The 144,179-nt window shown below is 44.4% G+C and overlaps 2 protein-coding genes across 4 annotated transcripts; both read right to left on the reverse strand.

Moving 5' to 3' along the window:
- Positions 1-6,607: 6,607 nt before the first annotated feature.
- Positions 6,608-64,271, reverse strand: RIC3 (RIC3 acetylcholine receptor chaperone). 3 transcript variants are annotated; one of them, XM_063093879.1, is made up of 7 exons: positions 64,148-64,271; positions 44,969-45,195; positions 43,782-43,857; positions 41,633-41,726; positions 40,471-40,530; positions 32,605-32,750; positions 6,608-8,938 (listed from the first exon to the last, which is right to left on the reverse strand). In XM_063093879.1, the coding sequence occupies exons 1-7, from the start codon at positions 64,269-64,271 to the stop codon at positions 8,538-8,540; spliced, it is 1,128 nt and encodes a 375-aa protein (XP_062949949.1). In that variant the 3' UTR covers positions 6,608-8,537. The 3 variants fall into 3 exon arrangements, with proteins under 3 accessions (XP_062949949.1, XP_062949948.1, XP_062949950.1); XM_063093878.1 differs by having other exon boundaries at positions 6,608-8,977; XM_063093880.1 differs by lacking the exon at positions 40,471-40,530 and having other exon boundaries at positions 6,608-8,977.
- Positions 64,272-109,474: 45,203 nt separating this feature from the next.
- On the reverse strand, positions 109,475-114,171 carry LMO1 (LIM domain only 1). Its single transcript, XM_063095406.1, has 3 exons — positions 113,963-114,171; positions 111,169-111,294; positions 109,475-109,580 (listed from the first exon to the last, which is right to left on the reverse strand). Exons 1-3 carry the CDS (start codon positions 114,166-114,168, stop codon positions 109,475-109,477), a joined length of 438 nt encoding a protein of 145 aa, XP_062951476.1. The 5' UTR covers positions 114,169-114,171.
- Positions 114,172-144,179: the final 30,008 nt, after the last annotated feature.

A 144,179-nucleotide genomic window follows, 5' to 3' on the forward strand; every position in this document is an offset into this window, starting at 1 on the left:
TGTTTGCCAAGCTGAGCAACCTCTTCATCTGGGAAGGCCACAGAGGCATAGAGACAGAGGAAGCACAGTGCAGGGCTGCTGTGGCCCGGCCATCCACTCATAGCCCAGGAGTCAGATGACAACAGGTGCCCCAACAGGTAGGGGCACAGTGAGTGAGTACATACATATGTGAGCGTGTGTGTAGGGCACATCAACTTCATGTAGCAAAGGGCTTTGTGGCTGAGCTGGCTGGCCCTTACAAACACAGAAAGCCCTCCAACTTCAGAAGGACCCAGCCAGGCCTGAGAGAAGTAGGGAGTAGAGGGGACAGGGGAGAGGCAAGACCTTGCCAGGACTGCAGGGGCATGGCTATCTGTGGCTATGGGAATCAGCTGGTGGTCTAGGGTTCTAGCTCATTTCTCTAGGTTTGCTCTGTGTTCACATAGGCAGTGGGAATCTGGCTCTCAAAGCCAAATGTCTTAGTGGACAGGACCTACAGGACACATCCTCAGCATGCAAGAGGTGCATGAACAGGCTCCCTGGATCAGGGCTGTACTGGGAGCATTGTCAGCTGCCCCAGGAGCTCACTGCTGAGCAGTCCCAGCACAACCCCCAGGAAACGTAGATGGGTCCCGGGTCACCAGCCCCAAATTGCACACAGCTAGGCATGCCTGAGGCTCTTGCTGGCAACGCACTATTCTCAAGCCATGGCATGCTCCAGGAAGACTCTCTTCTCTCTCGGGAAAGACCCAACTCCGAGTGCTCTTGACTGTGTTTCACCTCCCACTACTATAAGCCAAGTCGTGGTTGGTAAGGGCTTCTGTGTGTGGTTCTTCTTGGGAGGGAATGGGACAAGGTGAGGAGAGAAGGGAATATTTTAGAACCACAGGAGATCAGAGGTGGTAGAACCCTTAGGGGATCAGCTAGTACAACCTCATCCCTTTAGGTGAGTCACACGCAGAAAATGGGACTCACCCTGGGTCACCCAGTTGCTTAATGGCAGAATTCAGAACCTCAAGTTCCTTTAATTTCTTTCTTCCCACTGTCCTCCAAGAAATCGGTATCTCCAGCTCTCTGGCCTTCTGGGGCCTATTCTACTTGCCCTCCCCTCTTCCCTTGATTCTAGAGACTTAGAATTGATGCATAAGGTTGAAAGCATTTCAGTAGGAAATTGGGCAGTTCTCTGCTGAAATTTGTCTGGCCTTTTGCAAGTCAGTCTGATCAGGATTGGCCTTTGCTTGGCCCCTACTTGTGTGCTGCTCAGCCATGAGCAGGCCTTAGCAAGGCTGCTGCACATTTTTCTGTGCAGCTGTGATAGAGCAAGCATGAGTGTTCTGGGGCTGGTCCTGATCCCTTCCCCCACTGTCACTTCTCCTTGGATGGCATCATCCACCCTGCAGGCCTGGGAACTCTAAGTTTTTCCCACTTGTCATTTACCTTGGCAAAGACATCTTGTTCAGATGGACATCAGAAATCAGTAGGGAGCAAGCTGGGGTTGTACCTCGCTTTAGTGTAAATATGGTTGCAAAGGCTAAGTAGAAATTGATTTTTTTAAAGAAATAAAAGTCATAATTTAAACAAACTAGTGAGGCCCTATAGGTGAAGAAGTTGTTTTGACTTAACTGGAAGAAGTATGCTCTCGTTTCTTTGTAATCTAGGTTTTCCTATGTTGAATGCTTAAAGCATGGCACACCTGTTCTAGCAGGATCTGCTCATACGTCTCTGAGAGGCCCCTCCGATGGAAGACTTGGCCTCTGCTTTCTTTTTTAGCATACAGAAGAGGGAGTTGACTGGATATTTGGTAGGGTCAGGAAACGTGGGCTGAGCTTTCTAGCCTGGGTGTGGAGAAGGATAGCCTCAGCAACAAAACTCTCTGAGTGGTAAGCAAAAGCAGATAAGTCACCTTGCTTGAGACCCAGCCGTACAAGGTCTGCTCTTAAGACTCCACTCCAGGTGATACTGGTTTTCCTTGGCCACCGGCCCTGCGTCCATTGGCCCAAGGACTCACCAAGCTGCCAGGGCCCCTGGAGACCACCTGGGTTCAGCCTCTCCCATAGTGAGAGTTCTTGGCCATCACACCCTCTACCCAGATGGTCCTTGATTGGTCACGGAATGAGTGATGGAATGAGCACTCTCCTAAGAGTGTTGGGCAGCTGGGACCTTAAGACAGCTCCTCTGTAACTCCTCCTGGGGCCACACCCCAAAACTTTACACCCTCTGCCCCCAAATAGTTCTTCTGCAAAGTGATGAAGTTCACTTCCACAGATCTTCTCCAAGTCTAGCTTTTCTTTCCTTCTGGCTCCAAGGTGCTCTGTGTCTGTCTGTCTGTGTCTGCATATCTCTGTGTGTATTTGGGGGAAAGGGCAATTAGCAATCAACTGAGGGTTCTTATGATCATATTGCTAAGGATGAGTAGGAAAGGAGTACGGATGTAGTTCTGATCACCTATGGATTGTCCATTCATTTCATGCTCTTTGAACAGAAAGTGTACCTGAGAAAGAAATGACCAGCTCTTTCTCCCAAGGTCCTGAGTGGGAGGACACCATCCAAGAAAGTTGTTAGTTTTTCAAAATCAGTGTATCACATGCATGCTTTTGGATGAATTTGAACATATTCTAGTGAATGTGCCTTAAAACTCGCAACATTAGTTCAGAGGAAGCAAGTAAGGTCCAGACCCATGGCAAGGACAGGTGTTGGAAGCCAGGGAGTGTTATAATGACAGGCTAGAAGAGAACTTTTGGTGCCCACATCCTTCAGTGACAGGGTAACAAGCATGTAGAAGCGGAAGTTTTTTTTCTTTCTGAAAATAGCAAGACATTTACCTCTAAGTAAAATTACCATTTACTTAGATATAATTCTAAATTTAATAAGCAGTGGGGGGATTTCAAAGGAAAAGGGCCATGTTTTGCTTACAATGGGAGTCTGCAGTGAGGGAGATGCTGGGATGCCACGTTCATGACTCTGTTACGCAAGCACAAATTCCATCTGTAGGTGGACTTCCTGGTTTTCCCTTACTGCAGTAAAACTGGCATTCCCCTCCTTATAATTCCTTGCCCTTACTGTGACATCCTTTTGTGACCTCAGGATGCCAGGTGGCCCTCACAGCACACTTTTCCAGAGAGCTGAATGAGTTTTTCTTGTGGTGCCCAGCACTGTGACTGGGACCTTACACTGCCCTGAGCCCTGGCTTGTAGGCCTGTAGCAGCCACCAGGCCAAAAGATGGGCTCTTGTTTGAGTTTATGGCCACCTGTACTTATGTACCTCCAGTTTGCAATTTTTTGTCATCTCAGGATGGGGGGGTGGGGGTGGGCAGAATAGAAAAGTATTGGGACAGGTTTGGTTTTTTATTTTTCCAACCAAGTGGAGAGGCAAGTTGGTCTTACAGAAAGCACTACTGCACTTAGTAGCAACACGATTTTGAGCAAACCATGAATCTCTCTAGATCCATTTTCTTAACTACAAAATGAAGATGTTGGACTATCAAAGCTTGCCATAGGATGCAGGGGGATTGAAAGTTAATCCTTGCTTTCATCACTACTTTTTCTAGCTCATCACTGTGCCTTTTTTCTTTCCTAAGAAAGACACCACACCCTCTCCTCTGTTCTCCTGTTCCTCCCTCCCCCATCAAGGTCCAGGCAGAGGTGGAGATGAGGCTGAGATCCAGAGTTTCTAGAGGGCAACTCAGAATGGCTTAAAGGGAAGCCTGATTCTGGCCTCTTTAATCTTGTATTTAGTGACAAAGGGAATTTGGTCAGGATGGTTGACATTGCTCTTGCTGGGAACACACATTTAGCCAGTTTTCATAATGCCTAGAATGTGTATGTCTATTTGCACAAGACTGTCTTTTCATATTTTGGAGTGGTCAGACATTTTATTTTTGTTCAAAATTATCTGGAGTTTTAGACAAACTTCCAAAACTGTGCTTTTATTAAGTGACTTTTTGAATAAACTTTGGTATTCTGGAGCAAATGTATTTGTTTACTGGTATGTGCAATGACAAACTTGGTATTTTCCCATGTTGACATTATGTATGTTGTAGAATTTAGTGTTTGTCTAAGTACAGACATATATCAACAAATTAAACTTGAATTGTTTCAAAGTTCTTTGTACTTTTTTTTCATAAAAAGAAAAACATGTCTTTCCTAAAACATGTCTCTCTCTACACCATTTCATCATTCTTTCCTAGGAACCTCGGGTGGTTAGGTGGGTGGTAGTAACAAAGGGAACATAGCTTGCTGACATGTGGGTCAGCACTGTCCTCCCTCTGGCCATACCTTTCATGTTTAAAGATCATCAGAACCACACCCAGAGGCTGGGAAGGGCTTGAAAAACTGGTCTGCTCTGCCACATTCAGGGTCTGCTGTGCCACTTGGAGGAATGGGCTGGTGGCTTCTAAGCATCCTCTGTGGGCCTGGCCCTTAGGAGCAGAACAGGCCTTTAGACCTCAAAAAGGCAGAAAAGCCCAATGGGCAGACATAACATGTAGACCCAGCTACTGGATTCCTCTGGTGTTGCTCAGAGCCTAACCCATTTAAACAGGACTTGGACAAGCTAGGGAATCTCAGTCTGTGGCAGATTTGAAGCCAAGAGGAAGGGAGGCTGCAGTTGTGGCTGGAAGCAGACAGGAAATCTAAAGTTCTGATACTGAGGAAGGAGGTCACAACTAAAATCACCAAGAGTCTGCAGAATGGCCCTGGGCCATTCCTGGCAGTCCGGGTAGCCTTAGAGGGTGTCAAGTGCGACAGCCCAGCAGCACAGGACTTGATGACAGAGTGATGATGTTGTTGATGTCACCAAGCACCTACCACATGCTTCATCCTGGGCTAAAGATATTATAAACAGTATTTCACTTAATCCTAACAGCCCTGTAAAGTGCGTATTATTCCCAGTTCATAAATGAGGAAACTGGTGATCTGAGAAGTTAAGGAATGATCTAAGAAAGAGGAGAATTTGTCTATGTTCTTTGTATAAGAAAATGGGGAGGAAAAGAAAAGAGGGGAAAGGTAAGTAGATTTTAGAAAGGTTAGTGGTCAAGGTAAAGTCATAGATGTATCATTCATGTTTTTTTTCTCAGTACTGCTGAATAGCTGAAGTACTAAATTTCTCTTTGGAATACAAATTGGATTGAAGGAGAATTTTAAGAGTGTGGTAACAAGTAGGATTTGCTTGTCTATTCCCTCCAACCTACTTTCCTGCCTGAAACATGGTCTATCTCCTGTGGTCTCCGCCTCTATAGGAAATAGCATATGCAGGATATTCTAAAAAAGAAAGGTTTTTGTTTAGTCATCAGGTTGAAGAAAAATTTTAAATGGCCATAGACATGGTGATGATAACTCCAGGATAGTTCTGGTTTATGCCTGTTACCTTGGCATAATTATTATGAAAGTGTCCTTTTTCCAAAGTGTCCCAGTTTAGACTATAAGTTATTAGATCACCCAAGCCATAGGTGGTACAGAAACTGGTTCTCAAAAGCCATCACTTCTAGATGTCAAATATACCTCCACTCCTCAGCACACTTCACTGGGCCCAGCTTCTGGAGCTCCCACATCACTAGTCACGGAGCTAATGAGATGCCTTCCTTGTGCTCCTGTGGTGACCAGGAAAGGGGATCTCCTGTCTGGACCACCCACTGATTTAACAAGCATGGTCACAGATAATGCAGGCCAACTACCTGCCCCTAGTGGCATGACTTATGTACTCTGTCATGGTGCCCAAAGGTAACTACAGACCTAGTGCTGGGGGACTGATCAAGTTTGTAGCCCTCTAGTCCCGAGAAATGAAGACCATGGAGAAAGAGGCAGCAGCCATGACAACAAAAATACCGTCCCATGATTTTGGTCATCCTGGGTTATATATACACACATAATTGTCACTCCTGAAGGATAAAATAATTCTGCAAAATCCGATTGTCTTAAATCCTAAATGACTGAAAGGTACATCAAAATTCCTGATATATAAATACATAAATATATTCCTGACATATAGACCCAACCAAGAGCAAGCACGAGCCAGGAGGAGGGCTTAGTACTTCTGGTAGGAACTATTCCCATAAGCCTATTTTTTTTTCCCAAAGACTAACATTCAAAATAAAGAGATGGTTATGTAACACTTTACAGACCAGCCTCATCAAATACTTGAATATCCACATACTTTCATACCTCACTGCTTTTCCAACACCACTCATTCTGCCAAGAATGTCCTTTCTCTTCCTTGCCCACCTGGAGAGGTTCTTAGCTTACCTCAAGGCCCATCTCCTCTGTGAAGTTTCTTGGAAATACTTTGGCAAAAATGATTTCTCTTTCCTTTGTACTCCTGTACTTTTGGGTCTATATCTCAACTACAGCACGAACCATTGTACAATAAAACAGTTACCACTTAATGAGTGGTTATCATGTATGAGCTAGAACCAATGCTGTTTTACATGCATTGATTATTTCATTTAATCTCTACAACAATGTAAGAAGACCTGGACTTTTACTTCCCTTACTTTATAAGTGCAGAAGCTAAGACTCAGACCAGTTAAGGAGCTGACCCAAGATTTGACAGCTAGAATAAACAGGGATAGATTGTGACCCACATTTCCCTGCCTGCAGAATTCATGATCTTGAGCCCTCTTATAGTTCATAGTTCATTTTTATTTGTCAGGATCCCATGTTAAATTGAGTTTTCTGAGATGAGCCTTTTCTATTCCCAGTTTCTAGCACTGAGCAGTTGTCTGCTAAATGAATGAATGAATGAATGAGCAAGCTAGAAGGAAATAGAAGTTCTTATCACTAATAAAGGAATCAAATCCTAAGGCAAAAAAATTTGAACTAGGGACCCAGGGTTCTCTTTGTAAAGGAAATAACATGGAAAACAATTTATCAAAACAGTTAAGATCACCTACATTACTTTTTAACTTTAGTGTTACATTACATTTAGATTGTCTTCAATACATTTTAAGCTGCATTCTTTACAATGTGAGTCAAATATTCTACACAGAGATAGATACAATATACATTGTATAGACTCAATCTTCAGTGACTTTTCTCTGTAGTTCAAATAACTAACAAGAAATGCCTAGTGGTAGTTGGCAGATTATCTTAATATGATCCCACACCTTCTGACAGCAGTCTATACGCTTACATGTATGATTTAAACTATTTTCCTGGCAACTTATTTGTGCCAGACACATGGAACTCTAAAAGCCATATCTACCTTCATATAATTTCTAAAATTTTGAGTCTTCCACATTTCATGACTGGAATGTCCTTAGGAACACGTCCTCTTTAAACTCTCAGGTCTTACATGTAAAGCTGAATTCACTCATCCTTCATGCTAGACAGAATTCACGGATGCCATATTGTCTCAAGAAGACACATGACAACAACTTTGGAGAACAGGCATTTAGCTTGTTCAAAATCCTCCCAATCCTAGTCTATTTCCTACTTTCCACAGTTCTCTCAAAAGACCCAATATCTGAATGTTCACATGGTCTCTTCCCCTGGGCACTGCTATATTGGTTCTTGGCAACAGACACAATTGCAACTTCCCTGTTTTGCTGGCACTTTGTATATTAGCTAAGTCCTCATTTCTGTTTCAATTCATGTGGTTATAAAAAAAAAGTTCCCAGAGGACACAACATTCAGAAACAGTTTCTAGGCAAGGACTGTCCATAGTGCATGAGTTCTCTCTCCTATTGCGGGTTCCCTGGCCTGAGCTCCTCATGGCAAGACCACCACCCTTGGGCAGGCCTTCCTGCAGCCTCAAACCTTGGTTCTGCAGGGCAGGGACTAAAGTCTCTATCTAAAGCTTCCTCTGGCCACTGAAGACCAGGGGTGCAAAGGTACTTCTGGGTTTGGCAGTTTTGTTGAGCAGAACAGGGATAAAAAGAAAGCTAGAGATCCAAGCAATATCAGAGCAAAACAGTCCCCAAACAGGCCTCTGGGCTCATTCTCAGGACAGTGAGAGTCTTCTGCTACTCTGGAGAAAAGAGGATGTCTGAGACAGTATCAGTGCTCCTAGAAAGAGCTTCACTGTGAAGAAGAGGCTTCAGCTCAGATAGCAGTCTTTACCTTGCTCTGGGCCCATCATCCCTACAAACAAAATGTTCTCTTCTCCCCAGGAGAACATTGACCTGCTCAAGGCCCAAATAACAAGGTATCTTGGAGTCTGAAATCTTCACACTTGCAACCTTAAGTCCTCATCACCTGTGAGTTGATGTCCATCACAGGTAAACCGTTACTCCTAATAGGAAGAGCTGAAGTTTACCCTTGAGAGGTCCCATCTGTAATTACAATAGACCAAACACAATTACTCAATGGATCAACTTCTCTGATGTGGGAAAGGCAAGAAGAGTGAAGCTGTCTTGTGTTCACACTAATGTCTATGTTTTACAAGGTGACAGGTGTGTGAGCACAAGGAAGGATACATGATATCCATGGTAGAGGCCTGAGAGCTATGACATTTGAATACACAGAAGGTAGTACAGGACACAGGGCCAAGGATGAAATCTGAGAGGGAAAAGAAAGGTCACCTTGGGACTCGAGGAATGAATACTTCAACAAACTGGCTGCTTTCACTCTAAACCTTGTGGGTTACGCTTCCTCAACATGCCACTTGTATATGCCTTATCAGCACTGATCCCCAACCCTTCATCTCTAAAATCCTGGGGCCACTCCTCTTTGGTGGTTTCTTCTTGCTCGCTGTAGCTATCTGCACAGAATCCAGCATTCTCTGCCAAGACAGCAGGATCCTCTTCTTCATGAAAACAACAGGAACATGTTTCTGGCTTTGGGTCACACAAGGTAACGGGATTATCTTCCTGGGCTATGGGGTCAGTGGGCAGACTTTTCCAGCCCAAATGATCTGATTCCTCATCTTCTATCACTCCCATTCTTTCAGCTATTTCTTCAGCAGAGGGTTCTTTGGAGTCAGGGTAATCCACCAGGATTGTTTCTTGCCTATGCTTGATACAGTCTGAAAGGTCATAAATTGGATAAGTCTCTTCAGGGTAACCTAGGGAGAAAATTAGCACAAAGTCTTACAAAGAATGTGTCTTCAAAAAAAATAAAGTGTCAGGCTCAAAGAGGATTCTCAGGTAGCAGCCATCCTATCCCAGCAAATCCATTCAAGAAATCTCTAAGACGATTCTAATAGTCCTAAAGTTTCGCTTGAGCAAATTCATAGCAATATGGCTCACTGTCCCAGTGCTCTTTGAAATACAAACCAATTCAGATGAAAATCCCTTCTGAAGTGTAGGGTGCTTAGGGCAGAGTTAAGTCTCACACCACGTGCTTCTGGGTACTAATGGAGATTAAACAAACATGAGCCTTCAGTCTAAAAAAAAATGTACCAAATACCAGCTGGAGAGGGCATAGCTCAAGGCTAATGTTTATAATTTCTATTTGCAACCATCTCCAAATCTTCCGGGAGGGGAGGTGGGTAGGAAAGGAAGCTAAACCCTTTGAAAAATACACCATGAAGCTTTCTACTTATCAAAACAACTGAAATGGCTTGCAAGTGTTAGGAATAGAGAGCACTTTAGAAAGACATGCCCAAGATCCCAAAGGACAAGCATTGCATTTTCAAAAGACAGAATTCCTATTGTTGGCTTCTTTGTCTTCCCAAAATGGAACAAAAGGAAATAACAAATTAGTAAACAAAATGAGTAACACTGGTACTGAATCCCAGTTATAATGATGAGAAAAAGGAAAATGTTGCCAAATTAAGGAATGAAATAAAATAAATCTGTGTCAGCCAAACTGAGCCTGAGCAGCAGATGGGCCGTGCTGGAGCTCACATGCCAGGGCTGGCAGCAGCGGCTGTGCTCACTGCACAATGTGAAAAGCTGCAGAATTCAAAATCCATTTGCACATTATGATAATTGGAAAATTCAACCCCAACGTAAAACACTTTTTGCCTACAGACTGTGAAAAACAGCAGTCTTTGTTGGTACAGTTAGTGGGTGTGGAGACATTGTTACAATGTTTACTGCTTTTCTTGATTATAAAAGTCATACAGACTCATTGTAGAAAATTTGAAAAAATACAGACAAGCTTAAAAAACAAAACACGAATCACCCAGAATCCCACCCCTAATAATTTGCTGGCCTTTTTACCATATATAAACATATATTTTTCTTTTTCCTATTTTTAATAAAGAAGGATATTATATATAAAATTTGAACCCTGATTTTTTTCATTCAACATTACATCATAAGCATTTCTCCATGTCATTAGGCATTTGAAAGTTGGCTGCAAAATATCCCATCATATAGCTACATAATTGACAATGATTTACCATTCCTCTTCTGTAAGACATTTAGATTCTTTCTAGTTTTTCCCCTATTATGAGTAACATAGCAGTTGAGATCTCTGAATATAAATCCATGTCCATTTCCCTAATTCATTAAGACAGATTTCTGTAAATATGAAAAGTAGACCAAAGGGAATGGACATGTTAAAAGCCTTTTGTATAGTCTGCCAAATTTCTTTACAGAGGAGTGGTACAAATTTTCAATCCTACCAGTGATGTAAAAACTGTCTATCTTATAACACCCTCATGCCAATACAGTCTTTATTTCCAGGCTTAACTTACTGTGAACAGAATTCTAGATAAAATGGAGCTTAGCTACCTACCCAAGTCCCTCACAGCCTCCTTGGTCAAGGACAGGGGCTAGGGAAGCCTGCTTGCTAGTCAGCTCCCAGCCACTGAATGCTAAAGAGAAGTCCATTTACTGCCATATCCCTGCCTTCTTCCCACATCAAGAACAATCTTATCTTTGAATTTACATAACTATCTGTGCTGGTTTAAGAGAAAAGACCACACTGACTCAGGCTCCCGCCCACGCCAGGGCAAGGTCAGTCCAGGGGTCCTGGGCTCTGGTCCACCCCCAGCATCAGGCTGGCCTTCACAGCCCCAGACTTCAGGTCTGCCCCTACATCAAGCCCCAAGCCAGTCCCACAGCCCTAGTCATCAGACCCAGCCTCTAGATCAGCTCTTATATCCCCACAATCCAGCAGACCCAGGGGCCAGACCCAACCTAGTAGACCCCAGCACTAGGCCAGCCCCCACAGCACCAGGCTCCAGGCCTGCCCCTGTGGACCCAGGATCCAAGCCATCCCCCATGGCACCAGGACCTAGGCTGACCCTCATGGACCCTAGCCTCCAGGCCCAACCCTGCAGACTCAGGCTCAAGGACCACTCCTGTCCCAGGTCACCCCCTGTAGACCTAGGTTTCAGACTGCCCCCCTCCCTGCAGATACAGGATCCAGACATGCCCTTGTGAATCCAGGCTCCAGGCCCAACCCTGTGGACAAAGCACCAGGCCAGTATGCCTGAGGACTCCAATAGCAAGCTTGCCAAATGGCCTACCCAGAATCTCTGGATGGGCTGTCTGATGAATGGCTTTCCCAAACAAAGCCAGTCTGCAAAGACTGGAATAAGTCTCTGCTTCTTAAAACACAGAGACACCAACACAAAGCCACAAGGATCGAGAACAATCAGGGAAACATGTTACCACCAAATGAACAAAATAAAGCACTAGTAACAGATCCTAAAGACATGAAGATACCTGAACTGCCAGACAAAGAACTCAAAATAATCATTTTAAGGAAGCTCAGCAAACTTCAACAAAGCACAGAGAAACAATTCAATGAAATCAAGAAAAAAATAAACGTACAAAATGAAAAATTTACCAGAGATTAAAATTATATTTAAAAACCCAGAAATTCTGGAACTGAAAAATATGACAAATGAAAAATAGAAAGAGAGAGGATCAACAGCAGAACTGACCAAGCAGAAGAAAGAACCTGTGAACGCAAAGATAGGTTATTTGAAAATACACAGTCAGATGAGGAAAACAAAATGAGATGAAATGAAGAAAGCTTACAGGATTTATGAGACAGCATCAGAAAGGCAAACATTTGAGTTAAGGAGTTCAAGGAGAAGAAAGAGACAAATGGGTAGAAAGCTTTAAACAACAGCAAAAAACTTCACAAATCTGAAGAAAGATGTAAATATCCAGGTACAAGAAGGTCAAAAATTTCCAATCAGATTCAATCCAATTAAGACTACACTAGACATATTATAAACAATCTGTTGGGGCTGACTAGTTAGTTCAGTTGGTTAGAGCACAGCCTTGTAACACCAAGGTCAAGGGTTTGGTTCCCAGTACCAGCCAGCTGCCAGAAAAAAACTGTCAAAAGACAAAGACAAAGAAAGGATCTTGAAAGCAGCAAAAGAAAAGAAGCAAATCACATATAAAAGAGTTCCAATTAGGCTAGCAGTAGATTTCTCAGCAGAAGCCTTACAGGCCTGGAGAGAGTGGGATGATATATTCTAAGTGCTGAAGGGAAAAACTGCCAACCAAGCACACCATACCCAGCAAAGCTGTCCATCAGAAATGAAGGAGAGATAAAGACTTTCCCAAACAAACAGAAGCCAAGAGAGTTCATCACAAGATACACCTTACACAAGATACACCTTACAAAAAATGCTAATGGGTGTTCTTCAAGCTGAAAGAAAAGGACCCTAATTAGTAACACAAAAATATATGAAAGTGTAAAACTCATTGGTAAAAGTAAGTATAAGTACCTTGTCAAATTTATAATACACTAATACTGTAATGATGATGTGTAAATCACTTATATATTTAGTATAAAAGTTAAAAGACAAAAATATTAAAAATAATAACAGCTACAATAATTTCTTAAGGAACATACAATATAGAAAGACATAAATCAGTACATCAAAACATAAGATGTTGGGGGGACGTGGAGTAAAACTGTACTGTTATTCTATGTGATCAAAATTAAGTGGTTATCACTTGAAATAGTGGTTATAACTAAAAGATCTTTTATGTAAGCATCATGGTAACCACAAACCAAAAATCTATAGCAGATACACAATGGCAAAAAGGTAAGAAACCAAAGCATACCATTAGAGAAAATCAACTAATCACAAAGGAATACAGCAAAACAGGAACAAAGAATCTACAAATAAACCAGAAAACAACAAAATGGCAGAACTAAGTCCTTACCCATCAATAATTACCTTGAATGTAAATGAATTAAATTCTCCAATCAAAAGACATAAGAGTGGTTGAACAGATTTTTTTAAAAAAAGACCCAACTGTGCACTGTCTATAAGACACTCACCTCACCTTAAAGGACATACAAAGGTTGAAAGTCAAAGTATGGAAAAAGATACTCCAAACAAGTGCAAACCAATAGAAAGCAGTAGTAGCTATACTTAGATAAAACAGATGTTAAGTCAAAAATTGTAAAACGAGACAAAGAAGGACAATGTATGATAAATGAATCATCAAGAAGACAAAACAGAAAGTAGACTTCCAGTCAAGATGTAGGAATAGACGGTCCCTAGCGTCACTCTCTCCCACAAATCAACTGATTTAAACTATAAAAACATAACAACAAGTGCATATGGAACGGGGAGATGTCCAGTGGGGGAGGCAGAAGCTCCGCAGAGACCACATGCCCTGCGGGGCCGCCATTGCACGATCTAGCAGATAGGCTTCACTGCTGCCACCCGGCTCCATTCCCAGCCTAGCCCAGTGCGCACAGAGTAGGGAGACATCCGGCAAGGGAGGCAGAGGCTCGGCAGAAACCACACACCCAGTGGGGCCACCACGGCGTGATCCAGCAGCCCAGCCAAGTGCACACAGAGTGGGGAGATGTCTGGCAAGGGAGGCGGAGGCTCGGCAGAAACCGCACACCCTGTGGGGCTGCCACTGTGTGATCCAGCAGGTAGGCTTAACCGCAGGCACCGGCTCCATTCCCAGCCCATCCTAGTGTGCTCGGAGAAGGAAGACGTCCAGCAGGGGAGGCGGGAACTCCACGGGGACCACACTGCTGCCGCATGATCCAGCAGCCTGGCCCAATGCATACGGAGCACAGAGACGTCCAGCAAGGGAGATAGAACCTCCGTAGAGTCCACACACCCTGTGGGGGGGGCTGCCGCCGCATGATCCAGCAGCAGGTAGGCTTCGCTGCCGCCACCCAGCTCCATCCCAAGCCTGGCTTAGCGCGCACAGAGGAGGAAGACATCCTGTAGGGGAAGGGGAAGCTCTGCAGAGACCACACGCTCTGCGGTGCCTCGGTGCATCCCAGCAGCCCAGGCCAGAGCGCACAGAACAGGGAGAAGTCCTGCACGGGAGGTGGAAGCTCCACAGAGACCAAACACCCTGCGGTACCAACCCGTAATCCAGCATCCTGGCAGAGTCCAAGCTGACAAGAGAGGTGGCTCCCCAGAGAGGCCCAACCCGAGGCAAGCACACACACAAGGCACTAGTGGCCAACTGTGCAAACACTGAGGTAGCCATACCAAATTGGCAACCACAGCAACATCTTAGTCAATAGTGTCAAACCTGTGGACTGTGAAACCTCCTGCCACAATGAATAAACATCAAAAAAAAGATACCAGAAATACGAAAAATCAAGAAAGTACACCACCAAAAGATAATAAATCTCAAGCTCTAGATCCTATAGAACAAGAAGCCCTTGAAATGACTGACAAGGAATTTCGAGTGATAATTCTAAGGAAACTGAATGAGATACAAGAAAACTCAGTTAGACATCATGATGAAACGAAGAAAAGTATACAGGACCTGAAAGAGGAAACGTACAAGGAAATCAATCTCCTGAAAAAAAATGTAGCAGAACTTGCCGAACTGAAGAAGTTATGCAGCGAAATAAAAAAAACAATGGAGAGTTTAAACAGCAGGCTTGCAGAAGTTGAAGAGAGAACCTCTGAACTTGAAGATGGGCTGTTTGAAATAACACAAGCAGAAAAAGAAAGAAAAAAGAATCAAAGACATTGAAGAAACTCTGAGAGAGATATCAGACAACCTTAAGTGCTCAAATATCTGAGTCATGGGTATTCCAGAAGGGGAGGAAAAAGAAGATTCCATTGAAAACATATTCAACAAAATAGTGGCAGAAAACTTCCCAGGTATAGGAAAAATCACAGATCTTCAGATCCAGGAAGCTCAACGATCTCCAAACGTATTCAACCCAAAAAGGTCTTCTCCAAGACATGTTATAGTCGAATTGGCAAAACTCAAAGACAAAGAGAGAATCTTAAAAGCTGCAAGAAAGAAGCGTCAAATCACCTATAAGGGAGTCCCAATCAGGCTAACTTCAGACTTTTCATCACAAACCCTAAAAGCCAGAAAGGAATGGGATGATATATTCAAAATACTAAAAGACAGAGATGGCCAGCCAAGAATACTCTACCCTGCAAGGCTATCCTTCCAAAATGAAAAGCAAATACTATATTTCTCAGACAAACAAAAACTGCGGGAGTTCACCACCACATGATCACACTTACAAGAAATTCTCAAGGGAGTACTGGGTTTGGTAACTGAAAAATAACTACCACTGCCATAAAAACCCAAGAAAAATCAAAACCCACTAATATAATAAAAATGGCATTCATGAAGAGAAAACAAACAAAAAGGCTATCTACAACCTAAGGAACCAACAAACACAGAAAACAAACAGTAAATCAGAAAGCGAGGAACAAAAGACACCTAAGACAACCAAACAACCAATAAAATGCTAGGAATAAATCAACACCTTTCAATAACAACTCTTAATGTAAAAGGCTTAAATTCCCCAATCAAAAGACACAGACTGGCTGACTGGATTAAAAAGGAGGAGCCAACTATATGCTGCCTACAAGAGACCCACCTCACCCATAAAGACTCACATAGACTAAGAGTGAAAGGATGCAAAAAGATTTACCATGCAAACAGAAAAGAAAAACGAGCTGGAGTAGCTATTCTTATATCTGACAAAATAGACTTTAAACCAAAAACCATAAAAAGAGACAATGAGGGACACTACGTAATGATAAAAGGACTGATCCATGAAGAAGACATAACAATCATAAATATGTATCCACCTAATGTCAGAGCAGCCAGATTTATAAAACAAACTCTATTAAGACCTAAAGAAGGAAATAGACACTAATACCATAATAGCAGGGGGCCTGAACACCCCGCTGTCAATATTGGACAGATCATCTAGGCAAAGAATCAGCAGAGAAACACAAGATCTAAACAATACTCTAGACCAATTGGACTTGGCAGATATCTACAGAACATTCCACCCAACAACCTCAGAATATTCATTCTTCTCATCAGCACATGGATCATGCTCCAGGATAGATCACATATTAGGTCACAAATCAAGTTTCAACAAATTTTTAAAAATTGGAATTATCCCATGTATTTTCTCAGACCACAATGGATTAAAACTAGAAATCAATAACAAATGAAATTCTGGAAACTATACAAACACATGGAAATTAAACAGCATTCTACTTAATGACATATGGGTCCAAGAAGAAATCAAGCAGGAAATCAAAAAATTTATTGAAACTAATGAAAACAATGATACATCATACCAAAACCTATGGGATACTGCAAAAGCAGTATTAAGGGGGAAATTTATTGCATTAAATGCTCACCTCAGAAGAATGGAAAGATGGCAAGTGAACAACCTAACACTTCACCTTAAAGTTCTAGAAAAACAAGAACAATCCAAACAAAGTTAGCAGATGGAAAGAAATCATTAAGATCAGAGCAGAACTTAATGAAATTGAAATCCAAAAAACAATACAAAAGATCAATGAATCAAAAAGTTGTTTTTTTGAAAAGATAAATAAAATTGACAAACCATTAGCATGGCTAACAAAAAAAAGAAGAGAGAAGATTCAAGTAACAAAAATTAGTAATGTAAAAGGCGATATTACAACTCATTCATCTGAAATACAAGGAATCATTCAAGACTACTATAAACAACTATATGCCAACAAATTTGAAAATCTGGAGGAAATGGATAAATTTCTGGACACACACAAGCTCCCAAAACTGAACCATGAAGACGTAGAAAATCTGAACAGACCAATAACAATAAAGGAGATTGAAGCTGTTATCAGAAGGCTCCCAACAAAGAAAAGCCCAGGACCAGATGGATTCACAGCAGAATTTTACCAAACTTTCAAAGAGGAATTGACACCGATTCTGTACAAACTATTCCAAAAGATTGAAACAGACGCAAATCTCCCAAACTCATTCTATGAGCTGCCATTTGCAACAACATGGATGGACCTTGAGAGAATTATATTAAGTGAAACAAGTCAGGCACAGAAAGAGAAATACCACATGTTCTCACTTATTGGTGGGAGGTAAAAATAAATAAATAAATTCACATACACACACACACAAAAAAAAAAAACTGGGGGGGGAAGAAGACATAACAACTACAATTCCTTGAAGTTGATATGACAAGCAAACAGAAAGGACATTGTTGGGTGGGAGGGAGGAGAGGGAGGAGAGGGAGGAGAGAGGGAGGAGAGGGAGGAGAGAGGGAGGTTTCGGTAATGGGCCACAAAAATCAACCACATTGTATATCGACAAAATAAAATTTAAAAAAAAAAAAAAAAAGTCAAAACAATTGTTATAATATATGCACCCAATGTCAGAGCACCTCAATATATAACCAAATAAATATTAATATATCTGAAGAGAGAGTTACACTGTAATACAATAACAATAGGGTACTTATATATCTCACTTTGAACAAGGGCAGATCAAACAGAAAATCAATAAAGAAATATTGTACATAAATTGCACTTTAGACCAAATGGGACAGACATATATATATTCCATCCAACAGCAGCAGGATACACATTCTTCTCAAGCACACACAAAATACTCTCCAGGATAGATCATATGTTAGGCCACAAAACAAGTTTTAACAAATCTAAGAAGACTGAAATCATATTAAGTATCTTTTCCAATCACAACAGTATAAAACTAGAAATCAGTAATATAAGGAATTTCAGAAAATTTGCAAATATGTGAAAATTAAACAGTATTCTCCTAAACAATCAATGGGTCAAAGAAGAAATTAAAAAGAAAATTAAAATATACCTTGAGACAACTGAAAATAGACACACAACATACCAAAACTTACAGGATGCAGCAAAAGCAGTTCTAAGAGGGAAATTTATAGTAATAAATGCCTACATCAAAAAAAAAGAAAGAAAGATACCAAATAAATAACCTAATGTTACACTGTAAGGAACTAGAAAAAGAAAAACTTAAGCTCGAAGTTAGCAGAAGGAAGGACATCATAAAAATCAGAGCAGAAAAACAACAGACATGATCAATGAAACTAAGAGCTAGTTTTCTGAAAAGAAACAAAACTGACAATCCATTAGCTACATTAACTAAGAAAAAAAGAAAGAAGACTCAAATAAATATAATCAGAAATGAAAGAGGAGACATTACAACTGGTGCTACAGAAATACAAAGGATCATAAGAGACTACCACAAATAATTATATGCCAACACAGTGGATAACCTAGAAGAATTGGATAAATTCCTAGACACATACTACCTACCAAGACTGAATCATGAAGAAATAATGCGAATAGACCAATAACAAGTAAGATGAACAGTGAAATCTGTAAGAATTATCAATATAAAACAAATAATTATTGATAACTGCTAGAAATTTAACATTCTTAACATTGTTAAGAAATGATGCTTAAAACAGGAAAGGCTAATATCTCTAAAATTTAATATCACTTGTAGCTAAATTATATATAATTCCAACAAAACCTTTTTCAAAGGTAGTTAGAAAATAAATGTGATAAAGATTTTACCTTATATGGGAACACAGTTATATAATAAAGATTTATAATTTGAAGGAGAAAAGGAATTGTATTTCATTGATTACTAGTGAGATTGAAATATTTTTGCATGTGTTTTATAGCTGGTTGCATTTGTTTTCTTTTGTGAACTGCTTATCTGTGAGGATATCAGTGTTTTCAAAATAATTTATAGAACTTTTTAGATATTAAATATAACTTCTTTCCAGGCATATTTGTTATAAATATTTTTCCAGTTTAGTGTTGGCTTTGTGGTATTCTCCCCAGCATTTGGTGTTGTAGTTACTATTTTTCATTCCAGCTATTCTGATAGCTGTGTAGTAGTAACTCATTGTAATTTTAATTTGCATTTCTTTAGTGGCTAATAATGTTAGACATCTTTTCATATGCTTAATTGTGATCTGTAGATCCTCTTTGGTGAAATGTCTGTTTATATCTTTTGCCCATTTTCTCATTGGATTGTTTACCTTTTACGGTTGAGTTTTGAAAGTTATTTATATATTGTAGACTAGTCCTTTTGTTGGATATGTGGTTTGCAAATATTTTCTCCCACTGTGTAGCTTGTCTTTTCATCATCTTACCAGGACCTTTTGTAGAGCAAAAATTTTTAGTTCTGATTAAGTCCAATTTATCCTTCTATGAACTGTACTTTTTTGATATCAATTCTAAGAACTCTTTGCCTAACTCTAGATCCCAAACATTTTCTATTTTTTTCTAAGAGGTTTATAGTTTTACATTTTACATTTAAGTCCATGATCTATTAGGTGTTAATTTTTGTATAAGGCATTGAGACTTAAAGTTTATTTTATTTTACTTTATTTGTCTATGGATATCTGATCACTCCAGCACCATTTGTTTAAAAGGCTATCTTTCCTCCTTTGTCAAAAATCGGTTATACATTTTCGTTTGGGTCTACTTCTAGGTTCTCTGTTCTGTTCCACTGATGTGTGTCTATTCTTGCAACAATACACAGTCTTGTTTACTTCAGCCATAGAATCAAGTAGACTGATTCCTCCCACTTTCTTTTTCAAAACTGTTTATTCTATTTCCTCTGCCTTACCATATACATTTTAGAATAATACTGTCTATATTTACAATAAATCTTGATGGAATTTTGACAGGAATTATGTTCAACTGTATGTCAACTTGGGGAGAAATGACATTTGTACTATGTTGAGTTTTCCAATCTGTGAGCATGATAAGTCTCTCCATTTATTTAGATTCTCTTTATTGAGGAAGTTTCTCTGTATTCCAATTTTTCTGAGAGTTTTTATTATGAATGGATCTTGAATTGCTTTTATGCTCAAAAAGTTCTTTCCTGCTAGAGCCAGGACATATTCATAACTCCTTAACAATATAGTATATCTGGAATTATTCTGATGTTAAATGTGTAGAATCTAACTTCAGCTTCTGGCAATCATTGAGACATTAAATAATGTGCATTTAAATAATGTGAAAATCAAAGAAAACATATAAAGCACCAATTTTCAAACACTGCATGTACAGGCAATGCAGAGTAATCACAGAGAGAAGGGAAAAAGAACCCAGTGGTCTCACTGAGCTGGGAAAACAGAGATTAGAATTTAAGGCAGCCAGGGCAGCTAGAATTTACATGGAAGAATACCGGAAAGTATGGAGCTTCATAAAAAAAGAGTTCCAAAGATCTGCAGAGGGACCTCTTCATATTTTCAGCTGAATACTGATCTGTACATAAACAGGAAAGAACTACCGAAGGCTAGGAAAATAACTACTGAAAGTATTAGGCTTAAAAATTCTTGGAACTCACACATAATTAGGAATAGTTCATGTTCCTACCAGTGAGAGTCTTAAGACCTTGTGGGACATCAGGTAGAGAGAAAGATATTACCTTACTAGTGGGGCTAAACTAGCCCCAGAATAAAGGCTGCTCTAGACCCAATCCAACACATCTTAAAAACAAGCCTTAGAGGGATCAATTGATTTCTGGTAATTTAATTGTGTGTCAGAAAGAAGTTTAACACTATCTAAAGTATTAAAACAAAGTTCTACACCCAACAATGTAATTGCAATATCCATCATCCAATCAAAACTTACGAGGCATGCAGAAAAAGGAAATTAGAACCCATAACCAGGAGAAAAACCAATCACTAGAAACAGACCCAGAAATGACACAGATGATAAGATTAGCAGCCAAGACTGTCAAAAAGCTATTGTAAATATGCCTCATATGTTTAAGAAAGTAGAACATATGAATAGATGAGGAGAGAAATGAAATACATAAAAAAGACCCAAATGGAACTTCTAGAGATGACAATTCAATATCCAAAAGTAAAAATACATTGAATAGGATTAATAGATTAAATACTGTAGAAGCAAAGATCAATAAACTTGAAGATGCAGCAAGAAAAACTATTCAAAATTAAGCATGGTAAGAAAAAAGACTGAAAAATGAACAGACCACATGTGATCTGTGGGGCAATATCAAACATACGTGCAACTGGAGAGCAAGAAGGAGATATGAGAGACACAGATATTAATGAAATAATGGCCAAAAATTAGGTCATGGATTTAAGCTTCCACCTTGAGAAACTAGAAAAAGAATGACAAATTAAAGACAATGTAAGCAAAAGGATGGACACAGAAGTCAATGAAACAGGAAAAAGAAAACCACAATAGAAAAAAACATACATTAAAAGGATGGAATATTATGAACAACTTCATACTAATAGTAAATTTAACAATATGGGTGAAATAAGTAAATTCCTTGAAAGATACAAACTATCAAAGTTCATTAAAAAAAAAATAGATAACCTGCATAACAAAATATCTGTTAAAGAAATTCAATTCATACATAAAGTCTTCCAACAAAGAAAACTCCAGGCTCAGAGTATCACTGGAGAATTTCACCTAAGACTTATGGAAGAAATAATAGCAATTCTACACAAATTCTTCCAGAAAATAGAAGAGGAAGGAACACATCCCAATGCATTTTATGAGGGCAATTACTCTGAAATCAAACCCAAAGACATTACAGGAAAAGAAAACCACAGACCAATATCCCTCATAAACACAGCCATAAAAATAAATCTTTAGCAAATTGAATCTAGCCATGTACCTTATCATGACAAAGTAGAGATTATTTCGGGAACGTAAAGTTGTTCTAACTTTCAAAGATCAATGTAAATCAATATAATTCACCATATTGACTGACTAAAACAGAAAAATAATATGATCATCTCAATTGCTTTAAAAAAAAATTTCACAAAAATTCAATACCCATTCATGATTAAAAACTCTCGGCAAAGAGTAGAAGGTAGCTTCCTCAACTTGAACATGAGCATCCATGAAAAACCGTCAGCTCACATCCTACCAATGGAGGATGTGTGAGTGCTTTCCTCCTGACACCAAGAAAGCAAGGATGCTCGTTCTCACTTCTGTTCAGTGTGCTGGAGGCTCTAGCCGTGCAATAAGGCAAAAAAAAAAACCCAAAACCAAAACAAAACAAAAAACCCCCCAAAACAAATAAAAGGCACACAGATTAGAAAAAAAGAAGAAAACCTGTGTTTATTCATAGAAAATTTAATCATCTATATAGAAAATCCTAAGGAATCTAATTCTAAGCAATCTATATATTTTTAAAAAGCTACTAGAATTAAGTGCAATTAGAAAGGTCACAGGATACAATTTCAGAATACAAAAATCAATTGTATTTCTATATAGTAGCAACAAGCAATTAAAAATTTTAAAATACCACTTACAATATCATAAAAAAAAAAGAGCTACACTTGACCATTGAACAATACAGGGGTTGGGGCACTGATCCCCCCTGCACTACATTTTCTGCCCCATGTTGGGCAGCAGGCAGAGGGGCACATCATTACTTAAGTAGTAGTTACTTAACTACTTAACTACTAATAGCATACTGTTAGGTAGGCTACTTAAGTGATTGGTTAATTTTCCAATAATTTATTGAAAAGAATCCATGTATAAGCGGGCCCAAACAGTTCAAACCCATGTTGTTCCAGAGTTTGCTGTACTTAGGGATAAGTTTATAAAACATGCAAAACTTATAAACTGAAAACTACAAAACACTGCCGAGAGAAATTTTTAAAGGTGTAAATAAATGGAGAGATATAACATGTTCATGGATTGGAAGATTCAATATTGTTACAATATCAATTCTTCCAAACTGATCTATTCAGTGCAATACCAATCAAAATCTCATCAGGCTTTTTCAAAAAAACTGACACAGTGATTAGAAATTTATATGAAAATATAAAGTACCTAGAATTGCCAAAATAATTTTGAAGGAAAAATTGAAGAAGTTAACACTACTTGATTTCAAGATTTACTCTAAAGTCACAGTAATAAAGACTGTGACATTGGTGATAGTACAGACATACAGATCACTGGAGCAGAACAGAGTCCAAAACAGACGCACACATACATGGTCAACTGATTTTAAAACAAAGTGCCAACATAATGAAATGTAACAGAAGGAGCTGGAACAAAAAGGAGCTGGAACAAAAGGAGCTGGGTATTGATATGGAAAAAAATAAAGCTAAGTCCCAACACCTTGTACCATCTATAAAAATTAACTCAAAATAGATCTCAGGCCTAAATGTAAGAGCTAAAACCATAAAATTTCTAGAAGAAAGCACAGGAATTAAGCAAACCTTCAGGTAGGCAAAGATTTCTTAAACAGAATACAAAAAATGTGAATCACAGAAGGAAAAAATGATAAATTGCACTTCATCAAAATTAAAACTTCTCTTTGAGAGATGCTGTTAATAAAGAGGGAGATGTCATCAAGATGGTGGAATAGACAGTCCCCAGCATCACTCTCTCCTACAACTGATCAATTTACAATTATTAAAAAGCAAAGACTGCTAACCGGGGACCACTGGAGCACAGCAGAAGAGAAGGAGTTCGTGAAGGTGGCAGAAGTTGTCAAGAGAGAAGATACTGCTCCCACCATTTCGAGCCCTGGCTGCTTCAGGGCTGCCCTGATGAGGGGCAGGAAAAAGTTGTAGCATATGGCACAGGAGCCATACAAAGCTGCAGCCATGCACTTTGCGTGAAGTTGGGGATAAGAAGGCCTCTGAGTGCACCAAACCAGCCCTGAGGCCAGTGACACAAATGACAGGGTTCTGGTGGACCTGCATACTGAGGGCCACATCTGACTGAAGAAAGGAGCCACCCAGAAGCCAGTGAGTTACCATGAGGGACCGGTGCACAGCCCACACCACAGGAAGCATTTGGAGTGCAGGGGGAGGATGGCCTACTGGGGGAACATTGGAGTGCAATGTGGGTAGCTGATTTGCCTTTTTATTGGTACAGGCCTACTCAGTGGAGACTGGTCAGGAAGACAAAACTTCAGGGGGTGCAGTTTGCTCTTAAGACTTGGTTCTAGGCCAGAATATCCATACAGCCCAGGTGTATCTGACCTCACAAGATCGGAAGTGATTAAAAGGCCCACAATTAAAATATGAGCCACAAAAAAAGCTTTCCACAGAGAATCAGCAGCAAAGCAGCATAGCTCAATGGCAGGGCTTGAGTGCTGGTCCCCAAAGGAAGTTTCACCAATTTGGGAATTAACCAAAGGACAACAAATTAGTTTCCAGTACAGTGTTTAACAGGTGGTGACAGATAATAATCCAACACAGAAATGGGAAAAACAAAAAACCCACAGATGAGAGACAAGCTCTCCTGTTAACTAGTAAAGGCTTAACATCACCAAAGAACACCTATAAAACCTAGAAGAGGTAACAGTCTCCTCAAATGTCCAGGCATCAACATAAAGACACAAAGATTGAGAAAGAACAGAGAAATATGACACCATCAAAAGAAACAAACCAAGCACCAGCAATGGACTCAGAGGAACAGTGTATTTATAAAAGGTCTCAAAAAATTCAGAACAACCCTCTTAAGGATGTTCAAGGAGTGACAGAGAATTAAATGATAACTGGAAAACAATCCAGGAGCACAATAAGAAATTTGACAAAGGAATTGAATCAATTAAAAATAAATAAATAGAAATTCTAGAAATAAAGAATACATTATCTGAACTGAAAAACTCACTAGAAAGCTCCAACAGCAGACTTAATCAAACTCAGGAAAGAATCAAAGATAAAATATATGAAATTATCAAACCAGAGGAGCAAAAAGAAAAAAAGACTAAGAAAAAAGGAAACAGAAATATGGCAAATATGGGACTCCCTCAAGCAAAATAACCTCTGCATAACTGGCATATCTGAAGCAGAAAACATGTAGAAATCATATTCAAGGAAATAATGCCTGAAGATTTCCAAAGCACAGAGAAAGATGACATCACCCAGGTACAGGAAGCTCAGAGGTGGCCAATCAAATTCAGTCAAAGAAGGAACACCCCAAGGCACATCATAATCAAATTATCAAAACCAAAGACAAAGAAAAGGTACTAAAAGCAGCAAGAGAAAAGCAACACATAACATTCAACGAAATCCCAATATGTCTCTCAGTGGATTTCTCAGGAGAAACACACAGGCCAGAAGAGAATGGGACGATATATTCAGAGTGCTGAAGGAAAAAAACTGTCAGCCAAGAATTCTCTATCCAGCAAAACTAACCTTCAAATATAAAGAAATAAAATCTTTTCCAGATAAACAAAAGCTAAGGGAATTCAACACTTGACCTACCTTACAAGAAATACTCCCCTCCGCCCAGTAGCAGGCAAGAGAACAATTCTTGGGGTTCTAGGCAGGAGCCGAGGGCAGCTGTCCCCTCCACTTGGTATCAAGCAAGAGATCAATGCTCAGGATCCTAGGCAGGAGTCAAGAGCAGCTGCCCTCTCCACCTGGTAGCAGGCCAGACAGCAACACCTGGGGTCCTAGGCAGGAGACAAGAGCAGCCACCACCTCTTCCCAGAAGCAGGCAAGAGAGCAACTCCTGAAGTCCTAGGCAGGAGCTGAGGGCAGCCACCCCCTCTGCCCAGAAGCAGGCAAGAGAGCAATGCCCAGAGTCCTAGGCAGGAACTGAGGGCAGCCACCCCCTCTGCCCAGAGGCAGCAAGAGAGCATACCGAAAACACCACTTCCATGTGGGTGTCCCACCACAGCCACCGCCACTGCCACGGCTGCTGCAAAAGCACCTCCATGTCACTGCAGTAGCCAGGGATGCTATACCTAGCAAGGCTATCCTTCAGAAATGAGGGGAAAATAGTGTATTTTCCAGACCAAAAAAAAAAAAAACTGCCAGAGTTCACCACCACATGACCAGACCTACAAGAAAACCTCAAGGAAATCCTACATCTGGAATCAGAAAAATGCTAATCACTACCATGAATACACAAGAAAGAACAAAATCCACTGGTAGAACAAAAATGCAAACGAGCAAGAGAAAGAAACTAAATCTTAATGCCACAAAAAACCATAATGACAATGTGATAATGCTCCTGCTTTATTTCTGATTTTAGTAATTTTGGTCTTTTCTCTTCCTTTCATGGTCAATCTAGATAAAAGTTTGCAAATTTTGTTGATCTTTTTAAAGAATCAACTTTTGGTTTTGTTGATTTTTTCTATCACTTTTTAATTCCCTATTTTATATATTCCTGTTGTCATTTTTGTTATTTCCTCCTTAATTTGCTTTTGATTTAGTTTGTTCTTCTTTTTCTATTTTCTTAAGATAGAAGTTTACATTACTGATTTGAGATCTTTCTTATTTTTAACATAGATGTTTACAAGCATAAATTTTCCTCTAAGCACTGCATGAGCCTTGCATACTATAAATTTTGATATGTTGTCTTTTGATTTTTATCTCAAGGTACTCTCTAATTTCCCTGTGATTTTTCTTTTTACCCATTGTTTATTTAGGAGAGCATTATTTAATTCCCACACACTTGTGAATTTTCTAGATTTCCTTCTGTTATTGTGGTCAAAGAACATATTTCTTATTATTTTCTATGATTTTAGTCTCTTTAAATGTATTAACACTTTTGTGGCCAAAAAAAAAAAGAAATGCTAAAGGGAGTTCTTCAATCTGAAAGAAGATGGCACTAAGGAGCAGCAAGAAAATATTTGAAGGTAATAACTCATCAGTAAAGTTAGTTCACAGACCTCAGAATACTCCAGTGTCATAAGGGAGATGAATACACCATTTACAACCTTAATATGAAGACTAAAGGACAAACCTGACAAGACAACAACAAATCCAACAACCATATAAGAGACAGCAATATTAAAAGATGTAACTTGAAACAACAAAATGCCCAGAATTGGGGGGAGTGACAGCAAAGCATAGATTTGGCTTTGGTTCTTTCTTTTCTCTTAGATATCAAAGTCAAGATGTTATTAGTCAAAATAATATGTTATAACTAACTAATCTGTTCTTTGTAAGCCTCATGGTAACCATAACACAAAAACTTATAAGAGTCATACTAAAAATAAATAGAAAGAAATCAAAATACACTTTTAGGGAAAACCACTCAATCACAAAGGAAGACAGTAAGACTGGAAAAAAAGAAAAAAAGGATCAACAAAATGACAAGAAAAAAGGTAACAAAATGGCAGTAAGAAGTCCCTATATATCAATAATAACTCTAAATGTAAATGGATTAAATGACCCAATTAAAAGACAAAGAGTGGCTCAATGGATTATAAAACAAAAACAATACCGGGCCAGCCCCATGGCTCACTCAGGAGAGTGCGGCGCTGGTAGCACCGAGGCCGTGGGTTCAGATCCTATATAGGGATGGCCGGTGCGCTCACTGGCTGAGCATGGTGCAGACAACACCGTGCCAAGGGTTGTGATCCCCTTACTGGCCAAAAAAAAAAACAAAACAAGAACTACCTACAAGAAACTCACTTCACCTATAAAGACATACACCAACTGAAAGTGAAGAGATGGAAAAATATATTTCATGAAAATGGAAAAGAAGAGCATGAGTAGCTATACTTATATCAGATAAAATAGACTTCAAATCAAGGAAAGTAAAAAAAAAGGAAAGGAAGGTCATTATATAACGATAAAAGGACCATTCAACAAGAGCATATAACAATTCTAAATATATACACATCCAACTCTAGTGTGTTATATAAAGCAATTACTATTAGACCTAATAGGAGAAACAGACTCCAACACAATAGTTGGGGACTTTAACATCCCACTTTCAGTAAAAGACAGATCATCTAGACAGAAAATTAACCAGGAAAATCAGAATTAATCTCTATTCTAGGGTTACTGAACCTAACAGACCTAAATAGGACATTTCATCTAGCAGTTATGGAATACACATCTTCTCAGCAGCATATAGAACATTCTCTAAAATAGACCATATGTTAGGTCACAAAACAAGCCTCAACAAACTAAAAAGACCTTAAATCATATCAACTACCTTGTCTGACCACAATGGCATAAAACTTGAAATCAACAACAAGAGGGACACTAGAAACCATACAAATACATGGAAATTAAACAACATGCTCCTAAACAACAAATGGGCCAAAGAAGAAATCAAAAAATACCTAGAGACAAATGGTAATGAAAACACAACATACCAGATAAATGCCTACACCAAAAAAGAAGACATCAAATAAACAACCTAACATTACATCTGAAGGAGCTAGAAAAATAAGAACAAACCAAACCCCAAATCAGCAGAAGGAGAGAAACAACAAATATCAGAGCAGAAGTAAATGAATTATAAATTTAAAAATATATATATAAAAGATCAATGAAACAGAGATGGTTTTTCGAAAAGGCAAACAAAATTGGTAAACCTTTAGCAAGACTAATGAAGAAAAAAGAGAGAAGACTCAAATAAATAAAAAATCAGAAATGAAAAATGAGATATTACAACTGATACCGCAGAAATGCAAAGGATCATAAAAGACTACCACATACAACTATATGAGAAAGAACTGGAAAACCTAGAAGAAACGGATAAGTTCCTCGATTCCTACAACTTACCAAGGTTGAGTTACGAAGAACTAGAAAACCTAAACAGACCAATAACGAGTAATGAGATTGAAGCAGTAATAAAAAGTCTCCCAACAAAGAAAACCCCAGGACCAGATGGCTTTACCGCCAAACTCTACCAAACATTTAAAGAAGAACTAATACCAATTCATCTTAAATTCTTGCAAAAAACCGAAGAGGAGGGAATACTTCTCAACTCATTCTATGAGGCCAGCATTACCCTTATACCAAAACCAGAAAAAGACACAACAAAAAAAGAAAACTATAGATCAATATCCCTAATGAACACAGATGAAAAGATCCTCAACAATATACTAGCAAATGGAATCCTACAACACATTAAAAAGATCATTCACCATGATTAGGTGGGATGCATCCCAGGGATGCAAGGATGGTTGAACATACACAATCAATAAACATGATATATCACATCAACAGAATGAAGGAAAAAACCATATGATTACTTCAATAGATGCAGGAAAAGCATTTGATAAAATCTAACACCCTTCACGATAAAACACTCAACAAACTAGGTGTAGAAGGAAGCTATCTCAACACAAGAAAGGCCACATATGACAAACCCACAGCTAATATCATACTGAATGGACAAAAACTGGAGGCTTTTCCTGTAAGATCTGGAACAAGACAAGGATGCTCACTTTCCCCACTCTTATTCAACACAGTATTGGAAATTCTAGCCAGTGCAATAAGGGAAGAGAAAGCAATAAAGGGAATCCAAATTGGAAAGGAGGAAGTGGAACCATCCCTATTTGCAGATGACATGATCCTATACATAGAAAACCCTAATGACTCCACCCAAAAAATTACTAGAACTAATAAATGAATTCAGTATAGTGGCAGGATACAAATCAACACAAGAAAATCAACAGCCTTCCTACATGCCAATAACAAAATAGCTGAAGAAGAAATCAAGAAAGTAATCTATTCACAATAGCTACCAAAAAACCCTGAAATATCTAGAAGAGTAAATTTAACTGAGGAGGAAAAAGACCTCTACAATGAAAACTATAAAACACTGATGAAACAAACTGAAGAGAACACAAATAAATGGAAAGATATCTCATGTTCATGGGTTGGAAAAATGAACATCATCAAAATGTCCATATTACCCAAAGCAATACACACATTCAATGCAATCCCTATCAAAATACCAAGGACATTCTTCACAGAAAGAGAAAAAATTATCTTAAAATCTGTATGGAACCACAAAAGACCCTGTGTACCTAAAGCAATCTTGAACAATAAGAACTCATTTGGAGGCATCACACTCCCTGACTTCAAAATTTACTGTACAGCTATAGTAACCAAAACAGCATGATAGTTATATAAAAATAGACAAACAGACCAGTGGAAAAGAATAGAGAGCCCAGAAACCCACACACTTACAGCCAATCGATTTTCAACAAATGTGCCAAGAATATTCAGACGGGAAAGGACAGCCTCTTCAATAAATGGTGCTGGGAAAACTGGATATCCACATGCAGAAGACTGAAACTAGATCCCTCTCTCTCACCATACAGAAAAATAAACTCAAACTGGATTAAAGACCTAAATTTAAGACCCCAAACTATGAAGCTACTAGGGAAAGCATAGGGGAAATGCTATACAAAGTGGGAGTGGGCAGTTTTTTTTGAACAAGACCATAAAGGCATAGGCAACTAAAGCAAAAATACACAAATGGAACTACATGAAACTAAGAAGCTTCTGCACAGCAAGAGACACTACCAACAAAGTGAAGAAACAACCCACAGAATGGGAGAAAGTGCTTGCAAATTAGACAAGAAGCTAATATCCAAAATATATAAAGAACTCAAACAACTCAACCGAAAAAAAATAATAACCCAATTAAAAGATAAGCTAAGGACCTGAACGGAAATTTCTCAAAAGAAGACATACAAATGGCCAACAAGAACATGAAAAACTGCTCAGAATATGAGGGAAATGCAAATTAAAACCACAGTGAGATATCATCCCACCCATTAGAATGGATATTATCAACAAGACAGAAAATAACAAATGCTAGCGAGGATGTGGAGTAAAGTGAACCCACCTACATTGTTGGTGGGAATGTAAATTGATAGAGCTACTGTGGAAAGCAGTATGGAGGTTCCTCAGAGAACTAAAAATAGATCTACCTTATGATCCAGCTATCCCACTACTCAGTTTATACCCAAATGAAATGAAATCATTGTATCAAACCTGAACTCCCATGTTCATTGCAATGCTATTCACAATAGCCAAGAGATGGAATCAACCTAAATGCCCATCAATGGATAAATGGATTTAAAAAACTGTATTGTATATACACAGTGGAATACTATTCAGCTATAAAAAGAAATGACATCCTATTATTTGCAGCAACATGGATGGAACTGTAAACCATCATGTTAAGTAAGTCAAGCGCAGAAGGACAAATACCACATGGTTTCACTAATATGTGGAATCTAAGAAAAAAAAAACCCATAAAACAGTCGTTTTTTTTTTTTTTTTTTTTTTTGTCATTTTTTCGTGACCGGCACTCAGCCAGTGAGTGCACCGGTCATTCCTATATAGGATCCGAACCCGTGGCGGGAGCATCGCCGCGCTCCCAGCGCAGCACTCTACCGAGTGCGCCACGGGCTCGGCCCAAAACAGTCGTTTTTATAGAAGTAGAGAGTAGAATAATGGTTATCAGAGGCTTGGAGAAGGAAGGAAAAAGGGCAGACTAACAAGTACAAAACTATGCTATCTACCCTAAGTGTATCATTGTGCAGTATATGCATGTATTGAAGCAATACAGTGTACCCCACAAAAATACATATAAATAAAATTAGAAAAAAAGGCAAGCCACAAATTATAAGAAAATATGCACAAAACGCATAACTGATAAAGGACTTGAATCCAGAGTATTAAAGAACTCTTGCAACTCAATAAGAACAAAATCAACCCTATTTAAAAATTAGCAAACAAGGGCCGAGCCCGTGGCACACTCTGGAGAGTGCGGCGCTGGGAGCGCAGCGATGCTTCCGCCGCAGGTTCGGATCCTATATAGGAATGGCCAGTGCACTCACTGGCTGAGTGCCGGTCACGAAAAAGACAAAAAAAAAAAAAAAAAAAATTAGCAAACAATTTGAACAGACATTTCACCAAAGACATACAGATGGCAAATAAGTACATGAAAAAATGTTTAACATCATTAGTCACTGGAAAAATGCAAATTAAAGTCACAATTAAGATACCACTATATACTCGCCAGAATGGCTAAAATTAAAAAGACTGACAGTACCAAGTGTTAGCAAGGATGTGGAGTAATTGCAATTCTCATACACTGCTGGTGGGAAGGCAAAATAGTAGAGGCACTTTGGAGAGCAGGTTGATAGTTTCTAGTAAAGTTAAGCATACACTTAACATAAAACCCAGAAATCTCATTCCTAGGTATATATACCTAAAAGAAATGAAAATATATGTCCAAAGACTTACATGTAAAAGTTCATAGCAACTTGATTCTTAATAGCTGAAAGCTAGAAACAACTCAAATGTTCCTTAACTGGTGAATGTATAAACAAATTATAGTATATCCATTTGACAACACTACTACTCAGCAATAAAAAATAAAAAAGAACCACTGATACACACATGAATCTCAAAAGCATTATGCTAAATCAAAGAAGCCAGAAACGAACGAGCATATGCAGTATGATCCATTTGTATAGAAAAGGCAAAACAATAGGGACAGAAAGTAGTTCAGTTGTTGCCAGGAGTGGGAGGAAGGGATTAACTGCAAAGGAGGAGGGCATTTTCTGGGGTGATGGAAATTTTCTATATCAAGTCTGTGGTGTGATTACACAACTCTATACATTTGTCAAAACTCATCCAACTGTACACTTAAAATTGGTCAATACTGTTGTATATATATTATACCACAGTAATAAAGATGATTTTTAAAAAATTTGTAAGATCTCTCTTCTGGGCTGACGGCTAATAAAGAAACAGGAAGACATAGTTTACCTTCCCAGTCCTCCATGTATGGGGCCTCCTCAGCTTCTTTCTCTGGAGTTGGTCTGTCAATGAATTTTCCTTCTTTCATGACTCTGGTGATTTCTCGGAGCTGATGCAGCAACCGTTTCTCTTGGTCAGAAGTTACAGTCTGTGCTCTGTTTACAAACATCAGACAATACAGTCATTTAGTGAAATACTCCAAGGCAATGGACATAAACACCACTATGATTCGTCTGGGTCCTAGAATAGGAAATCCAATAGCAGCATAAAATTATTCTAGGAATTGATCCTGGAACTGCATAGCTGGGAACTAGAGATGTTAGTCAATGTTTTGATTTTATTAAAACTAAGTGGAAAACTAAGGCTCAGAATAGATCAAGTGATTGCCCAAGGTCCCACAATGAGTTAATGTCAATACTGGAACCAGACCCCAGATGTCTCAGCTTTCAGTTCAGTGTTCTTTCAGTATACCTCACTACCCTGATTCTCTAATCTCCTAGCAATTTCACTGTTACATTACTCCATTTACTACAAGCCACTTTTCTCAGAAGCAAGGTTATCAAAGGAAAACGTTCTGGGCCATTAGCCTCAACCAGGGAAAAATATGCTATTAGAAACACTTAATATATTTGTGAAGTATCCTAAAATTTCAGAGCTGGATAATTCTGAAAATTTCAATCATCTGGACCAGAGAAATTGGGGAAACTGAGGTCCATAAAGGAGAAATTATATATGTATTCATATGTCTAGTTAATGGTAGCACTATAACCAAAACTAAAGTCTCCTGACTTCTGATAGCATTCTGCGCAATTCTTGAAGCACAGTGCTCAGGTTCCACAGTTTAGAAAACCTGGTTTGAGTCCCAACTTAGCTGGGTGGCTCCAGGCAAATGTATGCAAAACAACATGAGGCTCAAGGATAACAGTATGATTATTTTATTTGAGAGGGAAGCACTGAATCACACTGATAGGCAAACAAGGCCCTACTTAAAAGACTGAGAACTATCTGCTTTGAGATCAGTTTTATGTAGTGGCAGGATTTAAGATAGGCTACTTATTTTCTTCTCTTAAAAACCCAAAGCATTCCAAATTAATATAAAACTCATGAAGGAAAATGATTCATTCTGTACCAGCCTTGTGGAGGTGCCATCTATTTTTCTAACTAGCCAGTTGTGAGTCTGCATTCCTTTTTATGCTCAGCCGAACAAACTTTAGCCTTAATATCTAATAGGAAAAAAAGAAAGTGTTTCCCCTTCCAATGTCAAGATGGTAACTGAGGAAAATGAAGGTGCAACATTTTCACAGACCTCAGCAGGAGGAAAACAAAAACACCACGAGCCCCACTTCTTTCTCACTAAATGGCTTTAAAGCCATGAACTGAAGAAGCCTGTCTGTTCTACATTCAGCTAAAATCCTATACTTAGAGCCTCTTACAGCTCTATTTTTCCCATCAGAACAGGAGTCCTGACTCACCATAACTGCTCACTTGCCCCATACAACCCCTAATCCTTACTATTGAAACAACTCACTTTGTGGGAGGCTTCTGGGGCAGACTAGAAGAGACTACCTCCACATCACAAAACTCTTGCCCTTAGGCTATCATGTTACTTCTCCAGACTGTACACAGGGCATTCTGATCTCTACTGAATGAAACAGTCTTGATGCTCTGTTTCCTAACTCATAGAAAATCAAAGTCCTTAACTAAAAGAGGAATAGCTAGGCTAGGAGAAGCAGTGACAAGAACTTTCTCAGAGATTCAAAACTAAAGCATCTTCCTTTAACTCTGAACAAGTATACTCATATTGTCCACATCATGCATTGGGCAATTAATCATGGTCTGTCTTATGACATCTTCTGAATTTATTGCAATGAACATTTTCATGGATTCCTTATTGTCTCAACTTGGTATGATACTCCTGGAGGGCAGTATTCACAATAAGACACAGTGCCATGATAACTGTAAGTGCTCAATTATTATATGTTAGTTTGTATGGTCCCTGTTTCCTTACCATCTGTTTTCTTCTACCTCCCTGAAATCCAGCTTCCATCCCATCATTTTACCAAAACTTGCAAAAATCATCAATGACCACTTTACTCCTAAGTCCAAGGGTTTTTCCCTCACATTTCATTGTTGACTTCTCTATACTGTGGACCATCCTTTCCTTGAAACTATCTTCTTCCTTAGCTATTGAAGCATTTGTATACCTCCTACTTCTTTAACCATTCCTTTTATCTCTGCTCCTGGCTCACTTTCCTCCTCTTGCCTCCTAAAGCATGGTTTTCCCAAAAGCTCAATCCTAGGACTCTCATTTCTCCATTCTCATAATCATGCCCTCAGGCAGCTGACCCAGTATCACAGATTAAACCATCACCTCTACACAGAAGATGCCTTTAATCTCGATTTTTTACACAAAGGCCCATCTCATAACTCCAGTTATCTCCTGGGCATTTCCTCTTGAAGGTCTTCCTGTTGCATTAAAGTTAACCTTAAATTCACCCCTCAAAATCAGGTTCCACTTGGCCCAGGATCATGAGCAACTGCATGAATAGACAGGCCAGGAGAAGGTGAGTACGGCAGATTCCAAGATGCTAGGAAAATAAAAGCTCACAGTTGGGAGATAACCTCACCAGACTTTTGAATGCTAGAAACCCAGAAAAGTTATCAGGTTCTAAATATAAGAGTTAAGTATACAGAGAACAAAACAGATTCTAACACCATCACTCACAGTTAGAACAGAAATCAGACCAGCAAAAGACGACTGTTGGCTATTGCAACGGAGTGTGCCTCAAGGATCTGGTGATCTCCCAGCCAAATAACTTCCAAACCTGAGTCCTTTGTTCTGACCTCAAGACCCAAATTTCCTATTGCTGTTGTACATTACACATGGAAGTTCTGATGTCACCTCAACCAGATTCAAAGTTGAACTCATGATCCCTATCCCAAAGCCTTATCTTTCCCCTCTTTTGTGTTTTATCTTCATTAATGCCATAATCTTTCTTCCAGTTTGGGCTATAAATCTCCAACTCATCTTTCCTTCTTTCTTCTTCATTGCTCTTATTTAGTTAGTAGCTTTCCTATGGGAAAACAACCCCTCTTCCACTCACAGGGCAAAGGTTAGGGTGAGGCCATCCATCCCCTTACCTCTCCTTCGAGGGTGGCCATGTGACCCATGGCTAATTATCACATCCATCCCCTTGGCAGCTGTGATTGATTCAGTGATAAAGGACCCAAGTTGGGCCACTGTACTTTCCCCTGAATTGGGCCTTGAACACAATGAAGCCTGAACTGAATACTTTTGATGTCAACTCATCTTGGCAGCAGTCCTTGAAAAGACTGTTCCTTTGTTCTTGCTCCCTAAATCCCCAGATTACCCCCTTCCTGAAACCTGGATATTCAGCTATTCTTTTGATATTGTGAGCTACTCTATATTCTCCCAATAAATTCTGCCCTCCCTCCCTCCAAATTTTTGCTAGCCCGAGTTGGCTGCTTGGAACCAGGAATCCTGAAAATAGTCTGTCATTTTTTCTCTTCCATGAATTCCCCTTAATTTGGCCCCTCTTTTCCACTCTCTTTGGCCTATTCATTACCTTTTGCTAAAAGTTTTTCAATAACCTCCACATGTAGCCACTCTACATATTACTATAAGAGTTACTTCTAAAGCACAGAAGATCAGGACATTTCCCCTCAAAAGTCTTCAGAGGCATCCCACTACAAAGACAAGAAATTCCAAACTTCTCAGCCTACCATTCAGGGCCTTCTAGTCTGGCCCCAGTTTACTTTTCTAGTTTTTCTCCATTATCTACCTCCCTACCCATTTACTCCATGCCTGGTGTATACCACCCCTGTACTTAGAACTACTTGCTGTTTTAAAAACATGCCTTGAATCTTTCACCTTGTTTACTGCTTGTGCTGCCCTCTCCCTCTGAAATATTCTTTCCCTAAATTCACCCTGGGAAAATCCTTCCATCCTGTAAGGCTTATTCAAATTTTCCCTTTTCCACAAGACCTTCTATGGTAGGCAGAATAACACACTCCCAACTCCTTGAAGATGTCCACATCCTAATCTCTGGAACCTACGAATATGTTACCTTACATGTAAGGGAAATTAAGGTTGTAGACAGACTCAGAGTTGATAATCAGCTGACTTATAATGGGAGATTATCTTGGATTACCCGAAAGGGCACAAGGTAATCACAAGCGTCCTTAAAAGTGGAAAAGGAAGGCAAAAGAGATCAGAGTGATAAGATGTGAAAAGGCTTCAACCCACTGTTGCTGGCTTTGACAATGCAAGAAGGGGGAAATGAGCCAAAATGCATGGGCAGGTTCTAGAAGCTGAAAACAGCAAGGAAACAGATTCTCCCACAGGGCCTCAAAAAGGGAATGCAATCCTGCCAACACCTTGATTTTCACTCAGTACAGGACTTCTAACCTACAGAACTATAAGATTATAAATTTGTATTGTTTTAAGCCTTTAAGTGTGTGGTAATTTGTTACAGCAACCATAGAAAAACTAATATATTTTACTAGAGCACACTTTATCTGTCTTATATACAGTTCCTTATAGAGAATATAATACCTGCCATTGACAACCATACAAGGCTGTGCATAGCAAATGAAAGAAATATTATTGCTGAAGCCATCTGCTTTAAAGCACTTTTTCTAGATTTACTTCATTAATTCTTTCAACATGTACTGACATTGTCAGTGTGCCAGCACAAGGAATACAACTTTGAACAATGAAAATTCTCTGCCCTCAAGAAGGTTACAGGGCGTTAGGAAAGACAGAAAAGGTAACAGAAGATCAGAAAGTAATATGATGCATACAATACTAAGCAAACCCAGGTGGTATGGGAGCCCATAGGAGGAGCACCTAACCAAGGGCTAGGGGTTCAGGGAAGGACTCTCAGAGAAAATGATTATGTTGATTGAGAACTATTAGATAAGCAAGACTCAAAAGAAGTGTGCACTGAGGTAGGAGGGTGGGTGGCACCCCAGGCAGAGAAAAACATATGTGCAAAGTCCTAGTAGCAAAAGTGTACAGGTATTTTAGAGGAACAGCAAGTGGTCACTGTGGCTGAACCACACACAGAGAGTAAGGGATGGAGAAAAATGAAGCAATAGAGGCATGCAAGGCCCAGTCACCCAGGACCATGTAGACCATGTGAAAGATTCTGCACTCTTTCAAGATCAAAAGGGACCCATGGGAGGATTAAAACAAAAGACACAATCCATCTGTTCAGAAAGCAAAAAGTGAATTGAAGGGAGACAAAATTAAAGAAGAAGAAATCACATGAGATAGGTCTGATCTATGTCAAAACAAAAGCATTCACTCACTCACTCATTCTTTCTTCCATTTCAACTAATACTTTTTTAGAGTCTACTATGGGCCTGTGCTAGGCTCTGAAACTAAGAATAATTCCTACCCTCATGTAGCTTATAGTCTTTTGCAGGGAGTCACGTGTATGTATTAGGAGGAAATGGCAAGACATGGTGACCGATGAGATATGGGAAATGAAGAAAAAGGTGAATCAAAGATGATGTCTAATTTCTGCTTTGTACAATTAAGTGGGTGGTAGAGCCATTTTCTGAGATGGGCAGATTAAAGACAGAGTATTAAAGTTCAGCTGGGGGTAAATGATGAATTACATTTTGGGTGTTCATTCATTCAAGGGGACATTTATCATTTAATGAGATTAAGAGTAGGCATCTATGAGATATATCCAGTAGGGCTCTGGATACAGAAATCAGGAACTGAAAAAAAGGATCTCAACAGAAAATGGCCGTGATTTACTCTTCTACCATGAAAGTAATATAGGAATAATTATATAAAAAGTGAATATTCACTCTTATTCAGTATTAAGTATTTACTTAGTACCTACTGTATGAACATGTGAAGAAAACAGACTAAGTGGGTCCTCAAAGAGTTTACATTCCAGCAATTCATGCCACAAATCTATACTCAATATGCCTGCCAGGACTCTTTCTTGCCAGAAGTTGTAACCTCACTGCTTCCCTCGGGTAATGTCATATTTCTAGCAGGTAAATTATTACAACTAGGCATGATGCTCTAGGAAGGAAATTTTGCTGATCATAATGACAGAAATGAGGACACCTCACTTCTGATTCCTAGATCCTTTCCATAGTCTGTGTATCATTAGGCCAGATATCAGACATAATATGGCATGAACTGATCTTCCAGGAGGTTTCATTATTTAAAGATGTGTACAGACTTACATCACTCACAGGTGAAAGCAGTCTGAAAAGTTTTATTAGATAACATCAAAAACTTTTCTAATATTTCTATTCTTACATAAGCATTAAGATAAAGGTTCAGAAATTGCATATATCTTGAATTTTAAGCCAACATCTCACAGTTATGGAATGAACGTTATATAAAAAGTCTTAAGCTGCAAATGAATGTGTCGTCTTTGTCTTAAATTCTCTCCTTGACCCCAGAGGCCTGGAGATGTGATAAAATTTTGATCTGATAAAAAAAAAATGCCAGAATATTTTGGGTTCTTCTAATAGTCCTAGAAGCACAGACTTGTAAAAGAAAAAATGGCACAAAACTGAGGTTAAAGTACAAAAAGGAAAACAATGTAGAAATGTGGGCTACCTAGCCCTTACAGTTTTGAGAGTGAAAGTCTCATAGGGCCCCCATATAAGGATAGAAGGTGTTGGACCAAGGAATGTCAGAGAGAAAGTCACATCTTAGAGATTTGAGAAAGAGTCAGGGCTATGCTCTCTTCACTGGAAGGAAAGCTTCTCCCCAGTGCCTGAGAGGTACTGTGGAAAATGTTTTATATAATCTTGCCATGTTGCAGGCTGGAACCAATATGTTCTCAAGGAGTCCACACTGCAGCATCCTGAGTAAACATGCTGGCCTAGGACATATAGCCCAAGAGAAAATGAGATGGTACATGAGGTGCCATGTAGGAAAAACTCCTCTGCTTTTGTACATAAAACATGGAGAAGTAATTCTGGCACAAAGAGGACAGATGGTAGTTAGGGGTTACAGTATTGCACCCCTGCCTTGGGCTATAGACAGATGGTGTGCATGGGTTGGATGGCATGGTCATTCGGTTTGAGCTAAGGGAGTCTGAATAACAATGAATAATAATGAGAAAATATCTTCATGTGGTTTCATACCCCAAGGCCCAGGGATTGGGTCTACCAAGTGAGAGGCCCTGACCATAGGTATTCATCTATGATTTTCATGACTCGTAGGTGTGGCCTGGGGCTTCCAATGTCCCAGGCCAGGATACAGATATTCTTTGAAACACAAAGGTCTATAAAAGCCTGGATAGTTCTCCACCAAGACTGTGAGTGGCACCTATAGGGTAAGGTCAGAAAGGCCAGAAAAGGGTAACTGCAAAAATTGGTTTAGTCACACTCATTCAAAGAGTAATACATTAAATGATGTATATAAAGCATTTAGCTCAGAGTGTGGTCCTTAGTAAGTGCTCAATAAATATTAACTATTATTATAAACTCATAGAGATATATTCATGTAGCTATACCACTTTGGGGAACATTCTAGATAGTAACCCTGCTTTCCAGACCAAAAGAAGGTCAAGGCTCTTAGGCCCAGGTAGGCAAGGTTAATCCTCATAAATGTCATTTCAGCAGCATTGTAGATATTGTGGGGAAATACCAGGCCAGGAGGCTGTAACCTTAGAATGCCCATTCCTCCCCTATCTAGCCAAAGGTGAGCAAGGCTAGGGTCAGTGAGCAGAGAAAGGGGCATGAGGCATGGCAAAAAGAAGAGGCTATGGTGAAGCAGCAGTTTTGGGGGGCAAAGACTCCACAGTATGGGCACAAAGCTGCAGGAGGGACCTTTCAACACATCCTCCTGCATGGGATTTTGCCACTCACCTCAACATTCTTCTTCCATCATCGTCAGAAGGACCAGCTGAAACGGAATCCCTCTTTGTCCTTGTTGGGAAAATGGAACAATTTGGTCAGACTCCCCTCACCTTGGAGCCAGTTTAGGGGCGGTTCAGAAAACACTGTGTGGGTAGAGCAAGTGCGCCTGCAAGGCAGCGCCACTTTGGCTGGTGTTTTACTGCCTTGGGCACCTGCCCTGCGTGGCAATGTTTTTCCAGACCTACAGCTTCCAAGGACCGTGTGGCTGGTTACCTAGCTTATAGATCTGCGTGAAGGGGTCTGGTGACCCAGCCTGGCGTGTAAAGGGTTTGTGACCCAGTCTGTGAACTGGCTTGAGGGGTTTGGGAGCTCCAGACCCAGCCTTAGCTCAACCATCAGCCCAGTCAGTGCAGGATTGCCAGCAGGTAAAAGAGCCGCAACAACTAGTGTGGTCACCTAGCTTTACAATTAGCGTTACAAAAAGGATTGAGAGCTAAACAATTGGCGCTTTGAGCAGGATTCACGACATTAGCCTTGCAGTAGCCCTTGTCGTAGCCAGACAGTCCTCAATGTCACATCCAAGTTTTTTCTCCTAGCCCTATACCCGCATTTTCGTAATTGTTGCCCACTTCCATCAAACTCATGAAGCCACCTTTTCAGAGATTCAGCCCTCGGCCAGCCTAGTAGCAAGAGGAGTTTGTCTTACCTGGAGGTATCCTAAAGGGCTAGTTTGGCTCCTACGTGACACCTACTTACATGTCTAGTTCTGTGCTGGCACATTCAACACAAAACACAATTGCCTAATATGATCACACTTGCTCTTGGCTCTCATTTTGTCTCAAATAGAAAGCACAATATTCAATCATTTGGTTTTACTTAAAATTATACCTTTTTAAAACATTAGAGAAGTGTCTCCCTTAAAGCCTAGTTATTTTTACCTTGTAGGACTCACAAATTTGCTCACTCTCACAATAATTTTCACAACACTAAACTCTTAAAAACTGAGGTTGCTTGATAGTATGAAAATAGAAATGCTAAATGAGAAAGAATACGTAAATGACAAACAAGTTGACAAAATGAAAACAAGTGGTCCATGTATCAAAGAAAAGCCAAATTTTGAACTGGTTCTCTAAATGGGAAATCATCTGATTCCTGTCAGATGAAAACCTACCTCTCACCATTAGGTCCCACTCTGTTGATTAATTTTTCCATGGCTTCCTCCGTCTCCTTCAGTTTTTCCTGCAGTTGAGCAAGCTCAAAATTGGCTGAAAAACAAGCATCAATCTAAGAATCATCATACATAAGTCCCTAATCCCTTCCATGAAACATGGCTGGCTACAACAATCTACAATAATCCAGGCTGGTTCTGAGACTCAAAGAAGAGACTGAGAGTCTCTCCAGTTAAAAAGGGTATGGAAGTCTGGGCACCAAGATTTATAGGATACACATGCAGTGAGTAATGAACAAATCACTCCCTTTTACATGCAGAAATACAACAGGACAAACTTAATACCCAGGAGTGAAAAACATACTCCTACGCAGTCATTGCAAGAAGAAATGCAGAAGATAAACGTACCCTTTGTGATCCAAATGATGCTTGAGGGTAAGGTGCCAAACCTATAAGGTACTTTAGAAAAAGCTAAGACCCTGAAATGAGCAATATTTCATTTATACATAAGATCTGAAAACATATCTGGAAGTTAATAGTTTAAATGTTACACTTCCTCAATAGAGGAAGTCTTGATCAAAGGCTGAGATCTCCATGCGCAATGTTTTCTACCTTGCTTATCTAGGGTAAAGAGGGGGTCATGCTAGGATGTAACTTTGTCTCCCAGATATAGTTCTCTCAACTGGGGTCAGTAGTGAGCACATATATCTACTGAAACTAACATTAAGACCCTAAAAGAAGAATAGAAAAAATAAATCAATCAATACATGAAATAAACTTTAAGGCAGTAGGAAAAGAAAATGCTATTTATTATGCAGATAACCTACTTTTTCTATTTCATACCTGAGTACTCTTCTACTCAGATATATTTAGAGGGTCAATACAAAATGTAATAGTTTAAAGACCTTTTAATATTTCTAGAACAAACTCTCACACATGCAGTTAACACTTGTAAAGTGTCTAGAGGGCTGTGCTATGTAAGTACTTGAACTGCTATTACCATTATTATAAAACAGCTGCTCTTACATTTGCTTTACTTTTTTCTGTTTAAAATACATTATGTAACAGTATACAGAATCTGTGACTCTTTAAAGAGTCCACAATTTTTAAAAAATTATTTTACCCATGCACATACCATCACTATCTCATTTAAGAACACAGCAGCCTTCTTAAAGAATTCCTTGAATATTTAGGATTTCTAAAAAGGATGCAGAATGTGACTGGGATATCTATTTCCACAGAAAATCCAGGAGTATCTGTTTCCATAGAGAATCCAGAAGGCAGTTATTGCCTAGGGCAGATGCTTTGTGGCTCAGCCTTACTTCATTTTGCTGATGTCTTTCTTTTAAAAACCTCTGATGAGGATTCATTATTCGTAGGTCAACTAGCAATCTGGCCTTAAGCTACTCTTCAAGACTTTCCCACAGCTGCCCTACACAAAACACCCTCAAGACCTCCACAATCTCAAGACCTCATGCTTGTCTGTGTCTCACTCAATGCACCCTATCTCACAGGTCGTCCTCCATAGCCAGCCAGACAGACATGATTTCCCAAAACGCTTTTGCCAAGTCACTTCTTTCTAGTTAGTAAACTTTTCACAGGTTATTTTTCCTGACAGCCATTCTTAAGAGGAAAGTCTATAAATTCTTAAGAGGAAAGAGCCATGCTATATATACAAGTATTTTATTTCCCCAGAGAGCACAGAATATATTAGTTGGGCAATAAAAATTTGATAACCATGTTTCAAGAGTCAGAGTGTTAAACTCTTTCTCTAGATCTATAATTAATTTTGGCAATGACATGATTTCTCTGCCTCAGTTTTCCTCTCTGTAAAATAAAGATATTTGCTACCAATATTTCGAAGTCTGGAAACAAGAAGTAACCCATCCCAGATGTGAAATATTAATTTGCTAATGTATAAAAAGGTGAACTGGTGGTTTTTTACTTTTTGTAGCTATCCTTCCCTTAAAAGCCCAACATCAATATAGAAACTTTTAAGAATTCTCAGAGCTAAAGTAAAAAATGGCATCAGATTAATTTGGAACAAGTTTTGAGAAATGCTTCTAAGACATACCTACAGATTGTCTCTCTGGCTATATAACAGCTGTCTGACTCAATAACATCTGTGAATATATTGAGAAGGGGCACTTACTAATTTTTCTGTGGGTGTTTCCAGGTATGGCAGTAGAACATTTCCGATCCTCTGTAGTAGTTTTCCCCTTTGAGAGCTGAGAATTGAAGGAGGTACAGCACATCAACAGCAGCTCAGAACCTCAAAGTCATGGAACCCCTCATATTAAATGGGAAAAAAAAAGGTTGGGAGACAAAAATTAAGTCAGAAATCAAATCAAATAGCGACATTAGAGAAACATCTCAAAAAAAAAAAAAAGCCACTGAAAGATAAGAAGGTCTCCAAGTAAAAAATTATCAGGGCACAAGGTAAGAAAAACATCTCCCTATACGTCATCTGCCTGGCCCATGCTCACCTTAAAAGGAGATGTGCAGCACCCTAGGGCATTCTTGTACACTCAACTCAGGCTGCCTGCAGAATGTCTAGGCAAGAAGGAACTCATCTCACCTAACCTTACTCTAGTTAGGAAGGCAAAGTGAAGCTTCTGCCTCCACTCCACAGTGCATAGGCCCAGGGCCTGCAAAAACCTGCCTGGAGGTGAAACTTAATTGGGGGTCTATTTTTACAGGACCCAAACCATGCCTCCCCAGAGCTAGGAACTATCAGGCTTAGTGTCAGAAACTGACAGTTCTGTCTCAGGAGAATTACTTGAGATGGATGTTAAAAACATCATCTCATATTCCTTTAAGGAAAAAAGGGGGATGAAGGTGTGTAGGTACGGTCATTATTTGGCTTCAGAGTGGCTACTTGGAAATCACTGTGCCAATCCTAATAATAAGGCTCTTCTTGGAACATCTTTATGCCTTTTCAGCTAGCAGATATTCTCAAATTATCTATCTATCTATCTATCTATCTATCTATCTATCTATCTATCTATCTATCTATCTATCTACCTATTTCATTTATTTGGCTTTAAATGATATGACTCACTGGACTGGGAATTAGAAGATCCAAGTTCAAGGCCTGTTTCTGCCTTTTTAGTTGCAAATTCAGGGGCAAATCACTTAAACTCTGAGTAAAGATTTCTCATCTATAAAACTGAAGTAATAGCTATCCTAAGTACCTCACAAAAGGAAGCAAGGTTTACAAGAGATGATAAATTTGAAAGAGCTTTATGAACTATACAGGGTTTTAATGTAGACAGTGATTTTTATTGCAATGATCTTAGATTTTCACTGATATAATATGATTAAGATGATTCCACTTACCTTAAATAGAATGTACAGTATATACAAAAAAATCCCAAAACCATAGATTGGAATAATCTGCCCCATCAGGCCTCTTCCACTACCTCCTCCTCCAGTGCCTCCACCTGATCCTTTGGCTTTTGCAAATGCCTCTCCAAGGTGAGACCTCTGGAAACGAGCCCCAGGGGTCTGGCCATCTGAGGATGCCTGGTGATGGTGCATCATAGGCGGAAATCGGCCCAACTTTCCTGAGAAAATAAATTAATCAGTCTTTATCTCTTCCATTATTTCAAATATGGCTACTATGAAAACACCTCATGCACCGAGGTACAAATCACAAGCCAACTCAGACAAGTTTAAGAAAAAACAGGAACTTGATTAAAAGGATATAGAGGCATCACACAGGCACTAAATATGGTATGTAATCTCTAGCTGTCTACCAAATCCATTTTCTCTTTCTTCTGGGTCCTTAGCTAGACCACATTTTTCAGCCTCCCATATAGTTAAATGCAGCCATGTGACTGAGTTCTAGCCAAAGGAATGTGAGTGACTGAGCTAGTTCAAGGCCTGGCCTATTAAGCCTCCCATGTATTCAACTCCATGATTATCTACCTTCCACAGGAAGGATGCTGACACCAGGGGACCCTGGAAGCCATGTGTTGAAAATGGCAGGGCCACCATCAACCTGGGTTCCTGAATAACTATGTGGTGCAGAAGCCCTCCAGTGCAGCCACCCCACTTACTGAGAGCCATCTAGACCTGTTTTTATGAGTGAAAATAAACTTCTAATGTGTTAGGGCCATTATACACTTTGGAGTCTGTCACCGCAGGTAGCCATCCCTAACTAATACAGATAAGGAAACAGTAACATGGTCTCAGGAGAGAATAGAACCAGAAACTGGGAAGCCTTCAGGGTCTGGGACAGCTACTTTCACATTGCAGCTCAATCTCTCTCCTTCTCTATGGAGCCATAAGCCTTTTTTCTTTGTTTCTCTGTACATATTTTCTTCATTCTCCTTTCTCTGCAAACAATTTCTCTAGCTTCTTTGTGCACATAGTGGAAGATAGTCACCCCAAAACCCCTCAATTTGCATGTCTTTCAAGAGGATAGCTGAGACTGGTCCTAATTCCAAATTCCTTGGAAGAAGTCTTTGAGTACTCAGCTTGTTTGGTATGCATCCCTTTCTAGTCAGCAGTAGCCAAGCAGACAGGATTCATGTACTATACTGTACAAACAGAGTCAACCTTGTGAGTGGAACATAGGACTTAGAAACAGAGGAGTGCATCCATTTTCTTGCATTTTTTCCCTTTATCAAGAGCAGCCAAAAGTTAACACTAAACACCAAGCCTCCTGAGAGACAGAGGTGAGAAAGAAAGGAAAGATATCTCTTCAAAAGGCCATGTAAACATGCTTGTATAAAAAACTACTGCGATAAAACACTGTAGTGCAGAAAATACTAGAGCAGAAAGCCTTCAAAAATAAGACTCTAAAAACACAAACTATAAAGTAAAAAATTGTTGGCTTTGACTTCAACAAAAGTAAAGATTTCTGCTCAGTAAAGAACACCATAAACAGAACTAAAAGAGACGAAACACAGGAAAAGATTTTGCAACATCTAAAACTAACGAGGGATTAAATATCTATAATATACAAGGAGAGCCTACAATTCAATATGAACATCACAGGAAACCCCATAGAAAAATGATCAAAAGATACAAGTAGGGAACTTACAGAAAAGGAAACATAAATGGCTAATAAGTATATAAAGAGATGATTAAGTTCAAAGTAAAACCAATGACTAAAATACAAATTAAAACAATAAGATAGTACCCATCAGAAAGGCAAAAATAAGAATGGTGGGTAATGGCAAGAGTTGGCGAAGGTGTGGAGAGGCAAGAATTCTCATGCACTGTGGTTAAGAGTGTAAACTGACAGAGCCAATCTGCTAAGAGATCTGGCTATACTTAGTGACATTAAGTATGTACAGGCCCTGTGATCCAGTGATCCCACTCTGGTGGATAAATCCCAGAGAAATTCTCAAATAAGGTCATACATATGCAAATTACAGACTTCACAGACCTGTGTGAGAATGTGCATGTGATGACTGTAGCAAGGAGGTTAAAGTAACTCTGATTTCCATAACCAGAAGAATGGAAAATCATAACAGAATGGATACAAATATGGAGTCCCATGTAGTTTTTAGAAACCACTCTTTAGATGTACCTACAACAACATGAATACATCTTAAAAAGCACAGCATTGACTTAAAAAAAAAAAAAAAAGCAAATACCATTATGAAAGCTGAACACACACATAACTATATTATATATCTTTCAAGCAAATATTTGTATGTAGGTATAAAGACAAAACAAACACGTTAGAGTGGGTGCATATGAGTGGGGAAGGGAATGGGCATGTGGATTGAGGATAGCAGGATAAAAATAAAAGAACAAAACAAGAAAGGAACCTTGCACTGATAAAGTTAATAAAGTGCTATGAACTGAGGACTATCTTTAAGTCAACTGTCTGCTTCTGAGGTACGAAAGAAAGAGGCAGGCAGGGAGATTAACACAGCTAGCTACTGGGCTTAGAAGCTGCCTTCTGCCTTGTATCCTTTCTCAGCCAAGCCCCACTCTAATAATTCTCTTTTCCCTCCCAACACTGACTTTGGATGACATGGAAATTATGGGAACAAATGCTTCTTTGAAAGAACGGATCAGCAACAGAAGCACAGCTTTAGACAGTGAAAGAAGGAAAAGACCAGGTCACCATCCTTTACTCTGGGTGTCGGTGACTATGTCTCTTTTAAATTGTCAAGGATCTTAATATATTAAATGGTAAGAACTGGCTTTAAAGCTACTATGCACCTTCAAAAAAAAACTGACTAGCCAGCATCCAGGAAGCTAACCTTTCTCTTGAGAGAATGTGATATATCAGGTGGCTAGTGTTCAATAAACTAGATTTAATATTTGTAATAACATGGTGTTAAACTTCATTTTACTGTGCTGAGAACACTCTTCAAAACCAGGCATAAAACAGAAAATAAAAAATTAAAACCAAGTAATGACATAAAAGGTATGATTTTACATGTCTAAAATTGAAGAATGATGATGCTAAATACTACACGCCTCTCCCCCAAAATTTTATAGTTCTGTCAGCCAGGAAGATTTACTGGATACCTATTATGTTCAGGACTCTGCCATAGGTAGGTAAGGAAGACAGGCATAAAGGAAATAGAAACAACAGTTCCCACATGGAACAATGTTTTTAAAAAGCAGTATATCCAAAACAAAGACACAAACAATAGCAGCAGCAGATATCATGGAGCTTATTACTAGACGAACTAAATGTTTATGTATTTAGTTAAGGAAGCAAAACTATGAAAAAATTTTTTAAAAAGAGGAAAGTAGTCAAATGATGAGAATGAGAGACTCAAGACAGCAAAAAATCTGCAAAGGCACACCTGAAGGAAAGAAGAGTGTTTGTGATGAGAAAGAGATTAAGAACAAAAAACCCATTATATAGGGCTAACTATCAAATTGGTTTGTCTCCATTTAGGGAAATAACAAGAGATAAGGAGAAAGAAACGGAGATTGGGAAGAATTTAAAGGCTAACTTGTGTATTGCATGAATTTGATACTGCAGACCTTGGATCAGGGAATGACTTAATGAGAGGGTGTTTGAAGGCGATTAATCTAACAGTTAAAACTAGAAATTAATAACAAACGAAACTCTGGAAACTATACAAACACATGGAAATTAAACAGCATTCTACTTAATGACATATGGGTCCAAGAAGAAATCAAGCAGGAAATCAAAAAATTTATTGAAACTAATGAAAACAATGATACATCATACCAAAACCTGTGGGATACTGCAAAAGCAGTATTGAGGGGGAAATTTATTGCATTAAACGCTCACTTCAGAAGAATGGAAAGATGGCAAGTGAACAACCTAACACTTCACCTTAAAGAACTAGAAAAACAAGAACAATCCAAACCTAAAGTTAGCAGACGGAAAGAAATCATTAAGATCAGAGCAGAACTGAATGAAATTGAAAACCAAAAAACAATTCAAAAGATCAACAAATCAAAAAGTTGGTTTTTTGAAAAGATAAATAAAATTGACAAACCATTAGCATGGCTAACCAAAAAAAGAAGAGAGAAGACTCAAATAACAAAAATTAGAAATGAAAAAGGCGATATTACAACTGATTCATCTGAAATACAAGGAATCATTCGAGACTATTATAAACAACTATACGCCAACAAATTTGAAAATCTGGAGGAAATGGATAAATTTCTGGACACACACAAGCTCCCAAAACTGAACCATGAAGACGTAGAAAATTTGAACAGACCAATAACAATAAAGGCGATTGAAGCTGTTATCAGAAGGCTCCCAACAAAGAAAAGCCCAGGACCAGATGGATTCACAGCAGAATTTTACCAAACATTCAAAGAGGAATTGACACCAATTCTTTACAAACTATTCCAAAAGATTGAAACGGACGCAAATCTCCCAAACTCATTCTATGAAGCAAACATCATCCTGATACCAAAACCAGGTAAAGATATAACCAAAAAAGAAAACTACAGGCCGATATCCTTGATGAATATAGATACAAAAATCCTCACTAAAATACTAGCAAACAGAATACAGCAACACATACGAAAAATTATTCATCACGATCAACTGGGATTCATCCCAGGGATGCAAGGTTGGTTCAACATACGCAAATCAATAAATGTGATACACTATATTAATAAACTCAAACACAAGGACCATATGATCATCTCTATAGATGCTGAAAAAGCATTTGATAAAGTTCAGCACTCATTCATGACAAAGACCCTCTATAAGTTAGGTATAGAGGGAAAGTATCTCAACATAATTAAAGCCATATATGCCAAACCCACTGCCAATATCATCCTGAATGGGGAAAAGCTGAAAGCTTTTCCTTTAAGAACAGGAACTAGACAAGGATGCCCACTCTCACCACTCCTATTCAACATAGTGTTGGAAGTACTAGCCAGAGCAATCAGAGAAGAGAAGGAAATAAAGGGCATCCAGATTGGAAAAGATGAAGTCAAACTGTCCCTGTTTGCAGATGACATGATCCTATATATCGAACAGCCTAAAACCTTTACAAAAAAACTGTTGGAATTGATAAATGATTTCAGCACAGTAGCAGGATACAAAATCAACACACAAAAATCAGTAGCATTTCTTTTCTCCAATAGTGAACATGCAGAATGAGAAATCAAGAAAGCCTGCCCATTTACAATAGCCACCAAAAAAATAAAATACTTAGGAATTGAGTTAACCAAGGAGGTGAAAAATCTCTATAATGAGAACTACAAACCACTGCTGAGAGAAATTAGAGAGGATACAAGAAGATGGAAAGATATTCCATGCTCTTGGATTGGAAGAATCAACATAGTGAAAATGTCCACACTACCCAAAGTGATATACAAATTCAATGCAATCCCCATCAAAATTCCAAAGACATTTTTCTCAGAAATGGAAAAAACTATCCAGTCATTTATATGGAACAATAAAAGACCACGCATAGCCAAAGCAATGCTGAGCAAAAAAAATAAAGCTGGAGGCATAACACTACCTGACTTTAAGCTATACTACAAAGCTATAATAACCAAAACAGTATGGTACTGGCATAAAAACAGACACACTGACCAATGGAATAGAATAGAGAATCCAGAAATCAACCCACACACTTACTGCCATCTGATCTTTGACAAAGGCACCAAGCCTATTCACTGGGGAAGGGACTGCCTCTTCAGCAAATGGTGCTGGGATAACTGGATATCCATATGCAGGAGAATGAAACTAGATCCATACCTCTCACCGTATACTAAAATCAACTCAAAATGGATTAAGGATTTAAATATACACCCTGAAACAATAAAACTTCTTAAAGAAAACATAGGAGAAACACTTCAGGAAATAGGACTGGACAGAGACTTCATGAACACGACCCCAAAAGCACGGGCAACCAAAGGACAAATAAACAAATGGGATTATATCAAACTAAAAAGCTTCTGCACAGCAAAAGAAACAATTAACAGAGTTAAAAGACAACCAACAGAGTGGGAGAAAATATTTGCAAAATACACATCTGACAAAGGATTAATATCCAGAATATACAAGGAACTCAAACAACTGTACAAGAAGAAAACAAGCAACCCAATTAAAAAATGGGCAAAAGAGCTAAGCAGGCATTTCTCTAAGGAAGATATACAAATGGCCAACAGACATATGAAAAAATGCTCAACATCACTCAGCATCCGGGAAATGCAAATCAAAACCACACTGAGATACCACCTAACCCCAGTTAGGATGGCTAAAATCCAAAAGACTCTGAACGATAAATGCTGGCGAGGTTGTGGAGAAAAAGGAACTCTCATACATTGTTGGTGGGACTGCAAAATGGTGCAGCCTCTATGGAAAATGGTATGGAGGTTCCTCAAACAACTGCAGATAGATTTACCATATGACCCAGCTATCCCACTGCTGGGAATATACCCAGAGGAATGGAAATCATCAAGTCGAAGGTATACCTGTTCCCCAATGTTCATCGCAGCACTCTTTACAATAGCCAAGAGTTGGAACCAGCCCAAATGTCCATCATCAGATGAGTGGATACGGAAAATGTGGTACATCTACACAATGGAATACTACTCAGCTATAAAAACGAATGAAATACTGCCATTTGCAACAACATGGATGGACCTCAAGAGAATTATATTAAGTGAAACAAGTCAGGCACAGAAAGAGAAATACCACATGTTCTCACTTATTGGTGGGAGCTAAAAATTAATATATAAATTCACACACACACACACACAAAACCGGGGGGGGGGAAGAAGATATAACAACCACAATTACTTGAAGTTGATACAACAAGCAAACAGAAAGGACATCGTTGGGGGGGAGGGGGGGAGGGAGGTTTTGGTGATGGGGAGCAATAATCAGCCACAATGTATATCGAGAAAATAAAATTTAAAAAATAAAATAAAATAAAATAAAATAAAAAGACATATTCACTATTTGTCTGAAACTCAAAAATAAATAAATAAATAAAATTGACTATGGTTGATGGTTGCACAATTCTGTGAATATATTAAAAACCACTAATTATACACTTTAAATAGGTGAATTGAATGGTATGTTAATTATATCTCAATAAAACTGTTTTGTTTTGACAATCATCTAGTCTAATCAACTGTATGTTCAATACCATCATCTCCCTCAAGAGATTCTGAGGTCCTGATTCTGCTGAACACCATTAGACAGGAAAGTCAATGCTTCCCTCAGAAAGCTCATGCTACCTCTGTTCAGCTCTGGCTGGTAGAACTATCTTCTTTATATTGAGTTGATAAGTAAGTAACGGGAGTAAGAAAGGAAGTACAAAATAGGGTTTCAAAAAGCAACACTGAATGAATCGGGATGAGGCAAGAAGTAAAGAAACCTATATTAAAATTGATTAAGAAGAGGTTATTGATCATATCAATGAGGTGCTGAAAAGTAGAGAATACTACTTTCACAGGTAGGAGAGGTATTTGGAGAGCAATGGAACATACAAGCTAGGTGGTAAAAAAAATATGTTTTATATCCTGAGAGTTTTATATTTGATACAATAGTTCACATATTTATTACTGAACACTTAACAATGTGCCAGGCACTGTCAGATGCTGAAATTAAAATGATAAATAAAACAGAGTCCCTGTCTTTAAAGAGTTTACAGATACAGAGTACAATTAGAGTGACACAGTAATTCTACCTTAACCATCAAATCCAATGGCTTTTTCTCAGTTTTCATTCTTAAGATTTCTCTACAACACAAGAAAGCGATCATCAGATATGATGATTCAATAAATATTGGATTAATCTGAATAAATCCTTGTCAAATTTTCCTGCCTTAATCTTTACAGCACATTACCCTCCTGAGCTCTTCTTTTCCCACAGACTAGTCATCCAACCTACTCCTTCTCAGTCTTTCACTGGTTCTTTAATCCCCTCCTCCCAAATTTTGTCTCAACCTATTTTTTATCCTTTTTTCTTTGCCAAACTCATTCATTCTCAAGAAATCCATTGTAATTTCCAAAATCCACAGCTCTAGTTCTGACTTCCCCACACTAGGCCTTTATTTCTTATACTAAATCCAATTAGCATGTATGTCTTTTTGTATGTCTGTCATCTTAAAACTGAAAATAAAACTCATTTTCATCTTCCAAAACCTGCTCTCCTACTGCATTTCTTTTCTTTGTAGACTCATTCTCTCAGACTTTTACCCTTGAGACCTACAACCCCTGCTACCTATGACCAATGGTACACTTGAGGTGGTAGGCTGGGGCCAGAATATGCTGAATTTGGAAGAGATTTTCCTCTTTGTAAAATTAACTGGCCTCAACAGGGAGCAACTTCACCTCTTAAATCTTGGATCTTGATACTGCCATGTTTCTTAGAACTAAACAGCCCAGAATATTTAAAAAGTCAATGACTAGAAAATATTTGAAAATTTCTAGCTGAAATTATTTTTTAAAAAAGAAAAAATTCTAATTATGAAATAATGTCAGGAATACAAAGTATAGCTGATAATATATGAACACTTGTATACCCACCACCAGATATAACTGAAGCCACTTGTGTACTCTCCCCTCTCTCTGAGACAGACACAACCCTCAGTTTTATGCTTATTATTAGAATGTGTGCTTTTAAACTTTACTACATAAGTATATATCAGTAAATATTGTCTTGAATGTTTTAAAACTTTATATTATGAATGGATGGTGGTGATAGTTGTACAATATGAATGTACCTAGTGCCACTGAACTATATACCCCAAATGGCTAAAACAGTAAATTTCATGTTACATATACTTAACCACAATAAAAAGAAACACCTTTATATTACGGTATCATACTGTACTCATGTTTCTGCAACTTCCCTTTTTTTGCCTTTTTTCTGGGTGGGGATCAAAATTTTGGCCCAGAAATATATCCATGTTGATATGAATAGCTCTAGATCATTCATTCAAACCGCTTATAGCAAGCATCTCATTGTATGAACATATTATAATTTATTTACCCATTCTTCAGCTGATAAACATTTATATTATTTTCTGTTTTTCACTATTATAAATGCTCTACTTGATAGCTACATTACAAACAGGATTTGTGTGTTTTTTAAAGTTTGCTAAAAAACAAAAACACAAAAAAACAGCTAAAGAGATCAGAATAAAGATATTAAAGCATTAAAACTGCAGGTTTTCCAATGTAGAAAACAGCTGTGTCACTATCTCTACAGATATCCAAGTCTTCCATAAAATGGAACTTGACTAAATCCTAACTGTTTATTGAGAGCTTCCCCCATATTCAGGTTTATTTAATTATTAAAATTTCACCTAGCACATCATTTAAGCTTGACTAAAAACTTAATGGATTTTACAGAGTGAATTTCTACTTTCCCTTGTTAATAATCATCCCTATTGCTAAAAACAAAAACTCTAGCACTGTTAACAAGAGCTTTCTGAAAGCAACATTAAACCATCTGCAGCATTTCATTCTTGGGGCAAATAGATCAATAAAGTCTTTATATTTAAACACTCAATAAATGAATAATGTGTTTATATTTCTGATTACTAAGGCTGAAGAAGGATCTTAATGGGCCAGTTCCTTAAAATATGTAAGCTTTTCCCTAAATACTGTGGAAATCAGAGGCCATATTTAAATCCAGCTTTACTTAAAGTGGAAGTTGGGACAACAGCTCTGTTTCTTCCTTATCAGTCTCGTCCAAGGGTCCCACGTTGTTACATTCTCCTACCTAACACCACTTTGTTCTCCACTGCTTTGATGTTTTCTGCTAGTTTAGCCAGATCTTTTTTTCATGTTTTATCAACCTCCCCACTCCCTATCCATCCAATATATTACTAAAAGAGATAATCATGTGTCTCAGTTGCTTAGCACAGGGTCTGATCCATGCACTCAATACATGTCAACTGTCATCATTTCATTAACAGAGTAATCTTCCTAAAGCATAGTTCTTTTTTTTTTTGTCTTTTTTTTCGTGACCGGCACTCAGCCAGTGAGTGCACCGGCCAGTCCTATATAGGATCCGAACCCGCGGCGGGAGCGTCGCCGCGCTCCCAGCACCACACTCTCCCGAGTGCGCCACGGGCTCGGCCCCTAAAGCATAGTTCTAACTGGTCTGGCCATTTCTCCGACCAAAAGCTTTTAATGGTTTCCACTGATGATAAGGGACTATGTTACAGCAGAATGGAGGGAGTGGAGTAAAGCAGATGAGTACCCTCTTTCCAGTCAGTTCTTGGTTAAGATCCCAGCTGTACCTCCAGCTATTCCAGTGGAGGTTAAATTAACCTCTTCACACCACTTTCCCATTACATACTGCTGATTGAGCCAAACTAAGCTTCTTGCCATGCTTTGAATTTGCCTGGTGCCTTTTTGCCTCTAAGCCAATGCTTATACTCCAGTGGTTTTGCTTTTCTCTCCAACCCCACATATCCAAATCCAGCCCATCCTTCAAGGCCCAGACTAAATATAGCCCCCACCACTCAAAGAATTTTCTCATGCCACCCCCATGCCCTTAAAACACACTGTTTGAACCTCTTCAATTGCACTTACCACACCTGGCCTTATTCAAGAGCTGTATTTTTGTGTCTTACAGCCTCTACTTGAACGGGAAACAGAACAGGTAACATCTTCCACTAAATACCATTTCTACCCAGTTTTTTTTGGTGCTGACTGAAATCTACAAATCGTATCTGAGAATAAGAAAAGCAGCCTCTGACATCCAGAAGCTGGCCTGGTACTATCAGCTAGGCATTGGTATTGCTTTGAGCTGGCTTGGTGGTTACAGCTAGGTCTCAGTGTTCTCCTTACACATAAGCCATTTCAGAACATCAACATCAGGCAAAGCCATTCTGTGACAATGATGGATCAACATAAAAACGAGACTATTCTGTAATCTGAACACAGACAAAACATGAACTGTCCAAGTCACAAAATACCAAACATCCCCCTGTGCTGGATAATATGAGTGACTGCAGCTTTATCAATTACTGCTTTAGCCTTTCCCTAGTCTCCTCTCCCTTTAGATAAACTCTATTAAGGTACCCAGTCATAGAATTTGCCCCACTTCCTTACAGCATCCAGTCCAAGGCAATGCCCCACATCTTCGAATCTTCCTCAAAACCACCTAACGCAGGCTCAGATCCTATAATAAGGCTTTTTCTAACACTATCTTACTGAGATGCTCCACAATTCCCCATAGTGTGCATTCTCCCTTGCTGCAATGAGTAATAAAATCAATTTGTTCAACTATAGGTGTGTTCCTGGCAGTCTTTGGCTAGAAGAAAAACCAAGAGCTTGAATAAAAGCCTAGTGTTTTATTTATTTTTGGGTCCCCCAGAGGGCATGCTCTGGGTTTTGCATGCTGTACTCTTTGTTGTACTGATCTGTATGAATTATATTGTGTCTGTTAGCCTTTACTGGAATCTCAAGATCCAGCCCACTCACTCACAGAGATAAAAATATTTTTTTACTTCATTATTCTGCTAGTTTTCAATCCCACAGTTTCTAGAATAGAAAATGACAATCAGGATGACTGATCAAGGTGCTCTACACCTACTTACCTATAAGTTTCTGAACCCCCCAAAATGCCTAATTTACACACATTCATAGGCTCTCAAATTGTCTTCTGTGGCTTTCTGTTCATTTCTATAATACATGAACAGAAAAATGACCCTTTGAAATCAAAATCATTTTCTAATCTCTCTCATTTGAACACTCCTTCAGAGAAGATATCTGATGTCTCATTAGGAGAAAAAATGGCAAGGAACCAAAATAATACATTTGCCATCAGGCATTTATATACCAACACATAAGAAGCTAATTTAAGACAACAAAAAAATTAAATATGCATGCATATATGTGCCATGTGTGTCTGTATATACACACATATATGTGTCTATATGTATTTTCACATCTTAGAGAGACTCAGAGGGACAGGACTCACTTGAGGAAAACATGGTAAGAAGAGTCTGAGCTATTCCAGAGGAACAGAGCCACTGGGGAGGGGCTGGTAGGGAACCCTATTTAGTTTATATTTATATTTGGTTTATATTTAGTTTACTCAAAGTGAGATACTCACTGGAAAACACAGGCAGCCAGGGTCAGCAGGAGAGCTGCCCAGATACAATGTTACTGTGGGGGCACTAATTGTTCCCAGCCAAGTGGAGGTGGTGGATAGGACTCTCCTGAAGCCAGCCCTAGTATAGGAGGAGGATGCTGCCACCTTGGAGGATTTCAACTACCCTGGCACCTGTTCAAAGTCTCATTCAGCTACATTGAAACAACTGACACACTCTTGACCTAGTGTGCTGACATTTTTATGTTCCACAGGTAAATCATGTGAGCAGCAGAAATGCTACTCTGACCAAAGAATAAATTGGTTGGTGAAATGAAAGGAGAACCTTAGGAGAATGACACCATGCCATCTGTATTAGTCCGTTTTGTGTTGCTGTAACAGAATACCTGAGACTGGGTAATTTATAAAGAAAACAAAATTTATCGCTTACAGCTTCTGAGGTTGGGAAGTCCAAAGTCCAGGGAATACAGCAGGTGAGGGTCTTGGTGGTGGCGACAGTGACCCAGTTGTCTCACATTGCAAGATGGTGGAAGCAGACAGCAGAGAGAGACTCTCCTCTCCTCTTTTTAAAGCCCTCAGAACCATGCTCCTGACCACCATTTTTAATCCATTCACTATGGCTTGGTCCTGCAATCCAACCACTTCTTCAAGGCTGTGCCTTTCAATTACCGTAATAGGATTTCCCACCCTCTTAACAGTCACAATGGGGGCTAAGCTTCTAATACATAAAACTCGGGGGACACAATTCAAGCTTCAGTGAGTTTTGGGGGGACATAATTCAATCCACTACACCATCTTAGTGTTTGTGGCAACAAAGTAGGAGTTGTATAGCAAAGGCTCTAGGAAGGCAGAGTTAAGAAGTTTTATTTTATTTTTTTATTTTTTTACTTTTTATAAAAATGACCGGTAAGGGGATCTCAACCCTTGGCTTGGTGTTGTCAGTGCCACGCTCAGCCTGTGAGCTAACCGGCCATCCCTATATAGGGATCCAAACCCATGGCCTTGGTGTTATCAGCACCGCACTCTCCCGAGTGAACCACAAGCCGGCCCTAAGAAGTTTTAAAAACAGAGACACACGATTCCATGGCATGAGACTCTCTCTAAGAAAAAAGCTCTTAAAATCCATTTCTGCTTGGGCTTTCCAAAAATTCTCAATCAAGAAGTAAACGTAGAGGGGGGGAAAAGTAGATGTACAGGTAGCTCTTCTAGAAAGACAGAAAAAATAAAATGAGCAATCAGCAGGAAAGAGTGGCAAGACTCAGAAGACTCACATGAGGCGGCCAAGGTTCAAAAGAAACTATGATTTAAAAAAAGGCTAGCAAAAATAAAATGGCGTATTTTTAGTAAAGTTTAGAGCAAAAAAAGCAATTTGCCTGATGATAAAATGTAACGCTGAGAAAGCAGATCTTCTCGATTTTTATTTTGCTCCTATACTCTATCAAAGAGGATGAATTTGGGATTAAATGGAGGAGAATTAACAATCTTAAGGGAAAAAAATAAAGCCCTAAAGGAAGATAAGTTCAAGTCTATTCACTAAATAATATCTGCCAAGAGGAATGGGAAAACTTGCAAATAAGGTCACTGAACTAAAGAAAATTCTAAGAAATTATGTGGGTAAAAAATGAAGTCTCGAAAGCACAGGGATCGATAACTATTGTTCCAGTTTGCAAAAAGAGAAAGTGGATGGTAAACTCTACAAACTATGGAGAAGTGAGCATGTTGTAGTTCTTGGGCTAGATTCTAAAAATGATTCTTCCATTTTTTTGATGGAGTGGATGTGGGAGGAAAGAGACAGTATTTCTTTTTCTGATTACAAAAGAAATGCATATGGATGGAAAATTGAGAAAGTACAGAAAATGTAAAGAATAACAACCATCCACGTTTCCATGGTCCAGAAATAACCACTGTTAAAATGTTAACATATTTCCTTCTAGTGAATATGTATCTTTTCTTTTCACTTGTATCATACAATGTTCTCATGTCATTTAAATCTCCTCATGAATACAGTTTACTGGATTCATTAAAGTCTATCACATGGATGCATGATAATTTATGTAACCATAAAGAATGTGATAATAATAATTAGGTAATGGCTTACAAATGCTAACAGATAAAGCCATGATCCCTAGGAGCCAGCATTCATTAATGTACTCAATTCACTCACTCACTCTTTCATTCATTCATTAAACATCTATTGCCAGCTATGTGCAGGCCTGGTCTAAAGCTGGACAGACAACCATGAACAAAGCAAACAAAAATCCCTGTCCTCATGGAGCATTCCTTTCTAAGTGGGAAAAGAGACAATAAACAAGACAATAATAAATACTAAAGAGAAAAAAGAAAGCAGGGAGAGAGGATAGGACATGTTGGCAGGAAGTTAAGATTTTACCTAGAGTGGCCAACTATTCAACATTCTATTCAACATTGTACTGGAGGTTCCCAGCCAGGGCCGTTAGGCAAGAAAAAGAAACGAGGCATGCAGATTGGAAAGAAAGAAATAAAACTACCTCAATCGCAGACAACGTTATCATGTATTAGAGCTAATAAACAAGTTTGGCAAGGTGGCAGGATACAATATTGGTATACAAAAATTAATTATATTTCTATATATTAGCAAGGAACCATCTGATATACAATTAAGAAAATAATTAAATAACTCAATTTACAATAGCATCAAAAAGAATAACATACTTAGGAATATCTTTAACAAAGTAAGACTTCTATATTAAAAACCACAAACTTCTTTGAAAGAAAGTAAAGACCTAAATAAACAAAAAGAAATCCTGTGTTTATAAATTGAAAGACTTAATATTGGTAAGATGGCAATACTTCCCATATTAATTCAACACAATTATCAAAATCCCACCTGGCTTTTTTTTTTTTTTTTTTTTGGCAGAAATTGAAAAGATAATCCTAAAATTCATATGGAAATACTAGGTCCCCAGACCCAGAATAGTCAAAACAATCTTGAAAAAGATGAAGAAAGTTGGAGGACTCATGCTTCATGATTTTAAAACTTACTACAAAGCTACAGTAATCAAGATAGTGTGGTACTGGCATAAGGACAGGTGTACAGATAAATGGAATAGAACTGAGAGTCCAGAAATAAACTCTCACATTTGCAGTCAATTGACTTTCAACAAGGTTGCCAAAACAATTCAATGGGAAAAGAACAGTCTTTTCAACAAATAGTGCTGGTACAACTGTACATCCACATGAGGCTGGACTCCTACCTCACATCATATGCAAAAATTAAAAGGATCAAAGACAAATGCAGGAGCAAAAACTATGGAAATGCAGGCATTAAGTCTTCATGACCTTGGATTTGGCAATGATTTGTCTTAGATATGACACCAAAAACATAAGCAACAAAATAAAAAAACAGACCAATTGGACTTCATCAAAATTTTAAATTTTTCTTCTTCAAAGGACACCATCAAGAAAGTGAAGACAATCCACTGAATGGGAGAAAATATCTGCAAATCATACATCTGATAATGGACTTGTATCTAGAATATATGAAGAACTCTAAAAACTCTTTAAAAAAAAAAATGGACCCCCCCACCCCCGGGACGTTCTATTGTTCAGTTATTACTATAACTGAACAATAAAAAGACAAGTAAACCAATTTTTAAAAGGAACAAAGGACCTGAATAGCTGTTTCTCCAGAGAAGATGTACAAATAACAAACACACTAAAAGACAGTCAATGTCATTAGTCATCAGGGAAATACAAATAAAACTACAGTGAGATTTCACTTCATAGCCACTAGGGGGGCTATAATCAAAAAGATAGACAACAAGTGTTGGCAAGAAGGAGAGAAACTGGAACCCTCGTACTGTGCTGGTAAAAACGGAAAATCGTGCAGCTCCTTTGGAAAACAGTCTGGCAGTTCCTCAAAAGGTTAAACATAGAGTAACCATATGACCTAGAAATCCACTCTTACTTAGTTCTAGCCAGACTGGAATGCTCACATATTCCAAATACATACACCCACATAAGCACACAAGAAATTTGTATACAAACATTAAGAGTATTATTCATAATAGCTAAAAGGCAAAACTACCTAAATGTCCATCAACCAATGAATGGATAAATAAAATATGGTATATCCACACGATGGAATATTATTTATCCATAAAAGGGAATGAAGTACAGATACATGCTACAACATGGATGAACCTTGAAAATATTATGCTGGGTGAAACAAGCCAGTCACAAAAGATCATACATATCGTATGATCCCATTTTAAAATGTGGTTGCCAAGCAAACAGAAAGGACATTGTTGGAGGGAGAAGGGAGGGAGGTTTTGGTGATGGGGAGCAATAATCAGCTACAATGTATATCGACAAAATAAAATTAAAAAAAAAAAAAACAAAAAAAACTTCTCTTTTTTAAAAACAAAAAAAAAATAAATAAATAAAATAAAATGTGGTTGCCTAGGGCTGGAGGCAGGGTGGAGGACTTGGCAGGTGATGGATAAAAAGTATGGGGTTTCTTCTGGAGATGATAAAACGTTCTAAAATTGATTGTGATGATGGTTGTACAACTCTGTGAATATACTAAAAACTACTGAATTGTACACTTTAAGTGGGTTAATTGTATGGTATGTGATTTAGATCTCAAGAATGCTGTTACCAAAAGAAAAAAGGAAAAAAAAAAAAAAACTTTCCTCCTCTATGAGACATGTCTTAAACCCCGCTAAAACTGACCCCTGTATGTGTCTTCACTGTCCCCCGTGTGGCCTTGAGTACCTGCAACAGACACTCTTTTGCACTCATCTGTTGATGTGTCTGTTTTCCTCTATCATACTGTCGGTTCCTCAAGGCAGGAATTTGGCTCATTTTTTCTTGAAATACACAGTGCCTGTATATACTATATGATAGGATATATCATAAATATTTGTTAAAAGACTATCTTAAAAGGTTGTCATGAGGAAAGGGGACTGTGCTTGTTTCACACATCCCAATGGGCAAAAATGGAAGCTATGATAACATAAATTGTAAGAATTTTCAAATAATCGGGGCTGTCCCTTTCCTCAAAGTGTCAGAATTGATACTCAAAACTTTGGGTGTATGTATATGAATAGTATGTGCATTTTTGAAAATACATAGCTTTCACCAGACTCTCAAAGAGGTATGTATCCCCAAAATGGTTAGGATTCACTACTTAAAATATTTCAGTGTACCATAGCAGGGATTTTAGTTAGCAAATTTCAGTTATCGGAATATAGCATTCAAGGTAGGTTTTTACCTAGATTATACTACTTCAGTAACTTGTAATAGAAAAAGAGAATTCACAACACTAGCAGCTTCATAATCTCAAATTTATTCATTTAAAAGTATTTACTGACTGTCACTTGCTGAAGAAATAGTGGCAAACAAGACAGACAAAGTCCCTGCCCTTGCAGAGTTTACATTCCAGAAGGTGGAGACAAAAAAGCAAACAAGTAAATAAATAAGGAAATCTCATATCATGTAGTGATGCCTGTGATGGAGAAAATAAAACAACATGATGGAATAGGGAATGACGGGAAGAGTAACAGAATTATTTTACCTAGGGTCATTGGGGAAAGTCTCTCTGAGGAGGTTACATTTGATCAGAAACTTGAAGAAGAAGAATGAAGCTGAGGGAAGAGTACTTCAGGAATAAAGAGAACAGAAAGTGCAAAATTCCTAAGATGAGAACACTTGAATTCTCAAGGGAAGGAGCTATGTGTAATCTCTACTCTGTACACTCTACAACATTCAGAAGAGTGTCTCCCATCACATTAAATAGTACTTCTTCAAGATAATTCACCATAATGGGAATTTAACTAACAACAACAACAAAAAAAAAAACTGTTTTAGAAGAATCCTCACTGTTCAGGATCATCATGAATTTACTCTTCTTCACGGCAGACAGAATCAGTAGACAAAGTGAGTAAAACCTTTTAGATTTTGCAATAAGACAGAAAAAAAAAAGACCAAATATGCAAAGATTAAGTTTTAGAAGTCTTTTCCAGGTGGATAGTCTTACAAGCATAAAGGTTATCAAGCAAATTATGCAAACAGAATTATGTGTTCAATCTGCACTACACCCTACAATTCAGTCTATGCATTTACAGTATTTACAATCTATGATGATCAAGAGGATGGAACTACAGGCCATATACACAAATTAGAGGGGAATGGATTACAGTTCAAAAGGAGCTGTCCAGCAATCAACAGTTCGAACATTAGTGGAAGTGTTCCAAGACGGTAAAATCATGTCTCAAGGATGTTACAAGGATAATTTACAGGAGAAAGTTACCAGTAGAACTTCATGACCTATACAAAATTGTTTTGGTTTTCTTCCAGCCTTCAGCATTCACACCTTTATATTCATCCCATAAAAGCCCCCGAATGCAGCCAAGAGGGTGGATTTTTTAAACACCACACTTATATCTCAATAACAAAGGATTAACATGTATATTTGCCTAAGTAAGGAGAGTACAGTGATTTACTTATCTCTACCTCAGTAACTGAAACTTGTGTTATTAAAATCTTCAAGTTTTACTTTAAAAGATATAAAAAGAGCCTGAAACAGTGAGCGCCCAGCACCAAGTTGAAAGCACCAACTGACTTTATTTCATACAAAAGCACCCAGAAAGCACACGAAAACCCTAAAGAAGGAAACCCAGCTAGGAACCCTACTGACGCAAAGCCCGTGAACAAATAGTGACAGATGAGTTAAGCCAGTGAGGGGAAGAAGGAAGGGGCTGTGATCAAACGGGTGTGTGCGAGGCCACTTAGAGGGTGCCCAGGCACGTATGCCTGCATTCCTGTCCCGTCCTGAGGCAGAACCTTAGGAGGGACCCGGTGCCCGGTGGAGATGGGCCGCTGACGCCAAGGGAACCACAGGGCTCGACCCCTGCCAAACGTGGTCTTGTCCGCCCTCTCTAGCCGGTTTGGCGCATATCTCCGTGGGGGCCGAGGACTCTCAGAGCACCGTTCTCCGGCCGGCTCCGGGAGAGCTGGCCTGCGCTTACCTTCGGGTGCCGGCGGCGGCTCCTGACGCTTTCCGCGGGACAGGAAGGCCTTGGGCAACAGCAGCGACAGAGCCAAGACGAGCCCCGAGGCCATGGCCACTCTCTGCACTGTGGAGTACGCCATGGCGCCTCACCGTCGGCGCAGGTGCAGACCGCAACCGGAACCGGAACAGGAACTGGTGCCGCCGCGCGGGCGGCCGCTCGCTACCTCACCGCAGGCTGCGCGGACGGCGACGCGCGAGGGACAAGATATGCGAGGAGCCCTCCCCTCTACCTCCGCGGTCCGGAGCTGACCTTCTCCTCCTGCGTGGTTACCTGTCCCTGTAACCCCTCCTTCTCCCTCGCTTCCCACGTCCGCCTGTCACCAAGTCCTGCGCATTCCAGCGCCTAAACATCTGGCAGTCGTGCCCTAGTCTCCATCCCCAATTACCATCACTGCCCACCAACCCCACCTCTAGTCACACCACGGATTTCTTCCTTGCAGCAATGAACTCACTGTCTTTCATCTCCCACTCATCCCCTCGCATCCATTCTCCATCTGCAGCCAAAGGTGATCATTGTGAAACAGGACTAATTCTCTCTCTTCATAGCTTAAAACCTTGCAATAACTGCTCATTATCTTCCTAACAACGGTCAAACTCCTTTCTATGACCTCAAGGCCCTGCGTGATCTGGTCTTACCAAAGCTCCATCCAAACTGGATGATTTGCTATTTCTCTAGTATAGTGCTTGTTTGCAGGGGACCTTTGCTATTCCTGTTCCCTCTCCTGGAAAACTCTTGTTGCCATCCCCACCTATCAAAAACTTCTCTGAAAAACCGCTTAAAACCCCTGTTCAATGTCAGCCTCTCCTTCCTCTACAATCCCAGTTCTTTGTTACTGTTTTTGTTTATTCGTTTAACAAACATTATTTTAGTAGTTTTTACGCTGTCTCAAATCCTGGACTTGGCACTACAGGGTCTGATGAATAATATGGGTTTCCTTGTGGGCAGATAGTACCTAGAAAAATGCAGGAAATGTTCTGGACTCAGGAGCAGTCAGCTCAACTGGAGGAAGGAGTCAGGAAAAGCTACTTAGGGAAGGTGAAATTTGAATTAGTTCTTGAAACTTAGTAGGCAGATAGGTGGGAGGGGTTAAAAGGGTATTCCAGGAAAAGAATACAGAGAGCAAAGTCATGAAAGTTTGAAGTTTACTGGTGTGTTCAGAAAACTATTGCTAATTCATTTTGGCTGGGCCATTGAGTTGGTGACAGGACACAAAATGAGAAGACTACAAATATAAGTAGGAGCTAGATTGTGAAAAGCTTAGAACTTCCAGTTAAACATGGCATATGTAACATATGCATTTATCTTTGCTTTCCCCAGACACCTCCCATAAATGAGAATAAAGAGATAAAGTACATAAACTGCAAGACCAAAGAGAATGGTAAAAATCATGACAGTGGATGAGAAATGTCAAAATTTTGTAAGATGCACAGCAACATTGTGCAATAGAAATATAATGACAGCCACATATGTAATTTAAAATTTTCTGGTAGACACATTAAGAAAGTGAAAATAAATAAGTGAAATTAATTTTTAAAATATTTCATTCAAACAAAAATATCATCAAAATAGCATCCTTTCAAAATACGTAGCACTAGTCAGTCACATTTCAACAAATCCACAGCCACGTGTGGCTAGTTGGCTATCATATTGAACAGTGCATAGGTAGAGCATGAAAAGTAAGTGCTTACAGAGGGAAAGCCTATAAAAAGTGAACGAATTTGCCCCTCAGAACCTGTGAAGTCTTTGAAATTGGAGGCATTGGGTTCCTTTAAAGGCAGGGGTATGGAGTGGGGCTGAATAAAAAAAGATTGGTTGAAAGTCTGATTAAGAAGCAGTTGATATCCTCCAAATTGATATCTTTCCTCAATTCATGCAGCCAAGTGGTTGCCCCTACTGGCATCACTCAGGCATCGTTATTGTTGGTGTCATCAACATCACTAAAAGTTATTGAGTACTCACTATGTTCCAGACATCTTACATATCATAACTTAATTGCTTCTCCCAACAATTTTACCAGGTAAGCAATATTATTATATACCCATTTTACAGACGAGAAAACCAAGGCATAGAAAGTTTAAGTAACTTGCCAACAGTTACACAGTATACATTGGAAGCTATGATTTGAACCCAAACATGCTTACTCTAGAACTTTCTCTCTTAACTGCTAGTTTTACTTTCTGGAGAGGTTGAATTAGAGAAGCTCTGGACTCATAGACAATATGTGAAACTTAGGAATTGATAGGCTGTGGCCTCTAACAGGTGCAGAGGAATCAGGGATGACCTCCAAAATTCTGCCTTGGGCGACTGTATAGACATGACTCTATATAACAAGATTTTGAGAACAGGAGAAGAATCAGGTTTGTAAGAAAGATGATGAGTTCATATTTGACTAGTTGAGTTTGAAGATCCATGAAATGTCCATGTAGAAATATCCAGTCAGATATATGGGTCTGGAGCAGAGATGTTTGGGCTGGAAACAGATAGGGAAGTCATCACCTCATCAGTAGTAAATGAAGTCTGAGAGAAGATGACATTGGCAAGAGTGTTCATGTAAAGTAATGAGGCCACAATGGAAACCCAGGTTTCAGCATTGTATTGAAGTTCCCACATCTGAGGACAGAAATGGGGTGGAAATAAAGATAATGATCCAAGTGGTAAAATCCTGAATGAATGAGGAGTTATTGGAAGATTGGAAGGTGACAGGAACAAAGATATGATGAGCAGCTAGATGACATACGCTCCTAAGGAGCTGTGATTTTTAAAGGAAGAAGGGAGGCCGAGCCCGTGGCGCACTCAGGAGAGTGTGGCAGTGCGGCTCTGGGAGCGCGGCAACACTCCCACCGCGGGTTCGGATCCTATATAGGAATGGCCGGTGCACTCACTGGCTGAGTGCCGGTCGCGAAAAAGACAAAAAAAAAAAAAAAAAAAAAAAGGAAGAAGGGAAGAAGCAGTTGGGAAGCAGCTAGGGGGAACAAGTTGGACATCTATTTTATTCCTAGGCTTTGAGCTGTAGGAAGAAAAATAGCTCTTACATAGGCAGAACTGCAAGGGAAACAGAACCCAGAGGGAACGGCCCAGTTTCTGTTAGAACACGAAAGTCAAAGAGAAACTTCAAAGAAGTAGAGAATGTAGGGTATTTTCCTGCATTCAGAAGGCATAGTAAGTGGAAGGTTTGAGAAGCCAGAGAGCAGCAAGAGATGGAATCAGAATAAAATATGTACTGAACAGTATGGATGAGTGGCCATGTGAAAATGGATGCTCTGGGGAGCTTGGACTTCAGGTGGTGGCCAAGGTGAGTGGGCAGAGATTATGATCACATTAATCCTGGAAATGGTCTAGAGAAAGGTGAAGACACGAAGTTATAGTCCAGAGTATTTAGCTGGGACAATATTTATTGTTGCAGCCAGGTGGGGTGTGGGCCTGGAAGAGATAGGAGCCCGCTTGGGGAGACAGAGCTGTTAGCTCATGGAGCTGGGGTAGCTTGGGGTGGAGCCTGGGATGGCTGCCCTCTCTGATGGCTGGTGGTATTGTGGAGCCAGGAGTGCTCTAAAACTCAAGACCACTTGAAATACTCTGGACTTACTCTTAAAGTGAGGGCTCAGTTTTCCCCATAAAATATTAGTAGAGAACTAAAATCAGAACACTGATGGCTATAGGCTAAAGAAGGAATGAATGACAACAAAGTAGAGATGGCAAGTACAGACCACTCTGTATAGAGCTTGCACGAAAATAAAAGATTAAAGGCACAGTGATAACTTATGGGTGTGTCTGAGGATTGAGGGAAGGCTGCTCTTTTCTAAGGGAAGAGACAAGCGTGTTTCTACATTTAGGGGGAAGATATCAGAGAAGGGGAGATGGGAAATATAGGACTAAAGGGAACAAGTGTTGGAGCAAAGCCGATTCTAAAGCAGAAATGAGGGCCAGACATGGAAAACCCAGCAGTGGGGATCAGCTTAAAGGAAAGGAGAGGGGAGTGAGTTCAGGCATACATGAAAGGAGTGGTGTAGGGTCAGCAAATCAAGGGAGTTCATTCTCATTGCCTCTGTCTTCTTGCAAAAGGAAATGTTCAGGCCATTAGCTGAGAAAGAGTGGGGTGGGAGAAGACTTTTTGAGTGTGGTGAAGGTTTGGAAATAGGCAAAGAGGTAATCAGAAATCATTCCAGCTTAGAAAAGGGGCTCACTTTGGAGCTTTAAAACAGCCAAGGATTACCTGTTCTTTCCCTGGAGACTAAAAATATCATCCAGCCAGCACATTCTGGGCAGGACCTGGCACCCCAAAGCATCCCTTGAGACTGGCAGCCTTCAAGGGAACCATTCTCGAAGACTGAATATGGTCAAGGGAGGGGAGACTGATAGGTCCTTGGGCATCAGTTACCTCAGCTCTCTGTTAATAGATCTAAGGGGAAACTGAGGTCAACAAAGGGGAAGGAATGTGCTGTTGATCACCCTGGTCACTAGTGTCTGCACCAGTATTCAAACCATGTTCCTTCAACTGTCAGACCAGGATTCTCTCTACCACCTCACACTGCTGCTGTACGTCTGCTGATTCTTTTGGGGAGGAAATAGTTCCTCAAGAGTAATAGCTAGACCTTTCATTTGCTGAATTTAAGAAACCTATTACTTTCTTGTATCATTTCCCTATCTGACAGCCCATGGAAAATTGCCCCAGAATGTTTATCATTGTGAGTTGGAAGACTTAATCTGTGAAAACCCTAAAGTCAAAATTTCTTTAACATCAGGGTGCTTGTTGAATTCTTACAGGGGGCAAGGGAGGTTGAGGTAAATATAATTCCAAGGCATTTACTTAGAAATAATTATGGAATAAATTTTTCCTGGGATTAAATGTTCTTTTTCCCCCGCTAAATATGAAGTCTCCCTGGAAGACAGGCACATGAGGAACTGAAGAAAGAAGAATTGGAAGGGCAGAAGAGAACTCACATGAGGTATTTAGAGGGGGAAGAATTTCAAAATGGGAAATAAAAATAAGAGGGAAGGGGGGAGAGGAGAAAACAGAGGAAAAAGGGAGAAGACCAAGAAGGAAGAAAGCAATCATGAAACAGTAGCCTTTTCATAAACTCCCTGCCCCACAGGCTCCCAGGTCCTGTCCAGTATGCTCTACCCTCCAGACCAGGCTAATGTTCCTGCGTCTGAAGTCTGTACCCTCCTCTGCTCAAAAGTGTTCATTCACTCCCCTTTGGCTGCCATATTTAGCCACAGCTCATTGACCTCTCTTTCAAGGACGTGTGTAATTCATCCTCTTTCCCCAAATCATCTCTCCTCTCTGGGCCAGCATGAGCTCTGGTTATTCCTCATTCAGGATGCTCAGCTACCTAATCTCCTTCCCTCCTCCCCTCTCACAGCCAATCTTCCCTAAAATATAAGGCCCAAACAAATATGAACCTCTTCCAGGAAGCTCTCCCAGACTCCACCGCATGCTGATTCTTCCTTTCACTGAATTCCTATGGACACTGTTTCTCATGGATTTGGCCTTTTCACCTAAGCAGGAGCTCCAGGAGGATAGAACTGTGTCTTTTCCCATGGCATGGCTGAGAACAGAACTAGTTCACAGTAGGTATTTATTAAAGTATGAGGCTGCTGGTTTCACAAACACACACTGATTCTGCCACTGCTCTGAGCAACTAAACATCTCCCTGGAAATCAACAGTTTCTTTGAAGAGTCACCCCCAAAGAGTCTCATTTCAAAAAGTAACTGATTTTGCCCACTGTAGGTGAATTCCCCTTATCCACCAAATTTGCCACTTAAGTGACTGTGATGGTTAATTTTATGTGTCAATTTGGCTGAGCCAAGGTGCCCAGGTATGTGGTCATACATTATTCTGGATGTTGCTGTGAGGGTGTTTTCGATGAGATTAACATTTAAATGAGTGGAATTTGAGTAAAGCAGATTGCCCTCCATAACGTGTGTGGTGGGCCTCATCTGATCATTTGAAGGTGTTAATGGAAGGAAAGACTGATTGTCCCCAGCAAGAGGGAGTTCTGCAGCAGACAGCCTTTGGATTGAACTGCAGGATCGGCTTTTCCTGGGTCTACAGCCTGTCAGCCCACCCTGCAGAGTTTGGGCTTGCCAGCCTCCGAAACCACATGAACCAATTTCTAAACATAGTGTCTCTTTCTCTCTCTCTGTCTCTGTCTCTCTGTCTCTCTCTGTCTCTGTCTCTCTGTCTCTCTCTGTGTGTGTGTGTGTGTGTGTGTGTGTGTGTGTGTGTGTGTGTGTGTGTGTTGTGTGTGTGTGTGTGTGTGTGTGTGAAACACACACATTCTATTGGTTTTGGTTCTCTGGAGAACCCTAATACAGTGACCTTGGCTATTTCTAAAAATTTAATTTCCCCTGTGACTGAGGCTTTTCCATCCCAGGGGAGATTCCAAGGATGCACCTTGGGCTCTGAAAACAATTTTAAAGAAGAGTCCATGCAGAATAATGGCAGCCCCATTGTGGACAGTCATGGACCTTACTATAGACAGGAAACTGAACTGGTTAGCAGGGAAATGAGATCCAAGAACACTGAACAGAAGGGAGGAAGGCTTGTAACTCCAAAGTCCAGAATGAAGAGGATAGAGAAGGAAGACAGGAGGTGGATGGGATGCACAGAAGAGGGTATATTGGACCTGGTCTTTGAAAGACAAGTAGAATTTTCATCAGAGATAAGGGCAATGTGATGAACATCTGCCAACTATGAATGTCCAAAATCTTTTGGATACTCTATGTTTGAATCTTGCGTTCTCAATGTAGAATCCAACAAACTCTATTTCCTAGCCTCTCTTGCCACTAGGGTGCAGATACATATAATGTTTCCCCAATTAGTTATACCCATGCCCAACTTTGGTTTGGAAGATATCTTTGCGAGGAAACAGGAAAGCTAGGCTGCCTGTTTTGGTGGGTGTCAGTGGCAGCAGAGGTGGGATGTTGCGTAGTTGGTGGTGAGCACGACATAGCTTCCTACCAGGTAGAGCAGAGGCCATGCAGGTCTGGGACCAGTGGCAGCAGAGCTTCCTTATGAGGCTAGTTCTGTGATGTTGTTCTGGGAGTTGTCCCAAGCTATGGAGTCCTCATCTTCTCATCTGTGAAATGAACACTGTGCCACCTCCCTCCCACTGAGCTAGCAAACATGATGGAGCCTGGAAGGCAATCGAGTGTGAGACAGAAACAGGAGCAGTAGCTGCAGCTCAAACGCAGGTCTGAAGGAAGAAAATTGGAATTAGAAAAGGGAAGAGAGTTTCAGAGGAAAACCTTTTGGGAGGAAGCTTCTAGAAGGTCCATATTCCTCATCCTAAAGCTTTAGCTAACTGGGGCTGGGTGGGCAAAGGCCAGGGTATGAGAACAGAGGCTTCCTGGTGGTGAGTGGTCAAGGTGAGACTGTCTTTACTGCCTTCCTATCAACTCTCCTTGCTGGCCCCTGCCCCCGGAGAGCAAAGAGAAATCACAGTTGGATACCTTGGGCCTTTCTGCCTTGAATAAAGAGAACTAGACTCTGGCTCCAATTAATTAAGCAAACTGATAGAAATTCCCTGCTTAAGTCACACTTTGCATATCCATAATCTCTGCACTACATTTTCTGTATACTTTACCCCTGGGTAAAAATTGGTGAGCATTTAAATGCTTCCCCACATAATCTTGCTAAAGCATACTCTTGCCTATAAATATTCATGCCACTGCCAAAACATTTGCAAGCTTTCCCCAAAGGTGAAATGTGTGTAATGTACTTTGTCTTCTGGGTATAAATATTATCCAATACATTTTGGTTAATATGAATACACTAATTATTCCTGTAACCCTTTTTAAAAGGGTCATCTTCATGATGTGAATTTTTTAAAAATGTAATTACAGTAATTGGATACTTAATCTAATTAAAATTTGCTTTATCTTTAATGGGAATTTTTCTAAAGAGGCAGAATGACAATTGGCTTTTTGATAATGACTGTTTTCTTTCTGCAGGGGGATCAAGTTGGTGAGAACTAGAGAAGCAGGCAGCTTTGTGTGTCTGCCAGTGCCCTGGTTGCTGGGCAGAGCAAGGCCAGTCTTTCTCCTTCTCCTTATGACTCAGTACTTAAGGTGGTGAATATGGGTTTTAGTTATTGAAAAGAGGGGGAAAGGACTAGGAGAGCCTTTTCCACTCTGACACATGAAGTTGCCCCTCCCTGGAAATCAACCCTCTTTTCCCCTGGACCTGTGATTGGTTCACAGTGGGCATGTGACTTCAGCCTGATAGATCAGGGGCCCTCGCTGGGCTTGCTGGAGCTGGAGCTGGAGGAGAAGCAGTTGTATGCTGCTTTGGGGGCCATGGTGCTGGAAATAGGTGTAGTGAGTGTTACAGGTGCCCAACCCATATCCATCGGTCCACCCTTGAAGTCATCTGCAGACAGTTCCGTACACAAGCTGGGGTCCTGTGTCCATAAGGGGTCCTCTTTGCATAAGGCCATTCTCTGGCCTGGGGAGCAAGCTAGGCCTGCTAGAGAGTGATCACACCCAGAGCAACTCTCAAACAATGAAGGAGAGGAATTGGCAGATAAATACTTTAGCTTCCTTGCTCTTCATGGAGTCAATTCTGTGGGGTGCACCACATTCTTTCCAAGGCATCCCAGTAGGATTGAGATTTAGTTGCTCCAGCTGTAACCCACCCACTGACACACCCTTTTTGGGCTTCCTCCCCTTTCTTGTCTCACTTCCTCACTTCCTCATCATGCTTCTTGGGATCACCTCCCAAATAAAGGAGTGTATCCAAACTTTTGACTTGGAGTCTGCTTTGGGGGGAGCCCAAACTAAAATAGACACATAGTTGGGATTTCTAGGCAGCTATTTTCTCTACCACATGGAGTAGGTCTGTTTGGGGGCAGGGTGAGGGTAAAGCCAGCATATACAAGCAGAAATGAGGTGGACAGAGAATGAGCTTGGTGTTGCTGAATCCTGATTCCACCCCCAATGCTCTCCTTGCTCCTGCTCATCCTCTGATTCCTTGACCTGCCCTGAACTCTTCCCAGTCATGTGAGCCAATACATTCCTCCCACTTTTTATAGTTAGTGTTAAGTTTGCATGAGTTGGACTTTTATCTTTAGCAAATGAAAGTCTCTTGCAAAGAATAAGTGAGTTTCTATGCAAAGCATTTTTAATAGAGCCTACCCCTCAGATTAAATACTACTACTACTACTGCTGCTGCTGCTGCTACCATTAAATGCATATTACCATTACTTAATATCTGACTTGCTTCCGGAAGGGACTATGAATCAGGGACCTAGAGCCTAGAAAAGAGTCGCAAGAGAAGTCAGTTGAATTATATCTAATTCTTCCCCTTTGTCTTTTTCGTCTCTTGATTCAGTTGATGCTTACCATCTTTCTCACTTGGAGATATTTATGCAGTAACTGTAGTTTATTATCTTCTTATTCATCACTAACAATGGGCAATTAAATATTATTCTATCCTGCTTAAGAGGCACGTTGGTTTTGCTACAGTTTTGTTACCAAGATCTGAGAGACAAACCACTCAGCATGAATGACCCAGTCAGGTCCGAGTCATGGCAGACAGTGCGTGGCTCCAGGGCCTCATTAGGACTGTCATGGTCCTTAGGCACCTTTGCCTTCATGGGCCCCATCCTCCATAAGAAATATTTAAAATTATGTTTTAGGAATGCATTGGTATAAAAACAAATATATTATATATTAACATTGTCAATATTATATTAATATATGTTAAGTCATGTTCTTCAGCCTAAAGATGTATTTTTCCTTCTGATTGTAAAAGTGCCCACTGTGCCTAATGGTTAAATAGGCCCTGCCTGGCTGAATTCACACCTGCTGTTTGATTAGCGACTCACACTCCAGGAAGTTGGGTGCACAGTAAAGAAGTAATGTGGCTCCTGGTTTATGCTTTCCATAACACATAATAGTTTTTAATTGTGTCAAGCATCATAGGAGTAAAATGTTGCAATTTTTAGAAAAGGGTCCAGCATATGTTTTGGGTTCTAGGGATGGTAGAAGACTTACCTCGACAGAGGGAAAATGCTTCCATGAATCTTCTGGTTATGCAAACGCAAGGCCCAGAGGAACGTCTGGACTGAGTAGGGGTTGAGAAAAGGACAAGGGGGTTTCTCAGAATAAATTAAAGTGTTTTCCTTCAATAAGTTTCTTATGCTGTAAAATTTGAGACTTCCTCTGGTGACCCAGACACAGGAATTTCACAGCCTTGGGACTGGGGAAGAGAGAGCAGGGTTTGAAGATCTATAGTTTGTGGAGGAGCTGGACCTCATGGAGGGTTGTCCAGGAAAGAACCCCCTGTGGTGGGAGATGTCTGGTGGGCTATGATTTCAAAAAGGTGATATCCAGGTTTTCCTCCTGGACTGCATTCCTCTTACGGTTTCTTCAAGCCTTTAGAAAAGCTTGTGATACACATGGGCTGTGTCAATGGTGCTAGGGAATAAGGGAGGGGACGATTCCCTGCTTGGAGAAAGGGACTCCCTCTTATAAGGCTAGAATGGAGAGCAGCATTGAATCAGTAGAGAATGCTAATCCCAACTGCCCAGGTGACTAGGAACAGTGTGAATGGAGTGTGTGGTGTGGCCAGGTGTAAGCAGAGGAGCAGGCTGCAGCATGTCCAGGTCAAGAATGCACTTGAGACAAAGGCTATTTCTCTCCCACTATGTTGAAAGACAGGGATCCTTCAATGGAAAGAGGCAGGGAGAGGGATTAGAGCCCGCTTTTTATGTGGTTAGGGGTCCCCAAACATCTTCACCTCTCTGAGCCCATCTTCTGTTACTTGCTTCCAGCTCCAGCCACATTGGCCTCCTCTCTCTCATTCAAACATGCCTGGCAAGCACCGACCCTGAGCATTTGCACCTGTGTCCTCTGCCTGGGATGCTCTTACCCCAAATATCTACATAGCTCCATCCCTCACTCCTTCAAGTCTTTGCTCAAATATCACTTTTCTCAGTGTGGCCTTCCCTGACCAACCTATTTAAGATACAACACATCTTATGCTCCTGCTCTGCTTTGTCTTCTTCTGTTGCTCTTATCACCTTCTAAAGATTATTACTTTCATTGGTTGCTTGTCTCCCCCCTCTGGAGAATAAAGCTGTATGAGGGCAGGGAGCTTGTTGATTTTGCTTACTTTTGTATCCCCAATGCCCAGAACAGTGCCTGGCACATGGTAGGCTTCAATAAATATTCATTGGATGAATGAATGAAGACGACAGTGTCTAGATTCTATAGATAAAGTTCTTTGAAAAAGCTCCCAAACTGCCAGGAAATAAGTTTATATGTGTATTATATAGCACCTGAAAGCTACAACTGGCTAAATGAAGTGGGAACAGGTTTCCATTGAATGATTGATCATCAATCATTTTGGCTTAGATGGTGTTTATCATACTGTAGCTGGGTGGTTTTTAAATTATGTTTCATAGAAACTTAGATGCTGCAGGTCTTCCTTCAGCGTTTGTTCTTAATTTTATTTTCAAATATATTTTTAAATATTTTGAGAATAAAACATATGCTTGAATGCAATATATTGGCAATTCTTGATGTGTTAAGTAATACTTTCGGGTTAACTCACTTATAAAGGTTATTTTGCCATTTCTATGAATATATTTGGATTTCTTATGAATTTGTCCATAAATGGTTATTGTAAGTTTGGAGTTCTTTACTTATGACACTTTATTTGTGATAAGGATTGATAATTAGATAATTTTGGTGATTTTCTATTGGGAAAAAAAACCCAGTTTTCTACTGTTCTCTTTCAAGATTCTGAAACAGGGGCCTGCCCGTGGCTCACTCAGGAGAGTGTGGTGCTGATAACACCAAGGCCACAGGTTCGGATCCTATATAGGGATGGCCAGTTAGCTCACTGGCTGAGCGTGGTGCTGAAAACACCAAGTCAAGGTTTATGATCCCCTTACCGGTCATCTTTAAAAAAAAAAAAAAAAAAAAAAAAAAGATTCTGAAACAGGTTAATTGAAGATTATCTTGAGGTTGCAAGATGAACTTAAAATAAATTGCCATTTTACTACATTTCTCTGGGTATCAGGATTTTTTCAATATTATGTGACCAAAACAAAAGGCAGAAAGATAAGTTGGGTGCTAAACTAACAAGTATTGGAAACTCTGGTCACTAACCATGCTTTCAATACTTTTTTGAAATGGTAATTATTTTGTATTTGTTATACTTTGGGTGATCTTGTTTTAATTTTTATCATTTTTCTTATGTAAGTGATACAGCTATGTGAATGAATGAACTGAATGAATGAGTGTCACCACAAGGATAGTCTCATGTCTTCATCAAGTCTTGGCAACCCATAGATCCAAGTGTTCTGTACCCAGTCTGCTTCCCTCCCTTTTGGGGTTAATGTAGCTTTTCATTTACATCAAGAATGTTTTGAATGTTGAAAGCTAAATGTACACTGGAGGGAGGGTTTGAAATCTTAAAATTCACAAGCTGTAAAATTCACCTTTTCTATGAGTTTTTACACATATGTAGATTCTTGTAACCACTGCCACACACAGGATACAGGACAATTCCAACATTCCAAAGAATCCGCTGTGCTGGTCCTTTGGATTCACACCCACCCCCTATACCCTGGGGTTGGTATAGATCACCACTGATCTGGTTTTTGTTCCTATATTTTTGCCTTTTCCAGAATGCCTTATAAATACAATCATACAGTATGTCATCTTTTGATGACTGAGATCATTCACTTAACGTGATGCATTTAAGATTAATTCAAGTTGCTATGTGTATCAACAGTTCATTGCTTTTTATTGCTGAATGGTATTCTGTTGTATGAATATAGCACAGTTTACCTATTCATCTACTGAAGGACATTTGGGTTGTTTCCAGTTTTGAGTTATCATGAAATGTTGCTCTAAACATTTGAGTACAGATTGTTGAGTGAACATATGTTTTCATTTCTCTAGAAGCAATACAAGAAAATAGGATTGCTGGGACATAGGTAAAGGTATGTTTCACATTTTAAGAAAATGCTTATGTTTTCCAGAGTGGCTGTATCATTTTGCATCTCTACCAGGGATATATGACAGTTCCAGTTGTTCCACATCCTCATCAGCACTTGGTATTGTCAGCTTTTGTTTTTTCAATTTTAGCCTTTCTAATGTGTATATACTGGCATGTTGTTGTGGTTTAAATTTGCATTTATTTAATGACTAATGATGTTGAACATCTTTTCATGTGGTTATTTGTTATCAATATATCTTCTTTGGTGAAGTATCATTTTGCCATTTAAAAAACTGAGTTGTTTTCTTATTGATAAGTTTTGAGAGTTGTTTTAATTATTTGGCTCTCTTTTCAAAAGATAATTATTGTGTTTTTATAAAACTAATACATGTTTATTATACAAGATACAAAGAAGAAAGCTGATATTCTCTCCAAACTCTACCATCCAGAAACAACCATCTCTAACTCTTGATGAACATAATTTCAGAAATCTCTGAGCTAGAAAAAAAAAGGGTATATATGTGAAAGGTAGTAGTTTTTACTTTCATTGGGAATATTGTCTTCTTAAGACACACCAATCATATATATCAAGTTTCCTTAATCTTCCTTATTTATCTTATTTTTCATAATCATGTTTATATTTTTGTTTTTATTTTATCTTTATTTGTGGTTATTTCCCTGTTTTGTGTATTTGTGCTTTTTTGCTTCTTTTTGAGTGGATTAACTAGTAATTTATCTATTTTATTTACTCTTTCCATCAATTGGGCAGTTAATAAATAGTTTTTAATTCATTTCTATTTTTATTAAATTTTTCCTGTTTCTCTTAGGGTGATTTTGTTAATTTTTTCTAGTTTCTTAGTTGCATGCATAAGTCAATTATTTTAGTTGCTTCTTGTTTAATGTTTAACGTGCAACTGAGACAGGACTCACTGAATACAATGTGCTAACCTCCAACACATCACAGCATCCCTTGAAGTTTGGTTTCAGCCATGTGACTGGTGCTAGGCAATGTACTGTGAGTATAAGTGATATGTATTTTGTCTTTTTTTTTTTTCTAAAAGATGACTGGTAAGGGGATCTTAACTCTTTTCTTGGAGTCATCAGCACCACACTCTCCCAAGTAAGCTAAGCGGTTATCCCTATACAGGGATCTGAACCCGGAGCCTTGGCGTTATCAACACCACACTGTCCCAAGTGAGCCACGGGTCAACCCCTTGTATTTTGTCTTAATGAGATAATTAAGAGCCAGTGTGTTTTCTCCCTCTTCTTCCTTCCCCTTTTGCGATGGTATTGTAGGCTGTGAGTTCCAGATGGCAGAGCTACAAGATGAAAGATCCTCCATCAGCCTGAATCCCTAATACTGTTTGAAACAGGCATGGAACGTGAACAAGAAATAACTTTTGTTGTATTAAACCACTGTAATTTTGTAGTTTGCCTGTGGTGCCAGCTATTAGTTACTTATCTTGTTTAATGATGTTTTTGAGGCTATGACTCTTCCTCTGAGTATAGCTTTAGACATCCAAAGATGTTGATATGCAATTAAAATAGTGCTTTGTTTGGTTGGTTTTCTACTCCTTAGAGCTATATGTACTAGTTCCCCTTTGTTCATTCTCACAGTTCAGCATGTCTGCTAATCACAGTTCTTGAAATCCCAGTCTGGACAGAATTTCAGGCCCTCCCACCACACTTCAGTCAGTCTACAAGTGCAGACTATGACTACCTCCTAGGCCTGCTGCATTTATTCCTGACTTGCTTCTGCTCAAATGCCATGCTCCACCAGGTTGCCAATTCTTGGCTCCATCTCTCCTTCAAAAATCTGCTTCTCCTCCTTTGGTCTTGACATTTGCAATCTATTTCTCTGGTTCCTGGCTTAAGGCTTTTCTATAGACTAGTTTGGATTTGGCTCACCCCCTTCAGATGGTTTTAGGCAGCTGGTGCCCTCTTTGGGCAGCTCAGAAAGGGGGTGTGGGGAAAGCCCTCAGGTTTCCATGCAGAGCCCCATACTCTCTCATTCCTCCTCCTCCTCATGCTCCTTCTGTTGAAGATCATTTGCACATGCTGCACTGAGTGGATACTTGGGAGTCTAGGTGGTCTCAGCCCTCAACATGGCACAATGAGGGCTTTCCACAGCCCATTGGGAGGTCTGAGGGATGATGGAAACATAATGCTGCCGCTGCCACCACCGTTTTTAGAGCTTCAGAACAATCTGTATTCTTGGGCCTTTTCCTTAAGAGGGAGGATGGGAATACATATGATGTATAATGTAAATAATATACACTGACAGGATGTGAATGAATAAAAGATGAGTAAATAAAAGCACAGGAATAAATAAGCCTCCTACCTTGGCCCTGCTCTGAGCAGTGAGGGAAATGGGAAAAGTATCACAGCAGGACAGGGCAGCTGGTGCCCCAGTGTTCCTGCTCACCATGAGGCTGGGTGGCCTACCTGCCTGCCCCCCACCCCCAGCCCCGGAGCCTTCAACAGATCCTACATTAGGAGCTACCCTCTTTACACTGGGGCAGCCTGGTACACAGAAAAAGTAGGGGACAGGTACTAATTAGCATTGCATACTCAAACAGATCAGCATCCCTCTCTCCTGCTAGCCTCCTCCCCTTCTATAAGTGAAGGGTTAGGCTAGGTATTCTCTAAGTTTCTCAGGAATATGCTTTCACAGTCCCTCTTATCAGGAGGGTCAGTGTGATGCACCCTATTTCTGAGCCTCATTTTTCTCTTCCATAAAGTAGGGATTCTGATGGGAGGTCTCAAAAGCTCTCCCCACTCTTATTTTCTGCTAGGTGGCTCTGACTCCCCTGACTTGCTCCAGGAGTTTGTAAGCAGGGGCGTCCCCCTACCCACGAGCTTCAGTGCAGCCCTGGAATGGGCCTGGTTCTCTGGACCCACAGCCTTGGGCAGACTGGGGGCAGCACATCCATGTAGCCTCCCCTCCAGACCTCTAACAGGCTGGACACAGTGGCCCCCTATTCCCTGGTCCATGAATGACAGGATACATGCATCATCATGTGCCCCATGTGCCCCAAAGCCCTCCTGCTATAGCCCTCAGCAACCGTGTGGTGAGCCCCTGCTGTGTGCCTGCACTTCTCCGCTTGGGACCAAATCCGCCCTTGGGGAGCAACTGCCTAAGATGGGGAGCTGGGGGAGAGGAACCCAGGATTCAATGGGATTGGCACCCTGAGGGGATGTGAGAGAAGGCTCAGAGGCCAGAGGAAGCAGGCAGGTGGGCAGAGAGGGAGGCTGGGGCACTTTCTGGCTGGGACTAGCAGAAGAGATGGGCTTTCCCAGCGACATGACTTCTACCTTGGACTCAAACCCAGAACAGCCTCTGGACCACTCCTCAATTCTCCCAGCAGATGGCAGTGTGCGTATGGGAACCAAGGCAACAGCTTCTGGGATCACCAGCAGACAGTTTTGCAGGCCCAGAGAGCAGGAAGGGAACCACTGTCTTTTTTGTCAAAGAGCTGGATGAGCAGATAAGGGGTCATCTATTCTGCTGAAGAGTCACCCATTTCCTCATGAGTTGCTAAGGGGAGGCTTCAGGAGTGCCAGAGCCAATGGTGGTGAGTCCCTTCTCTCTTTCTGGGGGTGGGGGTTTTGGTCAACTCTGCCCTGTCCAGTGCTTAGGCTCCATGTGGGTCTAGGTGAGGGTCAGTATTGGCCTTGGGCCCTCAGGGAACCCCCACTGGAGAAGCCCACCCCTGTGTAGCCAGCTCTCAGCATTGTCCCCAACTCTCAGGTTAAAGCTGCTTCTGGGTAGCTCTCCCAAGTCCATTCCATTTAGTGTCCAGCAGCAGGGGTGGGTTGTGTGGGCCCTGAATCTGTTTCCAGAAGTCCCTACAGCTCAGCCTCACTGATCTGGTCCCCTTCCCAAGGCAAAACTCCATATGTCTACCACGGGGCCCAGAGCAGCAGACAGCCCAGCTCTTGTTGTCCACCCCTGCCCCCCCAAGCCCGGTCTGGCGCCCAGCCAGAATTGTGAGCTCCCACAGATGCGGACTGGCCCCCTCCTGGTCAAGGATTCATGATGCTTTGTTGGACTGAATCATCAGCGCTATTTAACATGGAAGGAAAGCAGCAGACAGGATCCCAGACACTGCAGCTGTCCTGGCCCGAGAAGATGTGCTCTACATTCTGCTTGTCCTCAGCATGGCCACCAGGCACTGCTTCTTTGGAAACTCCAGATGCCCCCTCTCCTTCAGCAAGAAATGGAAAGAGCCTGGGCTGTGGAATTCAGACACGGCTTCTAGTCTTCACTTCACCAGCTATCATCTATGGCTTGGGCAAATTATTTTTTCTTTGAGCTCCAGTTACCTCTTCTGTAGAATGAGAATTTTAATAGTACTACCTCATAAGGTTGTGGGAGCATTGGATGAGCCCCAGCAGATGGAAGCCACTCTGTTCTTGGAGGACATTGTCTGACAAATACTTTTAGAGGAAGGGAGAGAAAAGGGTGGCACACCAGGGGACTGGGTTCAAGGCTTGGCTGGGCTCAGACCCCTTATTCCAGGGCAGGTCTCAGGCCTGCTTAGGTCAAGCCTCTGGGGCCACAGCTGGAGAAAAAGGACAGCCTTCCACCTGCAGTGCCAGGGTGGGAAACAGAAGGCTGATCATGGCAGGTGTCCCATTTGAGTCATCATTTGGGACCTCTGGGGACACTGGCATCTTGTGGTATCTGGGTTCTGGTTCTGCCATTGGCCCTGAGCAGGGCTCTAGGCTCCAGGCTCTGGGCTTGGGCTGTGTTGATCCAGAGGGAATATTGAAAATTGTATTACTCGAGGGAATCACAGGTGGGTTAAGGCTTGTTAAGTACCGGGCTTGGCACATGATGAATGATCAAAAAAATAATGAATGAACAAATGTTCACTATACAGTACTTCACTGACTGCGTTCTCCTAACAGGCCCCTCTGCTGGTTGGAGACCTTTTCAAATGGAAAGGAAGCAGGAGATAAGGGTTCCACTTCTCACACTTCCTACTTTCTCTTTTGGTCAGCCTCTGTGACTTGGGATACTTTCCTTTCTGAGTCTCTGTTTCCACATTTACAAATGGGACAGGGTGATCTCTATAGGGTCTTCCAGTTCTGGGACCACTGGGTCCTAAAGGGAAAGGTTAGTGGGGCCTGAGAACATGGAGAATCCTTTTTGAAGTGGGAGAGAAGCCTTCATGAGTAGCAGGGCTCCCCAGATATGAGTACACTCTGGGTGTTGGAAGAGTATTTCCCAGGTTTAGGGAGGGAGGGAGGTATTGTGGGCAGGATCAGCAGTGACAGTGGGGTCTGATGTTGGGACTGTAGCTGCTTCCTGTTGGCGCATTTCTCTTTGCCCTGCAGCCCCACGACCTGATGACTCTGGCAGTCATTTCTCCTAAGTCTGTCCTACGAAGACCTGGCAAGGAGGTAGGGACCAAAGAGAAGAAGGTTCATAGATGGGCAGTGGTGGGGTTTGCCTGTCTTTGGATCTGCAAAGCCCCAGGTATTGGGGGATAAGCTTGTTTTACCCCAGAGTCATTAGTATGCAAAGAACAGAGCATGACTCAGGTCAACCCAAGTAAACGAGGCAAATAAACAGAGAATCTGAGTCTTTCTGAAACCCAAGGACAGGATCCTAATGGTGCAGGCTCTCAAGAGCTGGGGTGGAAACTGGTTCGGGTCCATTGTAGCTAGAGGACTTCAGTGGCCAGTGCTCATACTCCTCCCTGCAGTGCTGTCATTAACCTGACAGAGCCATGCCCTGTGTGTCTACTTGTCCTCCTCCAGCTACCACTGTTCTTCTCACAACCCTCTGTATGCTTTCTGTTTCCAGCTCCTTCCTCCTCATGAATTTTTCAATTTCAGGTTGCCATAACTCTCATAGCCCTTCAGGAATCATGACCCCGTACTCTACTGTAAGACCTCTCTAGATGCATCGTTTTACCTTCTATTTCTGCAACTAGCTGATTTTCTCCACATTTTATAATCTAGATTTTGAAAAACAAAAATATGATTTGCCATCTCTTGGTCAATACCATGTTCTGTCCAGTTACTTAGGACAATGAATCTCTTATCTCTTCTTCATTCCACCCTGTATCTGCTAGCTTTTGCTGCATAACAAACCAACTTTCTGTCAAATTAGTGGCTTAAAATAACAACCGTTTATTATTGCTCATGAGTCCATGGACTGGCTGGTTGATTCTACTAATTGGAGCCTGGTTTGGTTGAATTAGACTAAGCTTCTTGTGTCTGCCTTCAGCTGGAAGCTCAGCTGGGGGCTAGATGGTGCCGGATGGTATCACTCACATGGCTGACAGGTCTGCTTCTGGAAGTTGGCTGGATGTTGGTTGAGGGTACAGTGGCAACTGGGCTGTGTGTCTCTCACCAGTTAACAACCCAGCCTGGACATGTTCCCATGGCAGCTCAAGGTTAAAAAAAAGCAACTGGAAGCATGCAGGTTCTCTTTTTGTCCAGGCTCAGAATTTTCACAATGTCTTTTCTGCCATATTCTTTTGGCCAAGACAAAGAAACCATCCCACATTCAAGGGATAGAAAAAAGACTCTTGATGGGATATGTCCCAAGTGACATTGTGAAAGAGGAAATAGAGGAAAAATAACTTGTAGTTATTCAATCTACCACGCAACCACCAGCTCTGACATGATGTTCCACTGCAGGCAGCAAAGAGAGGAGCAGAGAGGGTACCTACGCATAGTCCAGGGGAGCTCTTAAGAGCAGAAACACACGGAGCTGCTCCTAAGCTTGGCACACAGATCTAATATCCTTAGATGTGGGCTCAACTGGGTGTGGAGTGGGGTAAAGAAAATGTGGAGCTTCTTTTTTACTAAGTGCCCCTGTGTTTGCTCTCACAATGTATATAACATGAAATTCTCGTAGTTGCTAATGCCTCCCAGAAACCTGTGCCCCTTAAAATACTCTGTTAGCCATCATGGGGATAGGGGTGGGAGGCTCCAATATCTATGGGGAGGGCCCACTTAACACCCTGATCTCCCAGTTTCTCAAACTCCTTCCTCCATCTGCATGTGACTCCATTCCTTTTTGTCATACTACTTACGAACCTATAGGCACAACCTTGACCTTGTCCTTACCCAGACTGCTTTACCTATGAAGCTTTATTCTCTAGTATATCTTGTGACCAAAGCCTCGTGGTGTTTGGATATTCACACTTTCCTTACCCCTACTTCTACTGTTCTTGTCCTTACTATGCCTGGCAACTCCTCAAGTCCTCCTTTTTCTTGAAGTCTTTCAGTCTTCTCCTGGCTTTAGTTTCTCTCCATCCTTCCATTGATTCATTACATTCACCACCGTCTTGTGAACACACTCAACTCTATTGACCTGTGTTTCCCCACTGCCATTGTTAGTAAAATCCTAACCCTGGATCAGTCCAAGCATCCATCTTTCCAGTCCTGCACACAGGGAATTGGGTAGTACTGGGCACAGTCACCTAATCTCAAAAACCAGAATCCTACAAACTATGGTCTCCTTTCTGCCAGGTCCTCAACACTGCCCATCCATCCCTCTGTTGGTCCCCAACATCTCTGTCTCCTGCCTTCCACATAAACCATTTCAGAATTTATTTCCTCTCCTCTAACCTGCTACTGCATGAACTTTGCCATTTTCTAAAATGGGGTGCACTACCTGCCACTTCACTCGTTATCAAAAAACCCTAAGGAATAGAAACCTTCATATGGAAACTCCTTTGATGCCCTTTTCTACCAATAACAAAATGCAACCTCTCCCTGACTGCTGACTCTGACTCTGAATTGTCCTCAAACTGCAGCTTTTCTTTCCTCTCCTAGGCAAGCCACTTCAAAGTTACACCTACACTGATTATCTGTCCAGGTTTAGCCTAGAGGGGGACACAGCTTCATGGCTGATATAGAGGTCTGGGTGCCACGTGGGGCCTCTTATTCAAGGCAAGACAGGGGCAAGCTAAACCAGACCCCATTTTAGAAAAAGGTAGAGTTCATGCACTGGAAACACCCAGAACAAACTCAAAGTCTAAAAGGATAATGGCAGGATAAGAGTTTGGGTTGTGGGACAAGAGTTGAGTCACATGAGACAGAATCACAGGAAAAGCAGATGAGAAAGGAACAAGGAAAAGTGGATCTAGGTGATTTCTCTGAGCAGCCTTGGACCATTCAGATAATGTTTATTGAACTTTGAGTGTCATATGACAAAGAAATAAGGGGTATAGATCAACTTCAATGTGCAGGAGGTGGAGGCCACCAAATCAGGTTTTCCCTGCATTCTTCCAGAGGAAATGAGGATGTTCCTGAGAAGAGAGGAGGAGAGAAGGGCCTTCTACCTTCCTTCCTGCCCATCCCTCTCCTTGACACCTGCACTGAGATGTCCATGGTATCAAGGCTCTGCCTTCCCTTTCTGGGTTGTGATACCAGACTGAGGGTGGGAGGGAAGAAGAGAGCAGAACCTGGGGATTGTGACAGATGTCTTCCACATCCAGGATGTCCTACAGGACAGTTCCTTGGCACGTAGTAGGATCTCAGTTAATACTTGTTGAATGGATGTTAAATGACTCAGGACACTCTGGGCATGTCTGGAAGGTAATTTGTCCTTTTGTTGCTTTTTTCCATCCAGCTGAGGCTGTTTGCACCCTGGCTTCATGAAGACTATGCTCTCTGAGCAGACCCCAAAGACCAGATGAGTTCTACCCTGTCATTACCACACAGGATCAACCATGGCAGAGCCAGAGTCTCTTCCCCTCCCTCCACCCCATCCCAGGAGATGGTGTGCTTTTATGGGAGGATTCTGGACTAAAAAATTAAACACCAATGTCCTGGACCCTTCATCATCACTGACTTGTTGAGTGAACTTGAGAAGGTCACCTATCCCTGGGGCTTCAGTTTCCCCTGGGGATAATTATCTTTGCCTTTATAAAGTTATTGCATGATTAAATGAGCTAATGAATTGAAAGAGCTTTGCAGATCATAAAACGCGGTGCATGGTGGTAGGACCGTGATGATAATGATACTGAGTGTGGCATCTAAGATAAGATAAGGTCTTAACCGGGCAAAATATGCAAGCTCTTTGAGGGCAGAGCATGTGGGTGATTCTTAGTGAAGCCCCACAGGACCCACTAAGTCATCACATAGATACCGAGTAAGTAATTGAATAGAACTGAATTTCCTTCTTCGGGAGGTTTTAGGCCCAAGGAGGTGCTGTTCTCCCTCACCCGCTGTTCCCCAGGGGCCAGCTGCTCCTCCTTTTGCACCCATCCCCCATCCCTCCGAGCCTCAAGGAGAGAGCCTGGAATCTGAAGTCTCCAGTTTCACCAAGGGCCTCTCCTGTACTCCTGTCACCATGGCCTGTTGTTATTACCATGTGCAGTGTGGCTGACTGCCCGAAGGGAGGCAGATGCACAGCACCAGCATCTGTGGATCAATCACTCCCTTTTGGAAACACTACTTAATGCAAAACAGAAAACAACAGTTATGCTAACTACAACCTTTTCTTGTTATTGGGAGTTATTCAGTAGGGCAGCTATAATTATTGTGCATCTATGTGTAATTTTATAGTTTTCAATTTCTTAGTTATGTTTGAACAAAAATTGATAAATGCATAAATTGCAGTTCAACCCGCTGATTCATACCATGAATGGGATCACGGGGCATCCTCTGGAGCACCCACTAGTGCCCACATGCCTTTTTCTCCCTCCACAGCTGGCCATTGAGCATGTCCAACCTCAGTCCCCTGGGCGCTGTTACAGACTGATTTTAAGGGAAGAGAATAAGCTGTAGATCTAGGTGGCTATGAGAGGGCACATTTGACCTGAGCCCAGAGAGCAGACCTGAGACTCAGAAAGAAAGGACTTCAAGTGCTCAGCAAGTGATGGACGCATCATGAGGACTCTCTGATGTTAGCAGACATTTTACAGCCTATTTGCAACTGGACTGGATGGGGCAGGGGTGGGATGGGGAGGGGGGATTCAGGTCTGGGAAGGCTCTACTTCTCCCAACCTAACAGCAGTGGCTCATGGCATGCGGGTTCTGCTCTCCCTCTTCACCCTTCCTCTGTTCCTCCAAATGATCCCCCCCATCCTAGTGCTCTGCCTTGACAGCCATGTAGCTCCTGTATTTACCTCCTTTTTCCCTCTACACTCCCCCAGCATGGCTGGGCCCCATATTTGACTCTGGAAATGAAGCTCGTGTGAGAGGTCAGATTGTAAGAGGAGTGCGAGGGGCCTCAGGCCAGGTATTCTGTGGCTCAGCAGTGTCCAGTCAGCCAGCTCCTGCACACCATTGGGATACTGGAGCCTCAAGCACCCCTGTGGCCAATCTTTTATTCACCCATTTATTTAATAAACATTAATTGAACACACAATATGTACCAGATTCAGTTTAACCATGTTCACTGAAATATGTGAAGGCCTAGGGGAACATTTTGGTAAAAGGTAAAGTGTCGGGGCTGGATGCCTATGGAGTCAGAGTTTTTGGTCTTCAAAAGATGGCACCTGCCTCCCCCCACTTACTCTGTTTTTGGCGTAAATTATTTAATTCCTCCATGCCTCATTTTTCTAAGTTGTTAAATGGAAAGAGTAATAACAATAGTAAGGATATGGTAAGGATTAAACGAGGTAATATTAGGATGAATCATATTTAATTGCCACCATTCAGCCATTTTTGAACCACAAAAACACCAATGTCATATGGTTTAACCTGCCAAAGTTCTTAGCACAGTGCTTGGCACAGAACAAATTGCTCAGTAAACGTTACGTTTGCTTTTTGTTATTTAGTTGGTACAAGTCTAATGTTTTAGTCCATTTTGTGTTGCTGTAACAGAAATACCTGAGACTGGGTAATTTATAAAAGAAAGAGGTTTATTTGCCTTACGATTCTGGGACAGCTGTGTCTGGCATGGGCCTCAGGCTGCTTCTACTCATGGTGGAAAGTGGCAGGGAGCCAGTGGGTACAGGCAGATCACATGGTGAGAGGAAGCGAGAGAGAGAGAGGAGGTGCCAGGGTCCTTTAAACAATCAGCTCTCGTGGAACTAATAGAGCGAGAACTCACTCACTACCCCTCCTCCCCCAGGGAGAGCATAAATCCATTCATGAGGGATCCACCCCCATGACTCAATCAGTTTCCAACACTGCCACATTGGAGATCAAATTTCCACATGAGTTTTGGAGGGGACAACACATCCGAACTCCATCATCTAACAGTGAGTTCTCTCACCTTTACTGTTTGTCTAGTGCTAACTTTTGGCTAGGAAGCTCTTTCTAGCAGCACCAGAAAGGTTGTGACTCAAGGTTAGCATACTCAGTGGGTTAGTTTTACTCAAGACTAGGGGGAAATCATGTTAGAGCAGGCAATAACTGACTATAGTTAAAAACTAGCCAAGGAGCTACCTAATTGTGTCTAGGAGTTGGCATTTCTTTAGGTCTTATCCAAAGTGGTCTTGTCACATCATTTAAACATAAAGTTAACTATTAATGCTAATTCATATTCTTTCATTTATTTTGTTTTATTTATAGGAAATCATACTGGAATGATAATTGTCTCCGTTCTTAATAACAGATAATGTGTCCATTAATCACAAATATATGTATATATATTTAAGTGCCAGGAAGAGACAGAAACAGGAGCTCAGTTGCCTCTGAGCTGAGGATGGTATAGTTTTCAGTCCTACAGGGACAGGAAGAGAGTGGTGGGTAGGATGAGAACCTGTTTTCCAGAAAGCTTGAATCCATGAAGAACACAGGACCCTGCACAAAGCCCTCCTTCTTGCTGTATGTTCTGCTGAATGACCCACTCAGATAGCACTTTCACTGGAAATATCAAAAGGCTCTGCCCTTCCAGAAACCAGCCCACCTGACCCAGTGTCCAGAGCTCCTTTCATAGTAGCATTGTTCTCTGCTCCAGTGCACAGAGGTGAAGAGCTAGCTGGCATCCGTCAGCTTTTCCATGAGCACCTTTTGAGCAAGGCAGACTTCTCAGGGCTTTGTGGATTTTCTCAATGCTCCAGGGACTCTCCTTGCATTCCCTCCAGTCAGGACCCAATTCCTGGTTTTCAGGGAAGTGAGGCAAGGCTGCTGGCTCTGCAGTCTCCTGGGGCCTTCTGACGTGGCAAAGCAAAAACCTCCCAACACCTGCTGCGGTGGCAAGGCCCTTTCTATTTTTCCTCATCTCCCTTCTCCAGCATGTTCCCAGTCCTTAGAAAGAGTAGGGTGGGGTCCCTGAATCCCCTTTGGCTTTTAACAAAGAGGCTGTATTTTTATTTACAGAGTCAACATGAGGAGTGGCAAAGAAAAAGCAAAATATATTGTGGTTTGCCAGCTGCTGCCTTAGAGCAGGAAAGTCCCACCCTACGTGTTGCACAGGAGGCAGTGGAGGCTCAGAGAAGGGGGGGCTCACCCAAGGTCACCCAGCAAGTCTCTTTTCCTTGCTCTAATAAGCTTTTCTTTTCACAGTATTGTACTAAGTGCCAAACTGTGGGCCACCCCCAAAGAAGAAGAACTAGAGAACCAATCTCAAAGTCTGCATCTCAGCCATGGAACCCTTTGTGTTACGAGGCCCTAGGGAAATGCAACCCCCCAAGTTTGAAGTGAGGAGGCCCCCTCTTGAAAAATCAGTTAAAATGCCCTCCTTTATGCACATGCCAACTTTGACTTCAAAAAGACTTTATTCCCAAGGATAAACAACCCCATGTTTGTGTAATATAATTAAGTGAAGGCATCTTTAAATGTCATACTAGCTTGTGCCCATTTCAAATTGTTATGCATCAACAGAACTTAACGAGATAGCCAAGCCTTCTCCTTGCTGTGAGGCTGAGATAAGCCACAGCACTGTGGGCCCTTTAATAGATTGCCAAAATAAAGCATTTTCTATGCAAATTATTCATGCAGTGGGACAGCTAATCGCTTGCCAAGAGCCCGCCCACTGCCTCTCTTCAATTAGTCGTGAAGTTGAAGGAGCTCCAGACTCCGCAGGCGCACTCAGGGCCTCCTGCTCCTATGGCTTGTTTTCAGGTTAGTGGAAACTTTCTCCTGGTAGTAGGGCCTGGACACCCCCAAAAGGAAGACAGCTGGGTGAGGGGAGAGAGGGGGTGGGCAATAGGTAGATAGCTAAAGGTAAAAGGGGAGGGCTGTTCCCAGACTGACATGGCCCAGCTCCTGATTCAATGTGTAGGGTATGTACCTGGGCAGCCATTGTGCCCCAAGCCTCAGTTTTCTCATCTATAACATTGGGGTGCACACTGGTCTGAGTGTCCCAATAGTCTGATGTTTTGAGGACAAGTGACAAAGGGAAGGGGGAGCAAGTTCAGCCCTTTCCCTGCTCAAGGAAGAACCCACTTTGGGCTCATGAGAAACCAGATACTCAAGGTCAGAATAGGGATTTGGACTCAGGAAAACCTGCAGGGTCCCTGCCCACCACCACTCGCACCCTGGCAACTGTCATTGTAGGCACAGGAAGTTTCTGTGGCAGTCAAAGGAGAGTCCCAGATAATCTAAACAATGTTTAGAGCTCTCCCTCACTCTCAAGCAAACCAACCAGCTTGTTCAAGGTCTCCCTCTGCCTCCCTCTTATGTCTGTCTCTGAGTCTCTCAGTGTCCCTCTCTCCGTGGCTCTGTTCTGTCGCTGCCTCTCATACTCTCCCACCAACAGCTAGCTGTGGGAGCCTCACCAAGGCAGCTGGCCTCCAATGGCCTCCTGAAATATAACCAGAACAGGTATGATCTGGAAGAGGAAGACAGGTATCTTGCTCTTGCACTGGCTTGTGCAGAGCAGAACCCACAAGCTGGGGTCACACATTCACTTCCTAGAGGGTTGAGGTCAAGACTCTAGCCTGGAAGAGAGCACCTTTGACCTCCAATTCCAAGATTCAGTGAGATGGGCCAAATCCAAATTGTCCAAAGGAGCAGACTTGATCAGTGAGGGATCAGGGAGCCTCCTGGGGCCTAACATAACATGTGTGGACATATGTGGGGAAAGGAAGGGAAAGATTTTGGTGTCTGGGCAGCTTTAGAAGCTAATTGCTTACTTGGTAGGTTAGGGCCTGGGCTAACCCATGGAATTTCAAGTGAATGGTTTGCCTACTTAACAGAAAGCTATTTTTCTCATTAGAATTTAACACATCAATATGGCAGTTACTTAACCCAGCAGAGTGATGGATATTGGATACTTGCTCTTATACTCTTGGACAGCCTTTTGATACACCAAGAGCCCCAGGGAGGGCACAGATGAAAGGATCATTTAGTTGGGACGCCAAGCATCAACTATGCTCCTTGCCATGCTGATTGCTGGTGACTCCGACAGCCCACACCAGTCAGAATATGTGGCTGAGGCCTGGGGCAGCTCTAGAAATGCCTGTTAATCCACCCATGCAGGGACTGAGGCAATGAAGACCCCTGTTTCTAAAGAAGCAAATGAGCCAGGAGGAGCACCACATTGAGCCTTTGCTACTGATTCACATTAGAGATCAAAGAACTGATCAGATTAACCAGCCACCAATGGGATTTGGCCCAGGAGGCAGGAAGTAGTTCAGTAGCTCCAGTCCCTCACCCTGGCCTCACTCAGTATCACTTGTCCTTGACTGGGACCCCAGGGCTGATAACTTCATCCTATCCTGTTTGGGAGCTCAAGGCCCTGCCGTGTCACCTGCCCAGGACACTGTCTTCCTAAGCTTACAGCTGCTCTTTGCTTAGACCAGCATTGCCCCACCAAACCCCACTCCCCATCCCTGGCCCCTGTGGCTGATGTCCTGTCACCCAGGGCTCTAGGAGGAGCACTCCTAAGATTTCTTGTACCAAGTTCCACGATCTGCAGTCTTCCCCTCACTGTGTTGGATCAGGAGCATTGAGGCTGGGCTGGCTTATGTCTGTGTTTGCCTCTCATAGCCTCTTTGTTCCTGTTACTTGACTAGCTCCCACGCAGCACCTGAGAGAAGGTGGGGTGCGATCCAGGTGGAGGACTCTCCCTACCTACATCATCCTAGGCTAACTCCAAGTCCAGATCCCGCTAAAGCCCTTCTGTCTGAGTGAATCAGGTTTGCTCCTTCACGTGTGGGACATGACCAAGCTAGCCCCTGAGTGCTTGTAGCTCTGAACATGTGGGCCTGGGTTGGAAGAAGGCAGGGGGAAGGCAGAGCAATGGGACTCTGAGCCCTACCTGAAAGGGCAGGCCTGGGAGAGCAATGCTAGAGAAGGGCTGGCAGGGTAAAGAGAAGACGGGGCAGGAAGGGAATGCAGGGCACTGAAGAATCTCTGCCCCCTCAGAAAGTAGCCAAAGCCTGGCCCTGTGCTTCGAGTCCTGGTGAGAGATAGATAGGTCCCTCCACCATCTTCCCTGCCTTCCTTTACTTCCTTCTCCCTTCCTCATCCTGTGGCCCCTCCTGCTAAGGAGATGTGCTGAGATTCAGCTTTGCTTCGGGTCTGTCAGTATCTTGGGACTAGGCTGGGAACCCACCTTCCCATGTGGGACATCGTTTCTATGGAAAATTCATTCTGGCTCCCAGGGGATTTCTGGAGCCCCAGCCCTGTATAGCCAGAGCTTGTCTACACTGTTGGAAGTGTGCAGCCTTGTTCCACACTGGACCATGGATGGCCATGGCCATGGCAACTCGCTTCCCTGCCTCATTGTTGGCTAGTCCTAGTGTGCCCAGGGAGCCTTGTGCCCTCCAGTGCTCAGGGCACACACTTCAGTGGCTGAGGGAAAAGTGGCCCTACAGCGCAGGACCCAGGCATTTGTATATTTAATTTGTCCCCACCCAGGTGATTCTAAGATCAGGGTGGGAACTCTGATCTCATTAACTGCTTCTCAAACTTCAGCGTGTATCAAGTCATCTGGAGAACTTGGTAAAGCATAAATCTTGGGCACCATCCCCAGAGATTCAGATTCTTTTTTGTGTGTGTGACCGGTAAGGGGATCGGAACCCTTGGTGTGGTGTCGCCCACACCACGCTCAGCCAGTGAGCACACCGGCCATCCCTATATAGTATCCGAACCAGCGGCCTCGGCGCTCCCAGCGCTGCACTCTCCCGAGTGAGCCACGGGTTCGGCCCCAGAGATTCAGATTCTGAGGTGGGCCTGAGATTTTATGTTTCTTACAAGCTCCCAGGTAGTGGATGCTGCAAGTTCATGGACGCACTTAGAGGAACAAGGAACAACCTCTCATTTTCCTGAGAGAAAGACCAAACAGATCAGAGCAGGGCGAGGGATACAAGAAGCCCCCCAAACGCCCAAGTCTGTGAGGGCTCGGGCTCCCACTTTAGGAGACTAACAAAACTCAGGCTAAACCCAGGCAGACTGCATGTTGGGCCTTTGGCCTGGCCCAGGTGGCCAGGGTATCAAGAGTGTTAGCCACTGCCATTGGCTGATCCCTCATTGACAGGTTGTCATTGATGGCAGAAACTTGGCCAATGGCAATCAATCAGGGGGCCCGCACCGCCTTAAATACCACCAGAGCAAACAGCCTCAGACAAAGCTGTGCCATATATCAATTACCAAGAGGCTGTGTGCTCCTCTGGGTGGAGGGAGTGGAGCGAGCGGCCAGGGCTGCTGCCCCAGCTGATAAGGGCCTGCATTGTTCGGGGACAGCTGGCAGCCCGATAAGGGCCTGCTCGTCCGAGATAATGGCAGTGGGCAGGCGCCTCACGGCAGTTTAGAATTTCTTGGGTCTCCGAGAAAGGTTCTATTAAGCCCACTGACCCCAATTGAATATTAATTAGCTAATTAACGGATTTATTGTTCCACGCCATTTCTGGAGAGGCCATTTTTTTCAAGTGCCATTATTTTTGTAAATGATTTTTCGCATTGTGCATAATTGAATCTTTGCAGCTGCCAGCATCTTCTGCATGATTTGGCAAAAAAAAGGAAGCAGAAGCACTTAGGGTTTTTCTCCCACACCCTCTCCCTGAACAAATGTTTTCAGCCCCTCCTGCTAATGCTGGAGTGAGGGGGAAGCAGGGGGGCTGTCTCTGTGTCACGGGTTTGTTTTTTAAGCTGAACTGCAACGTCTGCACTCCTTTTCCTTCCTTTAGTAGGCAGCTGAGGGCCGAGGCACTCCGGGCGGTCCCGCACCAGCCCTTTGTCTGGCTGTCTTCAAACTGGCCAGACTTAGCTTTTCTCAGCCCAAATCCTTAAAGCCTTGTGCTTTATATTAAGAGGTAGGCAGAGGGAAGAAGGCCTGAGCTTGTCCCACCTAGAGTTCCCAATGTTGGAAGAGCAGTTTTGAATGGCCACAGGAGGAGCGCTGACCAGCCAGGGAGCACAGCCCCTGGGTTCCACCTGGGTTCCTGCCCCCACCTACCCCAGCCCGGCCTTCCCTAACCAGAGCCTCTCCTGAGTCTTGCTGCTCTGGGGGTACAGAATCTCCATCCTAGTGCCTCTCTGCTGCTCTTTAATAAGTCTTTGTTCCAAATTCCACACCAGGGTCACCTGACTCCCCGGAGCTGGCATCTGCCCCTAATAAGTTGACCTGGATAGTCCCACAGGCAAATAGCTGATTGAATCAAACCCATTCCTCTGCAGAGGGTCTGGAATGGGGGAGTGGGGGCATGTGTGCTGGGTGGGGCTGGCATGGGCAGCTCAGCAATATTATCAGGCAGCATTGGGGAGCCCATTGGACCTCTCAGCCCCTTCAGCATCATTAATGAAGCCAGGGGCTGGCAGAGGCTCCAGGAATATTAGTCAGGGCCCCCCAGTGGGTGGGTCTAAGGGAGGCTTGTGCCCAGGACCTGCCCCTGGCCACCAGGGGCTGCAGAATTTTATTGAGATTTTTTATTAAGCCACCTCTTTCTGCCCTCATCCCTGTCCCTGTTGTGCTTTTGTGCTCAGAAAGAGGAATTCCAAGGGCTTTTCTGAGATGAATCAGAAAGTTCTGAAGTCCTCCTCAGCAGACACTGGCTGGGACCACCCTATCTACCCATTTCCTTTCCTCTGGGCTGCGCAGACCTGGCTCTACCCCTCTATTAACATGACCCTGTCAGGACCCTCCAACACTGGCAGAGCACCTACTGCTGGACACCCTGGGGGTTGCAAATCACATTTGGGTCTTTTGGGGACATTCCTTCCAATTTCTTATTTTGCAAAGAATGAGGGCTCAGAGAGGAGACAAGACCTGCCCAAGATCACCCAGCCACACTAAGGGGGCCAGGCCATGCCCTGTTCTCCTCTGCCTCCAGGGAAGGGCCAAATGAGTGTTTGATCATGGATCTGGAAAACCAACAGCTATACTTGGCTCAGAGGACTAAGGTCTCCCCTCTCAGCAGCCTGGTTCTCTGGAGGGGGTACCCACTGGCCCACTGGTCACCCCAGTCAGGCTGCCTGAGGTCCTTCCCTCATACCCATGGCCAAGTTCCCAGAGTCAGTATTCCTTAAAGCCCATCCTGCTGCCCCCTGAACCTCCCTAATCCAATGTTCTCAAGGCTCTCAAAAGGAATCCTTTCATCAGATGGGTAATCCAGGCTCCAGCAAGCAAATCTCTGTCCCCCTGGAAATGCCACCACTGGCAGAGCTTCAGGGGTCCTGGCAAGAGTCTCAAATCCATGATTCACCACTCACAGGCTCAGTGGTCTTAGGCAAGTCACATCTCTTTTATCAGCAGTTCCTTAACTGTAAGGTGGTAATAATAATAATGCAAGTCCTCACTCTATGAAGTTGTTGGGAAAATTAAGCAAGAAGAGGGCCTGTGCTTCCCCAAATGGGGTACCCAGTGCTATGCTGGTGTTAGTCAATGCCACGGGATAGGCATGGGCTTCTTCAGGCAACAGTTTAAGTAGAAAGGAATATAAAACATATTTTGAAAAGCATATATTATAGACTGGCAGGATAGACATTACTTTTGAAGAGCAGTACCTGGAAGGGGGCACTGGGGACTTCTGAGGTGCCAATAATATTCCTTTACTTTGTCTGGGTGCTGATGGCATAAGTATGCTCATTTTGAAAATTCATTGAGCTGAACATTTATGATTAGAGCACTTATGCTTATGTTATACTTCAACGAAAAGCACACTTTTAAAAGGATATATTATAAATTAGAACACAAAGATGTCGGGAACTTTTAAGACAAAACATGAAACTTAGAAAATATCTTGTGCATGTGGCAGACTACACTCCTCCAAAGCTCCCTGATACCTCTGATAATCTGGCCCTTCAGAGGAAAATTGTGAGGCTCACATATAAAGTAGCTGGTGCATGGGACAGGGGGCTCCCAATGGCTTGACTAATAGTGATAGAATTTCAGGCTCCAGGTAGATGGGGATAATCTGAGGCCTGGGGGAGCCCCGCCGTCCCTCCCCTTCACAGAGATAGGCTATCACTTCTCCTGTAGGAGGACCACCTGCAAGCATCCAAGTACCAGAAGACTCATGTCCTTTCTAAGAGAGGAGAGTGTGAGATACGTAGCATCAGGCTGGGGCCAGCAAAGGCCCTGTGGCAGGCTCTCCATGAGCCCAACCATCTTACACAGGATGATTCTGATTTTACTTCAGGAAAACTATCTTAGCTACACAGAGCCTGGGAAGCAGGGAGAGACAAAAGGAGAAGGAGGAGTGGGTAAAAGGGGGACAGAGACTGAAAGGGAGGGAGAGGGAGAGACCAGGAGGAGACAGGAAAGAGTCACAGGGGACAGGCAGAGAGCTTTGCCAGGGAAATGGCTTTTCAGTAGGCAAGGCTGATATCAAAGCAACCAGTGTGGGGCATCAGAGTCCCCTTCCTGTGTCCAAGGCAGGGGAGGGGAGGGAGAACAGTTGCGGTGGTTCCTGCAGGCCCAGCCAGGCCATGCCTTGGAGCTGGGGCAGGCTGCTCTGTTCATGCCACCTTCAGGGTCTGCTTCTGAGCCTCTTCTAGCCAATGCCTCAGCCCTAGAGAAAGATGGCTTCCAGTGTTTGCCTGCCTGCCAGTCAGCCCCTTGGAGCACTGCCTTAGGGCCTCAGCTGTACTCGTCCCCCCTGTGCATGGTTCCTCTCCTCAAGCAATTGGGTTAAGAGGGGGTGAGAATGCAGGGGTGGGTGGGAATAAATACAGTGCAGGATATGGAGAGAACAGTGGCTCCTTATCTGCAGCACAAAGCCCTCCTTTCTGGCTTCAGGTGAGGTGAGCGCATGCTCTGCTGATATTCTCTTGAGAGGAAAATCAGGAAATTGGCCTCTAGATGGTCAGGTCTGCAGAGCTGTCCAAAGTCTGAAATCCTTCCTGGGCAGTGATATCCAAAGGCAGGGCCAGGGTCCCATCTGAAGATGAGGGAGAAGGTTCCGCCCCTCTTGCTGAGTGCTACCATACATATTTTTCTCAGGTCTAATAGTGCTCAACTTCAGTGGATGGGGCATAAGCAGTTCTTTTATTGAGGTCTTCAACTAAGCATCCTGTATCAATACAGGAAGTTGGAAAGGCCAGGGCATGAGATTGTATGCAGTCAAAAAGTTATCTTGTACAAGGCTTACCTTTGGAGACCCTTGTAGGGTGTATTAGTAAAGATGACTTGGGCTGCAAGTAACAGAAACCCCTGATTCCAAGGGTCTGAAACAATAAAGGTATCTGGAGGTAGGAGCCAGGATGGTCCCCAGGTAGGTAACACCAGCAGTTTAATGAAGCCATCAGGAACACAGGTCTTCCCACTTATCCATTCTGCCTTCCTTGGTGTCATCCTCACTTTAAGACTGGTTTCCTTTGTGATCATAAGATGGCTTCCAGAGGCAAACAGAGATATCTGCTTCCTTATCCTTATGCATAAAGAAACACAGAAAACCTCTCCACCCGTCATGCAATATTAGTCCTCAGTCTGATCAGGACAACACAGATACCTACTTACTCTGGACCAATCATAGGTTCCAGGTACACACTTTTGTTTTAGACTGATCATCAGTGGAATGGAGGTTTGGAGGCACCAAAATGTTCACCACAAAGGATGTCTCAGGTGGATGCTCCCTTGTGCCTGTGAGAGAGTAGAAGATATCCATGCTTTGGTTCTAGTTCAGCATCTCAGCTAGACATAGACGCATGCTTCCCCCTGCATTCACCTAACAGATTCACCACTGCTGCAAAGCTGACTCTTACCAGAGGGTACGTATTCTTCCTAGTTATCCGATTTTTATTTCTCTCCAATAATTGTTGCTTGGAATTATTGTGCCAAGTAGGTGTTTTCTTTGTTTATGATCCTATTTTTATTGCAGAGGGACCCTCCATTTACAGAAAATGCCCCAATCTGAGCCATTTGGAACATTGGCATTATTTTCAATTCATTTCTCAGTGAACCCCAAATGCCCTGATAAGTTGGGGGCTGAGAAGGTGATCACAGTTCATTTTATCTCATAAGAAATTTTGCCTAAGATGAATACCTTTCTTTTGGCCATTTTATTCTCTGTGCCTTGAAGATGCCCTAGGAAAAGAGTGAAAAAAGTCCCTGGGAGAAGATCTGGGAGGCTGGATTTTCTGAAAGGAGAAAAAGCAGACCTAGGAAGCTACAGCTGGATGGGAGCATTTGACTTCTCTGTATTGCTAAAAGTGTTTCAGTATATGATTTTGGGGTGGATATAAAAACAAAAAAGTCCAGCAGGGGCTCATGAAGAGCAAGTCATGCAAAACTCATTCCTCACCTGGACAGTAGAAGCTGCAGGTGTCCCCACCCCTGATGTCTGCTCCCTCTCTTTATATAATCCCAGACTGATCTCCCCAAAAGTTCAGATCTGATAATGTCCTTGTTCTACTTACGATGCTTTGACATTTCCCTGTTGCCTCAAGGATAAAGGCCCATATCCCTAGCCTGGCATGACAGCCCCTGCCAGCAGCTTTGCCACTCTTCTCCAAAGCCTCTGCATTCTGTGTTACAGGCACATCAAGCTCTGGGCCACCCTCCAACCAAGCCCTGCTCTCTCCCACTTCTGTGCCTTTACACTGCCTGACATATTCACTGTCCCACGTGTGGGTCAAGTGTCCTTTCCTCAGAAACTATCTCTTCCCTCAGGCTGAGTTAGTCACCTCTCTTATTTCTGAAGCCTCTGTTTGGAGCTCTGACACAACATCAACTGCACTGTATAAGTTACAATTTTTTAACAGGCTGGCTTCTGACTCCCCCCTTTCTATGAGATTTCTTGAGGGCAATGACTTTGTTTTATATGTCTTTTGCATGTCCCTTGCCACCCATCACATAAGACTCTCAACATACATTGGATATACAGAAAGATGGATGGAAGGAGGAATGAAAGGAGGAATGGATGGATGATGGATGGATACATGGATGCATTAAATCAACCCCACTTTTTTTTCTGCTTAGGTTACTAGACTGCCTTCAGAGATGCTTTTGGTGTCTTGATTTTTGATAAATTCTTTCATAACATCATTCTTGCCTGTGATGGAAAACTGTGTTTGACGTGGTACTACTCAGCTGTCTGGAGAACCACCCTCCAAAGAGCACCAAATAATCATAGCCTGATAGGAGGTACTTAGTGACCAGCCACAGGACATTGCCCTAGGCCATATTATGCTCAACTTTTATCCAAGAGAGTGGCCACCTCTGCTTGCAATGAGCATTATTACCCCTTGGCAGAGGTACATTTAAAAACATCACCCCATTGTGCTAGACTCTGCCACCTGCTGAACTTTTCTGGTCTACCAGCCCTCAAAATCTTCCCCAGTACAGGGCACCCCTGAGTCCAGTCATATGTCTTGTCTTGAAGAACAGAGACCATCCAATATCTCTATGGACTGCACCCCCTTTACCAGCAGCCCCCTTGACTAGTTCTAGTAAGTCCCATTCCCTCCCAGCACACATGACTGCCTGTTCCTCTCTGAGCTCCCCAAGCACTGTCCCACATCCAGATCTTTTAACTTGCCCTTGTCTCAGTCTGAAGTGTCCTTTGTCTATACCTCCACCGATAGATTCTAGATTCAGCTCAAATATGTCAGTTCTGCTCCCTGGGCCTCAACCCAACCCACCAAAAGCATCCTTCCTTGGTACTCTTGCTTCACAGCAGGTTGCTCTGCCCTTCCTAATGCAGGGCTTTGGTGAGTGATACCAGTGAGGTTATCCATGGTGCCTACAGGAAATGACATTTTGGAAAAAGTCCATGGGATTCACAACTTAGAAAGCAGAGCAGAGGACTTGTGCTATGCCATGCTCAAGAACCCATGATAGCTCCTGTTGCCCAGTATCTAAAAGCTCTTCTGCTCAGCTTCTAATTTCCTGTCCCCCACTTCAACTCTAAATACATGCCACTTCTCAGTGTCCCCTCTTCTGTTTTGACCAGTCAAGATTATAGACCTACCCTTTACCTGTAAGTCCTTCCCTCTTATCTCTGGCTATTCTTTCTACAAGAAGCAGCTTAGTACCTGCCTCCTCTCATATTTTCTGCCACACGGGCCTTCCTGTCTTCAGAATTCTCACAAAACAATACCCATCCATTCACTGTCACTGTGTATTGCCTATATTAATGATCTGTATACCTCAGGTACCACAGAGTAGGTACCCTGTCCCAAGAAGCAGGAAGTTGAGTTTTATTATCACCTCTGCATGGCCTAGCTATATTACAATGTATTTTATTTGCTCATTTGTAAAGTGGGAGTATTAACTGTGCACTCCCAAGGAGGTATAACAATGGGGCTGATTGTCCTCATTGGGTGGGAAAGTTCCCAGGCCATAGAAACCTGTGACCTCAGAAAAGTAGACTGCCCACACTGGGAAAAAGGGGCCCTTGATATCCTGCCTCTGAGGTCTCCTTAGGTCCAAGGGCATTATTTTGCTAGATAAAGGGCTACTGATCTGTAGCAGGGGTAGGTCAAAAAGTGCATTATCATAGGGAATAAAGGCAACCAGATGTGTAATGGGGAGCTGGTCATTACCCAGATGGGGTCAAGAACCTGGAACCTACATCTATTTTGGGACTCTGGAATCAGTGCTCCATCCTTTACATGGATTTTTATCTTTGCCCAGATGTTTCCCCGCAAATATCAGAAGGCAAAGCTTGAAGGTGTTCAGGATTGGTAGAGTGTAGAAAGGGGAGTCAGGAATATAGTGACTTACTCTTCAGTGCTGCTGGGGTTGAGCGGCACCAGAGACAAAGCCAATGGTGGATGACACAATCTGGTCCCTGCTTGCCCCAGAGCTTACCCTTGGGAGACCTTGGAGTCTCCAACAGAATGGATCATGCCACTTTCCTCTCTCTTCTTCCCCCTTCAACAGGGCTTCGTTATGAGCTAAACATCAGTGTACATCAACTGCTTGTGGGGCTGAGAAGAAAGCATGCAGGGACAGCCACACCACACATTCTTTGGAAAGGGAATCGTGGGCCTACAGAATGTCAGAGGTGGGGGGATCTCAAGGATGAGGTAGCATAATCTCCAATGAATATGGGGGAGTAGAGCCAGATGGAGTCTAGAACCTGAGTTAGAGGCCCTAAGTTAAAGAAAAAAATGCTATGAAACAAACTTACACATATGCTGAAATTGAGAATGCCCCTTTTTAGACAGTCTATTTTTTTAACTTGGTTTTTCCACTTTGCGGATCTCAGACAGGAGCAGAGGGGAAGAGGGCAGGTGTTGCAATGAAGGGCAGAGTCAGCATCATTTTCCACAATCAGAAGAGCCTGGGCAGGGGCCTCCCTTTGTAGAAGTGAGCTGCTCCTGGAGGTAGTGAGCTCCTGTTTTCCAGACGAAGAGTATATCATAATACTTGGAGGTGCTTTCCACCACTCCTTCCACTCTGCATCTGCTCATGAGCCAAAAGGGCTGTGTCTCGGAAACTCCAGGACCACGGAGAGCTCCAGAGAGTCCCGCAGCCTTGACCTGGTTCTCCTCCCATAGGGCACGTTCAAGTCTTGGACTTGGACTTGGGAGTTTTACAGCATGAAGGCCCCAGAGGGGCTGGTGCCTGCCCACTATTCAGATCTGGTTTTCCCTTTCCCTTCCTCTTCCACACCTCTCCATCCAACCCCACCAGCCTAGGCCCGTCCTGCCCCAGTCTCCTCCAGGCTCAGCTTCCTGAATTCGCTGGGATGTCTGCCTGGAGGGAAAGAGCCCCCACCACTTCCATTGCTTCCCTTCCCAGCAAGCCACCAGGGAAGGCTCCTGTGGGGAGCTACTGCCTGAGGTTGGGCTGGGTGGTACAAGAAGAGCAGGGTCGCTCTTCAGATGGGAAGCGCTTAGTAATTAGCCTTAATGAGGAGTGAAGGGTAGCCCATTGCATTGCTGGGAAGTGGGGTTTTTAAATCATTTCAAAGGCTGCATCAGCTCTAAAATGGCCTGTGGTGGGGCCTCAGAGGGGCTGGTAATTAGCTCTCTTGTCTCTAATGAAAGCAGAGGGGCAGAAGGAGGGGGTCACTTAATGAACCCAGGGATTAGCTTCCAAATAGGCCCTAAATAAGAAGGCAGGTGCAGGGGAGGGGGCGAAGAACAGGCTCCAGCCAGCTGAGTCCCAGGCTGAGGGGAAGCCAGCCCGCCCATGGGAACTCGGAGAAGGGGGTCCAAGTTCTCCTGAGTCCCATGGAACTAGTACCCAACTCTACTTTGTGCAAAGTCACTCTCACTCCTTCACTGTGAGAGAGAGACTAGGAGTAGATGTTGGTCTTGTGTCCCCAGACCAGGAGGGAGGGGTCTACTGTCACCTCGACTGGATTTTTGGAAACTCGCAGGTCTGCATGAAAGCCTAGATGAAACAGGGAGGGATGTCCATAGGATCGAGACAAAACAACCCTTTCATCCAGGGGGCACCTGATGGGGTATGTCATTGGCAGCAGACAGGAGTAACCTCACAGCCTGTGATGCACAGCTAAGAGAAACCCACCTGCCTCAGCTCACCTCTAGACCCCAAGAGCTGGGAAGGTCTAATAGGAGCCCTGAGGCTGAGCCTTAGCTCGGAGCTCTTCCCCCATCAGAACAAACCAGCCAGGCTGAAAGCTGAAGGGCTGGAGAAAGGAAAGAGAAGGGCTGGGCCTGCCAGCTCCTGATGTCCTGTGGCCCTCTGGGTATTGCAAATTCCTCCTATTACAGCAAATTTTCTTTTTCCTAGAAAACTGGTCATGCAGAGTCTGCAGAGAAACCTGTTTTCTTGATGCTTACTCTGTAGAGGGCAGTAATTCCAAGTGTTCAGAACAATCACATTAGAATCTCCAGGAGAATCCCCAGAAGCAATAGATCCAGCCAATGTGTACCAAGTTGGTGGCATTATGGTACAAGAAGGATGTTGATGGCAGCCAAGAACCCAAATCCAATTTATTGGCATTTTAAGGAATAATATTTCTTATTAACTTGGAAAACAAAGGGAGAGAAGAACTGAGCAGGTGTCAGGGCTGAGTGGAGCTGCCTCTCCTCCACCACCCGTGTGCCCAAGCAGGATCTTTGGCTGGAATGAAAGTACACGATGAAGGAGGCAGAGCCCTGGCCAGCTGAGGGTCAGGAGACCAGGCTCCCCTCCCAGGCTGGCTCCAGAGTGCCCCTGGCCATCATTTCCTCTCTGGGCCTCAATTGTGAGCTCAATGGATAAGATAGTCTCTAAGGGTGAGCAAGAAAAGGTCATCTCTGCCCACTCTATCTACATAGGCTTCCCTCCAGTCACTCCCTGTCACTCAGCAATCTTTATCTTCTTATTGATCTATTTATTTATTGTCTGTCTTCCCCACGAGACTGTAAATACATGGAGAAGAACTCTGTCTGCCTTGGTCACTGGTGTGGCCATTCCTCAGCACCAGCACCATGCTTGGCATGGAGCAGGCACTTGATTGATGTCTGCTGGCTTCCTGACTGAACGATGCCACATCGGGGCCTGCCTCACCAATAAACCTCTGGCCCAGTGCTGCCTGCCCTGCCTCTGCCTACATCATCTAGAATTGCTTATCCCACCCAGAAGCCAGTGCAGGCCAGTCCCAGTGACATGCTCACTTAGGATGTGCAGAGACAGAAGCACCCCAGGTCCCCCACCCCCAACACCACCACCTACACAAGGACCAAGCCCTTGGTGGAGGATGGGTTGTAGAGAGAAACAGGTGCAGGTGGGAGTGTGGGAGCTTTGTTATGGGTAAGATCTACTTCTGGACTCCCAGATCCTTTCACTGCCTGGGGCTGCCTCTGGCAGCAGTTTCACATGGGAGTTACCTGCTTGGAATCTGGAATCAGACCAGGCCTGAGTTCAAATCCAGATTCTATTATTTGCAAGAACAGCTCTTTGAGCCTCAATTTTTTCAACTGTTTAATGGATGTAGAGTTGCTGAGAGGCTTAATCATGTTGGGCGTGTCTTTATTTATGAAAGCCCCCTTTATCTGACTGGGCTGGGTTTCCCCCACTGGTGCCAGGGCACAATGACCCTCTCCAGAAAGCATGCAGAAGCCCAGGGACAGCCTGTGGTGGTAGGGCAAGAGGCTGCAGCAGTGGGCCAGGCCTCCTGCAGGAGGGGACCTAGTGCTGGTTGTGTAAAGTGAATGTTCCCAGCAGCAACTACATGTTCTGGCACTTGCCATGAGCCAGCGCAGCTGTGAGCGCTGTCCCTGTGATGACGCATCTAATGCTCTGAGCAGCTCTGAGAAGTAGGCACCATCAACATCTGCCTTTAAAGGTGAGGAAACTCCTCAGCTGTGTGATGAGAGCTGACTAGTCTGCCCCAGGCTGTTCAGCTACCAAGTGGAGAAGCTATGGTCTGAACGCACATAATGTGGCTCCTGGGCTCATGCACTTAACCAGAATATCACACTGCACTTAACCAGAATATCACACTGCCCTTTCCTTTATGGCCACCCTCCCCACACCCTTCCTGCAGGTAGAAGCTTCTTCCAGGACGCTTTTCCCATTCTCTCTCTCTCTCCTGCCCTTTGTCCCATCCATTTCCATCTGTGTTTCTCTCCCCCCAACATATTCTCTCTCATCTCTCCCTCTGTTCCTCTCTGCCTCAGTGCTCTGCCTCCAGTCCCTGATTCCGCCCAGAACCTGTGCTGGCAGGTGGGCAGGGAGGCTTGGGCATCAGGGAGGTGACAGGAGACAGGGAGTCTGGGTGATTCTGAGGAGTCCTCTAACTCCTGTGTGGAGAGCCTCTGTGGTCCCCAAGCCTCCTCATTAGAACAAGTGGTATGGCCCAGGAACTGCCTCCGATCCCCAGCAGCTTTGGGCTCTGAAAGAAAAAACTGAACTTGCCAGAGCTGTGGAAAACCCCAGCCCCCACAACAGATGGCATTTCACAGAGCAGGCCCAGGAGGCAAGAGTTTGTAAATAAAGCCCCAGGGAGGAGCCCCTGGACCAGCTCCTGTCTGGAATGTGGTTGTGTCGAAGAGAAGGTATGGGGCTTGAGGGAGTGCAGACCACAATCTGGGAGTCACAGGCAGCCCAAGGGCTCGTGAACCCCCGAGGGGCTCAAACTTTTTCTGCAAAGCCACAAGCTCTGCCAAACCCAGTGCCACTGGGACAACCCGGGAAACTGGTTGTTTGTCCTGGCTCAGAGCACACGAGCTCAGAGAATTGGGGTGTAGGCAGCATCCACTAGAAGGAGACACTGGTGTTTGGGGGAACACTAGCAGCACAGAGGGTTTCTACCAGCTCTCATGAAGGAGAAGACCTAGAACAACCTAGAATAAAACCCATTTTGGAAAGCCTAAAGTGTGTGTGTGTGTGTGTGTGTGTGTGTGTGTGTGTGTGTGTGTGTGTGTGTGTGTGTGTGTGTGTGTGTGTGTGTGTGTGTGTTTTGTCTGATTATTTTCTCATGAGAAACCAGGCTTGACCAAGTATTTTTCTGAACCAGCCCATCTTCTTATCAGCTCATCTTTATTCATTCATTTTCAGGTCATTCTAGTTTTAGAGGTAATAGATAGCTAAATATTGACTTATAGACTGACAACATTCTCTCATTAGCATTTTCATCAAGGGTGATATACAGTTGTATCTTTCCTGAGCCTGTCCTCACTTGATACCCCAAATGGGTGGTCTGGGCATCACTCAGTGCCAGATTCAGTTATTCTGGCCGCAAACTGTCTCTGACAGCATTAAGAGAGGGAGCAGTTGCCTGCTTGTAGAGATGAGATCTCCCAGGCAAGAATGTCACATGATTCTACCTGTAGCCCCTGCGTGTCTCATGATATGGGGCAAGGTTTCTGGGAGCAGAGCCACAAGGAGACAGGACCCATGTGAGATTTCATGATGGGCCCTGCAGAAGTGTCAAGATTAGAATCAGACTTCTTTCCAAACACAGATTATGCAGTCCAGCTTCAGGCCAAGGAGTGGTGGCATAAGCAGGTGCTGTACTCCATGGGAGTACTCCATCTTCTGTTAGGGTGTCTCTGACACCAGGCCACCAAGGAAGGTAGGGAGAGGAGATGGGCCCCATGGGCAGGTTGGAGGTAGAGGGGATTTGTGCGCAGCTATGGTAGGTGCCTGTCCACATCCCCACCACCCACACGCCCCAGGCTGAGATTCCAGCTGTTGCAACCACTAAGGGTTCATGCTCAGCTCTCCCTGTCCTCTTCCCCCAATCAACTGTGGTGGGCTGCAGCCCCATGGAGAACCAAGCCAAGACATTTCATGACCTACACTTCACCAAGTTCTCCTACACAATAGCTGGGTAGGAAGGTCAGGCTTTTCCTGGGTCACCCCTGGGCGTTGCGAATCCTCTCAGGTGCATAATCCCCATCCCCAGCCCCAGCAGCCATTCCTGTCCCTGCCTCGGTTGTCCTGATATGGAAAGAGCTTGGTCTTGTCTCACTTCCCCCCACCCTCCTACCAGTTTCACGCCTGCCGAGGCAAGCCTGTGTGGCCTCTTTCTGAGGGCATCTGTGGACTGACGCACAACTTTCTGAGTGAGGTCTCCTACTCGGGACCTCATGATGTCCAGGTTAGTGACCCCAGCTCACGTAAGCACAGCAGCTCACGGTGTAGTTCTGAGCCTCATGGCTGACCTGAGAACCAGATCATCCCATTTCCCGGGTGAGGATGGTCAGATAGCAATAACTGGGTCCACGATGCTGGACTTGGCATGTTCCATGCCATGTCGAGCTGGGGAAGCCCCCTGACAAGTCGAGTGGGCAGAGTGGGACTGGGGTCTTCTTAGAAGGCCAGCTCTGCTCTTGGGGGCTTTCAAACCCTGCCTGCCTGATGTTGAGTCTATCTCGTTGTGCGTGAATTAATTGTTGTGCAACCTAGAGTGGTGAGACAAGTTAATTACATAATTACCGCAGAATGGCACGTTATTTCATGGCTGCAATATGGTAACTCTGTTGGAAACAATTGTAATTGCCCAGAAACAGCATTCAAGTGGCTCTGCTCTCTCTCAATAACCATGTAATTAACTTGTGTTACAACTTTATCTGCAGCAAACTCAGAAGTTAAGAGTTGGGGCCTTTGGTGTGGGCACAGCCATCCTAGGCCTAAAGACCCGGGGAGGGTCTGACATGGGGGCCCTGCTATAATCCAGGAGAATAATTTGCTTTTTTCAAGTTGAGCAAGAAAATTCCTTATAATTGACTCCAGCCCTCTGCGTCTCTATGTACTCAAACTTCTTCACAATCTCACGTGGCCACGTATGGACAGCTCTCTAGTTTCGCAGTCCCTTGGACCACGTCTCACACAAACCCCACTGCAGCAGTACCGACAGGCTCTTGCCTCTGTTCTCTCACACATCCATGAGTGTGGCTCCTTCACAGAAAGTGAGTGGCCCCCAAATTGAGAACTCCTACCCCAAAATCCTTGGCCCTAGTAATCCCTTTCCAGGGATTGGGCTGCTGGCTACAGAACCGCAACTTGAAGAAGTAGCCTTGTCCAGCACCCAGGAGAACCCAGCCACTCTCCCACTGTACAGTGGAGGAGCAGGCTGGGAGCAGGGTGATGCGAGGGCCCAGTCCTGCCAGCCACCCCCTGCCTGGGAGCGGGCAAAGCTGGAGGCAGCGATCCAGCTCCGTCAGCCCCTGGCTTTCAGCTGTGGCCAGGGTGAAAATAAGCCCTGCGGAAAGAGGAGCAAGTGGCCTGATGGTGGGGGAGCCTGTCCATACAGCTTTCCCCATCCAGGCTTTGGACCCAAAGAGTCTCTCCTAATACCGCTCAGTGATATATCTTTTCAGTTCCAGGCTCTGTGCTTAGAACTGTGGCTGTAGCCAAGACCAAAACAGCATCCTTGCTGCCTTGAGTAAACCTAGCTCAGCCAGGTATGTGCAAAATTCCCTGGTGAGACAGCGGCTCTGGCTGTCTTCTGGCCTGAGCTGAGCACCTGCCTGTCTGCCTGCCTCTGCCTACACACCTGTCTAGTGTGTCCCTCTCTCCTGTCTGCTGGCACACGTATCTGCCTGACTGTATGTCCATTGGCTTATCTGTCTCTGACTCCAGAGTTGTCACAAGTGGCCTTCTGTCCACTGGAGGGAACTGGCCTATTCCAGGTCTCCCTGCAGCATTCTGTCCTCACCACGACATGCTTTGATTTCCTGGCTTCCTCCCTCCCTGGCTTCTGCCTTCCACCCCCGCAGCAAGCTCCTCAAGGGCAGGGAGTATGTCTGGTCTATGATTCATCCTTGTGTCTGATTTGCTCTGGGTCACCCCACTTGCAGCGTGGGGTTAAGACAGAGTAGATTGAGGTTTGCTGACTGAGTGGATGCCTCCAGCCTGCATGGACTGAGTTGCAGGGAGATAGGATTGTTCTCACCCAAATGAGCAGAAAGTAAGGCCCCAGGTCAGGCCCAAGCTGCTGGACAGAGACAACAAATGCTGCCTGTCACCCTGAAAGGGAAGATGGGTTTCAGGATGGTGATCCCATGGTAGGGGCTCAGGATTTGGGGTCTACTGTGGAGGTCAGAGCTGGGCCCTCATCTAGGCAGTCAGTCTCAGGTCTGCAGTACAGGAATGGACCACAGGAACACAGGGTAGGGAAGGCTTCATCTTGCCCCTTTTCTTTGGGGCCTACTCAGGACCAAGGTATATGCTCTGCTAGGGAGGGGTAGGACATCCCAGTTCTCACCTCTGTCTAAGAGCCCTGAGTTGTCCCCTTCCTTCCAGATTCCTCCCCCTGAAGCCAACTCGTTACTCCTCTGCCTGACAATAGCACATGCTGGAGGTCCACACCCTGCTCCATGTCCTATCCCTTGAGCAACAGAGGGGAGAGGACCCCAGGTCTATGTCAGTCATGTGAACAACGCAGAGTAACCTCCCCGGAAACATTCATAAGTTTAATCCACGCCAGTAATAAAATCGCATTACATTTCTCATAAAATAAACGTTCCCATTTATATACAGAAGACAGACTATACAGGCCCAGCCTGGCCCCAGGAGGGGTCACACACAGACAGGTGGCAGCAGTGGAGGAAGGGCTGTCTCTCCCATCCAGGGTGGAGAAGTTCTGATGTGACAGGACGGTGGCTGGCCAGCCAGGCGGTGGGCAGATGGGCAGACAGACGGACGGGCCTGGAGGCCGGGCAATGGGCGTTACTGCACCTGGGATTCAAAGGTGCCGTTGAGCTGCCCCTCCTCATAGTCCATCTGACACAAGATCATGTTGTTCTTCAGGAAAAATTTGTCTCCCACACAAAATCTGGAAAATTCAAGCAAGAGAGAGAGAAGCCATGGGAAGGGTCCCAGTGGGTAGTGGGGACTCCAGACAGGACCCAGCCTGGCCCAGGAGGTGGGTCACATGGGAGATGGTGTTGGGGAGTTTGCTCCTTGAACTTTCCAGAAGCCCCACAGCAAACCTGGTTAATTACCCTGGGTCAGCCCAGCCGCTGGCCAGCCCTGCAGCTTGGGGTGGTAGGACAGACAGACAGTCAAGCTTGAGCCACAGGCCTTCCACAGGCAGGTCCCCTGTGGAGTGGGGGCTGGTACAAGAATAACTTACCCCAGTTCCAGAAAGGAAGAAAGAGAGAGGACAAAGAAACAGGAAGAGACCGAGAAAGGAGAGATGGAGAGAGGGAGAAATGGGGAAGGAGGAAGGGATAAAATGGCTAATTTTTCCATCCCTCTGTTCCCTTCCCCAACTTAAGAGGATGGCAGTAAAGGGCATTCTTCCTATAAACAGAATCTGTAGGTTACACAGAGCATCCTTCCAGGAGGTGACCCATTCACCCATTCCACTATCTCCTTTCCTACCCAAGGAAGGCCTGCCTCTGTCCCCTAGACCTCCCCATGTATTGGGGGATTCCAGTCCTTCTCCCAAAGATGGGGTGTCTGAAGCCTTTAGTGAGACCCCAGGGTCGCTGGCCCAGTACCAGCAGATCCCAGTCGAACCACCAGGTGGCGCTGTAACTTCACCGAGCCCTCCTAGCAATGCATCTGGCCAGACCCCACAGCCATACAGGAGTTCCCTGCCAAGTCTCTGGACCTTAACCTCCGGGAACATACTTGTATGAGTTCCTACCTGACCCAGGGGCTCCTGAGAAAAGGACCTGCCTTCTGGTGCTAGACCCTAGCCAGGGCTGAAGGGCTCTGGCTCCTTAGGTCCCCGGGGCTTCCCACAGGGCAAGGGCACAGACAGAGCAGGGCCCAAAAGACCAGACAAGAGGCTGGACTGGAACCAGAATCACAGAGCTGGGGTCAGGAGTGAGTGGCCACTCCTTGAAGGAATTTCACCCACCAGGTCTGGGAACCTCTTCTCATCAAAAGGCACATGCATGTACATGCACACATACACACAAGCATCAGGGACACAAGGATACAAGAATACATCAGCCCTCATCCCCTCATACACACACATTTAAAGTGCGTGCACATGCATATTTGCCTCATGCACACACACACACACACACACACACACCTTTGTACATGGACATTTAAAAACCCATGTACGTGTGCATATTAAACTCCATCATGCACATATACCTACTTGTATGTGGACATTTAAAAATACACACGCATGCACCTCACACTATCCACACACAGTAACTCCTGCATACCGCCAATCCATGATGTTCACATAGAAGTGTGCCACACAAATGTGCACACCCAGTACTGGAGTATACACATTCGGCTACAGGGCTCGGGCACACAAAACACACATACATGCACATGCATGCTCATGACAACATGCACACCCAGCCGCACCCACACAGAACCCACATGTGCATACAGCGCTCCTGCCCTGTCCCAGGAGGCCTCAGGCTGGGGACCGCTACCAGCCCAGCACTCACCTCTGGTTGCAGAGCTGGCAGGCGAAGCAGTCGAGGTGATACACGTTGTCCCGGGCCCGCATCACCATCTCGAAGGCTGGGATCAGCTTGCTGCAAGCAGCGCAGTTTCCTGTGGTGCCAAACAGCCTGCCGAGGGAAGGGCACAGAGGACTCAGGGGACTGCCAGGGAGCTGCCTCTATCCATCCCTCAGTTCTGTGGGCTTAGCAGGTGGGCCTGGGCCAGGGGGTGAAAGCATTGATGGCAGCATTTAGATTCTGCCAAGAGATCAGGCTTCAGAGAAATTGGCACATCCCTTCAGGGAGGGTGTATAGGGATTGGCTAACACTGCCCAACCCAAGGCCCCCTCACAAGCTCTCACTGCCCACCTTGGGGCACCTGGAGAGCACGAGGCTGGGCTGAGCAAGGGCTCCAGACTCACACAAGCCTGAATTCTAGAGACAGTCTACCAATCATGGGCTGTGTGTCCTCAGGCAAGTCACTTAGTCTCTCTGAGCCTCATTTACCTCAACTGTAAAGCAAAGACAGAAATATACCCTTCACAGGGTTATGAAAAAATGTTATAAATCCTCAGTTACAACTCATTTAGCAAACATCTAGGGAGTGTTTACTATGTGTCAGGTACTGTTCTAAGAGCTTTACAAAGATGAACTCATATAATCCTGACAACAATCTTTTGAGATGGATACTATTATTATCCCCCATTTTAAAGATAAGAAAAATGAGTCACAGAGACATGAACAACTTGTCAATTCATACGGCCTTGCTCCAGAGGGTAAACTCTAAACCACTGCAGGATGCTGACTCCCCACCTTTAAAATTACACTCTTTTATTAAATCCTTTTTCCATTACAAACTCACTGTGCCACTTGCCTAAGTCCCTTTTTCCTTTCTCTGAAGCTCAGTTTATCCGTCTGTAAAATGGGGATGCTAGAACAGATGATCCTGTTCGAAGATGGATCTAAAACAGAACTGATGTCCATAGGAAGTTCCAAAAACACCTGGCACAAATGTCTCTTTTAGGCAAACTTCTTCTTAGCTGCTGGCTGGTGCAAAGCTCTATGGACAGGGAGTTTGATTCCTCCCCATGCAGGCTAGTCCTTGGCTGGATGTTCCAATGGTCTGAGCCAACCAGGCTCCTCCTTGCTTCTTTCCTGAACACTGACGGAGCAAGCCCCAAGTGAGGCAAGGGGACTGAGAAGTGGGAGGGAGGCCCCTCTAATCCCTTATTTGTCCAGCTCAAGCTCAGTTGCCTGCAGACGAGCTTGGCTCCATTATTCATCAGTCTGAGCTGCCTGGTGGCTCAGATTAAGGCAGACAAAGGCTGGGTGACAGCATCTGCCTGCCAAGAGGGGCCTTTCTTGCCACCAGCACAGTGTGCAATTGCTGCAGAAGGTGCAGGCTCTGGACAGTCATTCTCAGGGGCTGAGTAGCTCAGGGAAGCCACACCCCCATCCCGGCACACTGGCCTACCTGGCCCCAAAAGTCATTTCTCACTTCTGCCAGAGTGCAGGAAAATAACTTCAGCCCCTCACAGCTAGCAGGGCTCAGAACGCTTGTGGGTGCTTTGGCTCTCCCACCAAGCCCATCTGCACCGTGGTCCTCCCTCTCCAAGTCCTGTGGATCCACTGGATGATCTGCCACCTCTCCCACCCTCAAGGGATGCCCTAAACCTCCAGACTTGGAGGCCTCTTCTGGGTCCTCAAGGGATAAATCCCCAAGAGCATTCTTCCTTAACCCCTCCTCCTGGCCTCAGCCTCTCCCCTCCAGTCCTGGCCAAGAGCACCAAGTTGGAGATCCTATTTTATTGCATCACTTTTTAAAACTTCTGCAAAAGGCGGGAATTAAAAGAGAAGATGCAGGCAGGTGAATCTCAGGCTCTTTGGGGAAGTAGGGGAGCTTCCACTGATAACCCTTCCCCCGCCAACATGCCAAGACCCAAGCAGAGGGAGCCCCACTAAGCCCTTGCCCTGACCTGTTAATTAATGCAACACGCCTTCCTTCCCCACAGGGTCCGGCCACCATCCAGCAGCCTGCGACAGAGCCAAATGCAGGTGCTGGGTCTCAGCCAAGGCCCCTGCTTTGTGGCCTCCTTCCAACCTTGCTGATGTCATAAGTGGCCTAAGGGAGGGTTAATTGGGGGAGGTGGCCCCAAGGAACAGGATCTGGGTTGTGGGGGAGGGTGAGCCAGACTGAGGAATGCAAGGCAGGGAAGCGTTCTTCTTTCCACCCCTTCAAGGAGGAGTAAACTGAGGCTCAGGGAAGGTTAGAAGCTGAAGACTCAGAGCAAATTCAAATCCAGGTCTTTAAGCTCTCTTAGGGCAGGCTACCTGCCAAGCACTATAGGCATATGGGACCACCTGGAAAGGGAGGGGGTGGTCACTGGGAGAGAGATGAGAAGGAGACTTCCTCAGAGAAGAAGGGCCCAGGCAAGTCAGAGCTTCCCCGCCTGCTCGCCTGCTCCTCGAAGCCCCTCTGAGGTGTCCCCTCCCAGATTCCAGGAACAGGTGGGTCAGAAGCACCTGGCAAAGGCAGAGACAGAGCCAGGCCGGTGCCCCGGGGAAAATGCCTGCCCTGGCCCTGTGCTGGGCACTGAGTCCAAGGAGTTAAAGACACGGCCCTGCCCTCAGGCAGCTCCTCGGGTCTGGGGTAAGCAGGGTAGGGGCAGGATAATCAGGAATGAGTGGACACGCGGGCCTCGCACACAGGGTGCTGGATTCAAGCCAATGGCAGAGTCACACTGGGCCCTGGAGGACAGGGGCTTAGGACTGGGCGGGGTGGGTGGCAGCGGCCCACCTCAGGTAGTCGCGTCGGCACAGGATGAGGTTGGCCTTGGTGTAGAGGGTGGAGCCCACCTCGCCCAGGCGGCAGTCACAGCAGGCGCACTTGAGACAGTCTTCGTGCCAGTACTTGTCCAGAGCCTTCAGCAGGTAGCGGTCCTTGATCTTGCGGTTACAGCCCGCGCAGCCCTTCTGCTTCCCTTTGGGTTGGACAGAGAGCATCGGCACGCCTGTGGGCGGACAGACAGAGGCGGGCAGGATGGGCCCTGCGGCTCTGGGCCCTGGGGCACATCCCTCTAGGGATGGGGGTTCACTCCTCTCCACTGTCCCCTCTAGGTTTGGGGCTCTTCACTCTCTTCTTGGTAACCTCCTCCCCCAGCCCTGGGTCCTGCCCTTTGGGCTACATGGCACAACCTGGTCCCCTGGCCCTGTGACCATCCCTTCAGAGGCTGCCCTGAGTCTGCTCTCCTCCAGGGCACACACCGCCTCAGGCCCAGCCTCCCTGAGCTGTTCCTCCCTATCCTGGCACTGCCACCCTGTGCGGTGTGATCCACAGGACACCTGATGCTGTCCTCCTGCAGCCACCATCCCATCGGCTCTTTCGGCAATAGGCCTAAGAATGGAGTCTCACAATGTGCTTGGGGTCCACTAGAGCCCCCAGATCTTTTTGCCAACTCAAGTCATCCTCATCCATTTCAACCTGAGTAGGCTACAGCCTCTTGGTCTATTCATGTAGAACTGCAGATGTGTCCAGAAGAAAGGTGGATGCCCCTGGGACCCTCCCAGCAGGGAGCAGAAGGCTCTGGAGCTCCTGGCCGCTGAGGGGAGGTGGCTGGGCCTGGCCTCATTGGGGTTCTGCTCGGGAATGCTTCGGCTAGAGTCAAACTTCCCCCTGCCCTGGCCTGTGGGAGGGAAGGTTCCCAGCCTCTGCATCCTTGCTTATCCTACCAGGATAAGAGTCTCTGAGCCACTGGCCCCCTCTCAGGTCCCATACGAGCTTCCCAACATACAGGAAAGCACCAAGTACAAAGGGAAGGGGCAGAGCCTCCCAGCAGGAGAGTGTGGGCACTCACATACACCCCACGTACACAGGCACAAGGTGCAGGCATCACGTGGATATACATAGAGGCACAGTCTCCTAGTCCCTTCCCCTGGGGCCACAGAGAGGGACAGTTGAGAAGATGAGGACGGACATCATCTAGGAGTCTGGACACCCATGTGGCCCTGTGAGAAGACTAGGCTCAGAGGGAAGTGTGTGGCGGGTTACCTGAGCACCCCTCGGGAAGCCACAGGGCAGGTCCCTGTCCCCTGACCGAGGTGCAGCTGGACGGATGGGTCGACCCTGGAGCCCACCTCTTCTGCCTCCCTGGCTTTCCAGCTAGCCCCTGGAGTCTGTCCTCCTACTGGCCCCATCCTCTCCAAGTGACCCCTGATCCCTCCAGGGCTCTAGAATCTGGCCCCATCCCCTGCTTGCCCTCACATTCCTGCCCACTGCCCTTCCCCCTGCCTTCCTCTGGCTACTGCGTTGAACCAGCCGTCAAAGGGCCTCAGTCTCAGAAGCCACAGATGTCACGTCAGAGGGGCCCTCAGAGTTCTTCCAGTCAAATGCTCTCGTTCTACAGATGGGGAAACTCAGGCCCAGATGGTGGGAGGCGCTAGTATAGGCCACTGATCAAACAGACCCTGGGGCCCCTTCCCCTGTCCTGAGCTCTTTCTCAGTCTTGCTGCCTTCCCAGACTTCTCGGAGAGGGGCTTGGCCTGTGGGCCAGGGTGGCCCTCCCAAGGCCCAAACCAGCAGGACAGGTGAAGGCAGGGAGGGGCACCCCCAGGCTGCAGTGGGCAGAGGTCAGAGGGCTCTCTCCTCCCTCCTTCCTCCAGTGCCCACAGGGCCTGTCTGTTAGCTGGGAAGTTAGCTGCCTAATTTCGTTAATGCAGCTCTAAAGGTTAATTGGTCTGGGAGAGTGATGGGGCTCATGTCCTCAGGCCTGCCTATGTCTCCTCCAGCACGGCGCTGCCTGGTCACAGCACCCCTGGGAGAGTGGGGGTCGCCGGGGGGGTGGGGGGCCAGCTGTGAGGCTCCTTCCGAGGCCTGATACAAGGAGGTACAAGGTGTGGAAAATGGGGAATAGGCTAAAACAGCTGAATTTGGGGGAGGTCTGGGGGTTCCCTGGGGCTTGTGTAGGCAGCATCCAGCCAGCACAGATATTGTATATAAATACTAACTTGGAAAACCTCAGACCAGGCTTCTGGTGCAGCCCCCGCAAGGCTGATGTTCCCTTACTCATCTGGGCTTGCAGCAGGCCTGGCTCCCTTCCCAGCAGTCCCCAGCCCCTCCTAGGGCCCTATACTCATGCTACTCCTGGAGGGTGTGTGAGTGGTTGGAACATCCATACACAGGAGATACGCTTAGCCCACTAAGTCATAAGCCACAATGATGAGGGACAGTGGGAGACCCCAGCACTAGGAGCACCTGTCCCCTCCCTCTTCCATCTGGCTTGACTCCTGGACAGGCTGGCCTTCTAAGCTTAGGCCCCAGAATGCCTGGCCACAGATCCTGCAGGGCCCATCACCAATGGGACCTGGCACCTAGAGCACCTCGTGGAAGTCATGAGGAGCAAAGCCACAAGCGGCCCCAGGTGTCCCTCCCCCTGCCTGTGCCCATCCAGGCTGGGTCTGGCACATACAGGTTGTCTGTAAGGCCTGGGCACCCCTCCTTTGGGGTGCTGAACCCTGATTCCTGGGCTCTGGAAAACTTATAGAAGCTGTGTGGCTTCTGCCAAAGTGTCCCATGTCCACTAATGGAAACCAGGACCAGTCTGGCTGTAGAGGCCCCTGAGAACCTAGGAACCCTTGAGCTTTCTCTGCCTAGAAAGGCTGAAGTGCTGGGGGAAGCCTCACCGCAAACATGCCTGTGGAATGGACCTGAGACTGGACTCCAAGTCTGCAAGCGTCTGGCTCTATGGTCCAGAGCAGATCCCCTGGTCTCTCTGGGCCTTAGTTCCCTCTCCTGCCCAATAAGGAAAATTGAAACCATCCCGTGTTTCTCACAGGAGGGTGGAAGAGCTCAGGGGTCAAACGGGCAATGGAGTCACCTCTTCCTTCCTTACAGAGCACCCACACTGTGTTTCTCTTGCTGGATAGTCCAGGAGACTTGAAAACACTCCTGGAGAGAAGGGCCTTTAGGAGGGCATCCACAGTCTCTTGCTCCCCAAATGGAGGGGGGTGCTGTCTAGAGGGTCCGGGCTTTCCCGCCTTGCCTGCCTCCTAGCCCAGCCAGCCTGCCCCCTGCAGACACCTCTTCCCTCCCCCGCCCCTGCCTGGCTCTGGGAGTTGAGCCTCGGGCCATACACTTTCCATTAAGGAGATAGCATCCCTTTGCTGAAGTCCATTTGGGATCCATTTTAGTGTTATCTAAAAATCAAATCTACATGGTAATCCTTTTAATGTACTCCTGACTTTAGAAAAAAAACAGCTTTGCGCTCCTTCAGGAAAGGTTTTAAAGCATTACCTAGTAATTACTACTCACGCATGAAAACACTGATATTTTACAATGGGCGATGTTTGCACCAACACTCATGCCCGCCTGGGCACTCGCTCAGATGCACACGCCAGGCCCAACAAAATAAACCAGTTCACTCAGCCCATGTGTCACCCCACATCCCAGGGTGGGGGGTGACATGTGAGAGGAGAGAGACCGAACTCCCACCCCCACCTCTCCCACGGGCAGGGCTGATGTAGAAGGAGGCGGCCAGGCTGCAGAAAGAAGCCTCCCAGTCTGACTCATCCAGCTGCCAGACACTTACCCTCAGCTCTTTAATCTGGGGAAAAGCCAGACAGTCCCAGTGACTGGAGGGACTGCCAGAGGTCATTCTGCCCCTCCTACACCCTCCCCCCAGCCGGAAGAGGAGCCCTCCTCTTCACGTGGACCCCCCAGAGCTGTCCGCTGGGCCAGACCCGAGTGCTCAGCAACTCCTGCCCACCTATTGCTCACAGCCCGGCTGCCCCTCGGATCCAGCACATGGACTTTTCCAAATTGCCAAACCCACAGGCTCCCAGTCCCATTGGGCCTCCAGCTTGGACAGTGGCCTGAGTCTGGCTGTGGAGCAATCCCACTGCCCCCCAGCGAGTTCCTCCAAGGCAAGTCTTCTACCCCAGAATGTCTACCCCAGTCAGCCCAGGTCATTCCAGGCTATACCCTATGGATCCCCTGCTGTAGGCCATTGCGGCCACCACTGGCAACTCCATCCAGCATCTGAGGCCCCCTCCCACGTGCCAGTGTGTCCTGCCTGCCACTGCAGATCTGCTCGCTGCAGAATCCTTGACTACTACTCCTTTCCATCTGCAAATGGATCTTATTTGCGTCTATCCCAGGGCCTTCACTGTGCTACTGCACAGTGAAGAAATGCCTTTGTCCTGCCCATTGCCACTCTCCTGTGGAGGTCAGAGTCAACAGTGGGGCAAGGCTAAGAGCTCAGACCTGGAAGTCAGAGAGCCTGGTTTTGAGTCTGAGAACTGCCGCCAGGAGCTGAGGGGCCTGGAGCAAACCCCGTCACCTTTCTAACTTGCATCTGTGAAATGGGGCCATTGTGGTCTCTTTCCACATAGACTGCTGTGAGGACAGAGTGAAGTTACGCACATGAAGCCACAGCACAGTCTGGTACCCGAGGGACAGGGCAATGAACAGGAGCTGATTGTATTATTAACACTCACCTCAGGATGCCATCCCTGCTCTGACTCTTGCTTTCTTTTTCTTCCAACTTTTTACTTTGACATAATTTCAATCTTTCAGAAAAGTTGCAAGAATAGTAGAAAGAATTCCTCTATATTCTTCACCCGGATTCTCTAAATATGAACACTTTTACTACATTTGCTTTATCTTCCTCTACCTTTCTTTCTACTTACTTATTTACTTATCTATAATTTTTTTCCTGAATCATTTGAGTTGGTTTCAGACATGAAGCCTCTATATCCCTAAAATCAAGGTACTTCAAAAAGTTAGTGGAAAATTGAATTAAAAGATAACACAAATCCTTCCATGAACCTTTTGAACACCCTTCATACTTTTGATGTGTAAATACTTTGCTAAAAGCAAGGACATTTTCTCATATAACCACAGTACAATGATCAAAACAGGAAATTATCTTTGAAATAATACTGTAATCTATAGACCTCATTCAGATTTCACCAGTTCCTCCAATAATATCTTTTATGGCAAAGTCCCAGGTCATGTACTGCATTCAGTTGTCAAGGTTATTCTACTTAACTCTGGAAGAATTCTAAGTCTTTCCTTGTGTTTCAAGACACTGGCATTTTTGAAGAGTACAATCCAGTTATTCTATGGAATATCCCTCAATATGGGCTTGTCTGACACGTTCAACTACATGACCTCAGTTAATTCTGCCTCAGTTTTCTATTTTGTAAAACGGGTATGAAAACAGCACTCATCTCATAGATTTACCATGAAGAATAAAGGAGTTAATACATTTGATAAGCTTAGGACTAACTGAACCCAGCGGTCAAAAGTTAGCTTGGATTAGCGTCACCCCACTCAGGACATGGGAAAGGATAACCTCAGTCATAGCTCGATTTCAGGTCCATAAAGTGGTGAGGGACACTTATTTTGAGGAGCAATAAACTGGTTTGAATGTTCCTCTGTGGTTAAAATCACACAGGTATTGGCCAGACTCCAGCTTCACCCACAGGTCAGTCTCGTGGTCAGTGCAAGTATGTGCAGAAGGAAGCCAGTCCCATGTGTCCAACAGACTGTTCCAGCAACCACTCAAGTGGGAAGGGGTTGCTGTGGCAGCTCAGAAGGTGATAGCTCAGGGGCAGGTCTCTCTGACTGCTCTGGGGAGAGGTCTGGGGGCACAGTGAGGTGTAGCCTTGGTATTCCCCATAATCTCTCAACGTGCCTCAGTACTGGTTCTAAACCAGTGTCAAGCATCCCCTGGCCTGGGCTGAAAAGACTAGGCTGCAGACCCTGCCCTGAGCCCACTGGGCACAAGGCTGCTCAGTGCAGCTCTGGGGCTTCCCTCCCTTACTATCAGTGCCCTCCCCGCCTCTGGGGCAGGGAGGGAGCCTGGGTTAGGCAATTTGCAAAGAGATAATGCTCACTGAGCACTTACCAGTGCTCAACTTCTAAGTGCGTTACTCACAACCACCTTCTGAGGTAGGCACCGTTATTACTCCTATTTTAACAATGGGAGAACTGGGGCACAAGAAAGGTTACCCACTCGTCACAGTTAGTAGGAGACAGAGCTGGGATTTGAACCCTTGCACTCTGTCTTTAGGGCCCAAGCACTTGACTCATCTGCTACACTGCAACGCTCTGTGCTGAGGGGCTAAGAGACCCAGGCAGGAGTCTTTGCAGACATTAGGAAGCACATGGAAGTCATGCAGAACGGGCCACACAGCTTCAGGACACACATGCACAGCAGCACACAAATACGTTGTATGCCCAGGTGTACTTGGTCACACACGGGCATCAGGTCCATGTGAGGAGGGGCTGTGTCTGTTCTGTTTTATTCTCCCCACAACAGTTTTATCTAGTACCCAGCACAGTGCTGGCATGTAATAGGTGCTCAGTAAGTTGCATGAAAATACACACCCATGCATCCTGGCACCCACATGCATGGGAGTGTATGTGCATGTGTTTGGGTGGGCTCACGTACATTTACATCTGTGCACAGATGCACACTTATGCACGAGCAGTCACGTGCATGTTTACTGTCTTTTAAAAGACTACGTTTCCAAAAAGTAGATCATAGCTCAAAATCAAGCTCTGATTTGAACAAAACCCACAGCTAAGAGGCCTGGAAATGGAAAGAAATGGGAGAGCATGAGCCCCTTAGGTTTCACCCATACAGATCCATGTGGAGCATCAGGAATTATCCAGAAATTCAGTCCCACAATCCTCATACCCACATCAGCTGCTCAAGGGGTAAGACAGGGGTGTCAGCAGACTTCAGGGGTCTGGGTCCCTGCCACCTACAGCTGCTTTTTCTGGTTGGGCCCACACTCAGACCTGGAATTACAAAGTAGGATCCCAAACAGAGCTTGCCAGGGGCCCCTCCTAGACATCAATCTCCTTTAATAAGGAAATTTGAAAGTGTAATCTAATTCTGCAGAATCTCTTTAAATCTCGTTTTCTCAGAAGTAACTTCATTTCGCATGGACACATCCAGCCTTGTGAGAAGGCCTCCATTTCACACCAGTTTTATCTCCACAATTTCTCGTCTCACTGCACTCCTATCCCAGGGCCTTGCCATGCAGCAGGTGAGGCCTGAACTAATAGCATTTCCTACTCATTTGGAAGCAAAAGCCAATGAGAACAACTGTTGAAATGAGTGGCTACAGCCACCTAGAGCAGGCTCATTACCTCCCCTCTGTGCACCCACTCACGGGCGGCATGTTCGTTGCGTCAGACTAGGGAGAGAAATGGGGGCTTCTGTAGCCTCTACCTCCCTACTGGGGCAGGAAGAGGGAGGCTGGGAGGCTGGGCTCAGCTCATGGGACTGTGGTCAGCTCAGAGGAGGAACTGGCACTTCCCACTCTGGTGCTGCCCATCAAGGGAGCCTGAGAGAAGAGGCGGGGTAGTGTAGACAATGGGACTATGTGCCCTGCAGACAAATGGCCTCGGCTTGAATTCTGGCTCCATCACTTCCCAGCTCTGCCTCAGTTCAGTTACCTGCTAAATGAACATAGCCTACTTTCAAGAATTATTTTGAGGATTAAATTACATAATGGACATGAAGAATATATACTGATGTTTGACACAGCAGTTTAGAACAATCAGCTAAGAAAACAGTTATATCTTATAACCCAACAATTCTATTCCTAGGTATATGCCCAACAGAAATGAGAGCTTATATCCACCAAAACAGATGCACAAGAACGTTCAAAGAACTTCTCTTCATAATAGCCCCAAACTAAAAACACAAATGTCCATCAACAGTAAAACAGAAAATAAATTACGGTATATGCATACAATGGAATAGTATGCAGCGATGAAAAAGAACGTGTTGCTAACACACACAACCTGGATGAACCAGACAGCATAATGTTGAATGAAAGAGGTGAGACACAAAAAGGTACATGCTGTATAATCCCATTTACATGTAGTTTCAAAACAGGCAAGACTCATCTGATGTCAGAATAATGATATCTTGTGGGGAGAGGGGATGTATTATCAACTGAGAGGAGACATAAGGAATCTGCTGAAGTACTGGAAATACCCTGTATCTTGATCTTAGTGTTCAAATGGGTGTACACATGTAAAAATTCATTGAACTGAACATTTGAGGCTTGTGCATTTTCTTGCATATATGTTATACCTCAGTTTAAGAAAAAGAAATAAGACGGAGACTCTTCCAGTCAGAACTCTTCCTAAAACCCACCATTTTTTCAGCAGTCACTGTGCCAGGCACTGGGCTAAGCACCTCTGTTACCTTAGCAAATTCGCATATTAACTCTGAGGTACTAATGGATTACCCCCATTTCACAGATGAGAGAACAGAGGCTGGCCCAGGAAGGTTCGAGCCCTTACCCACAGTCACACAGCTCAAAGGCTGCAGGGCAGGGATTGGAATCCTGGCCCATTCCACTCCAGAGTTCAAGTTCTCATGTAGCACATGCCCCACGGCCTCCCTGCACAGCCTGTGTAAGGAAGGCTTGCTGGGGTAGTGTCTGTGTACTCCTTTGCAGCCTGGATGTCAGGTGATGCTGGGGGTGGACATGGGGGGGCATGCTTAAAGCAGGGCCTGAATAAGACCAGGAGGAATGACTCTGTGCAGGGCACTATTTCCACACTCTGGGTGGTGGTTTACAAACTGTTTCTGCTCACCTCTTGGATCTTCAAAAGCTGTGGATCTTGAAAGGACTTCTGGGTAAGGCCAATGAGAGGACATAGACCACAAACTAAGTACAAAGAGGGTACAGGGCTAGGAAGGGAGCAGGAAGGCCATGTAGAAGCAAGACCAAGATGTTTGCAATGCAGCCTTGATGGGGACAAAGAAGCCTTGAAATGGCACATGTCCTTGGGAGGAGGTCAAGTTGCTGGGGGGAGAGCTGGGGGCTCCAGACCCAGGGACACAATAGTGGGGGGGGTCTCCACTAACAGGGGCTTGTGTGTGAATGAGGGGAGGGGGGTCCTGGAGAGGGGCCAGCTGAGGGTAAGAAATGAAAAGGACGTCCAGCAATGCTTGCCTTCTCTAAGTGCCAAGTTGTTCCTGGTCTCTACAGTTCACCACAGGAGGGAAGGCCTGAGGAAAGCACTGCCCAGTCGTGTCCCCAGCATCTGCAGGCACTTCAGTCACACTTCCAACCAGATGAGAAAAAGCCACTTTACCCCTTACTGAGAACCTGCAATGTTCCAGGAGCTTTACATTCATTAACTCTCACACTTATCATGACCCTGAGGTCAGAGAAATCATATCACACAACTTGCCCATGAGCAAGCCAACAAGTGTTCAAGCAGGGCTACAGACCAGGCTGTGGGCAAGGAAGCATCGCAGCATCTTTTTCCTAAGCAATGGGGAAGATGAGCTGTCACTTTCCAATGTGGACCCTGCCAAAAGATGAAGGCTCTGAAAGAACCCCTCTCAGCGATACATCAGGGCAGGGTGAGCCACCAGTCCCCAGAGAACAGCATGCTGTGCTGGTCAGAGAGCTCCAGAGGGGCCATTGCTTGTGCAGGAGTACGAAGTGGAAGGTATTTTTGCATCATGTTTTGGTGGAAGCAAAGCTATCCGTAGGGATGCTGCATATAGAGCCTGAACCCACTGTGACCTTCAAGTGCTCAGAGATGAGAGGGCTGAGTAGTTACTACACATACTTCACAGGCCTTCATGGTTAGGGAAGCCAAACCCAGCACAGCCCAGTTTGTGGCAAAAGCCTTAGGGGACTTCCCTAGTCTGCTGCTACAACAGAATACCATAGACTGGGAGGCTTACAAACAACAGAAACTCATGAGAAACTCACCACCGCAGATCTGGAGGTTGGGAAGTCTGAGATGAAGGCGCCAGCAGATTTGGTGTCTGGTGAGGGCCCACTTCTTGGTTCATAGACTGCCGTCTTCTCACTGTGTCCTCACATGGTGGAGGGACAAGCCAGCTCTCTTGGGGCCTTTTTTACAAGGGCACTAATCCCATTCATGAGGATGACCAAATCACCTCCTAAGGGCCCCACCTCCAAATACCACCACAATGGGGATTAGGTTTCGACACATGAATTTTGTGGGGACATAAACATTCAGACCACAGCAGGAACCCAGCGGAGAACTTGCAGGGAGGCCTGGACAAATGAGCCTAGACTCTGGAGCAGGTGCAAATGAGATCTGCTCTCGTGGCCTCACCCAGTTTTCTGTGGTTCTGTAGTGAAGGGAATTTAAAAACATCAGAAGCTGCATGTGCTTGTTGGAGTCTGTCACTTGGAATAACGCTTAAGTTAAGTGCATAATTATTTGCAGTGTATCTCCCTCTCTAACACAAGTGTAGGCAATCTCTTCCAATTCTTCAGTTGTCTTTGTAAAGTCTCAGACATATCTCAAAAGCAACAGGTCCAATACAGGACTCCTGATTTCCTCCTCCAAACCTGTCTCCTGTGCCCTAACCCCAGGCTTTCCCTCATGGTACCCACACCATCAGATGTCATAGCCAGGAGCTCAGTGTCACCCTCAGACTTCCCTCATCCTCACACCCTTCCCCTGCCAACTCCTGCTCCCCATCTCACCTGCTTCTTTCCATTTCCAGAGCCACCACTACCTTTCACCACACTGTCAGCTTAGCCCCCCATCAGCCTCCTGGTATCTAGTACCCATAACCCATTCTTCACACAGAAGCTGGAGAAATCTTTCAGAACAAATCAGGGCAGGTCACTATTCAGTGTGAAACTCTTGCATAGCTTCCAGTGGACTGAGAATAACAACAACACTCTAACCTATAATATCCTCATGTGGTCTGGCCCTTGCCTTCCCCTCCCATGCTGTGCTCCAGCCACACTCCAGATCTCCTTCCTGCCTCAGGGCCTTTGCACATGCTGTTAGCCCCTTCCCAGAACACCTTCCCCTGACTCTTCATGTGGTTGGCTCCTTCTCATCTTTGGGCTTCAGCTTAAATGTCATCTCCCCAGAGAGTCCTTTCTTGACCTCTTTATTTCTTTATTTAAATGACCCCTCCTCCAACTGGTCATTTCCTTCTGAGTTTTAATCATCACACTTTGTAATGTTTTACTTTTCTGTGAATTTATTGAAGAAAAATGATTGGTTTCTCTCATAAGAACATAAGCCCCATGAAGATGTGTCCTGGGGGCTCTGTCTTGTCCATCGTTATGTCTCCAGCATCGAGTCCTCCAGTAGTCACTTTCTAATCATCAGTTCAACTAATGAACAAAGAGACTGAACAGAAACTATCCAGATATTACTGGCAAGAGTCTGCTGGCCAGAGTGGGCCAATTCAGATAGGCAGGCTCCCCAGAGACAGGGGCCTTAATCAGGCTGTTGCTACTCCTGTACCATACATCCCAGACACCTGTAGCTGTGTGACCCTAACAAACAAAGCAGATCCAACTGCAGCACTGCCTAGGTCCTGCCTGCCACAATCTAGATTTTTGAGAGGCCTGTCCCAGGGCTCCAGCTGAGAAATGACAGCTCTTGTGCAAATATAATCCCATTATTTCTTAGATAAAGGAGCAGCAAAATGCTGTCCTTCAGCCCCTGCAGATCCATGAGGAATGAAATCTGTGCTCTATGCCTCTGTTTACACATAAACACTCCATCCCACCGCTCAGGAGGTGGAGGCCAGAGCTGCAGAGCTCAGGCATCTGTGTAGTGTCAGCAGCTTGGTCTTTTCCTCTGTAGCTCTAGCCCAGGCACCTCTCCTCTCCGGCTCAGACTTAGCCTCACTAACTCCCCACTTGAGGGTCCTCTCAGCTTACAAATATGACCACTCTTCCCTCCCAGACTAGTCTGTGCCTCTGGAGGCCAGTAGGAGGAAACAGCCCCTAGAGTTTCCTACAGAAAATCCCTGGCCCAAGCCTTTCTCCTGTAGGCTCCACCACCCCCATCCCATGCTAGGCTTCTGGAGCCAGCCCCCAAGTCCCTTAACAGGATGCTGCTTGGAGCTGCACAGATATGGGGACCAGTGAGGAAACATCTAGAAGCTGTGTTCAACAGACAGCAACTCAGCTGCTCCCTGGGCATCCGCGAAGCCTGCATCACCCATCTAATGAAACAAGCCTCCCAAGAGGCCTGCAATCTCTGCAGAGAAGGAGAAGGACACGGACTCTCAAACGAGTCTCAATTTCACAGCATCAGGGACGTGAGCACCAATGCGCTGAACCAGAAAACGAGAGTCTGGCAGGAGCGGCAGACACACCGTGAGCGCCAGGGGATGGGAGATTAGGGCCCTTCAAAATCAATTTTGAATTCAAACTTTTAAATGCATTCTCCAGGCACAAAGAGGGGACCCTCCAGGCAGCCTCAGCCTAGCCAGCTGCTGGGTCCAGCTTCCTTCTTGAAGCAGCCAGAGTCTATCAGCCAGCCCCTGGGCTGGGAGAGGGAAGGGAGGGCAAGGGGGCTAGGAGGAATCTCTACACCCTCCAGGAATGGCAGGGACAAGAGCCCAAGGGGCTGATGAGATACACTGCCTCTGGGAGTGCCTGCCTGAGGTGCTACGCTGGGCTTCCTGGAGGGGCCCTGGGGGCTGCTTCAGCCCTCACTGCAACCTGGATGAAAGGAGCTGAAGACAAGGCCCGTGTGGGCCAGATCTCCTTCACCCCAGCCTGGCAGGGGAGGCTCACAGGGCACCAGTGGACAAAGCTGTTTAGAACATGGGCTTTGGCATCAGACCATTAGGGATTTGTGTCCTAGACTGGTCATGGGCTCCCTGAGAGAGATCCTCATGCAGAAGTGAATTTCCCTTCTGGAAACCTGGTGGGAGACAGCCTGCTGTGAGTGTCTTGGAGCGCGTCCCTGTGAAGCTCCCAGTGCTTTCACAGGGAGAGAAAAGTGTCATCCTGCAAGCGAGTTAGCAGGGTGAGCTGGCCGCTGGGAGAGCTGGGGTGGCCACACACAGGCTGCATGATCCCAGGTGTGGTGTCTGCAGCGAGGAGCTGACTATCAAGCAGACTGTCATCTGCCAGACCACAGCTGAGTACTGAGTGCCATTCTGGGTCATGCACTGTGAGGTGGACAGGGATACACAGAGCAGTGGGCCTCACCAAGAACCTGAGCCAAAGAGACTGGTGAAGCCAGACCTTAGAGAAGGCCCCAGGGCCTGCAGCAGGAAGGCCCTCAGAGGCTGGGGCCAATAGAGGATGCTCCTGGCAGCCCCGGTGGTGGCCCCTGCTCCTGCCTGGGCCCTGCTTGCTCACAGTTGTCCCTCCCTGCCCACGATCAGCCCACAGCGGATGCCTTCTCCTGCTCTGGGTAGCAAAGCTAGTCTATGACAAGCCTCTGTGACACCAGTCCCTGAGTTCTCCAAACACTGTGCCACCTCCCACCTTTAAACCACACTCCTGAGACATAAACACGAGTGACTGCGAACCTCTCTGTAAGATAGACAACAGAATAGGGTCGCCAAGGTGTTGGGCCTGCAGAGGCTTCACAGAGAGTCCTTTCTGGAATGAGAAGCACTGGGAATGGGGGCTGGGGTCCCCAGACCACATAGGGGAGTGGAGGTAGGGACTCCCTAGCCCCTCCCATCCCCTAGCTTGGAAGTGGGCTGCTGGCTTTGCAAGGAAATTACAACATGGGCCTGGGTAATGCTCCTTTTAGTTACAGCATAAACTGCAGCAATAAAGCGTACCTGGGGAATGTTTAGAGAAAGCACTAATGATTTCTTCCCCAGTGGTTAATAAATTCACTTCCAGATCAATTTGTTCGCGATAGAGCCCGGCGAGCGGAACCTGCGTGGCGGGCACAGCCGAGTGTGTCTTTTTCAGTATAAATGATTTATTACGATGATTAGCGGCACATAAACAATTTAAAATACAACGCTAATTAGTTTGGGGAGGAAAGGAGGGAAAAAACCACCCTGCCTCTCTCCCCATTATGTTCTACTTCCCTAAGTGTGTACTTTTTAATTAAATCCAAATGTCACAATAAATTTAAAGTGTTTTATTACCACTTGGGCTGACTGAGGCAGTCATGCAAGCTCCCCTTTCAGGCCTCTGTAGGCTGGGTTGGGGGTAAGGATTGGAGGCACCAGTGGGGCTTGTCCACAAACTCTCTCAGGATGGGAGATCTCTGGAGACCCCTGAAAACCCCTCCTGATTTCTGGCAGCCCCACGCTGGAAAACTCTGGGACCGCCCAAGTGACTTCCTACCTTCTGCTCACCTTCCTGGCCAGCCCAAGTGAGATCCCCTCCTTAAAGCATGCTCTGATCAGCCCAGAAGCCAGCCGTTTCTCCCCGATGGTCCCACAGTACCCCTCCTTGTGAGCTCTATAACTTATACCTACTTTGTCCTGTGTGCCTGGCATCAAGCCTGGCACCTCATATACAACATCATACCAAGTCTGTTCCAGTGCTAGGAGTGGTAATTACTTTTTCCATTTTATGGATGGGGAAATTGAAGCTCAGAGAGGTGGAGCAAGTTATCCAAAGTTACACAGCTAAAACATGGACTTTTGTATACAGTCTAGTTCCTCCTTCTAGAGCATGCTGTGCCTCAGACCCCCATCTGGTCACATCTGGGCCCTGATTTCCCTGAGCCCAGGAGGAGGCATAGAACATGGTGGCTGCTCAGGCAGAACACTGCCTGAGCAGACACATCTGAGGGAGGGGTTCAGGCCAGGGAATGGGACTCTAATGAGTCTGGGTTCAAGTTCAGGCTCTGCTATTGACCCACAATGAAAACTCATTTAAATCCTTTAGCCTCTCTGAGCTTCAGTTTCCTCATCAGCAAAACTGGAACAATAATACCCAAGTCACAGGCTAAAGAACAAAAGCAGCTAAAGCAAGAAGTGATTTGCAATCCTTGACATGCTATGCAGATAATAATTACTTACAAAAGCCCTTGAGGTGAGCAGAGATCACCAAGCCAATTTCATAGATCAGAAAACTGAAAAGCTGGCAGGGGAAAGGACTTACCCAAGGTTCCAGTTAATCCCAGAAGCTCAGCAGGAACCAGGGTATAGGCAGCCTCTATTTTGGAAGCTCAGACAGCCAAGGATGGTTTCTATCCTAAACACTCTTACACTGCTCATTGGAATCTAAAAACAAATATCCTTCATATGATCTGGCAATTCCACTCCTAAGAATATGCCCAAGAGAAATGAAAACAGAGTTCTAAACAAAAGCTTGTGCATGAACATTCATAGCAGCCAACAAGTGGAAACAACCCAAATGTCCATTAATCGATGAATGGATAAATAAACTATTGTATATCATACAATAGAATATTATTTGGCCATAAAAAGGAATGAAGTAATGACATGGATGGACCCTGAAAACATTATGCTAAGAAAGAGGCCAGATACAAGACCTAGAGAATGAAATGGTATGATTCCATTTCTATGTAATGTCCAGAATGGACAAATCCATAGAGACAGAAAGTAGATTAGTGGTCGTCAGGGAGGGAGGAATGGTGAGTGACTGCTAATAGATATGGGGTAGATAATAGCGACTCTTGAATTAGATAATAGTGATGATTGTACAATTCTGGAATATACTAAACACCACTGAAGTGTACATATTTAAAATGTTAATTTTGTGGAACGTGAATTAAATCTCGATAAAGCTGTTATATAATAAAAACAAAACAAATAAAGACAAAATAAATATTCCTTTGCAAACAGGAGAAACCAGTTCATAAGAAAATTAAGTCCTGAGGTCAGGGGAGGGGGCCAATAGCCCATGGCAGCTAGAAGCTGCCAGGTGGAGGGGCCTGGAAGGCCCAGCAGCCAGACCTCATGGGGAGGCCAGGCCATGGTCACCCTATCTCCCACTGGCTGCTCCATGGGGAGGAAAGGGCTCCAGAACACCCCCTTGCCGCCTTCTCCAGTACCTGCATCCAGAATCTGACTCCACCTATTTTTCCAGCCCTGCTCTCCAGGAGACTCAGACCTTACTGGATCCACTGCTCTCCTCTGACCCATTTGCTTCTACCATTGTATTAATGTTTTGTCTTCCCAGGTCTCTGCTGAAATGTCTGCATCTTTCAAGGACTATGCCATATCTGCAAATGGGGCATGCTCATGGGGAGGGGTCCCTCTTTCAGGACCTTGATCTTGTCCTACATTGGATAACACAAGTGCATAACGGTATGTGCATAATGAACAGGATCACACTGAGGCCTTCCCAGGACCCCAGCCGAGGTTGGGTAAGGAGTGCTGCCCTCTCCCTGGGCCTGTGAGCCCCACCCGGGGCAGGGGTGTGCAAGCGCAGAGCCAGGCAAGGCCAGGAGGGAAGGCAACAAGGCTGCATTTGGGGGGAGAAAGCACCATGCCCAGGCTAGGGACAGCACTCTTTGTGGCTATTCTGACATGGTGACTAAAAAAGACAAAGCATCATAGCCAGCCAAGGGGACCAGGACCACACTGCGGCAGGGTGCATCCACTTGCCCCATAGTCCAGGAATGACCAGGGTTAGGTTGAGAGAAGTTATGGTGGCTCAGGCCTCATCTCAACAGAGGCAGACCAGCCTCCAAATCTTCTGTGTGTGGCAAGTGCCCCATGGAAGGGACAGGACAACTCTGGTCACTTGAGAGGGATATCTGAGCCTTGATGCAAATGGACACATGCTCATTTTCTAGTTATGAGGCAGGGTCCATGAGTCTACATGGATTCATCATGGAACGCTGTCTTGGGGAGCTGCTCCTTAGGAAAATTACCCCCTAACTTCTATAAGTTTCTTTTCCAAAGTTCTAGGGGGCCTAGGGCTGAGAAAACTCTCAGGGGTAAGGGGCGGCAGGAGGATTATTGCAGGTACCCTTCCCTTTAGGCTGCCACTGTATTCTCACCAACAACCCTCAGGTGGGCACAGTGTTGCGTGGCTGGCACAACACATGCAAACATTTTCTCTCATTTGAATTCTGTGCAGGGGCCAGGGAGGATGCTTGGGCCCTAATTTATGTGTGAAGTAACTGAGCCTCAGAGAGGTTAAGTGGTTTACCTGGGGTCACACAGCAGTGGGTAGTAGAGCACGACTTGCCTGAGACCTCACAGTTGGAGGACAGAAGAGCAGGACTGGAATCCAAAGTCCATGTTTATTACCTCGCAAGCCAAAAGCAGGCTGCCTCTGCAGTAAGTAGTCACACCCTCATGCATCTGCTGCTTCTTTCAAAGAATTCTAAAGATTTCAAATCCACATGTGTATGGGCTGGTGCTTTTGGGGGCTTTCTCCCCTGAGGGGAGGGAACCCAAAGCCTTCACCCTGGAGGAGAAGGCAGAATTCCTGAGAATGTGGGCCTTAGGGAAAACAGTGTATATCCTTGAGACAGGATGGAGGGGGCTGGGTGGGTCTCCAGGCTGTGAGCAGCAAGGCGGGAGTGGCGCCCACACATGGGTGCCCTGGGGGACAGCACTGCAGAGGCAGGACCTTAGGCTCAGTTCCCAGACCCACACAGAGGTGCTCTATGGCCTCAGACAAGTTTTTCTCTTCTCTGAGCCAACCTTACTTGTAAATAATTAGGGAGTGGACTGTATGAGATGCAGATAAGGGTCTGGAGACCCTGAGCTGAGCCTCTTTCCCAGAATGAGGAGCTTCCATGAAAGCCAGTCTGAGAAGGAAAATTGGCCCAGTGGGAGGGCCAATGTCTGTCTTCACTGATGGGATCACATGAGGCCAGAGGAGTTAGGAACAGCCCATGGGTGGCTGGGCAGGTCTGGACTTGCTGCCTCCCCATGTTGGAGTGCTTCTGCCTGCCTCAGGCCCACAGACTTTGGCTCACTCCCTCGGAGGCTAGAAAGCCAGGATCATGGTCCAGTTGTGGTGCAGCCACAAAGGAGGAAGTGTAGGGCCAGGGGAAGCCTTCAGGTCAACACTGGGCTGGGCGGGCAGGGGCATTGGGGACAAAGGTGGGTAAGGACAGGCTTGCAGCTGAGACCCTGAGGCTCAACTCTAGCTCTGGCCAGAAGTTCAGGCCCTGCTACTGGTGCTGTGAGGCTCTAGCTGGGATCTTAACCAAGGGGAGAACTTAGACAAGCTCCCACCTTCCCAAGGTGGGAGCTCCAGCCCAGGCCTCCACCATTTCTCTCCCGGACTTCAACTGCCTCTTCTCTGACCAGTCCAGACCCCACTGGCCCCCCACCCCCACAGGCCCAGTGATTCAGAATGAAACTGAAGGCAGGCAGGCAGGAACACAGGCAGCCTGAGGCTGGAGGGGGTGGGGAGAGGTCACCCTATAAAGCTAAAAAGGAAGAATCCCTCCCTCCCACATCATGTGCTGCTTTCTCTGCCTCTAGTTTGATCCCTCTAATTTATTCACCACAAAGTAGCCCAAATGATCTTAATAAAATGTAAATCTGAGCATGAGTCTTGCTTCTGCCTACAGCCCTTCAAAGACATCCCATTGACCTTAGCATAAAACCTCAACTCCTAACCACAGCCTTTAAGGCTCTGTGCAATGTAGCCCTGCCAACCCTTCCGCCACTGCAGCCACGTCAATGAACTCTAAGCGCCAACCACACTGACCTCTCCAGCCATATACTCAGGGCTCCTTGTCCTCTCTGGATAAAGGAATCCTTATGGTTCTCTCTGCTCCCCTCCTGATCTCCTCCTTCACCTCCAACCTCATTCATTCATTCATATTCACTAAATTCAAACATTACTAGTAGAGGCTAGCCCCTAATATCTATATTCTGATAAGAATTATACCAACACTGATGTTTTTTCATCAAGAAAGTAGTTCTTAATGAGCTTAATTAAGTCAATTTAATTCCTTGATCAATTTTCTGTTCAATAGCATTAAACCATTCTTTACCCTTCCCCGTTTTTATTTTATTGAATTACTTTCATTGGGATCAATTATTTTTAAATTTTTAAGTGACTATTGATTCATCATCAGTTTTGGACTCATATCAGATCTTACAAATTAGAGCTTTTGCCACTGTTGAGATTTCTTTTGTGGCAATTATTTCTAGGAGAAAATGTTTCCTGAGCCAACTTCTTTTTTTTTTTTTTTTTTATAAGATGACCGGTAAGGGGATCTTAACCCTTGACTTGGTGTTGTCAGCACCACGCTCAGCCAGTGAGCGAACCGGCCATCCCTATATGGGATCCGAACCCGGGGCCTTGGTGTTATCAGCACCGCACTCTCCCGAGTGAGCCACGGGCCGGCCCCTGAGCCAACTTCTGCAGATCGAAATTTTGTCAGGAAGTTTTGATTCTTCTGTCAATTTTTAGTCAATAACATATTTTACCAGGTGCAGTCTTTGCTGTTGCCAGTGTTACTTTGTGTTAATTATTTCAACCCATTTTAATTTTTTTCCTGAACCCTTTTTTTTTTTTTTTTTTTGCATTCTCAGTAGTACTAATGAGATATTATTCTCATGTACAAGACATATTTTAGTAGTGATCTGATAAAGCATTCTGAGGATCAAAGAGTAGTGTGAAAATATCCTTGGAGCAAAAAACAGGTCAAAACATAGCACTCTGTGCCTGGGTGGAGTACCAGCTTAGAACCAGGTGTGTGAGGGAGCCCTGCCCACTGCCCACTGCTCCCCAGAGCCCTGGCCCCTGCCAAGAAGGTGCCTCACAGATGGAAAACAGCTTCTGGAGTGGGGAGAGCAGCTGCCTGGAAGAGATGGCCACTGACTGACAGGCAGAGATGGGGTGCAGCCCTGAAGTCCCAGGCTGGGCTGGACGCAACCTCTGCTGGGCCCAGACTTCTCTACTCAGAAAGTTTCTGAGACACTCAGTTGAGAGAGAAAGCAGACATTAATTGACCAGGCTGTGACTTTGCTCACTGGCCTCCAGGCTCTGGGTTTGCTCCAGGGTCCCCTCTGCCTCCTCGTTGAGACTCTACCTGGAAACAGCAGGGAACAGGGACTGTCCACCTGGATTCAAATGTGGCAAGATCAACTGTGAAGAGCCGGAGGCCATGAATGCTTTCACCTGGGAACTCAGTGTCTCCAGACTCCAGGAGACCAAAGAAAGAGAAAGTAACCTCATCTGGGGTTCCTTTCTGCTGGCCTCAGCTCTGCCACATCTGTTCCTCAACAGTCATGTCTCCATACACAGTACCATGAGGCATCAAGCAGGCAGCCACCCTGGGAATGTAAATCAGGAAACTGAGGCCCAGAGACAGGAAGGGACCTGCCCAAGGACACACCATGAGATGATAGTGCCAGGATGTGCATGCAGGAGTTCTGGCTCCCAGTCCTGTGCTCCCCAGGCTGCTTATGGGAGTACTCCAGCCCACAGGAGAGCCTCCCCCAGCCCTGCTCCCACAAGAAGAGCTGCTAAAACCACCCCTGCCGGGCCAGCCCGTGGCTCACTCAGGAGAGTGTGGTGCTGATAACACCAAGGCCATGGGTTCAGATCCCATATAGGGATGGCCGGTTGGCTCACTGGGTGAGTGTGGTGCTGACAACACCAAGTCAAGTGTTAAGATCCCCTTACCGGTCATCTTTTAAAAGAATAAAATAAATAAAACCACCCCTGCCCAGGCTGCTTCAAAGATGTGGTCTCCACCTCGGCCAGCAACAGCCAGTGAAGAGTTGAGGCCCTCAGTGCAATAGCTGTGGAGTGGCTAGCTCAGAAAGGAAGCCTCCTCACCTCCTCCGAGGGTATGGTCACCAGCAAGTGAGAAGAGAGGCCCTGGGGTAATGGACCCCATTGGATGGCTGCTTTGCAGGGCCCCCCCCCACACACACACACAATCAGTGTCATCCCCTCTTACCATCAGGAGGACCGGGGAGGGCCTGGAGTGTCTTTAGCACCACCTTCCCAGGAGGTAGGCAGAGGCCTGGTTCTCATCTGAACTCTGCTGTATGCCAATTTGCTGGGATATCCCAGGTAAGTGTCTTTCCTCTCTGAACACAACCTACTCCTCTGCAAAATGGGGCTAGTGTTTGTTCTCCCAGCCTTCCAAGGGTGCCATGAAGATGAAATGAAAGACTTTGAGACATCTGTGGCCTTCCCTGGTGTGAAGTGACCCAGGAAGCAGTGACACTGGGCCTCCTGGGGTTGGAGCTGGTGACACACTTTCTCTGGGGACAGCAAAACTGTTGGACACCTGGGGCCTGGGATTCTATTCCAGAGGCTGACCTTTCATGGCAGGCCAATTTCTAAGATAGTCCCCAGTGATCCACTGTGTCCTTGTATTCTTGCTCTTGTGTAATTGACCCTAGTGACTTGCTCCCATGGAAGAAAACACAGCAAAAGTGATGGACTGTCACATCTATGACTAGGTTATAAAACACTGTGACTTCCTTCTTGTGGGCAGACACTTTCTTGATGGCTTTAAGGAAGCAAGCTGCCATGGTGGGGAGGCCCACGTGGCACAGAACTGAGGGCAGCCTCCAGTCAACAGCCAGCGAGGAACTGAATCCTGCCAACAAGAAATTGAGTGAGCTCGAAAGCGGCTTGTTCCCTAGATGAATCTTGAGATGAGACCACAGCCATGGCTGACACCTTGAGTATTCTCTGTTAGAAATCCTGAAGCTGAAGACCCAGTGGAGCCCTACTGGATTTCTGTCCCACAGAAATGAGAGAACAAATGTCTGCTGTTTTAAGCCGCTAAGTGTCAAAGTCATTTGTTACACAGCAATAGATAATATATCACCACACTGGCGTACACTCTCAGAACAGGAGAAACCTTTCCTGAAGCCATTGAGAGGGGCTCTGCCAACAGATCTCTGCCCCACAACCCGTGCTGTTGTGAGCTTCCTTCTAGAGCGCAGGCCTTGATACAGAGTGATGTGAGGAGAGAAGTCCGGAGGACAGAGCCCTGTCCCCAGCCTCCCTACCCAGGGCTCCTGCTCTCAGTTGGCAGATGAGGAAAGTGGGTGGAGTTGACCCAGCTCCTCAAAGAGCTAGTCCTTTCCAAAGAGCAGTCCTCCCAGCGCTCGGAACCCCAAGCTCGTCTGGAGCACAGAGAGCTTTCCAAAGCACACCCACTTCCACTTTCTCCCCTGCTCTCACCAAAACCCTAGGAAGGTCAGGGAAACCGTACTAATCATCTACAAGACTGTCAGAAGCTTTGCCTGTTACAGTCTCTAAAAGGTGGTTATGATCATACCATTTTACTTGTTCGGATTACTCTTACGATGCACTCCTCATTAGAAACTGTGCTCCACACGTATGTATAGTAAAGACATAAAATAAAAAAAAATAAAGCATAAAAAAAAATTACTAAGCAGCAGAGGCAGGATTTGAACACAGTCTGTCTGACTCAAAGCCCATGCTAGTTCCACCTGTTTTACAAATGGGGAAACAGAATCAGAGAGTTCAAACATTCTTACGGCACTCACAGGCAGCCTCACACAATCCTTCCTTCCTGGACAATGTGTCATCAGGGACGGGGAGTTTTAAAGATCCAGGAGAGGCCAAAGGCAGGGGGGAGCAGGCCGTGGGAGCCCAGGCCAGTACTGCTCCCACCTGTCTGGGAAGAGTGGGTCTCCCTCTCCATCTCTAGCAAGTCATCATGCCAACCAGCAAAGTTGAATTATTAAAATTCCCTTCTGGGGTACCACAAGGATTTTTTCCACTGAGACTCAGAGCAGAGGGGCAGCCACTCCTGCCACACAATATTAAAATATCAGGAGTTTAAGGCCTATGTTGGTTGAGTCATAAGTTATCAGCACCCAGTGAGGGCCGACAGAATACCTCCCTTAAATTATTAAGCAGAAAGCGTCAGACTGTAATATTTTGCTAAACCAAAGTACAGACACAGACAAAGATGTCATTTCAATATTTGAAACCAGCAAGTTTAATTTAAAATAAGAGCAAACCAATAAGCTCAGAACATAGCAGCGTATGAGAGGAAAATTATACTGAGAGGAAAAAAAAAGTGGAAGGACTTAAGAAATTTATAAAAGTAATCTCCAAGTGGAAATTAGAAATCAAGGCCTAGAAACAGAATAACACAAAAGAAATATTACTGTCCACTTTCTAAATCAATATAACACTGCTCCACGCCGGAATTACCATGGTAACTCAAGTAAAAAGAATCAAGCAATTCTTATTATTTCAAAATAAAATCACAGCCTGAAGCCTGGGTTTTATTACAACCACTGATAGATCACTGGCTTGTATTTATCTGAAATATTGCTTTTCAATCAGCTGGTTTATGAATGTACACAGGCCTCTCACCAGCCCACTTACCACCCCGTTTTGAGGCAAGGGGCCGACCAATGAATTGATTCTCACCTGGCCGCATCTGCATATATGCCCAGGTGTAAGTCAGCTCTGGCAAGTAGCTTTCAGATTGGCCAGTGGTTTGCAGGACAATGAGGAAAAGCTGGAGGAGACTGTGGGGCTGACCTTATTACGGTCTCCTCCAAGAAATGGGGCAGGGCTCCAATGGCAGCCCCGGCCAACTGCACACGTGGCAAGTCATCTTCTCACGGGCTCCCCCCTTCTCTCTGAGTGTCCTTCTCTCCATCCCCAAGTCTGACAGCTGGAAAAGGGAGACGCAGAGTACAGAGAGTGAGTGCAAGACTATGCAGTCAGACCGCCTGGGTTCACAGCCCACCTCTGGCCCTCGTGAGCTGTGGGACCTGAGACCAATCACTCAACCTCCCTGAACAATAATGTTCTCATCTGTAAAATGAGGATAATAACAGTAGCTCCTTCCTAAGGTTGTTACGGGTATAAAATGAGATCACAAACGGACGATGTTTGGTAGATTGATTACAAAAAAGGCCCCAATTCTCCACCCCTCCCTGTATTCACACCCATTGTGATACAACTTTTTACCTCCCACCTTCAGGAGCAGAATCTGTTTCCCCACCCCTTGAACTTGGACTGGGATCATGATTTATCTTGGCCAACAGAATGCAGCAGAAGTGACAGCATCCCAGTGCAAACCTTGGCCTCAGGAAGACTTGTGTATTTCCACTCTCTCGGGACCTATCTCTGCCATGAGAACAATCCAGATGAGCCTGCTGGATGGTGAGGAACACGCAGTCTTGTCATCCCCAGCATTCAGCATTCAGCCTTCTCCGTCCTCCAGGTGTGAGCAAGCCCAGCTGAGACCAGGAAAACTGCTCACCCAAGCCCAGCCTAAATCACTATTCCACAAATTTTTGAGCCTCTGAGTTTTGGGGTGGTTGGTTATGCAGAAATAACTAATTGATATATCTGCACAGCACAATGCCTTACTGTTAAGGTTCAGTAAAATGATACCTATTTTGTTTTTATTACCCCTAAAGACTGAAGCCAAAGAGATCATAGCGTAACTGTGCAGAGAGCAATGTCAATACATACAGGCACGAGGCTTCCCGGCTTATTAAGTGTATACATGGACATTAGGTGCTACTTAGGTGTGCTCCTGTTGTAGAGATGGGGAAACTGAGACCCAGTAAGTTGTCTGAAGTTGACACAGCAATCAGCTGGAATTAGAACCCAGGTCTTCTGAATCATAAAGACAGTAGGCCACTCATAAAGCTCAGATGACCTCCAGGGGAAGGAGCAGGAGGAAGGACCTAATGACCTGACCCAGTAGGCCTTCACACTGGGCAGCTGCCCCTGCAACCTGGACCAGCCTGCTCACTCCTCTCATACCACCTGCTTTTAATTTGCCCCAGGTATATCAGCCATGATGGGCTCCTGCCTTAGAACACAAATAAATACACTCCAACCAATGAAAGACAAGCTTGTTGCTAGGAGGGGTGGATGTGTCTAAGCATGGCCTGCATTGGCCTGCAAGAGGCTTTGGCCAGGCCAAAGGGTAAAGAGCATGCCAGGCAAGGGGGACAACAGTAGTAAGGGTATAGAGGCAAACACAGGGTCTGCATGGAACACCAAAACAAAGTGGACATATGAGACCGGAACATACAGTGTGATGGTAGATCTGAGGCAGAATGCCAGGGCAGCAGAGGTTAGGTCACTCTGGTTGTAATGAGCACTAAGAGAAAGATGGTAGATGGGATTGTAGAGTGGTAGTGATAGAACAGGAAGTGGCAGGTCCAGAGTCCCAGATGAATGCAATCCATTGGTGTGCTGTTAAAGGATTAGCAACTGGTTCTCCAGGAAAAATCCCTGATTTGTAGTGTTTCCAATTTCCACAATGCACATACTCTCACCACAGCTGATTTCAAGCTACCAATGTGATATCACTGAACTCAGAGTTGGGAAGAGATGAGAAAAACAAGCTCTTGCAAACTAGTACAGGTTGACTGAACTGGTGTAGCCCTATCCTGTCAGGAAAACTCATTCTAGCAGCACCATGAAGAGATAAGTCTTAGTTAGGAAGATGTCCTGGATGCCTCAATGTCCTTAAACTTGGGGCAGGGTAGGCAGGCTGGATGGGCTACACGCCATATGCACCTCTTGGGCTTCTTCAGTCCAAAGGTTCAGTACAGGTTAGCACCCATCAGCATCTTCCAAAAGGACCTACATCTGAGAAAAGAATCACATATCCTGGGCTGTCAGTAGGCTGGCTGGGGCCATGACTAGGATGCCCAGGTACACAGTCCCAGTTCAGCTGATGTCCCCTCTCATCAGAGTTTTCTATCACCCAGTCTCATCCTGCCCTGGGGCCAGGGCAGAGGGTATGGCAGCTGGGCATGGAACCCAGAAAGATGCTGAAGCTCTGGGCTCGAACTCCCCACGTAACCCTAGGCAACTCTCTTGCCCTCTGAGCCTCAACCTTCCCCCTATAAGTGGAGGGATTTGCAAACAGTCATCTTAGAGGACTTTTCCCATGATGCTACCAGCCTTGGGGATCTGGACAGTGGTGAGAAGTGAGGCCAGCCTGCCTCCTAGACAGCAGTGATCAAGGGCCATGATGGACAAACTGGAAGAGGGAGCATGAGGGTCCAGCGCTTACCAGAGAAGAAGGCAGTGGACTGGGCATCCTACTGTAACTGAGCAAGCAGCAATGTTGCTTCACCCAGCTATGAGGCCACCTGGTTTATCAAGCGTGTCCATGGGCAGTATCTCATTTAATCCTGATAACAATCCTGCCAGTTGGATGTGGTTGCTCTCACTGTAGAGAGGAGAAAGGATAGAGGCAAAAGGATGGAGGCAAAGCAACCTCAACTTTGGGTGGGCATGGAACACAAAACCTCAGTGAACATACTGGACCTGCATAGCTTAGCATGATGGTAGAGGTGGCAGCAGATCAAATGGTACGTGGTATACTGGGGCACCCATGTCCCTTTCCCCACTTTCTGCCCTAACACCTTCCAATCTTCTTAATGCTCCTGATCAGGGCTTTCTGGGAGGACTTCTGGCACCTGGAGGTGGATTCAAACAATGGCCTTGGCCTCCCTGCTGCATGGGGCAGCTATACCCTGTGTGGGGCACAGCTCTGAAGGGAGGCCCTTACTCTCTGGACCCATATCTGCTCAGGACCCCAACATGGCTCAGGCCACTCCCCATCAGCCTCCCTTAGCCACACTGCCACAGCTCTGTCCTGCTTAAAGACAGCCCAGCCCATCCAACCATAGCCACTTCCCAATGTGGCAGCCTCCTCCGGAAGCTCATCTGGGCTGTGGTCGAACCTCACGTCTCCTTTGCCCATGACCACAGAGAGTCGGCCGCCAGTGCTCACTGGCAATCATCCATCTGTGTCCAGGGTGAGAAACCAAAATAGACCTCCTGTTGGTCCTGCTCACAGATGGGGCCTGCTGAGAGGCTCCTTAAATGGAAGTGAGTGGGGCAGCCGACTGGTCTGACTCTAGGACACAGGGAGGGATGGGAGGGATGGGAGGGATGGGAGGGATGGGAGGGATGGGAGGGATGGGAGGGATGGGAGAGATGAGAGGCAAGCCTCAGCTCTAGGAAAATTCACATTTCCACGTGCTAAAAGCATCTTTGTGGGACATGTTCAGAGGGAGATGGCAAGAGAGAGCGGGAGTTTCCACAGCCACAGGGACCAAGCGAGTGGTCACGCCAGCACTGAGCCCTGGCATGCAAAGGGTGAAGCTTTTAGGCAAGCAGCGGCCAGTGATCTCAGCTTCCCCCAGTCCTAATGCTCCTGAAAGGCTCTCTCCCGCTCCCTGTAATTGGGCATCAGTAGTTAATGCAGTATTGACTGCATTACACGCTCCCGTGCCTCCCCTTGCTAATGCCAATTGCATCACCTTGTACAGTCACCGGCTTGCTTAGCCAATAGCCGTTAAAAGCAATCCAAATCATGAATCATATGGGAAACTTTTAGCAAGACACCGCCATCCAAGGAGACAATTTACAGTTGAGTTAATCTGGGTACATTAGCAGGACATGGATTCTGGACGACAGACCAATTTATGTTGTTTCCCTGTCCCCCCTTAGTGCTCTGTGTGGGCAAATAAATGGAAGAGCAGGGAACAGAGAAAAGCACCTGCTTCTTTACTCAAGGCTCTGGGTGGGGAGGGGGGCGGGGGAGACCCATCTCTACAGACTCTCTGCCTGGCTGAGTCTGGGTAGGAGGAGAAGTGGCTGTACATGCTGCTCCAGATTCATGATGCCTCATTCCCAGCAGTGAGCAGGTGGCTGCTGCTGGGATTGGTTATGGTAGATGCAGATGGAGAGACCCTTCCCCTCCTTCTAGGCACCAGGTGAGTGTCAGATCTTGTCCCCACCCTGCCAGCCTCATAAGGCCTTTACCAGTCCTCAGCAGGCAGAAGTGCCCACTGGGCTCTGCCTTCCTGCCGAGAGGCTGGGATCTCTAGTATGGAACAGCATCAGGGCCCACTCCCTGCCTCCATCTCCGGGGCCGGTGAGGTCCTAGCCACACTCTGCCAGGAGTGGCCTCCGGGACTCTCTGTGGTCCAAAGCATGATGGGATAACCTAGGAGGTCCTGCTGGTGACTGAGGAAGGGCTGTTCAGTACTCAAGTACAGCCAAGTGCCTAACCCCATGGATCAACAGAGTCAGCTGTGGAGGCTGTGCTCCTAGCGATCATTAACAATTGAAGACTCCACTGTCTGGTCTTCCTCAGTCCAGCTCCACTCTCCTTAGGCATTTTACTTATTAAAAATGCTCTAGGAATAATGGCTGGTGTTTAGTTCCACAGCCTGCCTGCTGCTTTCTGTGGTCATCCCAGCCTTCTTGCTGGGCCTCTGCAGAGGCGGCTTATATGCAGCCTGCCCTTCTCCAGCGTGTACCTGGGAACACACCAGCACCTCTGGCTGGGTGCCTCAGCATCCTCTCCTGCCCAGGCCCTGTGAAGCCCAAGGCTCTCACTGTTCTTGGGGCCTCTCAGGCCCTCTGCTGTCTGCTCCTCTTCAAGGGCCCCTTCTCCAACAGTCCACAGGCTGATCTGACTCACAGGGTTCAGGGCAGTAGCTCCCTTTGCTCCCCTGGGACTTTAAGCCTCCTGAAAAGCTCACAGCCTGATGCCAGGGGAAGAAGGGCTGCTTCTTCAGGAAAGTGGGAGCTCAGCTCCCTTTCGCTGACAGGCAGACCCGGCAGCAATCAGAAAAGCCTGGACCCTGAGTTCCAGTAAAGTGGAGATGGCTAGGCCAAGAGCAAGCGTCCAAATGAAAGCAATTAATCTTAAAACCTGAAGTTTAACCATTTGCAAAACAGATCTTTCTGTCTCTGTGGTGACCCTTCACTGCTCGACCTAATGGATTACTTTATTAATAATGCACTGTGCTTAAAAGCAAAAAAAAAAAAAAAAAATTTCTGACGATTCAATACTTCAGAAAGTCTCTTAAACCCGTTGCTACGGCAAAACGATTGATATTTTATTATCTTTTAGAAGTGCAACATGAAAGCCCTGCAGCCCAGCAGAGCGAGAGCTTTGGTCCTTGGCAGCTGGCAGACCTGACTTCAACCAGAGGAGCCCCAGCCTCTCCCGACAAGGTGCTGTCAGGTGGAGAAAAGGCACTGGGAGTGGTTCACAGGAGTCCCGAGTCCTTGCTGCAGCCAGACAAAAGGTGCTGTATGTAGGCCTGAGGAAAATACCTCCTGGAGGTTCTGGGGGACCCAATGCTGCCACCCAGCTCAGATAGTCACCTGCTAGGAGGGCCTAAGTATTCAGGAAGAAGTTAGGCAGTAGGTTTGGAGGGGCAGTTGGGTGGATCTGGACCCTCTCCCTCCCCCAGTTGAGGGTGCCACCTTTAAGGTTTCCTGGAACCAGGGGAGGCCAGAGCCTAACAAGGAGTAGAGCATGGATTTATGAGCAGAAAGACTGCTTTTGGAGGACAGCTCTAGGCGGGACAAGAATTAGGTGGCTGCTCAGGACCCCAGCAGCCTGCCTTCCCTGCACGGTAATGGACCCCAGAGCCCAGTAATGTCAATGATAGAGGGCACCATATTGTTTAGGCTAGACAGGGTGGGGTACAGAGGGGCACCTTGAGCTCTCCTCCATAGCTCTGGTGGAAATCAGAGAAAAATATGCTGAGGATGGTTGAGGTGCACTGCAGTCCACTAGCTAAAATGACCTCCAGAGATCCATTCCCACTCCGGGCTCATCTGAAACCCTTAGTAATATCACAGAGCCTGAGGCACCTGGGGTGCCTGGACAGAGATCAAGCTCCAAGACCCTGGGTGGAGGTGGGGGTGCCATCTTATCAACATGAGACCAATCTCTTTGGCCTGAGGCCTCCCATATATAGAGCTCGGATCTTCTGGATTCCTGGCTTGGGCCTGGGGAGTCAAATAACCTCTGCCAAAGATGTACCCTGATTTCCACATGCTCTTCATAGTGAGAATATCCCCAAATACCAAGGAAGGACCTTCTGCACTGGCTTTTCCAAGCCCTTCATTTTTACCAAGAGGGAAAGAGAAGTCTAGAGACAGGCATGACTGGTCCAAGGTAACACAGGGAGTTAGTGATGAAAGGAGCTAAATCAAGGCTGCTTCCCTCCCTATCTGGCTTAACCCCAGATCCCTTCTTCTCTTTTTTATTCCACATAAAACTGCACCAGCCCAGTCTTCTGATAGCCCACATGGGGCTCCAGGGGAGGGGTCTGTGAATAGAGAAGAACACACTGAAGACAGATGTCACACTCCAGCCAGCCCAGAAGCATTTAGTTTTCCTCTTCCCTCTTCTCTCTCTTCCTACATGCCTGCCAAGAAATAGCCTTCATGAGCTTACCAGCCACAGGGCTCCCCTACATGCCACCCCCACTTTAAATGCCCCCTCCCTGCGGGATGTCTCAGAAAGTGCTAGGTGGGCTGGGGGGATCAGCTCA

The sequence above is a fragment of the Cynocephalus volans genome, chromosome 4 (genome assembly GCF_027409185.1).
Source record: "Cynocephalus volans isolate mCynVol1 chromosome 4, mCynVol1.pri, whole genome shotgun sequence".
NCBI lineage: Eukaryota > Metazoa > Chordata > Mammalia > Dermoptera > Cynocephalidae > Cynocephalus > Cynocephalus volans.

Excerpts from the sequence above, each read along its gene's own strand:
- LMO1 (XM_063095406.1), bottom strand. The coding sequence starts at position 114,168 with ATGCTCTCTGTCCAACCCAAAGGGAAGCAGAAGGGCTGCGCGGGCTGT. Across the intron at positions 111,295-113,962 it reads TGCCGACGCGACTACCTGAG|GCTGTTTGGCACCACAGGAA; the intron begins GTGGGCCGCTGC and ends TTCCCTCGGCAG. Across the intron at positions 109,581-111,168 it reads TGCCAGCTCTGCAACCAGAG|ATTTTGTGTGGGAGACAAAT; the intron begins GTGAGTGCTGGG and ends TGAATTTTCCAG.
- RIC3 (XM_063093878.1), bottom strand. The coding sequence starts at position 64,271 with ATGGCGTACTCCACAGTGCAGAGAGTGGCCATGGCCTCGGGGCTCGTC. Across the intron at positions 41,727-43,781 it reads AAACACCCACAGAAAAATTA|CCAATTTTGAGCTTGCTCAA; the intron begins GTAAGTGCCCCT and ends CTTGTTTTTCAG. Across the intron at positions 40,531-41,632 it reads GTGGGACCTAATGGTGAGAG|GACAAAGAGGGATTCCGTTT; the intron begins GTAGGTTTTCAT and ends TTTCCCAACAAG.